Raw genomic sequence first — 144,179 nt, 5'->3', positions numbered from 1 at the left:
TGATAATCAAAACGTGCTTCTTTTCATTTTAAGGTATTGTTTTGATTATGATGCACCAATAATTATTCCCCGACGTGCTATCGCATGTGACTCGCATACTGTCCACAAAGTGGACACACCATCACACAATCTTTGAAGGAAGCTTAAGGAATATTTGCATTTATTATTGCAATAAATGCAAATTTGATTAACTACTGGGGTAGATGTCATAATTTTGGCTAATACGCAACCTATTGAATATACACAAGATGCAAAAAATGTCCAGAGAATGTGACAGAAAACGATATGAAAATTATATTGTTGTGTGTTGATATAGGGTCAATTAACTAGCTCATCATTTTCATTACAGTTCATCATTTATTTTTCATTTTAAATATAAATATTAGCTCCATAATAATCTGATCTGAGAAAGTAAAGTATTTCAGTGTAGTCTGCTAGCACACTGTTGACAAAGAATATGTGTACTTACCCTGCACAATGACACCAAAGCCAGGTGAGCAGGCACTGTGACGGACACAAAACTCCACCACTAAGTGATACCCAGGTATACACTTACAGAGCCTGTCATGAGTGCTGTTACATTCCCTTTGTACAATCTGCCTTTCTTTGCAGACAGATGTACAGTGTTGACAGCTTTCTCCCCAATGCCACTGCTCTGCAAAGTGTTTTTCTGGGCAGGGGGCACAAACAGTTGTTTCCTCATTGCTGCAGTGGTTTTTCACAGCTGTGCCGGGTGGACACTGGTCACAAAGCAGCACCTTAGAGGTCACAGGGTCTCTGTGCTGGTACTTGGGTATCTCTTGGTAGGCCCGTGCAAAACACATGGCAAACAACTAAGAAAAAAAAACAAAAAACAAATAGAATACAGTTTAGAGAAGAAGCTTGTGATATGAAATGTATGTAAAGTGTTTTCTGAAAAGTGTATGAATGCAATGTGTGTTTATGAAAATCATTTAAATTCAATTCAATATCTGCTTTATTGGCATGCCAATTAATACAATGTATTGACAATGCATAGTGTTTACATTTTACAAAGGAGGATTAGGGCCAAGCAACAGTAAGAAAAAATAAAACTGTCTTGAAATGAAAGTTGGTAAATGTTGAGAAAAATCGTTAAATTATGAGAAAAAGTAGTTACATTTAGAAAAAAAGCTAATTACATTGGGATAAATACAGGGTGACATAAAGCATATGATGTGGTTCAATCTTTTGTAAAACTTTCTTTTCTTCCATTTATCATTACATACCACATCACAAATATAATTTTATAATTGAACAAAAATATTAATTTGTGGACTGAAAAGTATTCTACTATTGTTGTTGCATAGTGTTCCCTATCAAAAGCTACTCTCGATGCTGCGCTGAATGCGCTAATGAGAACGTCTTTTGTTCGACCGGTTGTTGAAGCACGTGTGTCAAACACAGCAAAGTTTGGCTTATATAACCTCGGTCAGGTGACGTCACCTGATCACGAACACCTGGAGGTTATAAATAGATGTGATGCGGAAACATCCTCAGGTCTTTTGTCTTCAAGGACCGCATTGTGTGTGAGTGTGTGTGAGGAGGAAGAAAAAAAATATATATATATATATATATATATATATATATATATATAAATATATATATAAAAGAAAAAATAATAATATGACGCATCAGGAAGGGAGATGCTTGCCTCCGTGCCAGAGGCAGCTCTCCGAGGACGATCGTCATACGTTTTGTTTCGAGTGCTTGGGAGAAGAGCACGCGATCCTCGGGCTCGAGGGCGAGTGCGAGCACTGTGATTTGTTTTCTATCAAGGTGCTTCGCGCTCGCCTCGCCTTTTTTAAAGGAGGATCGAGTGGATCGCGTGCCGATCCGGCTGAGCCGCATGAGACGGACCAGCCCCTTTCTCTCGCTCGCTCGCGGATCGCGAAGCCCTCGCGTCCGTTTCTCTATCGCGCCCCGGCGCTTCTTCTGAACGGACCGAGGAGACTTCATCTCTTGCTTCTGGGGAAGCGGAAAGTGCCACCACAGAGCGCTCCTCCCGCGACAATAAATCGTATGAGGAGCTACTCGAGGTGGTAACTCAAGCAGTCCAAAGATTAAATCTAGACTGGCCCCAGGAGCGAGAGAACCCCAAGCGCTCGAAACTAGACGACAGATTTCTGTCGGGTGGCCGGGGGAAGGGGCCTCAGCGACGGTCTCTCCCCTTCTTTGACTATCTCCACGAAGAGTTGGTGCGCTCGTGGAGTAAGCCTTATTCGTCCCGTGTCTTCGTGCCATCGACGTCGATTTATTCGACTATCGTAGATGCGAAGGCATGGGGCTACTCGATGATGCCCCAGGTGGAAGAGACGCTTGCGGGCTATCTCTCCCCTGGAACTTCATCATCCCTGAAAAAACCGACCCTCCCCACCAAGCCAAGTATGACATCTTCGCTGGTAGGAAAAGCTTTTCAGGCAGCGGGTCAGGCTGGTGCTTCCCTGCACACCATGGCGGTCCTGCAGGCGTACCAGGCTGACCTGCTGAAAGACTTGAGCACAGGCGAGTCCATAGATGAAGAGGCGTTTTTAGAGCTGCGCCGAGCCACAGATCTGTCTCTCCGTGCGACCAAGCAGAGACATTTGTGGCTCAACCTCACGGGCATCAAGGACAAAGACCGTGCCATCCTCCTTGATGCCCCTGTCTCGCCTTCCGGCCTATTTGGCGATGCAGTTAACACCGTCGCCACTAGGTTTCGGGAGGCGAAACGCTATGAGGAAGCATTTGTGAGGTTTCTTCCCCGCCGTGCTCAAGAGTCGGGACCGTCGGCCACCCGGTCCCAACCAGGTCCGGTTCCCTTGAGGCGTGAGGCACAGAAGGACAGCGTGGCGAGCCGAGCACCCCCTCGTAGAGACTGGGGTGCGGCTCGCCGCACTTCACAGTCCGCCTCAAGGAGACCGGACCTGCGGAGCATAATCTCAGCGAAAAAGAAGCCCTGATACTGGTGCACTCAGGACCGTGGGGGTGCCTCCCCCCGGGGAGGGGCGCGAAAAATTCCAACAGACAATAAAGGCACCCTCAGGAAGCCATTATTCAATCTCCGCCGCCACTGGTGTTTCGGGGAGCAACGGTTTCGGCGTTGGATGTTCGATCGCCTCCTGCCACGTTTCAGGACGGCGAACATCTAACAACCCCCCAACAAAACAAAGTGTCAAAATTAGTGCCCCTTTCAGAGAAGCTGGCAGCGTGGAAGCTTCTGCCAAATATCTCCCCATGGGTCCAAAAGACCATAGAAAGAGGCTACAGGATTCAGTTCGCATATCGTCCTCCGCGTTTCAACGGCGTGATTTTCACTTCCGTGAAACCGAACGAAAAATTTGTAGATACAGAGTTGCAAACTCTGGCAACGTGTTCCTCTACCAGACAGACAGTCAGCCATTATTCAGATGGGGCTGCGTCCGATTTTAGATCTTCGCCATCACCTCAGAACACTTCAAGTGTTTCTCAAATCCAACCAGGCGATTGGTTTGTGACAATCGATCTAAAGGACACATATTTTCACATAGAAATATTGCCACAACACAGGAAGTTCCTGAGGTTGGATGTTTACCAGTATCGCTTCCTGTCACCCCGCACATACACAAAAATGCATTGCAGCTCTGGCTCCTTTACGACTCCTTTACGACTGCATCCGCATTCTAAATTACATAGACGACTGGTTGATTCTGGCTCAGTCTCAAGAGCTTGCGCTTCGACATCGGGATGTCGTCCTAGCTCATCTCGAATCGCTGGGGTTGAGACTCAACGCCAAGAAAAGCGTTCTCTCCCCTGTTCAGAGGACAACATATTTAGGACCGTAAGGGATTCGACCACGATGCAGGCACAGCTGTCTCCTGCACGCCTCGAATCCATTCTGAACACCCTAAAGAGCATCAAGCTAGGCCAGAAAGTCACTCTTCATCACTTTCAGAGAGTTCTAGGTCTCATGGCAGCTGCTTCCACAGTGATACCTTTGGGCCTCCTGCACATGAGATCGTTTTAGTTGTGGCTCAGAGCCAGGGGATTTCATCCAAGGGCCAATCCCCAGAGCCAAATAAGGGTTACGCGTCGAGGGCTTCGTACCCTATCTATGTGGTTCAGACCCCGGTTTCTCACTTTGGGTCCCACTCTAGGTCCGTGTTGTCGTCGCAAGATGCTAACGACAGACGCATCCCTCACGGGTTGGGGAGCGGTCTTAGATGGCCGTCCAGCCCAAGGGATCTGGAGAGGTCATCTTCTCGAATGGCACATCAATTGCCTCGAAATGAAGGCTGTATTTCTGGCCCTGAAATACTTCCTCCAGCAGTTGAGAGGCTACCATGTCCTAGTGCGGGTGGACAACACGGCAGTAGTCTCTTACATAAATCGCCAGGGCGGACTGCGGTCGCGCCGCTTGAACGAGCTAGCGCAGCAGGTTCTGCTTTGGGCACAGGACAAGTTCCTGTCCCTCAGGGTGATTTATATTCCCGGTCACATGAACAGGGGAGCAGACTTGCTGTCCAGACAAGCTGTGACACATGGGGAATGGAAACTCCACCCGAAGTAGTCAGTCAAATCTGGGAAAGGTTTTACTGAGCGGAGGTGGACCTCTTTGCTTCACAGGAGACAGCACAATGTCCCCTCTACTTCTCTCTGACTCATCCAGCTCCCCTGGGTCTGGACGTGATGGCCCATGTGTGGCCCAGAATGCGTCTTTATGCATTTCCTCCGATTGCTCTGCTCCCCGGAGTCCTAGCCAAGGTCCGTCAACAGGGGTCTCGCCTCTTACTCATAGCGCCCCGTTGGCCAACCAGAATATGGTTCTCAGATCTAATATCTCTCCTCGACGGCTCACCGTGGGCGATTCCGGTGAGGAGGGACCTTCTCTCTCAGGCACAGGGGACAATATTTCATCCCCATCCCGAGCATCTTCATGTCTGGCCCCTGAGAGGGACCAACTAAGCGATGCTGGCCTTTCAGCCAATGTAATAGAGACTATTCTTAGCGCTAGGGCTCCCTCCACTAGAAGAACATATGCCATGAAATGGCGCATCTTCGAAAGTTGGTGTACAACACATCATGCAGACCCAGTTCACTGCCAGATTGTTTCAGTGCTAGAGTTTCTGCAAGAGATAATGTCCTCAGGCACACGTCCTAATACTCTCAGAACTTACATGGCCGCCATTTCGGCTTGCCATGCTCTGATTGAAGGGGCTTCCGTAGGGAAACACCCTCTAGTTGTTCGCTTCATTCAAGGAGCTAAGAGGTTGAGGCCGCCCACTAGGGCGACAGTTCCTTCATGGGATCTAGCTATAGTGCTTGAGGGCTTGGTGGACACCCCTTTTGAACTACTAGAGTCAGCGCCTGTCAGGTTTCTGACCCTAAAGATGGTTTTTCTAACAGCTATTACTTCTCTGAAGAGAACTGGGGATTTGCAGGCTCTGTCAGTCTCGCCATCCTGCCTAGATTTTGCCCCTGGGCTGGTAAAAGCTATTTTGCATCCTCACCCTAGTTATCTTCCGAAAGATCCATTCTCGACTGTAAATCCGGTCGTCCTTGAAGCCTTCTGCCCTCCGCCATTCATGACACCGGAGCAGGAGAAACTTCACTTACTGTGTCCAGTACGTGCTCTCCAGATCTACGTCCACCGCACTAGTCAGTGGCGTAAGTCAGAGCAGCTTTTCGTATGCTATGGTGGCCGCAACCGGGGGGCGGCTGCCACTAGACAGACTATGTCACACTGGGGGAGACATGCTATTGCCCTAGCCTATGAGGCGCGTGGTCAAACTTCGCCTCTAGGAGTTAGAGCTCATTCAACCAGAGGGGTTGCATCGTCGATGGCTTTAGCAAGAGGCGCGCCCTTGCAGCAAGTCTGTGATGCGTCAGGTTGGTCCTCTCCACACACATTTGTTAGATTTTATAGTTTGGATGTCCATGCTACTCCGGGCTTGCATGTCCTTGAGTCGACATCCCAGAGTAATGTCTAAGACCTCTTCAGTGTTGCGCGCACACACTACACAACGCTGGGGGTCCAGACACTCCTAGTGCGGCGGCGTTGGTATTCTCGTTCCCATTAGCGCATTCAGCGCAGCATCGAGAGTAGCTTTTGATAGGGAATGTCTCGGGTTACTTGACTGTAACCCTGTTCCCTGAAAAAGCGGGAACGAGATGCTGCGCCTCAATGCTGCACTGTGGGCGTGACTGGACGTCCTTTCAGACAAAAATTTGACCTGAGGATGTTTCCGCGTCACATCTATTTATAACCTCCAGGTGTTCGTGATCAGGTGACATCACCTGACCGAGGTTATATAAGCCAAACTTTGGCGTGTTTGACACACGTGCTTCAACAACCGGTCGAACAAAAGACGTTCTCATTAGCGCATTCAGCGCAGCATCTCGTTCCCGCTTTTTCAGGGAACAGGGTTACAGTCAAGTAACCCGAGACGTTTCTCCGGTTTTACACCAGTGCTTTTGAAAATGGAACAGCGCTGTTTCATCTGCCTTTAAACTCTAGTGGAGAAACCGGCATTAGTCTTCTGTCATTCAGCAAGCAAGTGTGTCTGTTCATGTCCTGTTAGTCTTATTTATTGCTGTCCGTTAATTACAATTGGCATGGCGAGGGCAATCAGGACTACAGCAAGTGCGCTGTGTGATCTCCGTGCAAAAGTTACATCACTGCCGGAGACATACACGTGACTTGCGTGGCTTGCCTCGGAGCAGAGTGCATAGCAACAGCTCTTGAGAGAGCTTGCTGTTTGCGTCACGCTGACTATAGTTATCAACAGACACACTCACCGTTCGATGGTAAGACAGTGGGCAGATGCCCCCTGGAGACATGTTTCCTCCACAGCTGACTTGTGAAGAAGGGTGGGCCAGTGTGTCCAAAGTGTGCTTTGGTCCCCCTAAGAGAGGGGTCTGCCAGCTTTGAAGCAGACCTTTAGCAGATGGATTGTGGATGGCATCACCAAGGCTCACTCAACCCCGAGTGTGCTGGCCTCTAAGACCTTCTTTGCAGGTGTCTCAATACCTGATGTCTGCAATGCTGCCGGTTAGTCTAAACCCTTGACCTTTGTCAGGTTTTACAGGCCTGTGCTACTCCTGATTCTTCAGTTCTCTTGCCCTGATGTGCTGTATGACACTAGGCAGAGACTTGAGAGTCTGGCAGCGTTAGCATCTCATTCCCATAGTGCTTCAACGCAGCTTGAACGTATATATAACCATGGTTCCTCGAAGGAACGAGACGCTGTGTCTCTGTGCCACATACGAGGCATTCCTGCCAGTGCTGCACCTGCCTGTAAATGTTTAGCCCTGCCTTCGGACAAATTACACAGCAGATTCAGAGTGTGGTCACACTGGGGGTATTCCCATAGCACTTCGACACGCTTCTCGATCCTTTGAGGAACCATGGTTTTACATGTAATCTGGAGATGTTATACTTATAAATACTGACATATGGTAGCACCTCACTATTGTTGTAAATTAACAGCAATAAGTATAGTTTAAAGTGTAGTGTAAATTAATACATTTTTAAAAATCTTTAAAAATAGATTCTGTTATTGGAACAAGCTCTCCTTATAGCCTGCCTAACCCTAATCAAACCACATACATTAAACTAGTTTTAAACTAGCATTTAAAATAAATTATATTATATTCTTAACAACACTGACATCTACACGAAACAGGAGAATTGTGCAACAACAATCAGTTAGAATTGGTCTTTGTCAGGTGACGTCATACTGCCAATAGCCACAGTGCATTATGGGTACAGCCACCATTTGTAAGGTATTAACAGAGTTGGAGAGTCATCTTTCTGTGTGTTTCCTTGTTTCCTTTCCATGTTATTAAAGGTCAACCTGCGTATGAAATGATGGAGACTGGGCATCGCCCTTACATTTGGGCCACACAGAAATTATACAGATAGATACTGGATGCTTTGCAAAAACCAAAAAATAAGCCCATTTCAGATGATTTTGTTGACTTTTATGTGCCAACATCTCGCACATCTCTTTTGTGTTTACCCAAAGACAGTATAAGACAGTGTACAGAACATTTAATTACATTGTTTCACTACTGTATGCAAACATGAGGCATTCTATTGTATGGCCAGGACAGAGATACTTTGAAAAAAAATATTCACCAGTTTTACAAACTACTAACACAATTACACTATATGGTGTTTTATCAACAAGGTTTAGGAGGTTCATGATCAGATAAACTGTCAATTAGGCACAGGTGTAGCTTGTCTAGATAATCATCCTAACCAGCTCATTACATGTATTTAAATAGTCACAGCCACCTTACCCCTGTACTAAGACAGTTTTCTTAGACTCAATAATTATATCACAGACTCAAATTTTCTGTAAACAAGAAGACCTGAACAAGGGATTTTTCACATCTTTCGTCACAATCTGCTGGCCCAAGGTTTACTCCTTTTCTGACAGCTACCGCCACCGAGCAAAAGTATAACATAACAGTATAACATAACATGTCACTCCATTCTATCCTCCAAGTAGTTTCACGCAGTACTATCCATTCATATTTAACAGCATGGTAAAAGTTCAAATCATTTAAGCTCTCCTATAACCTGACATTTACAGATTTCTCTTCTTGCAATTAGTGATTTTGATAGCGAACTGGAAGATGTAACAGCCCCAGGACATCAGGCTACAGATTTTTGCGAGCCCAGCAGTTACTCAAGTGATGTTCATTCGATCCATACCACCCACCACCTTGCTGCCATGTTTTTATTTCTTCAGTTTTCTGAGATGCTTAGAAATAGCAATAACCTCTAAATTCAACCCCCAACTCCATCCAACCATCTCTAAATTTATCAATAATTGCTTAATAAAAGAAGTTGTAATTGCTTTTAAATCATTTACTCTGGTAATAGGAAGCACTCCTTTCCAATACAATAAGTCTCAGTAACAACCAGTCGTTTCTTCGATTCTCAACATTTCAACACTCAGAATCAGAGCGCGGCCCCCTTCAGTCACAGTGTGAGTCCTCTGTCTATCATTTTGAGTCATGCTGCGTTGTTGAATCCACATCTAGGGTGGAGAATGGTAGGTTTAGGGGTGGAGATAGGTGGGTTTAGGGATTAGGGGTAGGTTTAGGTATGTTAAGGAGGAAGTGGTTGGATCTGTATCCAACCATGTCCCCTGGTTTTTGCAGCCTGCAACGAGACGCTCCTTTTCAGTTGATGCACCTGTAAAACACAACATGTTGTAAAACTAACATGTTTTTGAAATTAGCAAGAAAGATAAGATTCCTGCCCTCAGATTGTGTGTGCGCACTTAAGGCCATTTTTTCTGGTCCATGACAAAGGTACCACAACTTCTCTGTTCTCCTGTTCAAGCCCCACTTTAGTTTAGATTTTGAGGTGAAGTAACCACTTACATGTTCAGGTAAACAGAAAAAAATTGCTGTGCTTTTTCAAGAATAACATTCAAGAGCTGTGGGTCAGGTCAGGTGCAACTTGCAAACGCAGTCTTTTAAAGTCCACAAAATAAAATCACAGTACTCTGCATCAGCCACAAAATAATGGACTAGCCTTCTTCAGTTGAAGCTCCCAAGCTTCAACTTCCAAAGCTTTTGTTTCAGTGGCTGCATGCTTCTTCAAGAATGCTGTCACAGTACTTGCATGGGCATTTTATCTCAAAGCAGCCTCCTCCACAGTGTGTACACTGCACTAATCCATCTGGCAACACTCCAACCGGATAATGAAGCCATATTCACTTATTTCCATGTCACAGTGATGTTCCATTGTCTGCAGTTTATACTGTGTTCTCCCATTCTGCTTATTTACCCTTCCCAAGCAGTATCAGAACACTGGTTTGTAGCACCACTGTGGGGTTAACAAACAGCTCTAACTACACACAGTGCAGGGTTGTTCAAGTCAGACAAAAAGACTGAATGCATGTTAGATTAAGTAATTCTTCAAGCATGAAACTGACACCAAGATGAGCATTTGTGTTGCTTTCTTGTCTGTGTTTCAATAAGGTGTGCCTGCTCAGGTGTAATATACCCTACTTGCTTTGGTTGTGAAGTGGAGATGCAAAGTGGACAGTTCACTGCCATCCATTTTTTATCACACAGACTGTGCAGTGAATCGGAATTGCAGCTTTCTGAGATACCTTTTTCTTTTTATTTTACCGTTTTATTTATATTTATTTCCACATATGTGGAAAGTGCACTTAACACCAATGTGCAAGTACGACGCGACTTCTATATTTATTCAAATTAATTTATGGTTTATCATTGATCTGACACAATGTCTTTGGGGAATCCGTAAAACTAAATAGCTGATTCATTCAGCAGTCTCCCATGCAGTGGGCAGTTTATGGAGCTGTACGAATCTGCAGGCTTTGGAGAATCTGTCCATGACTCTAAGGATGAAGGATGGTCGGTCCTTAACAAAATCCATGGCGATGTGCGATCATGGTCTCCGAGGAATGGGTAGCAGTTTTAGCAGACCTGCTGGTCATTGATGTGAAAATTTGGCAACATTACGAGTAGGGCATTGCTGTACGAATTTCACTACTTCTGGCTTCCCACTTCCACCAGAATTTATTGCTGCCACTCCTTAAAAAAGTGACCTTCATGGCTAATAACCCACTTCGAACCTTGACCACCCACATCGTAATTCCATTCAGCGGGATTGAGCTTGCGTGAGAAGAAGACACAGGGAAACAGTTTAGCTGGATTTTCGTGGTGTTGTACGGCCCCAATGCTGGTGTTGGACGCATCCACCTCTACCACAAATTCCTTCTCAGGACCAGGGTGATGAAGGAGCTGTGGTGATTTTTTCCTTGAGAGCCTGGAATGCCTCAGTACTCTCGGGTGTCTATTTTAGCCCTTCTTGATCAAAGAAGTGAAAGGTGCAGCTGTAGTGCTGAAATTTTAAATTGAGAAATTTGAGAATTTGGCGAACCCTAGAAAATGCTGCATCTCAAATGCGTTGTAGGCCTAGGCCAATGAACGATGGCATTGACCTTTTGCTTGTCCATGGTAATCCCCTCTTAACTGATAATATTCAAGAAAAGAGACTTGGGTCTGATGAGTTTTTCAATTTGACATAGAGCTGGTCCTGAATGAAATGTTAAAGGACTGTTCTGAAGTGCTTAACATGGGATGACAAATGTCAGCATATCAGCATATCCTGGAAAATTTCATTGACGAAAGCTTGAAATGCAGAAGGACTGCTGGAGAGCCCAAATGACATAACCAAATATTCATAGTGTCCTGTGGTTTTGGAGGATGACATAGAGCAGCTGGATCCTGTTGTGGCGAAGTCTTGATAATGAGGAATCAGAGACAGATTAATTTGCATGCTCTTTAATAAGGATGGTCAAACAGGCAGGGGATCGGTAATAGTACAGAGATGTCCCAGGCAAAGACAGAATAGTAATCAGAGTCAGGCAAAGGGTTGAGGCAGGCAGCAAACAATCAGGATAAATAAGAAACAGATCAAGGTCACAATAGGAAGACAATGATAGTGAGAATAACGCTCAGAATTTCCAGCTGTGGCAAGGATAAGACTTGCTCAATGTAAGAGAGTCTGGGTACATCTTAAATAACGGCTCTAACAAGATGCACCTGGGCAGGTAATCAGGACTGGGTAAAGGCATTATGGGAAAGGCAGTTCTGAGGGCTAGAACTCTGGAGAGGGTTCGCTCCATTGGCCATTGAAGAGGAGGTACGATTCATGACAGTTTCCAAAGGCTGGCCATTGAACACATATAGAGCCACAGAAAGTACAATTCATGACAGTATTTACAGGTGCTGGTCATATAATTAGAATCTCATCAAAAAGTTGATTTATTTTACTATTTATTTTTACAAAAGGTGAAACTTGTATATTATATTCATTCATTACACATAGACTGATATATTTTGCTCATACTTTTCATGTTCATACTTTTCAGTTGGCCAAGATTTTTAAAAATTCTTTCTTTGTATTGGTCTTAAGTAATATTCTAATTTTCTGAGATACTGAATTAATACTGAAATAAATAAACTTTTTGATGATAATTATGACCTAATTATATGACCAGCACCTGTACTCCTCGTAGGTCTTCAAAACCATAGCCACAGAACTAGGTGAACATGATATCAAGACATAGCATCTCAGAAACAGGAAGAGTCTAATAACATCCACATGCATATCTGATTTTTCTCAAACGTTATGGGTTTATTCATTGTATGATGCCAATCACATAGATGTTGAAAACCCTATGAAAACTGTCATAAGGATGATGATGACGTAAAAACTGTTTGTACGGCTACATGTAAAACATTAGCATTTGTTTTGAGGCAGATAACTGCTGAGCATGCTAGAATTTCATGATACTCAGCACAAATATCAGAATGATTCATAGTTAAACACTTTAAAAAGCTCATAAATGGGTGTGGAAGAGGGATTCTATAGTTCTATAGTTTAACAAAAGTAAGTTTTAGCTACTGTGACCAAACTTGGTATATGTGGTGCTCTTAAAAATCTGGACAATTTTCTAATTTACCCTCATTAGCTATAACCAACAGTAAGTAAGATATTTTGTTTTGAATGTGCATTATTAGTCCGGTTGTGATGTTCATTCTTGGTATTACCTAGCCATCACTTGGTATTGTATTATCTGATAGTTTAAATTTTCTGGAGGCCCCCCAAGCATTATAAAGGTATGAAACTAACCATACTTCATCAAAATAACTTTTTTTCTTTAAAAAAAAAAAAGTTTGAATAATGCACTTTAAAGATATGCGACAATTACCATTTATAAAAAAGTTTTGAGTTTTTTTTTTTAAATCACCATTGCAACACCGTTCAAGATATCCATATCTTTCACTATTTAAGTTGTCGACAAGTTTTGGTGATTATTCCTTGAAATCTCTCAGAGAAGTATTCAAAATTGTTTTGGTCCCTGCACATTCAGACAAAAATAGCCGGCTGTAACGCCAAGCCAGCAGAGAGAGCCCTCGCCCGAGTACTAACCGTGCTCAACCCTCCTCTACACCTACTTCCTGCTTGAGGGCTTTATAACCGGAGGCCCTCCATGTATTCAACTGTGAAGTATTGCCAGTTTACCTGCCTTACTGAGCATTCCTTTCATTTGACTCAGATTGTTACTCTGTGTATGATTTCTGCCTGCCTACCTGTTTCTCAATTCCTGGATTTGCCCTATTGCTTTGGTTGCCTGATCAGACTGTTGTTCTGTTTATTGACCCATTGCCAGCCTCCCTGCCTTTGGACTCTCCCGCGTACTTGTTAACGGATCGGACTGCCTTTTATTGTTGACTGTCTTTTGTCTTGTATCCAATAAACTTCCGCGTATGGATTCAAATGCAGCCTCCTTGTCTACATTACACCGGCTTTTAGTTTAATCACTGCAAATCAGAAAGTTTTCTGGATTTGTGTCAGATAGTCATTTAAACTATCTGACACAGCTGCGTTTAAAATTGAACTGGAAGTTAAGTGCTGGGCGTCCGGTCAGAGGAGAACTGACCCCAACTGAGTCTGGTTTCTCCCAAGGTTTTTTTTTCTCCATTCTGTATGCATGGGGTTTTGTTTCCTTGCCGCTGTCGCCTCTGGCTTGCTTGGTTGGGGACACTTAACTTCTAGTGATTATCGTTGAATTGACTACAGAGACTGTCTCTGCATTATACATCCCTGTCATTATACATCCCTGTCATTATACATCCCTGTCATTATACTGTACAGTGCTTTGATGCAACCTGTGTTGTTAAAAGCGCTATATAAATAAAAATGAATGATTGATTGAAATTATTGATTTATGAGATCAACATATATACTGAGTTTGGTGACTTTGGCTAAAACTGATCCCCCCACTTTTGACAGAAGCATTTAAAAAAATGACGCTATAACTTGATATAACTAATTGTCATTTCTATGCAATCTGCATCCTACAACAAACAAACCCATTAATTGTGAGCAAAATCAGAGTTTCTTGCCATAACTTCATCACTGTTTGAGATATCTAAAATCCCATCGCAATTTAGCATCCCCAATGTCTTGAGATCATTTTCATAGAGTTTGGTGGCCATGGTTTCAAGGCCCTAAAAGAAGTATATCAAATTCCACAGCATTAGCTTTTTTTAAACAACCCTGAGTAGTGGGCCCTCGAATCAGTGCAATCGCCACCTTGGTGGCATCAGAACAACATTTCCCAACTGACACATACAATACAGTAACCCTCTGACAGTTTGGATTTACATGATACAGCAATGAAAGAGTTAATCCAAAACACACACACACACACACACACACACACACACAGTATATACAAAACTTTGGTAACACTTTCAATAAGTTTTCAGTTATTAATATTAACTATATTAATTACCAGCAAATATTAATTGTTTATTATATATTAGTTTATGTTTATTGTATATTAGCCTGCCTGCCTGCCTGCACTGACTACACCCGTTAACCCGTCCTGCCCCATTGCTCGCCCGACTGTCTTCACCGGAGATGCAACTTCCTGTGCGGGCTTCCTCCTTCAGTGCTGCCTATATTTAGAAATGCAGCTGCATTTCTGCCCTGAAAGAGGCAAAATTGCATTTGTTATTTCTCACTTGGCTGGATAAGCACTACAATGGGCGGAGGCTCTTTAGACTTTGAATAGTCCGCGAGTGAGCTCTTTGGAGAACTTTGTAGAACATTTCCAGGAGATATTTGGTCAGCCGACTACCAGTGTGACTGTACATGACGAGCTCCTTCAGCTTCGGCAGGCAGACCTCCCTATTCATGAATACGTTCTCTGATTCCATACGCTAGCTATCTGCAGTGGCTGGAATGATACTGCCCTGTGTTCTGTCAGGGGTTGAACAATGCTATTCGTCAACAAATGGCAATCTACGAGGACAATGTGGGACTGAAGGTGTTCCTACGTAAAGCCACCAACGTAGCACAACACATCACAGCATATCTTTTATCATACGAACCTCCTTCCCTGAGTGCCGCACTCAAGCAACCTGAACCCATGTTTACGGATAATTATCATCTCTCCAGCCAGAAACGATCTTGTCGCTTCAGGGAATGATTGTGTCTATATTGTGGCTCTTCTGCTCACACCATCCGTCCTCCGCAACCAGCAGTGAGTGTCACTAATGTATTTCCTTCAGTTACCTGAATTCCCCATATAGACGCTAACCTCCAATTTTGTACCTAACTTTTCCCAGTCAAAGTCCTATTGGTTTCTGGAACATCCGTGAATTTCATGTCGTCCCATAGCCTGATCAGTCTCCATATTCACAGACACAGAAATTCCACCACCTACCGCATAACCACTATTTAGGGCAGACCCCTATATAACAGACTGGTGCGATATAGCAACCCACCACTACTACTCCAAATAGGCAGTCTTCACACCGAAACCATCACACTCCTGTTTCTGGGAGATGCCACAGTAGACGTGATACTAGGTCGGCCTTGGCTCAAGCAACACCAGCCCAGCATTAAGTGGAAGACGGGGGAAGTTCTGACTTGGAGTCAATCTTGTAAAGAGAAATGCCTGTCACCCTTAGTTAAAGTTCCTCTCACACACTTATTCTGTCATTCCACTACGATAGAACGTCTGGGAATAAACAGCATCCCTACCATACCACCCGAATATCGTGACTACTCTGATGTCTTGAGCAAGACTGTCGCTACCCGTCTACCTCCTCGCCGTCCCTGGGATTGCGCCATAGATATACTACCGGGTACCAAACTACCCAAGCGTTGGATATAATTCAGGAGGCACTAAACCAAGGGTTCATACGTCCTTCCACTTCTCCCGCTGCATCCAGCTTCTTCTTTGTGTTTGTTTGTTCGGATATACATAGATGACATCCTCATAAATTCATCCAATTTTACTGACCACCACAAACATGTAGCCCAGGTCCTCCAATGCCTTTGATATCATAACCTCTACCTGAAAGCGGAGAAATGTGAATTTCACCAAACTATTATGCATTTCCTAGGTTATATCATTACACCCTATGGATTTCGGATGGATCTGAAAAAAGTTGACTCGGTACACAACCTGCCGCCTGCTACCACTGTTAAACAACTTCAGAGGTTCTTGGGCTTTGCCAACTTTTACCGTCACTTTTACCAAATCTATCCTCCCAACATCCTTCTTCCTAGATCCTATACAGTGGTTGGTCCCTTGATGAGCAAATTCGAGAAGCCGTCCATACTGAACCTGCTCTGCTGGGAGGTCCGGAAAGGGAAACTCTACGTACCATCACCACTGCGTTTACCCCTTCTGGACTCAGTTCACACCTCTCTGGGATCAGGGCACCCGGGTAGCTACCGAACCCTCTCACTTCTTCAAAACCGCTACTGGTGGCCCAACATTGTTTCGGGATGCCAGCCGTTACGTCAAAAGATGTTCAACCTGCGCTATTACCTGCACTCCACGCCGTTTGCCTGAAGGAAAGCTAGTGCCTTTACCTGTTCCACGCCGACCTTGGTCTCATATCAGCATGGATTTTGCCACCGATCTCCCATAGGCTACACGGTCATCCTAGTGGTGGTTGATCGTTTCTTGAAAGCCTGCAAACTCATTCCGTTACGAAGAGTACCAACCGCCATGGAAACAGCTTAGGCTTCATTCCACAACGTCTTCAGACACTTCGTACCCGGTATTGTCTCAGACCGGGGTTCCCAATTCACCTCTAGGGTGTGGAGAAGCTTCTTTTAACTCCTCAGCGTTTCCGTCAGTCTCTCCTCAGGCTATCACCCACAAACTAATGGTCAAACCAAACGTAAGATTCAAGAAATTGGCCAATATGTCCAATCCTACTGCCACCAACACAAGAGTGAATGGAGCCAGTTTCTACCCTGGGCAGAATATGCCCAAATCTCCCTTCGCCAGAACATCACGGGACTAACCCCATTCCAATGCACCCTAGGTTTCCAACCATCCCTGTTCCCTTGGTCCGGAGAACCATCAGAAGTCATAGTGGTAGACTACTGGTTCCAAAAGAGTGAGAGGGTAGGGGACTCAGCTCATATTCTTCTCCAACAGACACCAACATTATGCAAATGCCTGAAAATCCGATACTCCTACTTACCAACCCGGGGATCTGGTCTGGGTATCCACCAAGGACATGCGTCTCTGACTGCCCTGTAGGAAGCTGAGTCTCCGGTACATTGGTCCATTCTCTATCCACCGCGAAATCAATGAAGTTACCTACCGGCTCCACCTGCCAGATCACTACTGCGTTTCTCCTTCGTTCCATGTGTCCCTACTCAAACCTTACACTAACCCTGTTATTTCTCCCTCCACAGAACTTTTAAAAAAAAAGTTTTGAAGGGTTTGGATAATCCACTTTTAAAGATATGACTATTACTGCTGAGCTCATTTAAAAAAAACGCTAATCAGCATTGCAACACCACTCAAGCTATACAAAAGCCATTCGCAATTTAAGTTCCTTAAAATATTTGCAACGTCAACAAAGTTTTGTGAGTATTCTTTGAAATCAATCCACATTCAAAACAAAATATCTTATTTCATGTTGGTCAAATGTGCAAATGTGTCTACATTAGAATTTTGCTCTGATTTTTAAGAACAACATATGTACTAAGTTTGGTGACTGTAGGTAAAACTAACCCCTACTTTCGATAAAATGTGGCACTATAGAGTCCCTCCTTCTTTATGAGCTTTTTCCAGTGTGTATCTATGAATAAAACATATTTGTGCATCATGAAGTGAGTTTCATGTTTCAAATCTTCCTAAAAAATGCAGGAAAAAAAGTTAATGAAACACATTGCCATAGCAACAGCTTTTAAGTTATCATTATGCCTTTGACAGTTTTACATCAGCTGTGTTTTGACATTATTCTGAAAAGCCTAATTCAAATCAAGAAAAAAACATGAAGCTAATTCCAAGCATTTTGAAAATAACTGCTGCCAGTTGGTAGCACTATAACTGTGATTCCTAATAGTCACATCCATGCAACTGGCATCTCACAACAAACAAATCAATGACATTTGAGAAAAATCTGATAATGTATGTGGATGTTATTAGACATCGACAAACTGTTAGAGATATCAAAAATCACTTCGCAATTAAACCTCCCCAATGTCAAAAATGAGACACGTCTGAAATCACTTTCACTATCTTTCACTGCTATTGTCAGTAAGAGCATGCTTTCTCCTCTGGATTCATATTGCTTTAGTAGGTGATAGCAGAAAATCAGTAAAATAATAACAATTGCACTACAAAAACACTCCATAATAAGGCTGTTTTCAAACTTGAATGAATGGAATCAATCTGTTTGCCGATCTGACTGCCTAACTATTAACAAACTTCTGCCTGATATACATATCTGACTATTCTCTTTTGTGTTGTCCCAATAAACCTCCGCACAGCTGGCGAGTTTGCCATAGAAATCAGAACCTTCGATGCACAGAGTGGATGGAACGATGTAGCTCTGAAAGCAATGTTTCAAAGCAGTCTCAACGCTGACTTACAAACAGAACTGGCCTGCAAAGGAGAGGATGCATCATTCCTTAACCGCGCAATAAGAATCGATAATCTCAAGTGTCAAGTATCCACATGTAAGTCAAGCCAACGTTTACCAAGTCAAGTTAAAACTCATGTATCCACTGAACCATGTGATTACCAAGAACCTATGCAAGTTAATAGCCGATGGCTATCTATGGAGGAATGCGTCGCAGACGTCTGCAGCTTTTTTTCTACTGTGGCAATATGAATCACCACAATGCTGAATGTCCTCATAAGATGGCTGCTGCACCCTGGGTAAATTTGATCACTTCTATTTGCTATGCAATAAAGCTTTTACACTGCCTGTAGTGATAAGACCTGATCCACTGCATCTCGTTCTGACAGCGATGATTGACTCTGGGGCTGCCCTAAACATCATCAGTTATCAAGTCGTTATGAAATACCACATCCCCATCCGTCCTTGTGAAACTCCTATCAAAATCCAGATCATCAATGACAATTTAACTGTATCTGGAATAACACATCAAACGCAGACTCTTACACTACAAGTGGGCATGTTCCATCGTGAGGACATCACATTTTACATTTTGGATTTTCCGAATAGGAGATCATTCTGGAACATCCATGGCCGTCTGCTCATGATCCACACATCTCCTGGACCAAGAGTAAGCTTATTAAATGGTCCCCAACATGCAATCATTGTTTTTCCGTTAAGCCTGTTGTGTCTTGTATTACTAGTATAGAGAGCCCAGAGACCAAGAAGGATGTAAAGATCCCCTCATGTTATCACAAATTCCAAGAGGTTTTCAGTAAGGTTAAGGCTACCCAATTACCTCCTCATAGATAATGTGATTGAGTCTGTGTGATTGACCACCTTCCCGAATGCCATGCCACCTAAGAGTAAGGTTTATCCATTGTAGAAAGCCAAGCCATGGAAGATTACATTGATAAGGATCTCAATTCCGGTTTTATTCGACCATCTACCTCACCTGCTTCTTCTTTGTCAGCAAGAAGAATGGAGGCCTTCGACCTTGTATAGACTTTAGAGGCCTCAACAATGTCACTGTCAAGTTCCGCTACCCTCTTCCATTGGCACCCTCAGCACTGAAACAACTGAGAGAGGCCACCATATATACCAAACTCGATCTCAGAAAAGACATTGTTTATGACCACTAAGGGGCACTATGAATACCTTGTTATGCCATATGGCCTAGTCAATGCTATCACCATGTTCCAGTCCTTCATCAACAAGATATTTAAGCCGTCAGCCATACACGGGCGCGGTCGTCGCCTGGACTATACGGGGGTCATCGCCTGGACTACGGGGTCCCACGACGCGCTTCTCTAGCAGTGGGGCGAGCTCCTTCACGCACCCTTCCTGGACCCCCGAGGACACCAGCGTGCATGCACGGGGGAAGAGACCGGTCTCTCGAGGAGAGGCGCGTTCGGTATTTAACGGCACGGTGACAAAGTCTAATTCACTCCAGGTGTGCCTCGTCACACACTGCCAGACCTGACCAATACCACGCCCCTCCTCTCGGACACGCCCACTCCCGTCGGGAGCCTGGTGAAGGGCGGCGAATAAAGGACGGGGTGATGATGACAATAAAGGGGAGGGGCAGCCGACTATATATATACAATATATATATATATATATATATATATATATATATATATATATTATTGTTTCAGTCTAAGAAGTTTAAAAGTGTTTAAGTTTACCTTTTCCTCATAGAGTGCTCTCTCACTAACCACCACCTTGACACTAAGACCACCAGGGAATTACCATCTGGCTTACTCAAACCACTCCCGATTCCTCAACACGCCTGGTCCAACCTTTCCCTAGACTTCATCACAGATCTCCCTGCCTCAAATAATTTCACTGCCATTCTTGTCATTTTTGATAGTTTCTCCAACTCATCCCAATGAAAGGCCTTTCTACTGCCATGGAGACAGCCATTGCGTTATTTGAACACATGTTCAGAGTCTATGGGATTCCAGAGGATATTGTTAGTGACAGAGGTCCTCAATTCACGTCGCAGGTATGGAGAGCTTTCTGCAAACATTTGGATATTAATGTCAGTTTAACGTTTAGATATCATTCTCAAGAGAACGGCCAGGTGGAACGGCTAAACCAGGAGAAACATCTACGCTCATATTGCAGCCGTGAACAACGTCGCTGGTTTGAATTTCTGCCCTGGGCAGTACGGCCAAAATTCTCTCACGAACACATATAAAGGATTAACCCACTTCCAGTGTGTCCTAGGCTATCAACCTCCTATGTTCTCGTGGTCTGGAGAACCCTCCACTGCACCTGCCGTCAACAAGTGGATCTGTCGTAGTGAGACCTTACAAAATCATCAAAAAGGTTAATGAAGTCCAGCTCGAGGGAACATCCTGGATCCCTCTCTCATTGAGGATTTTCGTCAAGCCAGACCTGACCGACCAGCACCATGACCACAGGTTCTGTAACAACACGCCAGCAGAGGGACTCGTCTCCACTCCCTCTGCGCTCATAACCTTTTTATTCCACAATACCTGTCAAATGCTTCCTTTTGTGATCTGATGCAGCTATTTGTCACAGAATTAAACAAAAAATATATATTCCATAGATTAGAGAGATGGCTACAAAAATGCTGATAAATGACTAAAATAAAATAAAAGTCAAGTGCTTACTATCTTCGTTTTATCATTCAAAACTTTATATCTTCTGTTTACTCAGATACAGCTATGAGTTTAGCTACAGTGTGAGGGCCTGGGCATAATTTGTGCCGGATCCAGGTCTAGCACCTCCAAAATCTGATCTGGCTCCTCATTTCGGCAGATCCCCCTACTCCTGTGACAATGAAAAACATTTGTGCTGACCTATGGTGTGCATATGAAAAACCTTTAATGCTGGGCCCTGCATTTAAGCCCAGGCCTCAGGCCTGTTTTATGCTTCTTTTTTTATATTTATCCTTATTTTGGCTAAATTCAGGAGGGCTATCTTGAGAAGCAGGCACTGGAGGGCACACTGGAAGACCAGTTACTGGAGGGCGCAATGGAAGCGCGGCAGCTCAGCAGCGGGAACTCAGGATGCAGGGGAGGGGTCAGGTCACACTCCAAATTCATATCGCAGTGATTTAGCTTCTCTTCTAGACCCAGCAGCCCCAGATGTATAATAAGCTCACCCTCAGCCTTGGTGCAGTGGGTGGACGCTCTCGATGTGCCAGGCTCTCTCCACCGTGGTGTGCTCTGTTGCCCTTGGTCGCAGAAAAACTTCAGCTCTCTGTCAGTAGTTGCCTTAGGCTGTGGCTCCATGCAGCAAGGAGATGGTGGGCTGGCCTCTGGATCAAGAGTGGAGTTAGTGTTCAGTCCACAAACTGAACAGTCACTGAAGAATGGCATGACACCAGTAATTGCCAAAAATTTTTGGCCTGTGCAGGGCTCTCAACTGTATTCATTTAGGCCTACTTAAGACAACACTGAGTGTGCTTCTAAGGATACTGGGTCCCATAATTTTGTGTGCATTTTTAGCTCCTCAAAAATGCCCTAGTGAATTTAAGATCAACAACAAACCAAGAAAAATAACTAAAATACTCACAAGGTGGCTTTGGATGTCGCTTTGAGCTCTGTACGCATGTTTGGCTTGCAAATTATACCTTTTTGTGACAATGAAACAATGACATATATCTGTAAAGTATTTTGAGTTAAAGCTTCACATACACACTGGGAACATCAGAGATGTGTTTTACATCTTGTGAAAATTATATAATTAATTCCCCTTTAAATAACTCTGTTACAGAGATTATTGAAATAAAATTCCAAAAATATTTTCCACCGTGCTTTGTTCCGGGACCTCAAAATGTCATAAAGTCACCATAAAGTCCTTTAACTCGTTATTTAACATGATGATTGCCACAGATATATTGTTGGAAACTGTGGAAAACCGGCTGAACTTTTTAGCCTTTTGGCACTCTGAGCAAGGTTGCCATTTGACAAAGATGTGTACAGTACTCAAACCTAAATTATACACTACTATGGAGTCTCTGACAGTTGTAATTACACTGTTCAAATGATCTAAAGGAAACTTACAAAGAAATGTGATGTTGAGTCAGTGCTGAATACAAATGCTTGAATTCAAGGTATGCTACGTTTCTCTCAGGCAGACAAAATAAATTTATTTGTCCTATGACAGAAAGAGTGGAGGTCTAGAACAAAATTCTAAAAGTCTAATACAATTTGATTAACAACTGATTAACATAATATTGATAGAAGACCGTTCAACATGCACATACAGAGCTAAAGGATGAGAGAATGTTTACAATACACTGACAAATGATCACCATTTATTTCTGATTAAAGAAACTTTTTAAAAGTTAGCTGTGGAAACTTTTCAGGATCTGCAGCTGGTTTTGCAAATCTTTCTAATAAAATTGACAGAATTACAGCATTCATGCCTTCCTAAAAATCATATAAAATTTATTAGAGTATATAAATAAAAAGTAAATAGTAGTGATAATAAAAATATTAATCATCATCAATTAACATACACAAATATTAACTCTATCATTATCTTTATCCTGGAAATTGTAAATATATAAATGTATAAATGCAAGGAAAAATACCCTGTAAATACCCTGTTTCCTACAAGTATTACACTGCTCAAAAAAATAAAGGGAACACTTAAACAACATAATGTAACTCCAAGTCAATAACACTTTGGTGAAATTAAACTGCTTACTTAGGAAGCAACACCTACTGACAATCAATTTCACATGCTGTTGTGCAAATTTGCCAATCTTGGTGTTCTCTGGCAAATGCCAAACCTCCTGCATGGTGTTGAGCTGTAAGCCGTCATACCACCCTGTTTCAGGCCGTCATACCACCCTGTTTCTGACCCTGTTTGAGATGACAAATGTACATTTGTGGCCTGCTGGAGGTCATTTTGCAGGGCTCAGTTCCTCCTTGCAGAGGTAGCAGTTCTGCTGCTGGTTTGCTGATGTCCTGCTCATCCTCCCTCTCCTGCTGTCTCCTGGTAGCTTCCCCATGCTCTAGACTACGCCAACAAACCTTCTTGCCACAGCTCGCACTGATGCGCCATCCTGGATGAGCTGCACTACCTGAGCGACTTGTGTGGGTTGTAGACTCCGTCTTATGCTAAAACTAGAGTGAAAGCACCGCAAGCATTCAAAAGTGACCAAAACATCAGCCAGAAAGCATAGGAGCTGAGAAGTGGTCTCTGGTCACCACCTGCAGAACCACTCCTTTATTTGGGGTTTCTTGCTAATTGACTATAATTTCCACCTGTTGTCTATTCCATTTGCAGCAACACCTAAGTGGGCAGTTTGATTACACAGAAGTGTGATTGACTTGGAGTTACATTGTGTTGTTTAAGTCTTCCCTTTATTTTTTTGAGCAGTGTATAATGATGTTTTTGTCGTTGGTTTTACTTTTAAAGTTAAACATTCTATCAATATACTGCATGTCAATGGGCTATTAAGGTTTAATTGAGTATAAGGCTTGTTGGTATAACTGACAAGTCAACAAAGGCAAACATTTTAGCTTGTTATACAGAGCTTTAAGCATTTTTATTTATTTATTGCTTTTTTTTACTGGACATCATGACTCATGCTTCACAGGATTTGTACTTAATTGCTCCTTACCAGCTCTAAAAATGGCTTTATGCTGGACTGGTACTAATAGCTCCAAATAACAGAAAGATTTCACTTTGTACTTCCTTTCAATGTTGTTTCTGACATTGTGTTCATAACTTATTTAATGTAGTCATAGTCTATGCAAAATTGTGCTTATTTTAAGAACTACCTCTTCATACATCATCAAGGTGATACCGTAGCAACAGCCAAATAGAGAGATATCGTTTAGGGAAGTTCAGACTCTTTTACAATAACGGATAACCTCTCTTGGATAACAGCCCCTCTATTTCCATACTAAACCCCAGTTCAACCATCTAGCACCTCCACTGGATAGTCTTCCTAAAAAAGACACATGGAAAGTACTTTGATGCTTGATCATTTTGATGATTATCTCCAAAACATGGATTCATGCAAATAATGTTGCAGAACCACAAAAGACTACACATGCAAAGCACGTCACATGGAATTACAGATCCTACAAGTCACAATCTGTATAGAGCTATACAAAAAATACAGGTACAAAAAAAATATGCTATCAAACTAATGTTTCCTATCTTCACTGACACCTCTTTATGAATAAAATTGTTTTATAATATTTTTTTAATCTTTACAGCAGAGGGCAAATTAGATGCATATTTAAGTACTTTCAAGTCATTTCTAACAGTAGTTCTCAATTCCAGTCCTGAGGACCAACTGCTCTGCACATTTTGAATGTCTCCTTTTTTTAACACACCTAAATTAGATCATAAGCTCGTTAGGAACAAGAAGCACTTATTTATAACAACCTTAGAAAATCAAGACATTAACAAAATAAAAAGAATTAAAATGACACAGTTCTTTATTATGTTAATTAGTATGCATAATAATAAGCTTCATCTAGGCTACTTTTGTAAATATTATGACATAATTGAGTGTATTGAGCATACAAACTGTAAGTGCAATGCATCAAACAGATCTAGATAGATTTAAGTGTGAATATAAACCCAGTGTTGCGACATTTCATATCAAAGAGATGCTCCACTGAAAGCAGAGCCATGCAAATACTCAAGGGACACTCGACACACAATAGCATCACTGTGAAGCGTACGTTTTTATGCGTAAATAAAGTGAGGTAAACTGTATCTCAAATTGTGTCTCAAAACGAAGTGCGTATCCTTGGGATATCTCAAAATTTGTTTCATTTTTCGCGCGTTCTTACTCCTTACTACTCTTCGCTTTGGTATGATCTACCAACTGCCAAAACATTGTATATACTTCGAAAGAATTGATCAGCTGCTTCACATACACATACACATTACATTTGCCTGAGGATTAAAGCATCAGAACACAACGCGATTTAAATAGGTTTCCTCATTTACAATTTTCTCATATGATGTAAACAAAACAGCATGATAAAAAAGACAAACGGAGCAAAAGTTATCGTTAAGTATCGCAGGCAGACTATCATCATACTCACCATCTGTAATTTCATTGCTGTCAGAGGAAGCATATTCAGCACACACGTAAGTGTCGCAAAGTCCGCATGGACAAGCCCGTTTCCACACTTATAGCTAAGGGATAAGGTCAGAATGTGCCCACCCACTTCAGTGTCACTGCTGTCCATCCTCTGCCCTTTTTTCTCCTGTTTGATCATTACTATTACAGTTATTCTTTTTATAAAGCAACTATACTATTTTTCAAGAAATGTGGTCAAGAAAACTGGCATTATTAAACAATTTTTTTTCACATTTAATTGTGTTAAATGTGAAAAAATGATTAAACTGCTTTAAATTACTTTTTTCCACATCAATAAGTAAATGTATTTTTAAATAACAAAATATTAATAATACATAAAAAAATAGTGTATTACATAAGTATTTATACCCTAACTAATTTATATTTTTAAACTAGGTCTTTTTTGTTTAATGCAACATGCTTTGCTAATCAGCAATTTGTCAATTATCTGCCATCTTCCTCTCTACTCTTCACTTATCAAGCTCTGTCAGGTTGGAATGGGGGCAGATGCACATGTTCAGGTTTCTCCAAAAATATTTGATTGGGTTCAATCCCAGGCTGTGGCTGTTCCACTTAAAAACATTCACAGAGTTGACTATAAGCCACTCTTGCTGTGTTTTTATAAAAGCAGCATCACCCCAGAAGGGATGAAGACCATCTCTATTCAGCAGGTCAGGTATTTTCCAAAAACTCTTCCAATTGTCTTTGAAACCTATGTTATTCTGCGGGCTCCACTTAGACGTCCAGCCATTAAGAGACAGCAGTCTACTGGGTATCTCGTCACCCCAGCAGGCAGGAAGGGGACCAGGCCATATTACAGTGTCTGACATCGTACTTGCAAGTTCACACACCTCTTTAATGTAATGTTTGGTGATGTCTGACTGGCAAAGTAGAGCATCATTAGTGCCAATGAGAATCTTACTGCATTTACATTTAGCAATAGCCAGCAATTTTAAATTTTCCAATATGTCACGTGTTCTGGCTCCCAGTAAACATTGGAAGCAAGATGCAATAAAACTATATGCCCATGATATTACGCCCATATTGTCTTTATGCAAAAGACAATACTTCATTGAACCTTTTCTGATAATAAGCGTGCAAACTTAAGCATATTTAACAATCATTTCTGTCCAGTCCACTCGTATTATATTGTTTTACCACAGCTGTTTTTTTTTGTCAGGCAATAATATTGGATTTTTGATTATATTTCTAATTTGAGGCTGTATTACAAAAATTCTGGCACCCAACATCACAATAAGATGATATTTTAAGCTCCTTATGGAGCCGAATCTGTGTTATTTTGAATGAGACATCTCAGACTTCTCTTTGTTTTGCAGCCAGCTGGCGCTGTGACATAGTTGTGGCTTTAGGTTACCCTGAGTTAAAAACTGGTGAATCCCATAAGGTATTCCCATAAACTACCTGTCACACGTGGACTCTTTTGTGTTATTGTTTTTGTCGCGTGCCATGTGTTCTGTGACCCATTTTAGTTAATTGTCTAAAACGTTTTCACCTGTGTCTAGTTAATTTAGTGATTTCCCGTTTGTATTTAAGTTCTAGTTTGATCCTGTGTATTGGTGGGTTCTTGTCTTTATTCCATTCTGAGAAGATTAAAGTGTATACTTTACCTTATGTTAGGATTGCATGCTCTCCTGCTAACCACACCCGTGACACTACCACTTTCAAGTTCAAATTCTTCCTTTGGTTATTTAAAAGACATTAAAACAAATCACTATCCATTTTAATACCCTTTCTTTGCCATCTATGGAATAAGTCTTTTGAACACCGGGGACAAAATGTTTTTTTGCCATTCAAAGGTGCCAGATCTGACTGTATTAAATACAATAGTGTTGTTTTTCATTTCAGGCCACAGACTAGTAAGCAGACTTGGCAATGTGTATAGCATCATTGCCCAAAGAATGTAGCCAATTCAAAATTGGATCTATTTGCAGGTATATTAATAGACGTGGTCAAATTTCAGGATATGTCAGGCCTAGGAGATAGTACAGATATTGGGAGCATACACACTTCCGATGATGACACTTTCACCATGAATAAGAATGTATCGTTCTCCTAAATTTTTTATCCTCAAACCTAAAATTTTACTTATTAATTAAGATTGCTACTCTTCTACTGTGAAAATTAAAATAGGAACTGAAAACTTGACTCATTCATCCTTGTCTGAGCTTCAGGTGTACTGTTCAGCAAGATGGGTTTAATGTAATATAGCAATCTGAGCTTGTTCCCTTTTAATGTCAGAAAGTATTTTTTGTCTCTTAATTACATGGTTGATCCCTTTAAGGTTTAATGAAGCAATCTTAATATCACTCATAACATAAACACCCAACAATTATATGAGTGGATCAAGAAAATATATCTTGAAATAGGCTTTAGAATGGGCATGATATGCATGATAGGCATAGGAGAAATCTTAGTATAATTTCACCACTTTAGAAATAAACTGAAAAAACACACAGAGCTTTTCCGGGTTTACTAACAACTAAATTTTTCAATTGGGATGAAAAAAAAGAGCGACAAAGCGATAATAACGAGAAAAAAAAGAAACAGTGCAGTGAGATCCATCGTCAGAATGTCAAGTCATAGAAAAATGCAAACTCTTCTTTGAGGCCTAAGATTCATATATTCGTCTCATCTTGACCTGTTCGCCGAGTCGTCCCACATTTTCATATAATATCAGTAATAACAGTTCTAAATTTCAATATTCAATGTTAGAAATTTGGCGCTCCGCATCAGTAATATGTTTGGTGTTGTCGTCAACGCACTGTGAGTGAGCATTCAAGACATTCATGAACGTAGCTAGTTTCTCGTCTAAAACATTGATGATGCAGTCCATGACTTTGCGTGTAAGCTTAAGTAGCCACATTGCATGGGCTGCCATCTTGTGAATCAGCGTCTGCAGGTCTGCTCCAAAGAATTTGTTGGGATTTTGAACGTTTTTTGATTGGAAGAGTACCTCCATCCTTGCTAGACATGTTGTCTCCCAAATATAAGTCCAAACCAGTGTTGGGGAGTAAGTAATTACATGTAACAGAGTTACGTAATTTAATTGCAAAATAAACGTGTTAGATTTTAACACACTCTCCTCCCTTTGACGTTCTGTCTGCACTGTTCTCCTTTTGTCTCCCTCTAATGTAGTATCTCTCACTCTTACATCCGTCCGGATGTTAGAAAGGTTCAGTCGGTCCGAGCTGTGGGGTGAATGGGTTTGCACTACACTTTTGATACTCGGAAATGAGAAATGTTTTTTCTGTGTCCAAAAGTATTCCTTATATCTTCATAACTTCCTTTTGATATCTCCATTTTATATAAGTACATATCTTTTGGAATGTATACAACAATGTCATGTTTTCTTTCATCGGCTTGAGGGCTAAAACTCCCCTCTGAAAATGCCTATATAAACCATTGTATTCTGGAATAAACTTTGAAGTAAGGATATATACGTCTCTGTGCATTTTCTTGCTGCCTGGCCGTCTCACTCTCTGAGATCGAGAATCTTTCTAGAGTTATCTACAAGAACAATGGGACCTTAATAGAAAGTTAATTATTAAAAAATTTAACTGTAATTATTTACAGAAGAAATTTCTAAGAAAAAAGTTTATTAAATTACAGTCACTTATGAAAATGATAATTACAAATGGTATTACATTTGAACATTTACACACATTAATTATTTATTTCCCAAAATGCACAGACTAGCCTTTTGTAAAATATGATGCATACCCTATTTCTGTGATCCAGTTATTAGAACTACAATGCAGAATGTCACAGAATATGTCATTTTTTGGATGAATAAATTCAAAGAGTTTAGTACAAAGCATATAACATATGATTATTAAATAACCATAAATGGGTTGATGTATATGCTTTTATTTATTTTAAATATTTTTTTATGAATTTTTTATGAATTTTACATTTTTAATGATTTGATGTTTCCTGTGGTTATGGTTGTGGTTTTAAAAACAGTACCAGTAAACTATTTATGCATTTAATCTCAGATCAATCTCAAAGTAAAAGGTAACTTAAATAAGTTTTAAAAGTACAAATTTAAAAGTCAAATTTTGGTGATTGTGTTCAAATTGTATCATCATCAGTTCGCCTGTTAAACACATTGTTTATAAATACCTCTTAAAGTTCCTTGAAATCTGTAAAATCTTTTAAATCATGTCCTTAACAGTAAACTTGTAAATTTACTTTGACAAGCACCACTCAATTATACGGCCTTCATATTATTTTAAGAGTACTATTACCAAGATTGTCTTTCACTGTAGTCTTTGGATAAGAACAGCGAAACTGCACACTCAATAGTTTAGAGATTAAAGATTCCTGCCAAGTGATATGGTCCGGGTCACAGGGGACACCAGGGACACCAGCTGCATGTAAAGTACTTCAACTGTCCTGAATTTACAACATAGCCACAAAGTATGTTTGCAATTTTGTATGGTCATGCAATCAGTACAAACTGGGAGATTTTTCCCAAAGATAGCACACCCATAATGGCTTTAATGAAATATAAACAGTAAACCCTTTCTAGTTTACTGTTCCATCTCACTGAATTTTATCCAGATTAGGTATGTGTGAGAAAATATGTGTCAGTCTTTTTAGATATGAAGTATTTTGCTTAATATTTTAATATCTGCAAAATATTTTCTGTTTTATTTTAGTATCCAAATATTTTAAATATTTTTGTTTTGAGAACAGGATTAGAAAAAAAAACAGTTATCATTGGGTTTAATCTTTTGACAGACATTGTTTTATGTGATAAACTTTGTCCCACATAAGACACTAGGAACTTTTGATAGTGTTTTTGCAAATATCACTGACGTACTACATGGGTCATTACTTTAACAGTGGAAACAATATAGGCCACACTTCATAAGGTTGTGGGATAAGACACACCACAACATGCAGGCAGTCTATAACAGACATAGCTCTCAACGCCATCAGTGATGAGTGGATTGGCTTCCCGACCTGTGGTGAGGCATTGTGGATTTCTTCACTGATATATACACAGACATGATGTGGGTATCAAGAGGTCAAGCATCAGTTTCTCTATGTGGCCAGTTTACAAATAATTTTAAAGACCATACCCACACACATCATGACAATCATCAAAAACTACAATGCTTTGGAATCACTAAAAGCTGCTTTGTTTACTGCTTACTCTGTAAGCTACAGTAAAGGGTCATTAAAACAAACAAAGGGCTGTAGAAACATCCCAAATAATAATAATAATAATTATATTTTTTATTGAACACATTACTCATCTCTTGCAAAAGCAAACACTTCTTTTAAAATAGTTTTAGCCCCTATTACAAATTATGTTTTTTTGCATATTAACTCTTAATCAACTCTTGTTTATTATATACTGAATAAGAAAACAAATGTCTTCCTCAAATTTCAAAGTGAACAGATTATGTATAAATCTTGTCATACATGATCATTGAGTGTAGGAAATCAGTCAATGCATGACGTGAGTATATTACAGATAATGAATTGGCAGTTTTGCCTGCCTTTGTCTTAAGATTCAATATAGTTTCAATAACAGCTTTAAGTAGTTTTAAAACCTTTATTGTGAAGGTATAGTTTTGTTTGTTTTTGTTTCGGAATAACATGCACTAATGCATTGTTTGCAATAAGGCCAAGAATACACATATATAAGGAAAATACACACTCATTTATGCTCACTTTACAATTTTTCTGAATTGCTAAAACACATTTCTCGACAGTGCCATATGCAGGAGAACGGTTTGCCATGGTCTATGTGTCCTTGCTACATGATTTCTAACAGGGGCTTTCTATTTCTACACACATTACCAGATAATTCCTTAGACACTACATCAAAAAAGGGAATGCTTATAGTTGTGTAGATTTGGTCTGATGTTTTTTGCTCCTTGGGTATGAGGTTTCAGTAATTATGTGTTATTTTTAATTTTATTGTGTAAACAAATAAAAAGGTTAATCACAACAGTGTAAGATTTTATAATCTTTTAATTGATTACTTATGATAATTATGAATTGTCATTTGAATCAGCTCTCAATTCAAGTTTGGGGAATTGAATCTGAAAAGATTCACGTTGGTACGCAATTCAAGTATACCTTTAAATCACCTAATACGTCCAGCGTTTTAGGGCAATTTAAATGTATGTTACCAATATGAATTTACTCTGTGATCAGCAAAATAAATCAATTGGACTTTACTCGTTTATCTGATCTTCGCTTTACCTCGAGCAGGTAACAACGGATCTGGGCATGAGTTTGACTTTCCAGTTACATAACACACAAACAAGAATTCGTAATAATGAAACACAATTTATTAAACAGTACCTACTAATTGACAAGACTACACTGAGAAGACTAAACATAAACACACACACACACACATGCCTTCATACACACATTCACGGGTTGGAAGGGAAATGGATAATTGTCTGTCCAAAGTCTGTTAGCTAGTTCTGAGATCGCACTAAGAGCACCGACAAAGCAAAGTTAGGGTTTAGCTTTGCTTATATGTGTCTGCGCCAATTCAGTAGAGATGAAAAGGTAGTTTTACCACTCGGCTTGTCTGGGGAAATCCCGGCTTGCTGATTGGTCAGGCTCGTCCGTGGGATGACGCGGTCGGGTTTCCCGGGCCGTTTGAATGAAGTCTCTCTAGCTTGGTGGTTCGCTTTGGATGAACCGGGTTGGTTATGGAAAGGGCAGTGAGTGTCCGTGGAGTGATGTGACGGAGCGGACCGGAGTCGAGGGTATCGGGTCGTTCTAGTTCGGAGTCTTCTGACTTCTCCAAGTTCCGAAGTTTCTCCGTTCCCGTGGCAATTCCTGCAGCGACCCGAATTCCCCTGCGACTCCTGGTGGTTCCGAAGAAGTTCTTCTCGACTCGACTCCGACTCCGACTCGTCTCGGCTCAACTCAACGAGGGAGCTCTGTTCCTGCGTTTTGAGGTGCAAGTTTTGGGCCGTGCCCTGGGCAGTTGTCCAATCCCGAGGTCGAAGGGGCGTGTCCACGCCTGCTTTCAACTCCGGTTTCGTGCATACTTTATCCCAGATAGAATTGACATTCTGCACTTCTGTTCCCTATCAAAAGCTTATAAGTGGAATACACTGTTGTGCCTTGCACAAACACATATATTCATTCATCACGATATTGGAAACATCTTAAGCTTCAATTTGATATCAAACATGCATTATCTAGCGGTTATGGAACGCTCTCTGTTAGAGGATTATTTAAAGAGTATATAGCGGTTCCTACATACATCCCAAAACATTTATTAAGCAGTTATTTACAGATGAACCTTTATTCGTTTGAAAGGAAAGCATTTAGATTGTTCGTTTAGTAGTTTTATGTGTGTCCTGGCAGTTCCTTTATTGTAGCGAAAAGGAAAAAGGCGCGCTTTTAAGGAATGTATGTTGGGACAGAGCAAACCTCCTTGGGGGGGTTGAAAGTGTGAGGCTGTCCTGACCACGTTGATTCACCGCGGGAGTCTTATCACCTTTTGACTTGGTGGCTTGGTAGAACTGGTCCCAGGTCAGTGCACCGAACGGGTTATCGGGCTGTCGACCAGATGTTGCAGTTTCAATCATCCCAGTCTTGACGTGGGTACTCTCGGAGCTCTGCATCGCTCTGCGGACCATCTTGATTGCCTTTATGGTCCGGGGTGCGGAGGATGCGCGATTTTACGACCTGGTTCTAGAGCGATTCCCCCTTTTATGGTTCGTGTCTGTTCATCAAGGCCCCACAACAGTGTGTAACTGGTGTATAACAGAATTGTCCCGAGTTACTTTACTGTAACCCTGTTTCCTGAAAAATAGCTAATGAGAACATTCTTTGTTCGACCAGTTGTTGAAGTATGTGTGTCAAACATGCCAAAGTTTGACTTATATAACCTCGGTTAGGAGACGTTACTTCATTACCTGGAGGTTATAAAGGCGGAGGACAGAAGGCCTCAAAAATGACTGAATTTATGGTCAAGAATGGCATTTTCAGAAGATAATTAGGGTGAAGATGAAAATAGCTTGGGGCAAAATTTTGACAGGATGGCGAAACTGACAAAGCCTGCAAATCCCCAATTCTCATTAGAGAAGTAACAGCCATTAGAAAAAAAATTTCTTTAGAGTCAGAAGCCTGACCGGTGCTGAATCTAATGGTTCAAAAGGGATGCCAGCCAACCCCTCGAGTGCTACAGCTTAATTCCATGAAGGGACCCTTGCTCTGGTGCACGACCTCAACCACTTAGCTCCACGAATGAAGTGGGCAACACAGAAACCCGGTCAATCAGAAAACAGCAAGCCGAAATGGCGGCCACATAAGTTCTAGGACATGTGACTGAGGAGAATTTCTCTTGCAGAAACTCCAGCACTGATACAATCTGGCAGTAAACTGGGTCTGCATGATGTGTCATGCACCAGCTTTCGAAAACATGCCATCTGAAGGCATACGTTCTTCTAGTGGAGGGAGCCATAACACTTAGAATAGTCTCTATTACATTGGCTGGGAGGCCAGCATCTCTTAGTTTGTCCTCCTCAGCAGCCGGGATTTAAATATTGTGCTTGAGACAGAAGATCCCTCCTGATCAGAATCGATCACAGCAAGCCATTGATGAGGGCTATTAGATCTGAGAACCACACTCTGGTTAGCCAACCCGGTGCTATCAGTAAGATGTGCAATCCCTTTTGACAAACCTTTGCCAGGACTCCTGGGAGCAGAGCTATGAGTGGAAATGTGTAAAGGCACAATCTGGGCCACAGCATACAGACCCAGGGCAGCTGGATAAGTAAGAGAGTTAAATATTGTCCCCTGTGCTAAAGACAGAAGAGCCCTCCTGATCAGAATTCCTCATAAAACACAATGTACTTATGACATCATAAAAAGAATGGCATCTATTATTAGTCTTGTATTTGTTTCTCAGTTTGTATCTAGACTAGATGGTGGATCAGCACCCAGAGATTATGTTTATCAGAGACCAGAACACCTCGATGCGCACCGTGTGTCAGAACTGGGACTTGAACATGGGTCTCTAATGCCGTAGTCAAATGCTCCTCCATCTTTTATTATTAGGGCAAAAATAACAGTCCAAACAGAAAAGTACTCCAAAAGGCAAAATAAATTCTCTCAAGAGTAGGCAAAAATATCAGAAGTCCTGGAACAAAAATTTGTTTCAAGAAAACTTACACATAAACCAAAAGCAAAACAAGCAAAAATAACCAAGCACAAATGACAAAAAAGAGCCCCTGAAATAGGAAGTTAACTAGACAGGGCTGGGACTAATAAACCTAATTATCTAAGAGAAAGAAAAACAGGAAAATTGGCGCCATCAAGTGGCGAGAATAAGGCATGGCAGATAACAGATCCTGACACCGTGGACAGATCACCAGAACCTGATGCACACACACACAAAATAAGTCATTTACATCATCTGAGACAGCTTTGTTTAAAATTGAACTGGAGGTTAATTGCTGGGTGTCCGGCCAGAGGAGAACTGCCCCCAACTGAGTCTGTTTTTTTTTTCTTCTCCATTTTGTATGAATGGGATTTTGGTTCCTTGCTGCTGTCGCCTCTGGCTTGATTTGTTGGGGACACTTATCTTCTAGCGATTATCGTCGAATTGATTACAGAGACCGTCTCTCCATTTAATAACAAATTGTTTAATTTGTCATTATACATCCCTATTATTGTATTCTTCTACTTTATACTGTTCAGTGCTTTGATACAACCACTGTTGTTAAAAGCACTATATAAATAAAAATGATTGATTGATTGATTGAACAACACAATACTTACATAAGTGTATTTGTAGGCTGCCACAGAACCATGAACTGCGTTGACACCCTGCCTTTATATATGGCCTTCAAAGGAAGAATCGTGAGTGGGCCAGCAACAAGATGGTGGGCTAAGCACATGTAGTTGTCTCATGTTTGAGGCAAATCTTTACATTTATCCTAATCAGCTTTTACAACTCGACCCAACCCAACAAGCCGACCTGTTGAAAGAGCTGGATGAAGGCGAACAGGTGAGCTCCGATGACATCGAGGAGCTCAGATAACCGCTGACCTCTCGTTATGTGCCACCAAAGAGACCATTCGAGCTATTGGGTAGTCTATGGCAGCTTTAGTGGCTGCGGAGAGGCATCTTTGGCTGACTCTGTCTAATGTAAAAGAAAGAGACAGAGTCTGCATCCACATGCTTTGCACATTTACAAAGTGTCTGGATACTGCTCTGGCTCGTTTGCGACTACAGGGTATGCGCATACTCAATAACATTGATGACTGGCTGATTCTGGTGCAGTCGAGGAGCAAGATGATCAGACATCGAGATGTTGTCCTCGCTTACATGAAACGTCTGGGGTTGAGACTGAATGACAAGAAAAGTGTGCTTTCTCCAGCTCAGACAACCACTTATCTTGGTGTGGTGGGGGATTAAACCACAATGCAGGCTCATATGACCCCTGCTTGGATCGAGTCAATCCTCACTGCAGTCGTGAGAGTAAAAGAAGGCCGGTCACTCCCTGTCAAGCAGTTTCAGAGGCCTTGTGGAAGCTGCATCCAACGTTATACATCTTCGCCTGCGCTGCGCTGTACATGCCTTAGACATGTGGGGGAAAGTGATCAGGGCCTAGTGCTGGGAGATCCTTGTTGAATGCACAATGTCCCCTCTGGTTCTCTCTAGTTCATCCAGCTCCACTGGCGATGGATGCCATGGTACAGACTTGGCCAAGGCTCCATTTGTATGCCTTTCCCCCGATCGCTCTGCTTCCTGGAGTTCTGGAGAGAATGTGCTGGGATGTGGTCAGCCTTCTACTTGTAGTGCCATTCTGGCCGGGCCGACGACTCTCTGTGGGAGATTCCAGTCAGGAGGGACCTCCTTTCACAGGCAGGGGGCACCATAATGCACCATCGCCCGGAGCTGTGGAAGCTGTAGGTGTAGCCCCTGAGCGGACACAACACATAGCTTCCGGACTTTCAACTGAAGTTGTTAAGACCATTATATATTTTGGTTGCATTTGTGAGTTATTAAAAATGTAACTGCTTGTGTAAACTAGGCATGTAACATCAAAATATTGCTGAATTAATCAAATACTAGTCTTACCACAGACATTGTTAGGTATCTGCAAATATCATATTGCTGGTGGAGAAAATCGACATTGAATCTCATTGTGATGAAATGTTCAATTTAGAACCCTATTAATACAACGTCTGCTCTCTCTCAATTATATAATAACAGCCACGTAAAAAGAAATCAGAATATTTTTATTATTTTTTGAATTTCAATATTAGGTTCTGAGTGTTCACTCTACTTGTGCACATCTGTGAAGAAGAAGCAGAGAGCGCAACCATGAAATGTTCTTGGTGCTCAGTGAGATCTCTGGAATAAATCATAATATCATTGTCACCAAGCCAGCAGAGGGAGCCCTTACCTCTGGATGATCTGTGATCACTCCCTCTGCTGCTACTTCCTGTTTGTAAGACTATAATACTGAAGCAGGCCCCTCACCTGCAGGTTGCATTGATTGTTTGTTTGATTGTTGTGTGTTTCTAGTTAACCTAGCCCTGTGTCTCCCTTGTCTTAGATTCTTTGGTTTTGACCCTGCCTGTCTTTTGATTCTTTGATTGTTTGCTACCTGACCCAACCTGTTTTTTGGATTCTGTTGTTGCCTTGCCTCTTATACTCCTGTTTGCTGTGTCTTGATGTCTGCCTACTTTGACCATGCCTTCAGCCAATAAAAGCCTGCAAATGGATCCGCATGCCTCAGACCCCTCATTCGTTACAGAATGCAACTTCAAACCAGGATCCAGCGGCTTTTCACCCGATCCATGGCCAGGTAGGCGCCTCGCAATATCTTTACTAACCCTCAAGCAGGGCACCCGATCACTTGAGGACTATACCCAAGAATATCTGGACCTGGCTTACCTCTCAGACTTACCGAACTGGTTGTTGAGTTCTTTTGTGAGGGAATAAATCAGCCACTCAAAACACAACTTGTTTGGGAGGGTCCACGTGGGTCACTTGCACAGTTTGTTGAGTTTGCTTTAGTGACTGTGGGGTCAGCATTCATGCTGGGTATAGCGGAGAAAGAGGACACCGCATCGACTCCTGTGGCCTGTCCAAGGCCACTGCCCAAGATGGCAGCCTTTCCAAGGCCACTGCCCAAGATGGCAGCCTTTCCAAGGCCACTGCCCAAGATGGCCGCCTTCCCTTAGCCGCTTACCAAGATGGCCGCCTTCCCAGAGTGCCACGTGCGCTCCGTCCGGTGCCCGCGCCACGTGCGCTCTGTCCAGTGCACTTGCTACGTGCACCACCTCAAGTTAACCCACCCTCCCATCCTTGCCACACGGCGTCAATAGATCCCAGCAGCCCCTGCGCTCATCCTCAACTCACCATCGGGTGTTCGCCATGGGTCTGAGGGTAGAGGATCCCTCGCCTCACCGTCTCGCCTCCGAGTCCCGGACCTCGGCTCGTAGACCCGTCGGCTCCCCCTAGGCTCCTAGCTCCCTCCTCTCCACCGTGGTCCATCAGGCCACCAGCTCCACAAGGCTCCATCGTCCCCCCGGCTCTGCCTTGGTCGGTCGTCGACCATCCGTCGCCTCAGGATTCCTCTCCTCCAGCTTTGCCTCGTCCCTCCATCCTTCCGGCTCTGTCAGGCTCCCCTCATTCGTTACAATCATCAATGTAGACTAAGTCAAACTTGTATAGGAAGTCTCAGATTACCTCATGCATGAAATCTTGGAAAACACAAGGTGATTTGACAAGGCCATACAGCATAACGGAATACTTAAGTGGCCAATAGGGGTCACAAATGCTGTCTTCCACTCATCTCCTTCTTGGATCCTTATTAAGTTATATGCACTGCGCAGATCTAGTTTTGTGAAGATGGTGGCACCCTTTAGATGTTCCAGGGACTAGAGGCAAAGGGTACCTGAACTTAACTGTGATCTTATTCAACGCACGGTAGTCGATACAGGGTCGCAATGCTCCATCCTTATGGGTGACAAAAAAGAATTTTGAAGCAGCAGGGGAAGTTGAAGGGTGGATGTAACCCTGTTCTAAGGCTTCTGTGACATTTTCCTCCATAGCCGTTCGTTCAGGGAGTAACAGAGGATAAATTCTCCCACGGGGCACTGGTTCACCTGGAATGAGATCAATAGCACATTCCCATGGCTGACGTGGTGGTAGTTGTGTCGCTCTCTTGGGGCAAAGAACATCCTTAAAGGGGAGATAAAACTCGGGAATATTGACAGACTGCTTTTCAATTGGACTCTTGATAGAAGTTGTATTCACTTGAAGTCTTTGAGGAATAATTGTGGAAGTGTGGAAAATATTATATGTGACACTTTTCTCCCCACTGTAGTGGCAGATTTTGTATATGGTAATTTATGGCGAGGGCTGACCACTGTAGAGGAATGGCCCCTTCCTTGGGTGATCCCCTGTGGGGGTAGTAGGTTTGGAGATCTCCTGGGACTGATAAGATTCTGGAGGTCTTTTTTATGAGGGGTTGGTCTGAACAAATAGTTTTTGCATGCGTTGGAAGACCAGCGGCCGAGAGTTTGAATTTACTGTTGGGAGACCCCTTCCTCTGCTGCAGTGGAAACTACACCTATTCTGAAAGAATGTGTAAAGAAATGTTTATGGAGATTACAGAGTAGAGTAGGACTGATTTGAGGTGCTTTTGGAACCAGAATTGTAAAACAGGGCTGTTGGGTCTGGATGCCCCTTTAAGGTTCTTTCCCGCTGAAGTCACTCTAGTTAAAATAAAGACACAACAATTTGTTTCTAATTTTCAAGGAGCTCGAAAGCAATGTCTTCAATGTCTGCCTTGGTTTGCATCTGAAATCCCCACCAGGAAACCTCCTTTTTATTGTGAAAAGATAAGAAAACACACCATGTCACAAAGTGGAACGTCTTATCAAGCGTGACTTGTCCAAGGTTGAGTTCTGAGTTTAAGACTGTTTTCCCAAACCTTGTGAGAAAGCGGCCTTGGTACACGATAAGCAGGAAAAGTGTCCAAGATATGAGAGAAAAAGCAATCCTTGAAGACATGCACACACATCTGGTCTGGAAATTTCCATCATGCAGTCACTTAATGTCAACATTAAATCATAGAAAATTATATTTAATCTAACAAGAGCGGTTGAAATCGTCTGTGAATAGAGCAACGAGTAGAGTTTTTGATTGGTATTTACTGTATTGGAGAAAAACCAGAAGCATTTGAAAGGGAAAGGTAGGTGTTTGGTGGCCAAAAATGTATATAAATTGCCCTTTTTTGGACTGGTCAGTTTTACTTTCTTTAATTACAAAAGGATAGGGTTTTGTTGTCTAGGATTGATAGATCAGAAATGGTGGGGTGAATATTTGGGTTGAATCTGGAGTTGACTGTAAATTCTTAACATCTGAGTAAACCGAAAAAAAGCCAGAATGAACACTGCATCAAGAGTGTGGGCAGTATGGATAGAAGAGTAGCCTCTGCGGAGGGTGGATATGCATTTTGTAAGAATTTCTAGGGTGATGGGCATCCTTGTGTCAGATCAGAAAGGGTACATTCTTTGGATGGCCTTGATTAAAAGCGAAGTCTGAGCAGTGGTTGTTTGGGGTGAGGCGATGCCATAAATGAGTTTATGGAAAAATTTAATACTACTTAAATAGCCCTTAATGGAACTGACTTGTATGTTTTAGAGGTGTTATGAAAGAAGTGATCTGGGAATTGGAGGTTATACCTTGCCTGGAAAGATTTAAAGCATTTTGGAGCAGTCAGATTGATTGCAGGGTTCTGTGAGAAACTGCTTGTAGGATTGAGTTGAGGGAGGCTTCGAGGAGGGACCTTAAAGGACAGTTCACTGGAATATTAGTTGTGAATAGGGAGGAACCGAGGTTAGATGAACCAGCTTCTGGAACCAGCGTCCTGAATTTCTGAATGGAGAAATGAGAGAGAGAATCATCTATCTGATTTTCCTTTCCAGGAATATGTTTGGCGATTATAATGAACTAGTTGTGAGCCGAGATCCAAATGAGATGTCTTAGCAAGGGCATAAGGCCAGGTGAATGGGAACTCTGTTTGTTGATGCAGTGAACTCTGGCTTGTTTATTGCAGTGATTTGCGATGCTAGAGGCTGACAATTCCTTTTGCCATAGGAAGGTGGCCACTGGTATGGGGTAGAGCTCAAATAGTGCTGAAGATTCAAGTGGTTTGGGAAGGTTTAACAGTTCATTGGGCCAAGTTGAGGCATACCAGTGGTTGCGGTAGAACCCCCCCGAAGCCTAGCTGGCATCTGTGAATAATTGGATATCGATAGGGGAGCCGATTAGGTCACTGTAAAAAAAAAAAAAGGCTGACCATTCTACTGCTTAAGGAACGAGATCTATAGATGGAGATCTTGGAGGCAGGGATCAGTTAGGACAGTTGGTCTTCGAGGTTGTGGACTGATGAAGCCTAGATGAGGAGGTGGGAGTTAAAAGAGCAGCTTTGCGTATTGCAAAGTTTAAGTGTCCAAGTACGGATAGTAATTTCTGCTTGGAACACTGGGGGATAACTAGGAAGTTTGAAGCTACTAGAATGTTAATGTCAATCTTTTCTAGGTTTTAAAGGAGGGACGGAAAAAGGACAGAACATGAAACCTACATCAGTTTCTGTCTTTATTAAGAGGTCTACCTTTTCTGGTAAGGTCAGCGTGGACTGGAGGTTAGGGCAGAGGTTTTGGGAGGGGAAGCTGCTGACTTCGGGATGGAAACCATACGATAAACCTGATCTCTTGATAATTAGAAAAGTTAGGATCAGGATGAAGCAATAATTCAGAAGCCAGATGAGAAATATTAACGGGAGTCGATAAATATTGCTTATTATAACCTCTCATAAAAATTACATGAAAAAGGAAACCAAGTCACTGGACTTCTCACAAAATGGTAGTATTATGGTGAAAATGTTATCTATTTAGGTAAACTTAAATTAAAATTGAATTGGTACTTTGAAATACCATATGTGATATTCTTTTAACGCAGGGGTGCCCAGTCCAGTTCCTGGAGATCCACCTTCTTGCAATGTTCAGCTCCTCAGGAGCAGCTGAATTACATACTGCTGCAGGTAGATGAATCTCCAGCAACAGGATTGATTGGTTTTGTGGATTTTGAACTATATTGTTTTTATTGTAGGTTTTCTGGGATCCCTGCTGAAGACATCAGCACATCAGTGTAATAAAAAAAGCAGAGGCCAGAGTAGAATCCATGTGCGGTTGTTTATTAAACACAAGGGCAACAAACGCAAACGTTAATGCAGGTAGAGAGTCGGTTACATAAAGGCAGTCAGCGATATCGATAAGTTCAAGGGAAATCCAAAAGGCAGTGGTCATGCAACAGGCAAATGGGTCTATACCAGGTCGTGAGGAAAACAGAACAGAAGAGCAGGTCCTTGAATTGGTAATCGGGTAAACAGGCAGAGATCATACATGTGGCAGGTAATCAGACCAATGAGATAGAACACTTGATAAAGCAGTAGAACTGACAATTGACTTTGCATTGAGCACATGGAGTGCCTCTGGTTATAAACCCTCAAACAGGAAATGGTCATAGAGGAAGCAGAGGGAGTTAGCACAGCTAGTACTTGGCGATGGCTCCCTCTGCTGGCTTAGCGTTACAATCAGATGTTGGCCTGGATACGAAAAGTACACCTGGACACCTACAGTACACCACACTGACCTCTTTGCTTTTGTATGGATGACTGACTACCACCATGTTTTGTGAAGGTATTATTATAGCAAAACTGAGCACCTGTGACAGTGGTAGTCACATATGCATATTTAAGATATTATAGATTTAAGATCCTTAAAGATTTGGTTCTTTGCAAAGAAGGTCGGACAGGCAAACAGAAACCACAGTTTGCTGAAGAGTGAGGACAGTCCTCCACTTCTAAATCTTAATCTCACCTAAGGGTACCAGCTGAAAATACTTCATTATGTCCTTTTTACTAAATCCTAGTTCCCTTTATTTAGGATCCTCATGACCCTTTATGTCAAGTGCAGACATCTATTGGTCTCCCAGTTATGCCTCTCTCATCAGTATAAATGAATTGTCTATTCATTGATAACTAATTAAAAGGAAAATAATTTTCTGCACTTAAAACTCCTAATACTACTGGATTATGCAATGTATCAATATAATATGCATATAAAATCATTTCAACACAGGTGCATACTTATTATGTAAAAAACACTGTACTTATTTGATTTTCTAAAACAGTAAATAGAATTTTAGCTATTGCATTAAATTTATAATCTTCATCTCTGATTTTCTTATAAATGATTACTCTCTTTTATTTAGTCCTACTTCTGCAAAGAGTCCTACTTCTGCAAAGGCTAGTTTTGTGGTTAACTTACTCATAGCGAACATAACAGTATAGAAAAAGTGGGCAACAGTGGTAAGGTATCCCATGTTTCGTTTATGTTCAAGTAATTTGTTTTAAATCATTCAACACATCTTTTCCCTTATACTTCATCTACTTACTTAATCCCACTGTTTCTCACTTGCACTAGTCTTTCTTGTATAGCCATGTCCTTTCCAGTGAATCATTTTGTGTGTCCCTCTGACTAGAAACGCATCCTCTATCAACATACCTTTGTCTTTCTACTACATTAACTTCACACTTATATTGTAATTATACAATTACAATTCTGTTGTTGACACATCTTTTGCAAATATTTTCTGTGAAAATTGTGAAGCCCTTTGTAAACCATATTTTTTTATTTGTGATATCACATATCATTCTCCCTTTTTGACATGTGGTGCTTCCAGGGCCTCAGTTAAAAAAAAACTCAATACTCATACTCAAGAACTCATTTCAGGTACCTGCTGAAATTGGCTGCTTTTAGATGCTCCTGTGTGCATATTTGTGGTTTGGAATTGGTAAGATATGTTTTGGTGGAAAAAAACATTATATGAATATATTGATTATCAACTATTGAATGCAGTGTAAATGCAAGCTAATGAACACACAACAGCCAATATATGATTGATATTACAATTTTAGACTACATCTTCATCATGTCTTTCATACCTGGCCTGATCGGTTTACATCCCAGATAAGACAAACTTCTTAACATTTTAATTGCAAAAATTGGATATATAATATTCTCACATGTCTTTGTTTTGTGGAACACAGAAGGAGAGAGTGGCATAGTCTCAGTAATTTTGGTAGAAAAGTGTTGTTTACCCTCTTTTTGAAGTCCTTTTGTTCCTTTGGATATCCCTTCTCAGATTAGTCTTATTGCATTTACAGGTTTTGATTCACCTCCTTACAGAGCCAAAATCTGTGCAATAGAGATTAGTTTGGAGACAGAGTCTGCGCTCCCTCCCAAACTTCCTCAGACTCAATCAACCACAATGTGGTCAAGTCCCATTTGTTTACATGGAAAGGGAGGGGTTTATGACCTGCCACCAGGGGGTGATAAAAGAAAAGCTTCACTTTCCAGGATGATACACCCGATGTTAACCAGCAATCACTGAAGGAGAAAATCTTATTTTTTCATTACCGTTAGGGTGGTCAGTGTTTGCTTTAGCTGGGCTCTGTTGAGTTTAGAATAACATTAATTTTTGAGTTATTATAGAACTGCTGTTATTCTACATCACAAGATCAATAATAGTTTCAATATAGTCAAGTTTTTAATAATTGTGTGGCTCCAAAAGTATAAAAGGGAATCTTCTTTTAGACACACAGACATCAAGAATCAGCAGAATCAGCAGAATCATGGATGAGTTTTGATTGGTGTCACCCAGAATGCACTGCAACCTGCTTTTTTGATGGTCTCCATTGTAGAGGTTCTCATGCTGATTCTTTTTCTGTGAAAATTAGTTTTTGTTTTTTTTTCCCTTTTCTTTTCACTTCTGATATATGTATACACACACACACACATGCATACACATGACTAAAGTTCTAGACCTTATACTATACTGTAACAGGAAGGCTATAGGTAATAAACCCAATGCCAAGACACAAATGATGATGCTGTAAAAACACCTACTTGCTGATTCAGATCAGTAAGACAAGCCCAACCAAATGAAATACTGACCACCATAAAGGTAAAAATAACAAAAAGAAAAAAATGATTTCTCTTTTATTCATTGTACTCAAAGTTTACGACTCTTCAATCAATCAATCAATCAATCATTTTTATTTATATAGCGCTTTTAACAACACAGGTTGCATCAAAGCACTGTACAGTATAATGACAGGGATGTATAATGACAAGAGTGACCAATTTTTTATTAAATGCAGAGACGGTCTCTGTAATCAATTCAACGATAGTCACTAGAAGTTAAGTGTCCCCAACCAAGCAAGCCAGAGGCGACAGCGGCAAGGAAACAAAACCCCATGCATACAGAATGGAGAAAAAAAAAACCTTGGGAGAAACCAGACTCAGTTGGGGTCAGTTCTCCTCTGACTGGACGCCCAGCACTTAACTTCCAGTTCAATGCAGCTGTGTCAGGTAGTGTAAATGACTTAGTATGTGCGTGTGCGTGTGTGCATCAGGATCTGGTGATTGGTCCACGGGGCGCATCTAGGTGTTCTGGTCTCTGATGAACATAATCTCTGGGTGCTGATCCACCATCTAGTCTGGATACAAACTGAAAACAGATTGAGAAAGAGACAGGACTAATATTAGCGTAGATGCCATTCTTTTTACGATGTCACAAGTACATCGTATTTTAGGAGTAGTGTTCCCGGTTCCAGCAAATCTAAGTAATGCAGCCTAAAAATCCTTTAACGGATTTGAATAATAAAAGGTGTGTTGGTGTGTTATGTGTAGGCTAAGTTAAAAGATGTGTCTTTAATCTAGATTTAAACTGGCAGAGTGTGTCTGCTTCCCGAACAGAGTTAGGAGATGGTTCCAGAGTTTAGGTGCTAGATAGGAAAAGGATCTGCCGCCCGCAGTTGATTTTGATATTCTAGGTATTATCAAATGGCCAGAGTTTTGAGAACGCAGCGGACGGGCAGGACTATAATGTGATAAGAGCTCGCTCAAGTATTGAGGAGCTAAACCATTCAGGGCTTTATAGGTAATTAATAAGATTTTAAAATCTATTCGATGTTTGATAGGAGCCAGTGCAGTGTTGACAGAACCGGGCTAATATGATCATACTTCCTTGTTCTAGTAAGGACTCTGGCTGCTGCGTTTTGGACTAGCTGAAGTTTGTTTATTAAGCGTGCAGAACAACCACCCAATAAAGCATTGCAATAATCTAACCTTGAGGTCATAAACGCATGAATTAATATTTCTGCATTAGAGGTTGAAAGCATAGGTCGTAATTTAGATATATTTTTAAGATGGAAAAACGCAGTTTTACAGATGCTAGAAACATGGTTTTCAAAGGAAAGATTGCGGTCAAACAGCACACCTAGGTTCCTAACTGATGATGAAGAATTAACAGAGCAGCCATCAAGTGATAGGCTGTGTTCTAGATTATTATATGTGGGGTTTTTAGGTCCAATTATTAGCACCTCTGTTTTTTCAGAATTTAACATTAAGAAGTTACTCATCATCCAGCTTTTTATATCGACTATGCATTCTGTTAGTTTCTCAATTTGGTGTGTAACACCAGGCTGCGCTGAAATATAGAGTTGAGTATCATCAGCATAGCAGTGAAAGCTAACACCATGACTCCTGATAATATCTCCCAGAGGTAACATGTACAGGTTGAAAAGTAACGGTCCTAGCACTGAGCCTTGAGGAACTCCATAATTCACTTTTGATCGATATGATACCTTCTCATTTAATGCTACAAACTGATAGCGGTCAGATAGGTATGATTTAAACCATGCTAAGGCGCTTCCTCTAATGCCAACATAGTTTTCTAGTCTATCCAAGAGAATGTTGTGATCGATAGTATCGAATGCTGCGCTAAGATCTAATAGCACTAATAACGAGATAAAACCACGATCAGATGATAGAAGCAAGTCATTAGTAACTCTAATGAGAGCAGTCTCAGTACTATGGTACGGTCTAAAACCTGATTGGAAATCCTCACAGACACCATTTTTTCCTAAAAAGGAATACAGTTGTGAGGATACTACCTTTTCTAGTATCTTTGACAGAAAAGGGAGATTAGAGATTGGTCTGTAATTTACTAAGTCTTTGGGATCAAGATGTGGTTTCTTAATGAGAGGTTTAACTACAGCCAGTTTAAAGGTTTTGGGAACATAACCTAATGACAATGATGAATTAATAATGTTCAAAATAGGATCTATGACTTCTGGAAGCAGATCTTTTAATAGTTTAGATGGAATAGGGTCTAACATACATGTTGCTGGTTTAGATGATTTAACATACTTTATGAAACGCGAGGCACTGGAGCGCTTGCTACAGTGTGGCGTGTAAAACTTTATTGAACATGAATGCAGTGAATACACAAACATAAATATAACCACTCGCAACTTCCACTCGCTCTAATAAATGAACTATGAGGAAAAATGTTAAATCACAGTCTGTAATGAAGTGCAAAAAAACCTGTTCAACCAGAGACCGTAGTCGCAAACATAATCTGTATATTTGAAATGGCTTATAAACCTAAAACCTTTTTTTTTTAATCCAATGTTGCAAATACAGTGATAAAACCTTATCTTTTTTTTTATATTATTTAAATGTAATTTTTTTTGCTTACAATAGTCATTGAAAAAAAACAAAACAAAAACAAACCTAAAATAACTTTCTGGCAATGGCTTTAACATGCAAGCTTCGTTCATCACCAGAAATGCAAGGTCACCCCGAGTCATCTCAGCATGTGAGAACTAAAACCCATTTATTAATGCAAATTAAATTAATTATATAAATATTTCACGGTATACATACCACAGCCTTATAAGTAAATAAACTTGAGAGGTAAAATGAAACAAAGGGACAAAATAAATTTGCGTATGTGTTTCATTGTAGCATGCACAATTCAAGGTTTTAAGGTAAAGAGGGTAACAAAAAAAAAAAAAAAAAAAAAAAAAAAAAAAATTGCAATCCTTAACTCAGATTTTCTTGATTTTCTCCCCAACAATAAGAGGGTTTTCTTTCCTTATCTTCTCAGCTGCATCGGCCTTGTAATCGAAGCTACAGCTGTGAGTATCTGAGTATCGGTGGATGCTGCAAAACAAGTGTCCGCACCGGCAGTCGAAGCCAGTGAGCCCCACTTTTTTGCGGCAAGAGAAGCACCGGTTTTTCTTGGGTCTGGATTGCTCTGGTACATCTGAGGTTTGCTCCGAGACATCTGAGGCAGACACTCTTTCTATGGGCTGGCAAGTTTCGTCAAGCTTCCTCTTTCCTCTCGATATGCAATCCTCCGGCGATGAGCTACCCGCCTTGGACTCCTGGATGTTTCTCCTCAATTTACTGCACGACACTTCTTCTGGTGTTTTCGGGCCTGATTGAGCTGCTGAAGCACCTTCTTTATGTGTAACTACTGCTGCTGCTGGCGTTGAAAAACTCTGACTGTTCTGCTCATGCTGTGACGTCGATTGTACGGTCACAGATTCTCCTTTACTGCTAAGGCTGGAAGACACTGGATCGCTGGACCTGCCGCTATTGTTCTGTCGCTGTAAGGAGTCTTTGTAGCACACCGAGCACATGCCGTTATTACGCGGATTGCCGTAAAACCCACAACCATTGGAACAGAGCACTTATACTTACTTATACTTAAAAAGTAAACTTTTTGTACTTAAGTGGGCCAATTCACTCCACTTTTAGTTTTACTTAACTATACTTAATCTTGACTACTTTTTTAGTAAGGAATATATGTGCATAGCAGAAAATATTCTGAAGGCCATCAAATTTAGGTTAAAATCATCAAAAATGCTGACGGTAGCTGGCAACATTTTTAAGAAACGCTGGGAATGAGTTAAGGCCAAAAGTTTAGGCCATGCCACATAGGACTATTGTGGTAATGTTACAAAGTTAAAATAGCCTACTTACCTACAAAGGTAGAATTGCAAATCACAAATGTTAATTTATTCAAACATCTCCCTATCAAATTACCTACTGTTGCTTAATTTGCATAAAGGAGCCAGTAGTGGAGAAATAATAATAGTTTTTTTGTTGTTGTCTTTTGAACGATAACAAGCCAGAATGAAACAAGCCAAAATGAAATAGCAGTAACAAGTAACAGTTATTGTAAAATTATTGTGGCAAATTACTTCAGTAAATTATAGATACCCAAAATTTCTACGCAAGTAAGGTAACAAAGTATTTGTACTTCATTACTTGACACTTCTGCCCTAAGGGGACAAGTGCTGAGGATACTGTATGGAATATATGGATGGATGGATGTTCAGTACTGTGAGGGTTCCTCTCTTTCTCTTACACTCTTTGGATGATAAATGGATGGCTTTGGAATGATTTTGTTTGGAAACATGGATCAGAGAAGAGATTGGTTAGGAAAAAAAGAGAGAGGAACCCTCACAGTACTGAACATCCATCCATCCATCCATCCATCCATTTATCCATCCATCCATCCATCCATCCACCCATCCATTTATCCTCCCCAGTGCTTGTCTCTGTAGGGTCAGAACAACCTATATATATATATATCTGCGGCCAAATATATTTCTCCTTATTCCTCTCCATCTTTCTGCACCATGTGCCTTTTGCACATTTTGGTTAAAGACAATGTAAGGAGGTGAATCAAAACCTGTAAATGCAATAAGACTAATCTGAGAAGGGATATTCAAAGGAACAAAAGTGGTTGGCAGCGGCCTGTTGTGTTTGTCTTGTGTTTTGTTGTCCTGAAGCACATGGCCTTTGTTTTGACAGCTCGCCATGTGCTTTGCTGTTAACTCCTCCCCTCTTGTTAACCCTAATTGTTTCACACTCCTGCACCCCATTTCTGTTAATTACCCTCCCTACTTAATCTCCTTGTGTTTTCTGTCCTTTGTCAGTTCGTCGTCTGATGTTAGTTCATTCTGACGCTGAACCTCTGTTGACTAGTTTGCTCAGTTTTGTGTTTGTCCAGTCATAGTCCCGGTCTCAGTCTAGTTATTGCTTTTTGCCTTTTTCTATTTTTGTTAGTTTCCTGTTTCCCCCCCGTCTTCTGCCCCCATCTCTCCAGTTCACTTTTTGCCCAGCTAAGGACTCTCCTCTCACCGATCTTCGGGTGCCAGTCCCTGTCTCGGTCCTCTAGTGGGTGGATGCTGGACGTGGCTTCAGTGGGAGGCTTCTCAGCGACCGTTTTGGCCGGCCACCTTTTCCTGCCCCACCGGTTGGGTCTGGTTCACCCTTCGTCCCATCGAACTGTGTCTGTTAGATGACCCGTCCTTCACCTCCTCTGCAGCTGTGATTGTGGCTGGAGTTGACTGCCAGCTGTTTCACCCCCTTTTGGACTATTATACTAAAACCTTTATTTGTTCAAATAAAATTTTCTTCTGCAATTGGGTCTGCTCGTCTGCCTTGACAACCCCCCCACCCCCATTGTGTTTGACACCCTCCTCACCTCTGCTCTTCCTGCTTCCCCTCCTTCTGCCCAAAAGACTTGGTTTAAAGTTCATTAGGAATAAGGCATTATATGTCGTGTGTCTTATGAACCTATTGTTCTTCACTCTCATGTTTGGTCTCATTTGAAAGGTCTCAGTGAGATTGGTAAATTGGTCTCAATTTCACAGTAATCACTTATATTATGGAAAAGATTAGAACTTGGTAGAACTGTGTTCTGTTGGGAAGGTGGTGTGTACTCCTTTTGGGTCTCTGAAAGTGTTCCAGCCAGGTGTGACCCTGGAGCACGGGAACCTAAAAACCAAAAGGTTTTTACAATTACATTTGGTATCTCTTTGTCTGGTCTGAGTATATAAGGAAAGTGACAAAACACAACAAGGCGTGATTCTGTAGCCAGATCGGCCCGTAGTGTGGTGTGTGTTGGAACTACTATTCTTGTTTTTACCAAACCTTTGGCTGCTGAAGAAACCAACTAATCCCTCGCTCCCAGCTATGGGTCCCAGGGTTCCCCAACCCAAATTGGTGGTAAGTGGACTTGTGTGTGTGTGTGTGTAGTAGGTTTTGCTGCCCTCCTCACCATCATCATCGAAACTGTAAAAAGGAACATTGTGAGACTGAAAAGATGGACAGACAGCCACCCGGACGAGTGTATGTGGAAAGCTGTTGTACGTACATTCCCAACCAGAGATAGTGGAGTGGGATCAGAGTGGGATCCCCTGTCATGGCTCACTTCAGGAACCTGGTGGAAAATTCTTTTGAAAGTCTGTATTCCTGTCATCGTTGTTTTGATTTTGTTTTGTTTATTCATGACCTGTGTAATACAGTATCAATATCAGATCAATGTTACCAAAAAAAATTGCTTGCTAACACATTTGTGTCTTACACTCTGCTACAGCAGGAGGCCAGAGAGACAGGAAGAACTGGGAAAGAGCCCCTGTCAGGCAGGGAATATGCTAGGCTAGGGGTTCACAGGGCACCCCTGTACAGTGAAGTGAGACTTCAGAGTAGTGTGGTGTAATCACTTTCCTGCAAAAGAAAAGGAGAGTGAATTTCAAGAAGTTTTTCTTTTCATTTTCTTGTTTTTGTGGAAGCATCGAGAGGATAAAGGGGAATCCTCCAATCAAGATGCAAACTTAAATTCTGTATTAGTTCTATGAAAATTGATTTTGAAGTTGATGATTTAGAAAGTAAAGTTCCATTGCCACCCTGCTTGAACGATAGATGTTTTGAATGCAAGCCTGATGGTGATCGCACACTTAATCAACTTGGGGGTCGATGGGGAATTTCTCCTTCCTAGAAGGTTTTCGCCCCATCTTGCTATTAGAGTTGTATCAAAGTAAAATTTAATTATTCACAGACTAAGACTACTTGTGAAAATCGAGAGAAGTGGAGGTTTCTGATGATCATTGTGTAATAGTGTCAAACAGGAGGGAAATGTTGGAACTACTATTCTTGTTTTTACTTTTATTGACATTATTGTCTAATATATCAATGTTGTTTTGAAGGATTTCTGTGTGTGTGTGTGTGTCTAAAGAGTTTGGTGCCTCTCCCATAAAGAACAGGAAGCTGTTCGCAAGTGACATTTAATCAGGATCAAGCACACACAGAAACGAATGTTCCCTATTGTAATGGGTGTTTCTCTTTCTTTATGTATAAATAAAGATGTGTGAGGGGCTGCGTTTCAGAAGCAAACTGAAGAGAGCTGGAAACAGTTTACTTCCCTTGCAACTGAAGCGATGTCACTTGCAAGTTAAACATTCAGAACAAATTCTCGTGTCTATTATTGAGTTGTCTTCAGGGAGGTAAAGAACCTTAAAGGGGCATCCAGACCCAACAGTGTGTGTCCGCATACACAACACTGTGTACTTTTTAAAGATCAGGAATAATTTTCCCAAAAACCTTTTAAATTAATTTTTTTTGTTTTGTGTTATTTTTGTACTGCTGATCAATTGTGTAAATGTTTATCAATTATACCAATTTGGAATCTATTCTTGCCTGGCAAAATAAATGTTAATCTTGGTTAACTTATAATATTGTCTGAAATAACTTTTCTAGTAGGTTAGTGATTTCTGAGGTTTTCCGCATTGTTGGCGTGCTAGGGTGAGTCAGATCAACAATCAATGGATGGAGCCGGGGGCACATTTTTGAGATCTTGACTTCTGGCCACCAAACTGGGTTAGCATGCTACTACTTAGGGAACGCATAAAAAATTACTCTTTTTTAATCTATCGAGGAGATGGCTGCATTAAGGTAAGCAATCTATGGGGTAGCCTCTGACTCAGACCTGGACTAGCCCAGATGTGTCGTGAGTCTGTTTTGGCCAAACAAGGTCTCTAAGCGACCCAGACTCCTAACGAACTAGAGGGATCAGCAGTTACATTTTAATAAATATAAATAAAACCACGAAAGATTGGAGTCAGATAAAATTATGTATAAGGTCAGTACTATAATTGGAAACCCAAAAGATTAATAAATATTAGTGATTTTTAAGGAGACGCAAAGAAAAGACGAACATGCATTGACCTTCGACCAGGGCCTCTGGATTCCGTTCTGCAGGAAAAGGGGGACCCTTACAACAAAAATTCCCCTGTTGCCTTTTTACAGTGCTTACACTTTGATTGTTGAGTATACAGTTAAGCCACTTATGTTTCTGCACACCTGATTGCCATGTTTGATCACTTGGTTCATATGTGTAGTATTTTGGAGAGCAGTGCCTTGTTAGATTTCTGTGTCTAAAGTATGTTTAGTGTTAATGTATCAATGTGTATAAAGTTTTGCAAAAAGTGTGAGGCTGAGAATGTGCTTAAAATTGTTCAGATTTGGATTTTGAGTTTTTGCTCCTTGTGTGACAGACTTTATAACGATAAGTTTTGCTGCTGTTAGGTAGTTAGAAAAGCAAAGAGAAAAGGTGATCAGATGATGATTGTGGTTTACAAAATAATCATTTGATTTGGGTTACTGAACTCATGCATTTCCAAACAGCATTTTCACATAAACCACAGTGCATTATGGGAATCATGGATTGGATTGGTGGCACAAAGAGTTAATGCTTACACTGATTCTCGATGTCTGTTAAAATTTGCTTAAGTATATATATATATATATATATATATATATATATATATATATATATATATATATATATATATATATATACCTCAATTAAGTTATAATTTCTAAAACTGAAGCTGCCACTGACCATCAGATTTATAATAGTACATTTCTTCTTCATTGTTTACGCTCATAGTTTACTGTTGTACACTTATACTTAAAAATAGTTTTATATACTAAAGTGGGCTAATAAAGTCTTGAAGTGATCCTTCCTTTATCTTGGGGGAAACCAAGGTTAGGTTTGTAAATGAGTGCGCTCTTTTTTGATACTTCACTTGTACTGTGCCTGGAACTGTGCTAGAACATAGTTCAATCAAGCTGTGCTAAGGTACAGGAATGACCACAAGTGTAATCTTACCCTGGTTACCTCAAAGGCCAGGGGAATATAAACAGCAAACACCTTAAGCTCACAGAGGTTACACCTGACTTTGGGTGATCGTTCAAAAACCGACAAAAGCACAGCATAGGGCTGTGCAATTAATTGCATTAGATTTTTAAGCATATCTAATCATGAAACGTGACACAATACACATGAGAATTGCATGCGTACAGCCCATGCGTATTGTGCACGTTCGGCTGCACAAGTAAATACTCTGATGGTGTTTCTGATTGGCAACACCTCTAGTTGAATGACCCCTTACTCCAGTGGGTCATTGAAGGCCCAAGGAAAAGTAGGCTAGCAAAAAACAGACTACCCACTTAGACAATCTCTGCTTAGTGACCAAATACCTTTGGTCACGGCCACATAAGCAGACAAATAGCTGTTCTGACTGCTTAAATGTGGGAGAATGCTCAACATAAACCTTTAGCACCCTAAAGCAGAGTAGATTTAACTCCTGGTCCTCCTCTGAGGATGAAAGCACAGAGAAAGTAACCACCTGTAATCATTTGTATTATAATTTAATTTCAGTTTGTTTCTTTGAATTGCAGCTATTAATATGCTTCTCTCTTCTGTAACTTTTATCTGTAATAAGATTTCTTTTTAAATCACAAATCACTTTCTTATTTTACATGTTCTTTTGCAGCATTCACACTGAAAACCAATGCTTTTTGCCACTTAGTGGGCGGAACAGCAGTCACTTCAGCTAATTGTGACGTTACGTGCACACCCTTTATATTAACCTATATGTACTTGTAATTGTAATTTTGCCAGTTTTTTATTGTTAATAGATTAACAAAGATTTTAAACTAATGAACTTTTATTCACATTGTTGTCATGGGGTATTGTTAGTAGAATTTTTAGGGAAATAATTAATTCAATTCATTTTGGAATAAGGCTGCAATATAGCAACATTTGGAAAAAGTGAAGTGCTTTGAATACTTTCCGGATGCACTGTATGTTCACTGCCAAGAGTAAAAATTCATGGTCAAGAAAACAAACAAATGAAGGAAAGTTCTTGTTTTCTGTTTGTTTTATTCCATTTCATGGGCGTCTACATGAATGTATGTTTTGTGCCTGGTGTTTGCAGTCCAAAGCGAGACTGTGGTCAAGCTGTGCTCTCTCTGTAGAGAGTGGAGACCTACCAAAATAAGCCTCATATACTGCCTTCCTCTGTAACACCTCTCAGCCCCTCAGTAAGCAATGCCTTTAGAAAGAAATTACTTTATGAAGGTCACAATTTCTTTCCTATTCAGATGTCACTGAAGCTGTATGTACTTTAACATATAATGAATTAACTTTATTGCAACAACCTGCCAGATTAAATGTTGAATCATTCTGATTCTGATTCATGAATCTGTTTGGATTCATTTCCCTCAGGACCTCTTAACAAACAGAAAAACATATCAGTTACAGTTTTTATAGTTACAATTGAATTGATGCATTTCTTAAATCATCCTTAATATTTGCTAAGCAGTATGTGCATGTCTCAAGACACTTTGTACAAATAGCACCACCACAAAATGTATTTCCTGCAAAAACTTGTAACTTACTAAAAATCTTTAATTCATCTCTCAATAATAAGTATTTTTTTCAATGAACTTGTTAGTGCTTGTTAGTGTGAATGAATAGTACATAATTCACAAACAAGATGCTTCAAAATGCTTAGGCATGTTTTCAACATAAAAGTACACTCTCTTAGTATGACCTGTTTAAACACTGTGCCAACAGTTTGGCCAACAGTTACTGTGCTAAAAGTCAGAAGGCTGTGCTTCTTATGTATGCCATACATCATTTTAAAAGTACAAATGTCTACATTACTGTATGTGGAATATTGATTGAAATGTTTGAATGACAGTATGAGGATATGGTTGATTTCCCAATATTGACCAATAGTATCCCAATAATGGCACCCTTTAACCATTGTAAGGCCATGATTGATAACATGGTCCTTATTTTATATTACATGCACCTATTTTCTTGGCCTCTTCTACATCTTCCTCTGATTTGTCTCTGTGTCCTTTCACCATAAATCTTTACTCTTCTTCTTCCTCTCAGCTGTTGACTTTCTAGATATTCAGCCATTGTCAGAGTGAAGATTCACAAGATGTACTTTTGAACTGGTTCATAACTGGTTGAACTATATACACTCTTCATTATTGAAAGTCAAGATTCACTTGCACAGTTCATGGTAAATTGACTAATAGAAATGTCTACAAAATATGCTTGACAGGCTATGACAACTAGATCAACTATTTTGTATTTAATGACTACAATGAAATAATGACTATATGTTTGGGGGGCTGATACAATCACACAGAGAACTGTATAATACATTTTGAGCAACATGATATAAGCAACTGAAAATGTAGGAAATCACAAACAGATGTAAACAATGAATGTACGAAAACAATCACAATGTGTTTAAAAAAATTAGAAATTGCTTTTATGATGATGTGGAAGTTGAACAAAATTTCATTTCTGAACTGAGAAATGCACCAAAATGACTGAGAAAAACTGTAACTTCTAACACTTTATTTTCGGAACACAGAGGCAGTGGGAAACAAAGACTTCAAAATAAGAGTCCACAAAAACCAAGACAGAGGAACACATCATGACATAGCCCCACCTCAAAGGAGTGGCTTCCAGAGACTGAAAAAAACCGTTCATGTTCAGTAGGTTAGTGTAGCAGAGGCAGAGAAGAAGGAGTGATGGAGGACCAGGTCCATGCTGTAGATCCCGGGACTGAAGTCAGAATAGAGCAGGGTCCCCCCAAGGTGGCACAGATGGAGCAGGAACCCACCACAATGGAGCAGACCGTTCATAATTCAACTTGATGACAAAATCTGTCAAAATAAAGAGTTGGTGGCCTCCTTAGATGATGGGGGTACTAAGTTAAAGTTCACAGGTGGCCTCCTTAGCTGCAGCAGGACAGGGTAAGAGCTGATGAATGGACACCACTGACACCTCTGGAGGATCTGCAGTGATTGATGTCACCTCAGGGGGTCTACAGTGGTGTCATTGGTACACAGAGAGTTCAGTAATAATATCCTTGACCACAACATGTTAGGCTGTGCATGTATTGCTGAGCATCACCCCTGCACAGGAAGCTAAAGTGTGTGCTGCCATTGCAAAAGATTTTGCAGCATAATCTGCCACATCTGGTAACATCACAGTGGGTCCCACTGTTTTTAAACTTTCAGTGGTAGTAAATCCACTTGTGGGAAGAACTACGGTTTAGAAAGGTTTGAGAGTACTAGTTTATGGACACCAGCTGCACATGCTGACACCAGCGGTGGATCCACCACACTGGATGCTAGTCGGTAATACTGACAAACTGATCTTGAAAATCCAGATGCAAATGACAGGGAGTGACAAAACTCTAAACGAGACCAGCTGTGACATGACAAGACTCTGACAATCAGCATTGAAGTGACATGAGTCTGGCAGATCAACAATGATTTGACGTGACCTTGGCAGATCCCCTGAGATGTGATGTGATTCTGAACAATCAGCAAAGACAGAACCTGACTGGTAAATATCAAGAGTGACTTGACTTATGCAGATCAGTGTTGTATTGACCTGAATCACTGACATTTATGAAAATTGTATTCAACTTTTGAATATCAGCGATAACTTGACAAACTATAGTCTTTAAAAACTTTATAAAATAATAAGATTACCCACTTCTACGGGTTTATTATTTTTACTACATTTGATATCCTTCTATTTATCACCCTGATGGAAAAAAAAGCTTAAGCTGGTCAGCAGGCTGGTTTTTAAAGGGGTTTTGTCCACAGTTCCAGTCTGCCAGGCTGGTCTTAGCTGGGAGACAACCAGTTAAAACCGGCAACTTTCAACTTAAACCAGCTCAACCTCACCGTGCATATTTACCTAACAGATAATTAACACAGTCTTTGTATTAATATTTCAGAAATAAATATTTCTGTGAAATGCCTTAGGTTGCACAGAAGAAAGCTAATGTACTGATATCCTTCAGCAGAGGACTATTATTTTGCTTAACGAGCTGAGGATGACATCACGGCCTATATTTGGTTGACCAATCCACAGAAATAACCACCAACAAGGGAAAAAATACTTCTGGAGTCGTTTATCCATTTTCTATTAATGAACAAATAAAACAAATTTTAAAAAATGGTGGTTTTCATGTCAAACACAATATTAACAACTGCACTAAAATAAGAGCATGATGAGAAAGTTGCATTTACTAACTGCTTGACTAATAATTATACAACTACTCCCACCCCTATCTAGAGGCTGCAGACAAGTCTTTTTCCACATTGTCACTCTTTAAGATTAGAGAGAAAAAGACTGCTATCTTGGGATATAAATTCAAAACTAAACTGCCATGAATCTTGTATTCATTTTTTTAAAATATCAATATCGCATATTTGAGAACCGATACAGTATTTCCAAATAAAATATCACAATACTTATATGTATCGATATTTTCTTACACCCCTAGAACACACACACACTTGTTTAATGTAAGGAACAATGGACATCCCAGTTCGTGGAGGGAAGTCTGCAATGAAAAGGGCATAAACAAATGAACTTGAACGTCTCAGACTAGGGTACACACTTGTTGAGGAAGTAAAGTAACTTTTTGATGCATTTCAGATGATTATGGTGTCTTTAGTTCAGTGAAACACATTTAGGGTATGAAAGTGGTGATAATTTACGCTACAGCGTGTAGACATGAGTAAGAGTGAGTATGCGACATAATCTTGCAAAGTGAGTGCAGCAAATTTAATAGTTTGCAACTAGTTTCCTCAAGAAATTGTTTGTAAGCAGTACAAAGCGCAAAATGTAAAATGTCTTAATAACAAAAAAAAAAAAACATAAACCAAAATATATTGACACGTGTTATCTTTTCTATCATGCACGCTTGTACACATTTGTGATGTAAGGAGGTGAATCAAAACCTGTAAATGCAATACGATTAATCTGAGAAGGGATATCCAAAGGAACGAAAGGACTTCAAAAAGAGAGTAAACAACACCACCCCCCCTGTTATGACACCCTCTTCACCTCTGCTCTTCCTGCTTCCCCTCCTTCTGCCCAAAAGACTTGGCTTAAAGTTCATTAGTGTAAGGGTCCCCCTTTTTCCTGCAAAACGGAATCCAGAGGCCCTGGTCGAAGGTCAATGCGTGTTCAGTCTTTTCTTTGCGTCTCGTTAAAAATCACTAATATTTATTTATCTTTTGGGTTTCCAATTATAGTACTGACCTTATACATAAATTTATCTGACTCCAATCCTTTGTGATTTTAGTTATATTTATTAAATGTAACTGCTGATCCCTCTAGTTGTGATTAAATTTGGATCATTAATTAACTATAATATTTCCGAGTTTCAAGTTATCGTTCGTTAGGAGTCTGGGTCGCTTAGAGACCTTGTTTGGCCAGAACAGACTCACGACACATCTGGGCTAGTCCAGGTCTTAGTCAGAGGCTACCCCATAGATCGCTTACCTTAATGCAGCCATCTCCTCGATAGACTCAAAAAGAGTAATTTTTTATGCGTTCCCTAAGTAATAGCATGCTAAGCCAGTTTGGTGGCCAGAAGTGAAGATCTCAAGACGGCTCCATTCATCGATCGTTGATCTGACTCACTCTAGCACACCAACAATGCGGAGAACTTTAGAAGTCACTAACCTACTAGAAAAGTTATTTCAGACAATATTATAAGTTAACCAAGATTAACATTTATTTTGCCAGGCAAGAACAGTTTCCAAATTGGTATAATTGATAAACATTTGCACAACTGATCAGCAGTACAAAAATAACACAAAACAAAATAAAACAAACTTAAAAGGTCAGTATACCTGGTCTTTGAAAAGTACATAGTGTAGGGTATGAGGACACACACCACACTATGGGCCGATCTGGCTACAGAATCGCGCCTTGTTGTGTTTTGTCACTTTCCTTATATACTCAGACCAGACAAAGAGATGCCAAATGTAGTTATAAAAACCTTTTGGTGTTTAGGTTCCCGTGCTCCAGTGTCACACCTGGCTGGAACACTTTCAGAGACCTAAAAGGACGACACACCTCCTCCTCAACATAACACAGTTCTATCAAGTTCTTAATCTTCTCCATAATATAAGTCATTACTGTAAAATTGAGACCAATTTACCAATCGCACTGAGACCTTTCAAATGAGACCAAACATGAAAGTGAAGAACAATATTTTCATAAGACACATGACATATAATGGTCTTGGTATCTCTTTGTCTGGTCTGAGTATATAAGGAAAGTAACAAAACACAACAAGGCACGATTCTGTAGCCAGATCGGCCCGTAGTGTGGTGTGTGTCCTCATACACCACACTATGTACTTTTCAAAGACCAGGTATACTGACCTTTTAAGTTTGTTTTATTTTGTTTTGTGTTATTTTTGTACTGCTGATCAGTTGTGCAAATGTTTATCAATTATACCAATTTGGAAACTATTCTTGCCTGGCAAAATAAACGTCAATCTTGGTTAACTTATAATATTGTCTGAAATAACTTTTCTAGTAGGTTAGTGACTTCTGAGGTTTTCCGCATTGTTGGCGTGCTAGGGTGAGTCAGATCACTGGCACGTTTTTGAGATCTTGACTTCTGGCCACCAAACTGTCTTAGCATAGGGGAAGTATAAAAAAATTACTCTTTTTGAGTCTATTGAGGAAATGGCTGCATTAAGGTAAGCGATCTACAGGGTAGCCTCTGACTAAGACCTGGACTAGCCCAGATGTGTCGTGAGTCTGTTCTGGCCAAACAAGGTCTCTAAGCGACCCAGACTCCTAACGAACGATAAGTTGAAACTCTGAAATATTATAGTTAGTTAATCACATCTAGAGGGATCAGCAGTTAAATTTAAATAAATATAACTAAAATCACGAAAGATTATAGTCAGATAAAAAAAGGTCAGTACTATAATTGGAAACAAAAGATTAATAAATATTAGTGATTTTTAACGAGACGCAAAGAAAAGACTGAACACGCATTGAACTTCGACCAGGGCCTCTGAATTCCGTTCTGCAGGAAAAGGGGGACCCTTACAGTGATAAAGCAAGATGAATGCAAATTTCCTGGGTCTGGGTAGAGTCAAGAAACCAATGCTGCAGGTATGATGGGTTCCAAGGGAACAATTGCACTTGGAATCAGAATTTTCACACAGTGTAAAAGCCACTTTATGTTAATTTAAGCTGCTAGACTAAGTACTAATGTTTAAACACGGTTGGTGAAACTGTCCCGTAAAACAGGCATTTCAGTGTTGATAGAGGGACACAGCTTAAAAAAATCTTTATTTGGAATGGTCATTTATTAGTTTTTATAGAGAAAATATAGAAACACTAACTAATTTAATAGGTTAAACCCATAGAATACAGAAAGCAAAGACTACACTCTGCTCAAAGGTTAAACAAGCAGATGCTTTGAACACACTAACATCCCAGACACGAAGAGCTAAATAAAATGAATTCATTGCCAGTAAAAGGTCATTGAGAACTATATTTGTCTGTCGAGGTTTTGTAACTGGAAGAAGAACAGAGAAAACTGTTTAATCCTTCAGTAGAAATTGATAGGTGCAGAATGGAAATAAGTCTCTCATCCCGAAAAGAGATTCAGTTTCACTAGGGGGGAAAAAATAAATATCAGTGAATGTGTACCATGGTTTTTGCCCAACAGTATTTATTTAAGGGGCTGTCAAATACATTTCCTTAAAACTCCTTTTTCCTGAATCGCTCACAGTGACATCTCCCAATCCGCAGTAGTGGTGCACTGACGGTCACTCTGTGGCCACATTATAGGCCAGTTCCTCTTTCTTGGAAGTTAGCGCCAACCACATGAAGAGCTTTTGGCAGAGTGAAGGTTCTGCAGCCGTCTGAGAAGGCCTATGACATCTGGCAGAGAACCTGACTCTCCAGACATAGAAATTAATACAGTAACACTTTACAATAACAGTAAATGAATTATCATATTCTAATACATGATTTAACTTACTAGACTGTAAATTAATAATAAGTTAAGACATCATTAATCAAGAACTAATGAAGAACTAACTTAATTACGACATGAGTCATATGAATTACTGCATGAATAACACCCCCTTAATGTTGGTTCCTGCATGTTAGTTAATGAATTAATAACATTTTTTGGGTAATCTAAATCAAACATGCTCTAGAAGAAAGGTGGATGAAAATGGCACAAAATGGTTTATACATTTGCCACTTTTAGCTGCCACAGACATCAGTGAATGACAGTAAATTTCTTGCAATATTTATGTTTAATCTAACTCATCCAACACACAATTATGCATTCATAAATAAAAACAAGTTTGTCTCATCCTGTTATGAGTGATTCCACTGCTGCCATCCTACAATAAAATATTCATTATAATAAAGCACACAATTTTCCAAATTAAAAAGCAAAGAGAACATGATTATTGCTTTTGTTATGTTATAGATTGGATTACTGTTATTATATCATAATAATGCACTGAAGTCAGATGTTTCTCGTGTTCTTGCTCTTCTTTTGGGCCACTATTGCCCCTTCAAAATGTCAACTTTTCTCCTGAAAAAAATGTTGCAGTTCAACATTTAACATTCAACTTTAAATTAATTAACTTTAATTAACATTCAACTTTAATTTTGCTTTTACGTTTAGACTGTGCCTATGTCTTAAATTGTTTATCTACCTATAAAACAAATACATTACTCACTTTAGACTTTAAGCTGAATGCTACAGTGATACCACAACAAAAATGTGGCATGAGGCATTCCACTCTTTTTGAATGGCTGCCCTCAGGCCCTCAAGTTACTGTGACATTGACATTTTTTGTGGTTTAGCCACCACTGTTGTTAGGGTTTTGCTTCAATAAATTGTTTGAGATGAAGAAATTGCTATTGCATGCTTCTACCTAAATGCCCTATTTTAAAATATATATAGTATTACTGTAGTACTGTAACTTTTTACATTTTTCATAAAAAATATTTTGTGAATTGCATATATTGAACATTAAACAGAAAAATACTAATTATTCATGTAATAATTATAAGTTGTAGTTGTAAAATATTCCCAGATACTGCTTGATCTGAGCTCCACCTTGTTAAGGACAATGCAGAACATCAAAGCACAGCCTACATGCCCATGCAAATAATATGCCTCTGCAGACTTTTACAGTGCTTTGATGCAACCTGTGTTGTTAAAAGCGCTATATAAATAAAAATGATTGATTGATACTACAGTTATACTACAGTAAAGACAGAGTTCACTACTAAGGTTAAATTTAATTTGCTATTTAGCATAAATGGTTGATATTAATAATACCTAATTAGGGCATCATTTTGGCCTGGAGAAAAAAAAATTAAACTCCTTTTTGCTCTGTGGACTCATAGTAATTTGAGTTTGGAACACTGGGGGTTAGCTAGGAGTTTTGAAGCTACTAGAATGTTTCTGTCAATCTTTTCTTAGTGGAGAGAGGCTTATAAGTTTTTTGAGTTGAGATTGATGCCGGGAAATTCTATGGAAGTACTGGGGCCTGAAGTTTTTTCTTAAACTAGAGGAATTCCTAGGTCAGCAGACTTTTTTGACTATCAAAAGACTGGCTGCTGGGACAGTGTTAGGAGGAGATATAATGAGGAAGTCGTCGAGAAGATGGATAAAGATAAGGAATTTGGTAGTTGTTACAGAGAATCCAGCAAACTGCTTCAGACAGCATGTCAAAAATTTAAGGTGAGAGATATTTTCCTAGTGGCTATGCCAATTAGTCTAATACGGAAGGTATTGAAAGGAGGGACGGAAAAAGGGCCGTTTCTTACTTTATTAAGTTTATCAGTTTCTTTCTTTATTAAGAGGGAGGAATGAAGGTTAGGGCAGATGAGGTTTTGGGATGGGAGGCTGCTGACTCAATGGAAACCATACAATAAACCTGATAAGTGATTAGAAAAGTTAGGATCAGGATGAAGCAATAATTCAGAAGCCAGATGAAAAATATTTACGGTAGTCGATAAATATTGCTAATTATTTTTATTCACTGCTTTGATCACTGAACAGATGGGCATTTGTTCCACTGGGAAACTCTGAACGCGCATTTTGCAGAAAAGAGCAGAAAATGTAGAAGTGGGAGCCCCATAAGACAATGCAAGTCAGCGATGCTTGCCAGATAATCACTGAGCTCATGCCTCCTGTAAGGGGAAAAGGTGTGTGAAGATGGTGATCCTGAACCTGGGTTAAGACTTGTAGCAGGAAAATAGAGGAAGGGAGGAGGAATAGGGGCGCTACAGCCAGGGTCATCGGTGGAGGTGTCTGTGTGCCTGTTCTGGCTCCTATGGCTGGCTGGGCTGTGGAGACAGAAATGTACAAGTTAGGTCCTGGAGCAATGGGAGGAACTTGAGGCTGGTTTATACCAGACGGTGGATTGGGGGGGCCTGGTGGCCAGGCATAGGGGAGAGACACTTGAGCAGAGTACAGTTGGTGTGGATTCGTCTGGCCCAATGAATGGAGCGGGTACGGGCTAGGCTCTTGGCTTATGGGGGCTGGAGCCATGGTGCCTTCTGCATGGGTTGCCTGCATGAGACTGGAGGGGGAGCTGCTGGTTTTTGGGTCCTGGGCAGAAGGCCTTCTGCCGCGGCCTGGTGGGCGGAGACTTGATCCAAGTGCAGGGGCTTACTTAGGTCTTCCGTCGGGAGAATTACGGCTTCTTCTATTTTTTTCTTCTAGTACAACGAGAGGAGCTTGGCTTTATTCTTCTTTGCATTTATTTTGTCTTAGTTTTGATTCTAATTCCGGTTAGAGCGCCCCTAGCGGTGGGAAAAAATCTGCAGAATAGCCGCACCTTTGTATAAGCCGCATGGTTCAAAACCTATGAAAAAAGTAGCGGCTTATAGTCCAGAATTTACGGTAATTATCAGTGGTTAATTATCCTCATAAATGATTAACATCATAAAGTGAAGAAAACAAACATGATGTGTTTTCTGCCTTCTTGTCTCCAATTTTATTATTCAGTTTTAATCTCAAGGAATTTTGACATTATTTTCTAAATATTTTAACTTAATTTTCATAATATTTAGACTTAAATCTCATCCCTGATAGCCCACATACATCTAGGAGACATCTATTTGACGTATGCATTTATAACTGCAAGACATATTATTTAGGTTCTTTGCTCATCTGCAATACATCTATTGGATGTCTCATTTTTAAATGTTTATGATTTAGAATTCAGACGTTTGTAGACAGCAGATGCTTTCCAGATCAAGAGATATTTAACAGACATCTTGCAGATGTACGTGTGCTATCTGGTTTAGTGTTTTGACTTAAATGTTGTAATATTTCGACTTTATTCTCATGTATTTCAAATTTATTCTCGCAATATTTATTTTATTGTAGAAATATTACAACTTTATTCTCGTAGGACATGAGCAAAAGCTACTGATAAATTTGTTTTGCCTCATAGAAATAAAATACATTTTAAACTATACTCAAAAGAGAGTACAAAAACTTTTTAAATTTTAGAAAAAATATTTTACAATTTTATTGTTTTATAATTTCATTATGACGTTTAAAAAAGAGTTTTGACTGGTTGTGTACATGCATTTTCAGCTGATAGAAAATGATACAGTCTTAGAATGGTGAAGAGGAGGAAGAACATTTTCTCATACCTTTTCCATGTATTATAATAAAAGCAACACACCTGACTACAATAATACAGTTAATGTTATTAAAGGATTCCAATTATCGTGGAAGCTGGAGTCTCTGACTCTGCACTACAGGAACTCTTTGCTGCAGAAGACCAAATGTTGACAAGGAGCCTTGTTCTACATCAAAACACTGCCTCAACCCCTAAAGAAATGTTAAGAGTGAAGAGTTACTGTCCTGTCCTTCTGCTGCTGGGATAAGAAAGATTCTCTTCTCTCACAGTCCTTCAGCACATAACTCTGCCTCCTCAGCACTTTCTGAAAGATTATTTTCCACAGTAAATAATCAAACTCACATAACAATTAACTTTTACATGTATCTTTTTATCATCTATTTATTTTTTGCACCAAATTAAGGATAATTGAATCAATAAGAATACTGATAATTATTGATAATTTTCTCTTAAACATCATTATTTAACTATGCCCATCATCCTTAATGAGAAACTTTTTAAATTGATTATTGCATAATTGCATAATCTGCAGTGACGTACCACCAAAACATTGCCATAACATATATTGGAATCACAAAGTTATGTGGCTGAAATGTTACGTTGTCACAATGTACTGTGTTAGCTGGGATTTATATTGTTATATTGGGATTTATATTGTTATATTGGGAGTTATAATGTTTGACGGCTTAATATATTCTAAATAAACTAAAGCTAAACATGTTTTCGATCTGAGGGGCCCTAATGGCTCATTATGCAGCTCTTCATGTGGGCCTTTGTCTTTTCATGTGTTAATCACTGCATTATTCATGGTAGTTCATTCCCTCTCACATAGACCCTTCACTCATAAAGTAAATTTAAAAATTTAAATCAATATACTGTTTCATAGTCACACATTAGTATAATCACAGAGGGATCACTTTGCTTCAGCCACCTGGACCCAATATATTTTCAGTGTTGGGGATAAACATCTGTTCCTTGATGGTAAGTTCAGAGCACAATGTGTGGTTAGCTGTGGCTAACCAGGGCAAATATACTCTACAAGTTATCCACAGCTTTCTACTTTATATCAACGAAGTTAGAACAAATATTCCACTCAGAATGTTATTTTTATCATATGGAATAAAACAGACTTTGCTGTTCAAGTTGCTGAAATCTCAAGCAAGTTGCAAGGTAACTTTATCTTCAGTTTTATATCTTTAAGTACTCTATATTTGTGCAAACAATTCACTTCACAAACTGAAAGATGTTATCTTCTCAAACTCTCTTTCACAAATAAAAAAAACATTCATAACATTTAACCTGAACACAATTTTAAATTATCTCAGACCCTTTCAGATTTGGTGTTATTATATTAAAGTCTCATGTTGATCCAATATTATTTAAATGCTTTGCAACATCCACATACAGTATGGCCACATTAATTGTAACATGAACATTTGATATGTTCTTAAACAACAGAAATTGCCATATTTGCTGGATTTAAAAAAAATTGTAGAATGAACAAGTTTTGTTGCAATGTACAATGGATGCAATTCACTTTTAATGCTGAAGTAATAAAATTACTTTAAAATGTTAATTTTAAGGTATCCAAAACTCAGTGTCTCACACTGCAACAATGTGAAATGCATTACATACAAAAACATTGATATAGTTTCTCCTTCTTATTATATTAGAAGGAGAACCTATTGATCTATAAATAAGCAGTCAATAAAATGCATCAGAGACTGGGTAATGCCTAGTGCAAACAGCAATGTGTATGCAGCAAACATGTTACTACCAGCATCCAAAACAGATGTTAATACCAGGTGTAAACAAAATGCTTAGATTCTTTGAAACCAAAAAGCAAATTCAGAATAGTTTTAAAAGCCTTTTGAAAATAAAAAGTTCTAACTGCTCTGACTCCATGTTGAATATGTGTCCCTGTAGCTGCCCATATGTATTATAGTTTGCTTTTCCATTTGTTTACAAAACAACCACAATTCTTTTACCCAATTATAATAAAGAATTGCTCATTCATAGAAGTCTATGGTCAAAGTATAAAAATCTAGGTAAAAATTAGATGGTTCAGTGTTTTTATTTCATGGTCAGGTCAAAGTGTGGAAAGAGGACTGAGGCTGAGGCTGAGCCAGAGAAGCAGTGTGCCAAGTGGAGCATAGAGCCAGGGTGGAGCTGAAGACACCCACATTTGAGCAGATGGATTCAAAGTAGGTGTGCTTGATATATATCATCTGAGATAATAATGTAATTGTTGTATTAATGACATACAATTTGACATTATCAAGTATTATATAAAACAAACAAGTATCCTATGGAGTGCATGCATACATTACAAGTCTAGTGGGATAAAAAGTAACTAATTACAAATACTTTCGTTACAGTACTTCAGTACATTTTTACAAATTTTAAATTGTGGTACTTTTACTTAAGTAACATAAAACTAAAGAATTCAACTTTACTACAGTTATTATTCACCAAAAGTACAAAAAAAGACAGGTGCCAATGGAGAACAGACTGGTGTTTGACAGGCACTTTTCAAACTGCTGGGTTGGAGCCCTGCACTTCTGCCAACAACAGACAGGGCTAACTCAAGTGATCAAAACTTCCAGATCAACTGGGGGTATGATTATAATGATACTCGAAATTGAAATGCGCAGAAAGTCCTAAACAGTCTAGTAGAAGCAATATATAATAATAACAAAGAAAATCTCTAATATGGACAAATACATAGCTGTAGCTAAACGGGGTAATTTGTCGGGCAATTTACAGCTAATAAATATAGTATATGAATAATGAAGTGCTAATTGACAATGTATTACAGTATAGAAACTATTTTGCCATAATGTGTGTAAATAAACCAATCCTAAAATTGTCATTAGCGAATACAAAACAATAGTTTAGAATACAAATGAGATTGATTATTGTCCAGCACTGTATTAGATTTCTTAGCCAATTTAAAGACATAAGGGAAAAAATAAGTCTATAAATTGATTTTTTTCCCCATTTCTGTCCCCTCATTTCTCAAATGATGGCTACACTCCTATGTGTACAGTACAGAAAAAAGTGCACAAGTCTTCCTTTGCTTAAATGGTTTAAAGTCATTAAACTGTGCACAAAAAAAATCTTTTTTTTGTTATTGTCACGTTTGTGGTTTCGCGGGAGAGAGCACTCAAGAAGCGAAATAAACTTAAACAGATTTAATCCAAAACGGGCAAAATAATAATAAATACAGACAGGCAGAACAAAAGATCTTGGGAGGAGGTTCTTGGTGGAGGACAGCCCCCCGGAGGGGGTAGGCAGACAGAAGTCCAGGGAGGTGCAGACGAAGGGAGGAGCCAGGGAGAAGACAGGAGGAGTCCGGAGCAGGAGGAGATCCAGAGCCCAATAAAGATGGTCCATGGTGGTGCCGACGGAGGGAGGAGCCATGGAGGAGGAGCGGCCATCGATTCCCTGGAGTCGACCGACGGCGGCGGAGCAGGTGGTGGAGGAGACTGAGGCGGAGGTGGAGAGCCGAAGAGCCAGGGTAATGCCGAGGCGCTGGAGGACCAAAGCGACGCCACAGGCTTCGGCGACCGACGCGGGGACGGGAAGGGCGCGGCGGAGGCAGAGCAACAGAGGACTGAGGTGAGGCGGAGGGAAGGAGGAGCCTGACAGAGCCGGAGGGATGGAGGGATGAGGCGAAGCCGGAGGAGAGGAATCCCGAGGCGACGGATGGTCGACGACTGACCAAGGCGGAGCCGGAGGGACAATGGAGCCTGGCAGAGCTGGTGGACTGACGGACCACTGAGGGAGCTAGGAGCCTAGGAGGAGCCGACGGGTCTACGAGCCGATGTGGAGTCCGGTACTCAGAGGCGGGATGGTGAGGCGATGGATCCTCCACTCACAACGACGATGGAGACCGGCAGACCCGTGGCGAGCTCCAGATGGTGAGCTGAGGATAAGCGCAGGGGCTGCTGGGATCCATCGACGACGTGTTGCAAGGGTGGGAGGGTGGGTAAACTTGAGGCGGCGATGGCTGCGCAGATACTGGAGGGAGCGCTCGGGACACGGGCACAGGAGCACCCACTCGATGTATGCAGCGATGCTCTCTCGAGGGCCGTCCCCGGACAGCTTAACTCATGTGGAGTTGTCGAGTCCTCGGAAGTACAGTGAGCAGAGGAAACTGTCCGGGTAGTGTGAGTCGTTCACAAGGGTGAGGAAGTCCATCGTATAACCCTCGAGAGAGCGATCCTCCTGCTCCAGCCGGAGGATGAGGAAGTTGGGGTCGCCATAAGGTGGATTCATAACAAAAAACAAAGGGGGAAATATGCCGCTTTACTTTTTAGCTCCGAATGTCATGTTTGTGGTTTCGCGGGAGAGAGCACTCGAGAAACTAAATAATCTTAAACAGATTTAATCCAAAACGGGCAAAATAATAATAAATACAGAACAAAATCCACGTAAGGACATCGTATGGACATTGACGTTCGAACAAACGGAATACCAACACACAGGACTTAAATACACAAGGTAATTAACTAAATTAACAAGACACGGCTGAAGACAATAATACAATTAACATGAAGGGAAGGTAGGGCACAGAGAGCACGTGGCACGAGACAAAAACAATAACAAAAGAGTCCAGAGACGTGACAGTTATTTTTTTTTTTGCTGATAGTATGTTTGATTGATAGCATCAAACATGACAATTTAAAAGACTATGTTTTGCTTCAAAATCCTTATACAATACTATCCATCCATCCATCTTCTATTACTGCATTCCTGTATTAAGCAATTACTATTACTACAATCTGTCAATCTCTCTTTTCCGCCTGAGAGCCATGGCCTTAGACTTGGAGGTGCCGATTCCCATCCCAGCTGCTTCACACTTTACACGCAGGTATATATACTGTGATGCAAGCTATGTAAATAAGTGTTGCATTTCACTTATGTGTTTATCGACTTAAGTTTATCAGTCACAGCTTTTTTATCTCCATGTTATTCAGCTGTAGTGATATCTGATGCAATTTTCCACAATTTCCTGGGTCACACTTGTGAAACAGACGTTACAGTGCATGGGTGTTAGGATAATATCTGTGTCCACACAAAACCACCAAATTGATGCAAAACGATGTAGGACACATGCCAGACCAATATAGGGCACTGTAATTATGTGACAGATATACACAAAAAATGGAGAACGCTTATGCATTTTCAGATTTATCCACTCTGAGATCCGGTTTAAAAAAATCCATTTCATTCTCCCAAAACACTGGATCAGTCTGGACAAACTCCCTACACAATAAAAAAATGTATGCGTATATACAGCTTAACACACTTCCGTGTTGAGGGGGCCTGAATGGCTCATTATGTAGCTCTTCATGTGGGCTGTCACGAAAGAGCGGTCTGAGGCGTGCGGATCCATTTGCAGGCTTTTATTAAATGAAGACATGGTCAAAACAGGCAGGCGTCCAACAGGGTAAACAGGAGTATCAGAGGCGAGGCAAACACAAAATCCAGAAACAGGCAGTGGTCAGGACAGGCAGCAAACAATCAGAATATCGAAAAACAGACAGGGTCAAAACCAGGGAAACCAGAAACAATAATCCACGAACGATATAACTATGAAACAGGCGAAACAATGCAACCTGCAGGTGAGTGGCTTGCTGCAGTCTTTATAGTCCAGGAACAGGAAGTTGACGCAGAGGGAGTGGATGCAGATCACCCAGAGGTCAGGGCTCCCTCTGCTGGCTTGGTGACATGGGCCTTCACTGCATTATTCACAGTAGTTTATTCCCTCTCACATAGACCCTTTCACTCATAAAGTAAATTTGAAAATTTAGATAAGGGCTAACCCTGCTCATCTCATTTCGGTTAAAAATAGAAAAATAATACTAAAGTACTAAAACAGGTTTTCAGAAGACTACTTTTACTTATGTTTCAGTACTTTTACTCAAGTATATTATTCCTTAAGTAGCAATACTTTTTCTTAGTACTCTTTTCACCACTGTCTTTTTAAAGCATTAAGAATGAAATTGAAACAAAATTCAAGATATGGGGGTTATATATATATATATATATATATATATATATATATATATATATATATATATATATATATAGAGAGAGAGAGAGAGAGAGAGAGAGAGAGAGAGAAAGATAGAGAGAGAGAGAGAAAGAGAGACATCTCCAGCCCCACTCACAAATCAGAGACTAGTTAGCCATCATCCTGCTGCATGGAGAAATTGCCTGAGCCCACTGCAAATGGAGGACCTAAGCTCTGCCCATACACCCACCACTTGCTGAAGTTTAAACCGAGCATCAGAATGTGGGGGAAAGGGATTTAAGTGGCTTGGAACGTGGAATGGATGTTGGTGCCAGACGGGATGGTCTGAGTATTTAATTTTGGATTATTTTGGATCACCAAAATTGAGAATATTGGAAAAAATGTTGACTGGTCTGATAAGTCTCTTTCTGGATCATCCTGCCTTATCTCAACAGTTCAGGCTGCTGGTGGTGGTGGTGTAATTGAGTGGGGGATATTTTCTTGGCACACTTAGTACCAATTGAGCATCGTTTAAATGATACAGTCTACCTAAGTATAATTGCTGACCATATCCATGCCTTTATGGATAATGCATCATGTCACAGTGGTGCTGCTTCTCTTAAGTTCACCAGTGCCACCAGTGCCCGCGCCTCGTGCAAAGCCTCCAGTGCCCGCTCTAAAAAGCTTTTTTTTTAGTTTCATCTGACCATAAAAGGCAATCCCATTTGAAGTTCCAGTCGTGTCTGATAACTGAATATTCTAGTTTTTGTTTTTGGATGAGCAAAGAGAATTTTTGTTGAAATCATACCAAACAACATGTGGTGATATATGTGCTGTTTGACAGTTGATTTTAAGGTTTTCTGACCAGCAGTATTATGTATTAGTACTATTTTCTGCAATTCTCCAGCTGTGGTCATTGGAGAGTCTTTAGCCACTTAAACTCTCTTCCTCACCATGCATTAGACACACATCCTCTTCCAGACAGTTTCCTAACATTTTAGGTTTATTGAAAATTCTTAATGATTTCCCTGATGATAAAAATGGTAATTATCACTGCTCTAAATCTTTTCTTAAAGCCATTTCACTAATTCGTGAAGCTCAATTGTATTTTGCTGCACATCAGAAATATAATCTTAATTTTTTCTCATTGTGATGGATGATTAAGGGATTTATATAACAGGAAACCATGGCTGGATACCGTCATGTTCATAATTACCCTGGAGTGTTCAAAATTGTGAATATGAATAGGAATACACTTCATTCATTTATTTTAAAACATTTATTTATAATGATATTTCCCTCCGTTTTAAATGATTATTATCCAATGACAGGTAAGATTATAGTGATTTTGAATAAGGATAAACAATTCAGAATAACAGCCTTCTTTGATCAAATTTACCAATTGTGCCAATATCAGTGAGCAACACTGTGTGTGTGTGTGTGTGTGTGTATAGCCAACAACAAGATACACACAGGAAAACATGACACATTTTAAATAATTGCTTGTTGAAGCTAAAGGGTGATAAAGGGTGCAAACACTTCAGATGGCAGATACTCCATCTTAACTGCTTTTACTATGCAGCATAAAGGATCTTTCCCGCTGATTCTTACCAGGATGCACCGACCACCCGAGAGGCCAGCAAAACATTCTGCTCATACCACATTAATGAGAACAATTCCCTTGATCTCCCCTTGTTATAACACTTTTATTATTTAAATGTTCTAAGTCCCTACAACAATGATATCATTCTTTTTAATGAACCTCAGGCATCCTGGGTCCGCACAGTCTTCACAGGAACCAGTATTAATCTTATTGCCTGTGCCAGCCATGCAGAATAATTATCTTCTGTAGCCAGATTTTATTTTAGTGAGATTACTCTCTACACTTCCAAAATGAAAAAAGGTCTGATTTATTTTTGTTCAATTTAGCAGCCTGTTTATTTTGACATTTCTTTGAATTTGCTGAGGGCCACTCAAGGCCACACTTCAGGGCTGAATGTGAACTGGGATTTTCCAGAGCTCTATAACAGTGCATGAATAGACACTTTGTGTACAGCAGCCCTGCTTAAACATTTGTATATCTTTTACTTATATCTTTATAATGCAAAATCCTCTCCACTCTAACAGATATTATCATAAGCATAATGCCTTGCTTGCCTGATTCAAAACAATTAGCATTCCCATAGGCTATGCTTTTATTTTGCTGTTGAGCATATTGTCAGTTATTTACATATTCTGCATTGAAGTACCATAAAACCCAATTGTAAACATTTTATAAAGTATCTGAGGCAATGTTACACTGCCGTTTTAGTGCACACAAGAACAAATGTGTTTCCTGACTGCACTCTAAAAACAACTTACTATTACAAATTACAGACAAACCATATTGTTGCATTTCTGTTAGAGACATTTTTTAGCAATATGTCATTTCCCCAACAGTGTGACTCAACTCGACCAAGCAAGTTTCAAAGACAAGACTATAATCTCAAAAGGAATATAACATATTAAACATGAAACAAAAAATGGCACTGGGCTGGTGAGGAACAATATTATTTCAAATACAACATGACCTTTTCTTAGTCAGGATAAAAGGGATAATTTGAAGCTTAAAGAAAACCCACAGCATCTGAAGTTGAACATACAGTGGTGAAAAAGGGAGATTTTCATGTTAAGAACAAAGGAAATAGTAACAGAAGTGTGTGACATACTGAACGAAGATAGACTGAACAAGTTCTTTTATATTTGAATCTTTTAAGCAAAAACTAACATTGTGGTCCAGTTATTATTTACAATGTTATTACTTAAAATGTTAAAGAGTTGGATTCTCAATATTTAAAAGATTGTTTAGACATATAACCGAGTATTTCTGTGGTAAATACACACCAATTTTCAGATTTTTCCTTATCATGGCTCTTCACAACGTCTTAAAGGGTGGAATTTCTTTAATTTGACTGCACTTCTCGATTGCTTGGGAAGAATGTCTTTAAAGAAGTGTTTTTGGTTGTAAGAAAAAGATAACCTTTTTCAGTTTCCAGAAGAACCCAGCGTTATGTGAACATGCAGTTTTTTATCAGGGTGGCTACAGAGTTTTGTAAATGTGTTTGTTGACGAACATTTTAGAAAATAAGGCCCAGTTCAACACAGGTCCCAGCCATAAAAGATCTTGGTTATGATTTAGAACTTCAGTTGCCTGGTAAGTAAAATGTTTTCAAGAGTCAAGATTCAAGATTTTATTTGTCACATGCATTTTGTACAAGTACAACTTGTAGTGAAATGTTAGTCTGGTACACTCCAAAAACTGTGCAAAAGATATAAAAAATATATGTATGTATGTATGTATGTATGTATGTATGTACAATGTAAACAGGTAAAAAAGTTGCTATGTAGAGGTAAACAGTGGATTATGTGCAAATGTACAAATATGGATGTTATCGATTTAAGTGAGGATGCAATGAGTAGCGATGGCATTATACTGTCAGAGTTCTTAGAGGAGTCTGATGGCCTGGGAGAAGATGCTTCTTCTGAATCTCTCTGTTTTTGCCAACAGACTGCGGTATTGTCTACTAGAGTGCAGCAGACAGAAGAGAGGATGATGATGCTGGACATAGTCTGTCCAACCTTCACAACCTGGGGTCTGTCCGAGAGAATGTTCAGTCGCAGTGGGAGGAACTCAGACCAAGGTTCCTGAGTTTGGATGCCAGTCTCTCAGGGTCAGTGGTGTTGAAGGTTGAGCTATAGTCTAAAAACAACAGCCTGGTGTAGTTTCTGGGTTTATCGATGTGGGTGAGAGTGGAGTGTAGAATGTGAGATGTTGGGATGGTATGCAAACTGCAGCGGGTCCGGGATGGAAGAGCAGATGTTGTTTTTAATGAGCCTCTCAAAGACCTTCATAACTAGCGATGCAACTGCTACAGGTCGATAGTCATTCAGGCAAGAGGTCTTATTGTTCTTCGGTGACATTTTTTGAAACACACGGGGGACAACAGATTGAGTGAGTAACTGATTGTCTTTAATCCATTCAACATGCGTCGGAAGTCATTCAGTTGGAAGTGAGACTCCACTCTCCACTCCATTCTCTGTACCGGTATTTTGCGGCTCTCACTGCGCGTTGAAGAGTGTAGCAAGCTGCTTTATAATCACTCGCGTCTCTGGACATGAGCCCAGCATTATATAGCTCTTGTCAGGACAGTGATGTACTGGTAAAAGTTTGGTATTACCTGTCTGAGGTTATTCTTGTTAAAGTCTCCAGCCACGATGATGGCAGCGTCAGGGTACTTGTTTACACAGGCGCTTAGCACATCATCAACTGTGGCATCAATGGCATCAACTAACTGTCTGTGTTTCGTCATCACGGAGGTGCTTTTCACTGTTTAGCTACACAAATAGTAAAACTTGTCAGACACAGACAAGTTGTTTAAGACTTTTGTTGTTTTAATTGTGATGATTTTGGCTCACATTTAACCAAAACTCACCAATTCATTATCTCATCAAATTAGAATATGGTGACATGCCAGTCAGCTAATCAGCACCTGCAAAGGTTTCCTGAGCCTTTAAAATGGTTTCTCAGTTTGGTTCATTAGGCTACACAATCAGATTGCTGATCTGACAGTCGTCCAAAAGACAATCATTGACACCCAATTACATCTGCTGTCGGTCCATTGTGTTATTTGAAAACCAATGTCACTGCACCTGTTTACCAAGAAATTTTGCAGTACTTCATGTTTCTCCTTCTCCTGACCAGTTTTGCTGATGCTAATTTCTTTTTCCAGCAGGATTTGGCACCTGTCCACACTGCCAAAAGCACAAAAAAAAATGCTTGACTGCCCAGCAAACTAACCAGACCCCATAGAAAATCTATATTATCAAGAAGAAAATGAGAAACAAAAGACCAAAAAATGCAGATGAGCTGAGGGCCACTGTCAAAGGACCCTGACTTCCATACAACCTCAGCAGTGCAAGAAACTGGTTACCTTCATGCCAAGCAGAATTGAGGATGTAATTAAAGCTAAAGGAGCCCCTATCAAGTATTGAGTACATGTACAGTAAATGAGCATACTTTCCAGAAGGCCAACAATTCACTTTTTATTGGTTCTGTACTGTGCATCTGTACTGTACATTGTATGAACAAATGAATACATTTCATGGAGATTGTATTATCTCAACAAAATGATGCATCAATATAAAATATATGTTCGGCGCACAGAAATCCCATAGTAGCCCATTATTATGGCATTGTATTTAAGTTTACAAAGTAGGTGTTTATCACTGGAACCAGTGTATTGCTATTTGATCACAGTATTGGTTTAATATTTTGCTATATTCTGTGCATTGATTTAAGTCTTTATTTTTTATTACTATGGGCTTGCTCAATTATTTCAAAGGAATGGCATATTACTTAATAGCATTCTCAGAAACAGTATAGTATTTTAATGTTAGTTTATTAGAACTAAGTATGAAGTTGATCCCAGTAATAAAAAAACTAAACAAAAGATCCAAAACAAGGAATTGTTTATGGAGCAAAATATGGTTTATTGATATTGTTTATTGACAGTAAAAGCTTGGTATTCAAAGGTATTCAAGAATGCTGTATAGAGATATTATTCAAGGTTGAAAAAGACATAGATATTTTTAATAAGCTATTAACCCCCTACTGCATGCATTTTGATGGCACATGATAAAAAATATTCCACATAATTGTTTTGTCTTATTTGGGAACATGTTTTTGCTAAAACCTTTTTTTTCAGCTAGTCAATGAATTGCAGTTTGTGTCACATTTGTGTTGGTTTCATGAGAGACACTGTGGTTGCCACTTGGTCACAACAAACATGGCAGACTTGTTATTTATTTATTTTTTGGGTCATGTATTTCAAGATGTAGGCTAAATACAGTCACCACACCGGTAAGAAACATGCATAGAAGATAAGTCCGCAAACAGCTTCAATTGCAGGTCAATTGCAGAGATGGCGACAAAATGACAAAACTTATGGACTGAAGCTTTAAAAAAGCTAACGACTGTAACCTTATCATAAAGTGTAACCATTGTTTTGATTTAATATCCTGTTTCACTTAGATTAACATCACATTATTGAAGTAAAGAGCTTGTGAATGCATTTTCATGTTATACTCAAGATGATTTTTTATTAAATGACTGACATCTCAATGATTTGCATGTATGGTTGAACCTTGTTGCCATTAAGTCTCTAATATTGCTCTGAATTTGATTATTTTCCACATATAATTAAAAATTTCCTTTAGTTTTCCACTGTTTTGTTGGGAGCCGTCAGATGCGTCATATCATCATGTGGAGCAGGAGTCTGAGCCTCATCTGCGTACTTCATCAGGATGTTGTGCAGTAATATGGGGGGATAGCACAGCAAGCATAACACCGGCCAGCTCTTCCTGCCAATTAGCTGTTACTCAACACATGGGAAGAATCTAGCTCAGCGCATAGACTGTAAATCTCACAAAAGTATTCGGTCTAGCCCAGCCTACAGCTCTACAAATGTCTGCCAGAGAGGCACTGTGCATCAATGCAAAGGAGTGAGCCCTCAACCCCAGCATGGCTCATCTTGGATCTGGACGCCAGTATTCACTATCCACTGAGACAACCTCTTAGCAGACAGAAACCTCAGCTTGACTGGCTCCAGTGGTTTAAAAGGACCCCCTGAAACCCAGCCAGGACAACAGAAAGGTCCCAGGGCACAAGGGGTGATCTAGAAGGATTTAATCTGCTTGCACCCCTTAAGAACTTTATGATTAGACCATGATTTCTCAAGGACTGACAGTCCAAGGCCACTCAAGTTTGCTGTGTTCCATCCAGGAGCCAGACATGGAGGTTCCAGCTATCTGGATGTGGGTACCAAAGGTTCCTAACCCCTAAGAAAGGAGGTCTTTCCTGAGAGGGATGCACCAGAGAGGGACTGAAGCAAACTGAGCAGTGTGAATGTGGCTGCAGATTCCATGAAATGTTTCAGTGAAAATGTTTCAGTCAAACCACTGTCCTGCCTCTGAAGGAACGCAAGCAGTTCAGCACTGACTGGGCATGCTCTTCTGACAGATGCTCCAACTTACTCACTGAGTCTAACTCAACACAGAGAAAAGAGATTCTCTGCACAGAAGAGAGCTTGCTCTTTTCCATTTAACCCAAAACACCAACTGGCTGAGGTGCTGGAGCACTGTGCTCACACAACTCATCTCGCAACCGGGCCTGAATGAACCAGTCTCAGGCTCTTCCACCCAGAAACGTAGCAGAGCTGAGAGGCTCGCCGCTCATGAGAGGGCCCCTAGAGAAGCTAGATCATTGGCTCCTGCAGCTGTGTCGTTCCAGGGCACTGATCTAGCGACTCTGGGAAGACCAGAGGCCAAGCCCAGGAGATCGGTTCCCTGGCGGTGTGGGAGCCTCTGCCAAGCATGTCTCATTAGGTCCTGCTAGTTGGGTCTCGTTGCTACCTCCTAGAAAATGACGGGGATCTGAGGACTGGTTTTTCAGTAGGAGACATCAGTAGTCCTGGTGCTTATGGGTCAGGACTTTGGAGGGTAGGCCTCTCTGAGGAAGAGCGTTGAACACCGCAGTACACGGTGACCATCTCTCCTCAGTGCCCTCAAGAAATTGATCTGCCAGTGTTCCAGGGTGCAGCGGTCTCCAGTGAGCACATCTCTCAGTCTCTTCTGCCTGGAAACGTAGTGGAGCTGAGAGGCTCACCGCTCCAGGAGGCCCGTAGAGCAGCTAGTTTGGTTGTTTCCTGCCATTGCACAATTCAGGACATAGAGCTAGCAGCTCTACTGATTCATTTTGCAGCATTTTGCACCAAATGTTTCTCGTTGTGTCCTGCACACTTTAGAAAGAGTCTTCAGAATCCAGTTCGGATTGCCTCTGTCTCGTTTCACAGGTGCTCTATGCACACTCATGGGCAACAGAGCAGGCTCTGGTTATGGAACAGGAAGTAGATTCTCTCCAGAGGAAGAAGGCCATTGAGGTGGTCTCTCTTCACGTAAGAGGGTTCGGGCTGTACAGACAGTACTTCATAGTTCCAAAGAAGGATCTCAAGCTCCTGAACCGCTCAATGATGAAGCTGAATCTCAGGATGTTTCTTAGTTTTTAGAATTTACACCTGGCATGACTAAGCTATTCCTGTACCCATAAGATGGCAGGAGGGTGAATAATGTGTGTGAAGGGTGTGTGGGGTGCTGTACTATATTGTGGGCTTTGCAGTGTGGTGTAAATGTCCGTGATAGAGCGCAGAGAGACGCCAATGATCTTTTCAGTTGTCCTCACTATCCTCTGGAGGGTCTTGTGATCCGATATGGTGCAATTCCCAAACCAGGCAGTGATGCAGCTGCACAGGACACTCTCAATGGTCCCTCTATGAAATAGTAAAGTGGCCATGGATTCTTTTAGCATAAGCACGCTTTGCTTCTCTGATAGCTTGGGACAGTTTCGCTCTTGCTGTTCTTAGAGCTGCCCTTTGCTTTGAAGGCGAAGTCTCGCTTCTTCAGGAGAGCATGCACATCAGCATTCATCTACAGCTTCTGGTTGGATCCTGTGGTGATGGTCTTGGAGATGGTCACATCATCAATGCACTTCTCGATGTAGCCAGTCACTGATGATGTGTACTCCTCTCAATGGAATCGCTGTTGGTTGCAGCCTCCCTAAATATTTCCCAGTTAGTACACTGAAGAGCAGAGATGGATCCTGCTGGCCAGGTTTTCATCTGTTTCAGAACCAGTTTAGAGCGTCTGATGAGTGGTCTGTATGCTGGAATCAACATAACAGAGATATGGTCTGAGTGGCCGAGGTGGGGGTGGGGCTCCACACGATATGCACCGGGAATGTTTGTGTAAACAAGATCCAGCATGTTCACTCCTCTCGTAGCAAAGTCCACATGCTGATAGAATTTAGGGAGCACTGTTTTGAGATTTGTGTGATTGAAATCTCCGGCGATGATAAACAGTCCATCGGCGTGAGCATTCTGCAGCTTGCTAATGGCTCTGTACAGCTCGCTCAGAGCCTTCTTATCATTAGCGCTGGGTGGAATGTAAACTCCGATAGTGTAGACGGTGGTGAATTCCCGGGGTAGATAAAATGGTCTGCATTTGACAATAATGAACTCCACTAACGATGAGCAATAGTTAGATATAAGCACAGAGTCCTTACACCATTCTGTGTTGATATAAACACATACGCCACCACCACGAGTCTTACCGCACAGTGCAACTCTATCGCTGAGCCACGTTTCCGTAAGGACAAAGACTCAGCAATCCTTATACTCATGCCATGTAGTTCGGTGAAGTCGAATGTAGTCCATCTTATTGTCAAGTGAACAGACGTTGGACAGAAATATGGAGTGGAGTGCCGGCCGGCTAGGATTAGCGGTTAGCCTACCACGGACACCCGTTTACCACACTTCCGTTTCCTCGAACACCACTTGCGGCATCCTCTTGCCCAGCCTTTGGCATCAGGAGACACTGAGGACTGAGGGCCTGGTCCGCACAGCAAGCCGAGGTCACGGAGTCCACGTTCAACGTCGTTGCTCAATTTAGTTAGTGCATGGTTTCTGAGCAGTTTCAGTGTCTGGTGGTCGTAGGCGCGGACACAGCTGTCATTGATGTCCATGCCCTACGAAATTTCGGCTGAAGCATACAAAATTTCGTCTCGAACAAACAAAAAACACCATTTTGGTTCAGAGTGGCCGCTGTGTGCTACTGCCGCACTGCCATCTTGGCTTCTAACAGCCTCTTTTGTTGACGCGGCCGTCCGGATCTGTGGCCATAAAGTCTCTGGTGCATGTCATAGCGGCAACCCCTGAACCCGGTGGTGGACACTAGAAGTAAGGGATGCCGTCAAGCTGAAGGAGTCCTATCGGACTTGGTTGGCTCGTGGGACTCCTGAGGCAGCTGACAGGTGATTGTGCAGGCAAAAACTCTGGGAGGAGTTTGGGGAGGCCATGGAAAAGGACTATCGGACGGCCTCAAAGAGGTTCTGGCAAACCTTCCGACACCTCAGAAAGGGGAAGCAGTGCCCTGCCAACACCGTATACAGTGGTGGTGGGAACCTGCTAACCTCGACTGCGTACATTGTCGGGCAGTGGAAGAAATACTTTGAGTATCTCCTCAATCCGCAAACGCATCTTCCATTGAGGGAGCAGAGGCCTGGGACCCGGGGGGGACTCGATCATCACCCTGGCTGAGGTCACTGAGGTTGTTGAGAAGCTCCTCGGTGGCAAGGCACCAGGGTTGGACGAGATCCGCCCTGAGTATCTCAGGTCTCTGGATATTGTGGGGCTGTCTTGGCTGACACGCCTCTGCAGCATCGCGTGGACGTGGGGGACAGTGCCTCTGGACTGGCAGAGCGGGGTGGTGGTTCCTCTTTTTAAGAAAGAGGACCGGAGGGTGTGCTCCAACTATAGGGGGATCACACTCCTCAGCCTCCCTGGGAAAGTCTATGCCAGGGCACTGGAGAGGGGAATCCGTCCAATAGTGGAACCTCAGCTTCAAGAGGAACAATGCAGGTTTCATCCTGAACGTGGAACACTGGACCAGCTTTATACCCTCTTCAGGATACTGGAGGGTTCCTGGGAGTTTGCACAACCAGTCCACATGTGTTTTGTGGATTTGGAAAAGGCATTCGACTGGGTGAGGGCCAGCTGAGGTGGCTAGGACATCTGTTCCGGATGGAGGAGGCCCCGGGGAAGACCTAGGACACGCTGGAGGGACTATGTCTCTCAGCTGGCCTGGGAGCGCCTCGGTGTTCGGAAAGTCTGAGCGTCCGTGCTTAGACTGTGGCCCCCATGACCCGGCCCCGGATAAGCGGTAGCGAATGGATGGATGATGGATAAAGACTTTGTACTCCAGTATGTTTGATGTTTGATGTGTCCATGAAAACTGCCATTTTAATCTATGCATAATCATGTAATAGATCGCAGTTGAAATGAGTGCTAGATATGTGATGTTTGGTGTCGAATGAAATCTTGTGACATTTGCCATGTCATGGTATAAATGCTTGTTTGTTATTTTGTGGTTATATGGGATGTAGAAAATGTTCTATAATGTATAGAACATTGCAGAGATACTATCTCTAGATGGGATGGAAACTCTGTGTTAACGTACAGTAATTTATGCATGGAAGAAGAGCCGAACTCCAGCGTTCCTTCAGCAAGAACTCCATTGACCCATTGGCTAAGGAATCTAAGATAAAAAAACAAAGCAAACAAGTGAAGAAAAATGCTAAAAAAAGATCATAGAATCTAGAAAAATGAATATAGACTTTGCAGTGAGTGGTGTGTGTGTGTGTCTGTGTAAACAAGGTGCAGGTGTGTTAGTGCAATTATGGGAAATGAAGTTCGGTAGGAAAAGTTCAATATTTGGGCAATAGATCCGTCTGGTTGTGCAGAGGAGGCAGTATGGGAGACCTCTTTGTGTAATGAGGAGGTGGAAGCCAGAGTAGAATCCATTCGCGAAAGTTTATTATAGGTTAAGACAACAGACATCAACGTTGAAACAAAGGCAGGGTCAATACCAATGGCAGACAGGTTCAAGGGTGATCTGGTTCTCAGAATCAATGGGCAGGCAGTGAGTCGTTAACAGGTCAACAGTCCAATCAGGCAAACAAAGCAGATAAACGTAATCCGTGAAATGTGAGTCAGGTAAACAGGCGATGGTCATACACATGGATATTAGCACAGTAGAAGTAGAGTAGAGTAGAAGTAGAGTAGAAGTAGAGTAGAAGTAGAAACGCTCTGTAAGACAGTCAGACTGGCAATATTTTGCATTTGAATGTGTGGAGGGCTTCTGGTTGTAAAGCCCTAGACAGGAAGTAGGCAGAGAAGAAGCAGGGGAGCCTGAGTACTGCTAGTACTCGGGTGAGGGCTCCCTCTGCTGGCCAGGCATTACACTTCGTAACAAATTCCTACCCTTACCAAAAATAGTATACTTTTTTTATTAAGTATACTTGAGTGAAACTAAATGTGGACTAAACTGGCCCACATAACTATATAAAAATGTACATTTTAGCTTACTTTAAGTATAACAGTAGTAAATGTGAGCACAATCAGTAATGGAGAATTTATTATGTATATAATAAATATATTTATATTATATATTATATATTTCCGTATAAGAGCTGGATTTTTCATCATAATTTATTTCAAAAGCTTAAAATAAATAAATAAATGAAAAGCACATTTTCAGAGACAATCAGAGTGAGAACCTAGTGACCATCAAAAGCAAGTTATGTGCATTCTGGGTGTCACCAATAAAATCATCCACGACTCCCATGATGCATTGTGGCATGAATAAAATAGTTGATATGTTTATAGGTAGGTTATATTTCAGAGTTAGCTTACTTGAGAGCTATCAGCACATGCGTGCATGCTCTACTGACAAGACTGCAGTGGACGTGACAGGTTGTGCATGTCATATTATTGCAAAAAAATTTTATATGGTTTATTATATTTTATTATAATAAATATCAATATAATATATTTATTGGCATATATCATTGTTTTCTGTATAAATTCTAAAAAAACCTTTATAACAAAATGTTTATATTATATTATAATCTCATTTATCATGAATCTGCATTTTCTATAATTTTATTATAAAAATACATATTGTGACGAGCGTCCCGAGCAACCATCAGTGTCTCCTTGGAAACATATGAGGAGCACCTGAACACACCCATCGCCGGCTGATCAGTCGCAGCTGCTCCTCATTTCCCTCTGGCTATAAAACACCACGAGGCATGCCAGAGGGATGAGCATGGACTCCAGACAAGCTGACATTAACATCTATTCTCTTTAGTTCCTTTGACAGCAGCGTGTGACCCGATTAGCCACCACTTTACGACACGGACCCACTGCACCACGAGGACAAGGGAAGATTGGAGAGCACTGCAGCACCTGTCACCACTTTGGACACTTACTATCACCAGTATTTCTTTCTGTTTGTTAAATAAATCCACCCTCCTGGGCATTTATTTGAGCTCTCCGTGCCATGTGTTTCTTCACCCAACCACACTGGATGCGTGCAAGATTATAAAGAAAACACAGACAAGTGATCTCTTCTTCACCCCAAACTTTTTTCTCTCTGTTTCACCCCAGTTCTCTCTTTTTTCCCCCATCATGGAAGAATTGCTACAGTGGCTCACCGAGGTCAGCGTCCGCCAGCAGCAAATTGTAGAGCATCTGGCCACTAGACAGGGCAAGATGAAGCAGGAGCTCACCGCCCTTCAGACCGCCACTGCCCAACACGTTCCACTGTCTGACCCCCGTGCCCAAGCCCGGATTTTGACCAAAATGTCAGCACATGATGACACTGAATCATTTCTACAGATGTTTGAGACCGTCAGCCCTTGGAGCACCAGAGGCAGCTGTAAAGGTAAACGAAAAACCCTTCAGAGCCCTCCTGGATTCCGGCAGCACCATCACTCTCATTTGGGTGAGTATCCTGGCTTCACATCCAGAGAGCAAGGTGTTCATCCCCATAACCTGACACATTGCAAGTACCCGTGAGGCGTGTCAACCTGTCAGCAATGTCGGGCACCTGGCCCGTAGAAGTGGGCGTGGTAAAAGACCCGCCAGTACCAGTACTGCTTGGACGTGACTGAATGCCATCCTGGAGCTGGCGCACGCACACCCAATGGCAGGACATCTGGGGGTTGCCAACACATGCCAGCAAATCCGTGACTGTTACCACTGGGCCGGCCAGAGGCTAAAGTAAAAAGATTTTGTCAAGCCTGTCCTACGCATGAGCTCACAACTCCACGGACTCCTCCCCCCAGCCCGCTGATACCGCTGCCCATCATAGAGTTGCCCTTCGAGCACATTGGGATGGACTTCATAAGTTCGCCCCGGGGACATGAACACATACTGGTAATCGTGGACTATGCCACCTCGTACCCTGAAGCGGTACCCCTGAGGAAAGCCACAGCCAAGAACATCACCAGGGAGCTCTTCAGTTGGGTGGTGGGTGGAGCTCTTCCTGGCTAATGGCTGACCTCTGCCGGCTGCTGAATGTGAAGCAGTTGAGGACAACAGTGTACCAACTTCAGAGTAACAGACCAGGTCGTGCCATTAGTCCTGGAACATATGTGCAAGGCCCAAGAAGCCCAACAACGACACTACAACCGGGCAGCCCCGTGATTGCAAGTTTCTGGTGACCTGGCAAGGCCTTTACACCGTCCTAGAGCGTATCGGCCCCATCAACTACCGGCTGCATCAACCTGGCCGACGAAGACCCAAGCAGTTGTACCACATAAACTTTCTGAAGAGATGGACGGGAAAAGAGAACCAACTCACTGCCCTTGCGTCTTCTGATCCCGTGGTTGTCGCCGTCAACCCCCATCTCTCAGCTGCCCAGAAGGGGGAGTTCCAGCACCTGGTCAGTCAGTTCTCGGATGTGTTCTCGCCTCGCCCCAGGCGGGCTAATGTCATCGAGCACGAGATCCAGAAGGTCCCAGGAGTCATCATCCAGCATCAGTGCAACCAGGTCCCAGAGGCTCATCGGCAAGCTATTGAAGAGGAGGTACAACAGATGCTTAAGTTAAGGGTGATCGAACCATCCCGTAGCCCCTGGTCCAGCCCCATCATGATGGTCCCAAAACCATCAACGACATTCTGAGACCTGGGAGGATCACGTCGACCCCTTGTGTATGGTGCTGTCCGAACTCCAATGGGCTGGACTCACAGCCAACCCCCAAAAATGTCATCTGTCACTCTCCGAAGCCAAGGACCTGGGTTTTCAAGTCAGGAGGGGCCGCAGTAGAAGAAAGTGGAAGCTGTACAGAATGCACCCAGACCCCTCACCAAGACCCCTTCTTGGGCTTGGTGGGCTACTATAGGTGTTTCATCCCTAACTTCTCCCCTCTAGCTGCCTCCCTGACAGATCTGACCAGGAAGGGGCAAATACATTATTTGAGCTCTATTTGCTGTGTGTTTCTTCACCCAGCCACTATATCTTATATGACATATTATAATAATTCTGCATCAAACAAACAATATAATTCTTATTTTTATGGATTTAACACTAAACTGAAAAAATATATATTATACAACCACAAGTTAGGTAAAAATATGCACTAAGTATGTAAATGACCTTTGAACAGAAAAAGAAGAAAAAAACAGCATGGTGCACTTTTTCTTAGCGTCGATTTCCATAGAGGTTTGTTGATTCATTGCTCTGTTGAGAATCTCTTGTGTGTTAACCAGGAACATTCTCTTTGTTGAAAAAAAAAATGATTCCCAGACTCATTTTTGGAACCATCATACCTTGAGTAAGCAAGGTTTGGGTTAATTAAATTAATTTATTGTTATTATTATTATTTACTTTTTTATTTAATGGTACATTGTAAGAATGTAATTTGATTAATAATAATTTACTATAATGTGTTGAATTAATTAATATTTCTTGTAATATTTGGAAACAATTTTAGTTATTAATATATTGTAAATATAGTGAATCATTTTTTACTGTTTGTGTGTTTTTAGAAATTTAGTAAAGAAGATATGTACTAGCACCTTCTACCATATAACAATGACAACACAGATTCTAGGAGCACAAATATAGCTCAAATATACTTTGACTTTTTTTTCTAAGTTTAGGGCAAGTCATTTTAAGAATATTTCTGAGAGATACACAATGCCCATTTCTAAGAAGTACATAAAAAGTAGACTAAAAGCAGACGTTTCTATTAAAGGTTTAAAAGAAGTATAATAATAGTACACTTGAAAAAATTTATTTGCAAATCCAATGTGAGAAAGTACCTTGTTAAAACAATATTTAGCTTTATTTACTAAATTAAAACACTTGAACAAATTGAAGGGGAGTCCATTGAGGAAACAAATTTCACTCTCTAAATCCCCATATTCTTATAGTGATGTTGTTTTTGCTTGCAAATTTGCTATTTATTAAGCAATGCCTAAATTGCTGATAATACTGAAGGACCTTATATACGGACCCTTGAATATGTGTCATATTTCTATGGTTAGATAGGCATCAGCTGAGAATTAGAAGTAACCTGCCAGAACTAACTCTGTGTATGGGATTTGGGGAATGGAGTCTGGAAAGAACGGGAGATAGTGACCTCTGGTAGTGAGAGGGAGAACAGCAGGGCCTGAACTCTACATATAATGGTTACACAACAGTACTACAGATTTTTACCGGAAAGTATTTAATACTAAGTTAATAATAATATATGTTAAACAATTATATTGTGTATTTATTTATTTGAAATATTTTAAGTTTGAAATGTGTCATTGGGAGTTTAAAGCAGTTTTTATTGTTAAGACTGTAATGCAAGTCTTTTCTCAATTTCAAGGGAGCGACTTTTTCATGAACTGATGGCTGATGACTGCTGACCCAGAGGATGCAGTGGTAGTACCAGAGATTCATTGTTTTTTTTGTTCAGAAACATCACCTTTAAATGACTGGGATCTTGATCTTCAGATACCTGATATCATGTAAACAATTGAATTCCTTTAGAGCTCTAGATGAATGGTTCTCAAACATTTTACAGTGATGTACATGAGTTTTTTACATTCTTCTGAGTGCCCTCATTTCGACTGCAGTCACACCTTTGCCATTAATGGACAATATTTTCCAACTTTGATTTACAGTTGAATTATATTTATTTATTTATTTTTTACCTTAGACAGTTTTTCTAGCCTTACTAATTGTATGTCATGTTTTGTCATATTTTTGCCTTTTCATTAAGTGTATTATTAAAATAAGAAAAAAACAATAAATTACAGCAAAACAAAACTAAACATTTAAAACTAAAGTCAACAGTAGGTAGTGGTAAGTCACCGTTTAAATGTGAAAGGCGTCATGCCATTCATTAAGTCATTCAGTAAAAGGCTACAGTTATGGATTAATAAACACTGACTCTCAGAATCATTCAAAGCTGCAGATTCATGAAAAACACTGCTGTTGCTTGGAGATGCACACCAGTTCTGTTACAGATTTTCTTAGAATTATTATTATTATTTCATTGTAAAATATAACAAACTATTTTGACAATATTGTTTTTAAACGGAATGCTACATTTAAAACGTATAATGTGCACATATTAGAATCAGTTTCACATTTGCAGTTGTTCAGATATTCAGGAAAAATTGCATTTTTGCTTGTATTTTGAACATGAAAAACTATAAATCAACCGGTATGGATCCTAGGGGTACGCATACCCCCATTTTAGAACCACTGCTCAAGTTGTCCCAAATGAACAATACTTTCTATCTACTGGACGGTTAAACACAAAATAAGGTTTTCAGACAAATAATCCATCTCTGAGAGTCCTAAAGATGCTTAAATAACCATGAAGGACTAAAAAGTCTGGTTTTAAATTATTGTTCTAATTATTGTTTTAAAGTGTTGTCCTGCAAAAATGCTGGATTTTAGATTATGTGACATCAACTGCAGGAGCTCTATACTGACACCTACCCACAAGAGATTTGAAGCATAAGTAAAAACTTCAGAAGTATCAACAAAAAGCTTTAGAAGCATAAATGAAAACTAAATAAAGTACAGATCACTGAATGAAAGAGGAGAAAACAGTTGTAAACCTGCAGTGTACAAAAAAAAGAAAACAAAGATTTTGCCTGTCATTATTTATTTATTTCAAAGACAATTTAGTTTCAATTGATATTTTCATGTTACTTGAAAACTTACATGCATTTTAATTTGCACAAATCTGATTCCATAGTACTCCTATTTCAAAATCATGCTATCGATTTTTAATCAACACTGCTGTTTGTGATTTCTCAGCATGCTTAACTGAATGGTCCAGGCAGAATTGATTTAAGAGTTAAACTCTGTACTCTACCCAGGAACAGGACCTGTTTTCACACCCTGCAGATCGATTTCTTTGTTTCAAGATTAAAACTATTATTTTGTTGCTTTTCATTCTTGGTGCTGTTTGCTTTCACAAATTAGTTATTACAAATAATGTGCAAGCAAATTTTCTCATCTGTCACAATTCCACAGTTTATTTTCCAGGTTTCCAGGATTGGCACTCATGATACTCTTTTTTTTTTTTTTTTTTTGCTTGTTTTTGTAACTGTAATTATATTAATTTAGCATTTTGTGCAGGAGTCCAGGATTAATCATCAAAACATTTTTAAAATGCACTATGAAAAAGAGGAACAAGTCATTTATATAAAGTATACATTTATATATACATATTATAAAGTGAAAAAGCGTGCTTTGATTTTGATTGGCGAAGATGTACTCACCCACAGACTCATTTTGAGGTATTTGCAAAACAACAAAGCTAATGCTTCTCACGGAATTTGGATAATTACCCATCATACGTTGTGATATAGCCTGGTTTGTTGGTTCTTTGGATCGGATTGCTTTCTCACTAAAACCGAACAGCTCCTGGCCAGATTCTGAAACAACAGGCCAGGTGTGAAAGCACCCTCAGAATCTGAGGCCTTTTTTGGGCCAGACGCGAGACACACAGCCCTCCATGGGTTGAATTTGGTGACAGGGGCCCTCTCAAGGTGTAAACCCAGGAACCTCTTCCATCAAGGCAACTATAGTGGGCTGGAGTAGCTGGCATCTGGAGGGACACAAACAAACAATAAGAATCAATAAGTACAGGAACAGGAACATAATCAAATATGGGCATACACAAGGGAAAACTAGGTCATGGGGAGCACATAGACAGAAAAACACAAGAGATGACAAGCACAAGCCTGACAGTAACCTCTTCTGCTTCTTCACCAGTAGGGATTTCTTGGAGAGCAGCTAAAAGTTAATGTGGTTGCCCAAGCCCGGCTCTCAATCCTTTTTTCTTAGGTTTTTCCTATTTTCCATTAGGTCCAGTATAAGTGTACACAATACAGTGAGCTTGGCATCTCTTACCATGTTCAAATAATGTGCACAAATGTGATTTTCTGAAGATTTTTAAGTCAGGCATAGATTCAGGCAATTTGGCTTCTATGTTTGGAATATTGCACATAGAGCCACACACACACCATAAAAGATTGTTGAATTATTATTTTATTTTTTTCCCTTTCTTCTCTTCTTTCGTTGCAGTATTATCTAAAAAAAATACCATTGTATTGAAGGAAATGCAGTTAAGAGATGTGTAACTTCGACATAAAAGTTGATAAGAGAGTAGCTAGGTGCAGTTCTGTGGTGCTAGCTTTGCTAAGCGTGGTGAGCACAAGGTGTCTGATGCTCCATTTGAATCATATTTTCTTTCTAACCTCAACCATCTTGCCTGAATGATTACCGCCCTGTAGCTCTGACGTCTGTAGTGATGAAGTGCTTCGAATGACTCGTCAGAGACTTCATCACCTCACTTCATCACTACCGGACACACTGGACCCACTACAGTTTGCCTACCGCCAAAACCGGTCTACGGAGGATGCCATCACACACCTCCTCCACACAACCACAAGCCACCTGGATTTTAGGAAAGGGAACTATGTGAAAATGCTGTTCGTGGACTATAGTTCAGCGTTCAACACCATAGTTCCCTCCACACTCACCTCGAAGTTGGAGGTCCTGGGACTCAGCCCATCCCTGCGTCACTGGATCACCAACTTTCTGACTGACAGACCACAAGCCGTACGGATGGGAAAACACACCACATCCTCCCTCTAGCACTAGAGCCCCTCAGGGTTGTGTTCTGAGCCCCCTGCTTTACTCGCTGTACACACATTACTGTGTGGCCACTACAAACTCCACCACCATCATTAAATTTGCTGACGACACTGTCGTGGTGGGCCTGATCTCCAACAACGATGAGATGGCCTACCTTCAGGTGATCAACAACCTGGAGAGATGGTGTCAGGAGAACAATCTGCTCCTGAACGTCAGCAAGACAATGGAGTTAATAGTGGACTTCAGCATGAAGCAGATGCGCTCTTACCATCCCATCATGATCAACGGGACCCCAGTGGAGAGAGTGGACAGTTTTCGGTACCTGGGTGTTCACATCACGCAGGACCTGTCTTGGTCCTGTCACATCAACACCCTGGTGAAGAAGGCCCGGCAGCGTCTATACCATCTGAGGCGCTTAAGGGACTTCAGACTCCCATCTCAGGTGCTCAGGAACTTTTACACCTGCACCATTGAGAGTGTCCTGACGGGAAACATCACCTCCTGGTTCGAGAACAGCACCATGCAGGACAGGCGAGCCCTTCAGAGGGTGGTGCGGTCAGCTGAGCGCACCATCCACAGTGAGCTCCCTGTGCTGCAGCACATCTACAACAAGCGGTGCTGTACCAGGGCCAGGAAGATCGTGGAAGACCTCAGCCATCCCAGCAATGGACTCTTTTCTCTGCTGCATTCAGGAAAGCGCTTTCGTTTCCTGAAGGCAAACACAGAGAGAATGAGGAGGAGCTTCTTCCCGCAGGCCATTCGGAGTCTGAACCAGAGAACACCCAGTACCTAATCACCAGGATTCCCATGTTCACCCTCTCTTTCCCCAGATACTCGCCACTTACATTTGGACAATTGCACTAGTCACTTTGCATTGGACATTCGCACAGCCACTTTACACTTTACACTTTATATCTATACTTTATATTTTATATTCTATAGTTTATTTTATTTTTTATACTTTGCACACTTTCTTTTTATACATATTTTTATATTTTATATTTAATATTTATATTTAATGTTTGTTTTCTATTTTGATGCTGGACGGTTGTAAAGAACATTTCACTGCATGTCGTGCCATGTATGTATGTGTATGTGACAAATAAAATTTGAATTTGATTTGATTTGAAGCAAGACAGAAGCGACAGTGGCAAGGAACCAAAACCCCATCCTTGACAAAATGGAAGAAAAAAAACCTTAGGAGAAGCCATATGAGACAGGAAAAAGTTCTAAAAGAATTTCATATAAGCACATCATAGCATAAGTTATGTATTTCATTTGTCCATTTGTATTGTCAGAACATTTTGAGGAAAATTGAGGAACATTTGTGTTGGATAAAAAGTGAGTTAGCACATCAGCAAGTATTTGCAGTATTGATCAGATCAAAGGTGATTGACTTCGAGACTGATGAGAGTGATGAGACACACAGGTATTTTGTCTGGTAAAGAGTGACTAGATGAAGGAATGCTGCTTTGAGTGAGTATACTGAATGAATGAAATGAATTAAGTTTATTTAAATTATTGTAATTTAAAACAGCTATTACTCTAAGCAACCTGCTGCTTACCAGTTCACTACACAACAAAAGTAATGAAGCTTTATCAAAAATTAGCATGTATTATAAACATATGAAATTAAATGCTGACAACATCCATCAATCCATCCATTTGCTACCGCTTATCCGGGGCCGGGTCACGGGGGCAACAGTCTAAGCAGGGACGCCCAGACTTCCCTCTCCCCAGACACTTCCTCCAGCTCTTCCGGGGGAACACCGAGGCGCTCCCAGGCCAGCCGAGAGATATAGTCCCTCCAATGTGTCCTAGGTCTTCCCCGGGGCCTCCTCCCAGTGGGACATGCCCGGAACACCTCCATTGGGAGGCGTCCAGGAGGCATCCGGAACAGATGCCTGATTCACCTCAGCTGGCCTCTCTCGACTTCGAGCTCCTCCTGAGTGACTGAACTCCTCACCCTATCTCTAAGGGAGCACCCAGCCACCCTACGGAGGAAACTCATTTCGGCCGATCATTTTGGCCGCTTTTTACCGTCAGTGAAGACTGACCGGTAAATCGAGAGCTTCGCCTTGCGGCTCAGCTCCTTCTTCACCACGACAGACCAGCACAGCGTCCGCATTACCGCATACAGTAAATAAATGTTACTCAAGGAAGACAGGCAGGAAGACAGACTGGAAGAGATTTGAGGTAATTAACAATAAACAAATCCCAAATGGGGTGAAACTCAACAGAATATCTCAAACTGGAAAGGCTTATCTGAGTTAGTCAAAGTCCTTATGACATTGAATTCTGGTGATTGTGATCGGCTGATTGGGTAGGTGAAGCAGGTGTTTCCATGACACTACCCCTTCCCCCACGGGTGTCTCCTGGCACCTGTATCTGGCGACGAGGACAGCCACGTCCTCTGGGAGCAGGACAATCTAGGTGAGCCTGATGGAAGTCACTTATGAGAGATGGATCAAGTATGTCATCCTTATCTGCCCACGATTTCTCCTCGGGACTATATGCTTCCCAGTCTATCAGTGACTGGAGGTGGCCACCTCACTGCCTGGAGTCAAGGATTTTTCTGTTGTCGGTGTTGAGGATCTCAAGCAGAGGAGGAGGTAGCTCTTGGGCTGCAAAGGAAGGGAAAAGAGGATTAGTGTAGGGTTTGAGCAGTGTGACATGAAAGGTGGGTAAAATACAATAGTGGCGAGGGAGTTCAAGCTGGAAGGTGATTGCGTTGATTTGCGGGACCATGGGAAAGGGATTCAGCTTCCTGCAGGGCAGTCAGAGGTGTTTGTGCTGGGGGGAGAGCCAGACCCGATCTCCAGGGTGGTAGACAGGGTTGTCTGACCAACAAGCATCAGCATTACGTTGGTACCTCTGAACTGCTCGCTAGAGATAGACGCTCACTCTCTCGGAACCAGTAATCTACCACTGGGATGACAGAGGGCTCATGGGACCAGGAAAAGAGTGGTGACTCTACACCAAGTTGAAAACTGCCGCACCTCATCTCTGTATACTGACTCATCATTCTTGCTGATGAGAGCCATCACTGTCGTGTCATGACCCAAAGCTTACTTATGTGATTGGAGCTGTGCATCGCTGCACAGTTGTGAGTCAGCAAAGTGAACAGCAGTGGACTAAGCACACAGCCCTGAGGAGCTCCAGTGTTCAGTGTGGTGGTGCTGGAGATGCTGTTCCCGATCTGGACTGACTGAGGTCTACCTGTCAGAAAATCCAAGATCCAGTTACAGAGGGAGGTGTTCAGGCCCAGCAGACTCAGCTTCTCTATAAGTTGCTGAGGGATGATGGTGTTGAATGCTGAACTGAAGTCAATGAACAGCATTAGGACATAGTCTCTGTTTTTAGTGCCGCCCGGTCCTTTGCTCTGAAGGCAAAGTCTTGCTCCTTCAGGAAAGCACACACGTTAGCATTCATCAATGGCTTCTGATTGGAATGTGTGGTGATGGTCATGGAGATGTCACATCATCAATGCACTTCTCGATGTAGCCAGTCACTGATGATGTATACTCCTCCAAGTCAATGGAATCGTCGTTGGTTGCAGCCTCCCTAAACATATCCCAGTCAGTACACTCAAAACATGCTGGCCAGGTTTTAATCCTTTTCAGAACCGGTTTAGAGCGGTCTGTATGCTGCAATCAACATAAGAGAGGGAATGATTGTGTAAACAAGATCCAGCGTGTTCGCTCCTCTCGTAGCAAAGTCCACATGTTGATAGAATTTAGGGAGCACTGTTTTGAGATTTGCATGATTGAAATCTCCGGTGATGATAAACAGTCCATCGGGGTGAGCATCCTGCAGCTCGCTAATAGCTCTGTACAGCTCGCTCAGAGCCTCCCTAGCATTAGTGCTGGGTGGAATGTAAACTCCTATCGTGTAAATGGTAGTGAATTCCATGGCAGTTCATATTCTTGTAAGGATGGATTTCACCAAGCAAGAGTTCCAGTCTACAGTAAAGTAATAAAACTCTCTTTCATCTGGCGAGAAGATCTGCGGGAAAGAGTTAAAAACAATTTGATGCAGATGGGAGGCTAATAATTTAGGTGTGACTGGTGAAAGGATTTCTGGTCTCCTGATGAGTGTGTATACCAATAAAGACCATTTGATAACCATTTGTCTTTGCTCCAAGGATGAGCAAGGGAATGGTCCGGGGAGAAGTTTCACATTTGGGTGCTAAATGTTTGACACTTTGATCGGTCTGGGTATTTAAAGTAGGCAAACCACTCAGGGAAGTTTCTGTAAACTGATCTTCCCGCACAACTTCTGTGTGTCTTTATTGCCAGGTAGGATGACCTTTTGAATAATAATTTTTATAATTTGTTTTATATGTTTGTTTTAGTTTGCTTTCTTTATTTTTCTATGTTTACTGCTGATCAGTTGTGTAAATGTTATGAAATTTCATGAATTGGAAAACAGTACTGCATAGCAAAATAAACGTTAACCTTTATTAACTTATAATATTGTCTGAAATAATTTTTCTAGTAGGTTAGTGACTTCTGAGGTTTTCTGCATTGTTGGCGTGCTAGGGTGAGTAAGATCAACGATAAATGGATGGAGCCAGGGGCACGTTTTTGAGATCTTGACTTCTGGCCACCAAACTGGCTTAGCATGCTATTACTTAGGGAAAGCATAAAAAATTACTATTGAGGAAATGGCTACATTAAGGTAAGTGATCTACAGGGTAGCCTCTGACTAAGACCTGGACTAGTCTGTTCTGGCCAAACAGGTCTCTAAGCGACCCAGTCTCCTAAGGAATGATAAGTTGAAACTAGGAAGTATTATAGTTAATTAATGATCCAAATTCAATCGCAACTGGAGGGATTAGCAGTAACATTAAAATTAATATAGCCAAAAACAAGGAAAATTGGATATATAAGGTCAGAACTAAAATTGGGGAAATAAAAGATTAATTGATGCAAGTGATTTTGCAGAAGCGCTAGAAAGAGTTTACATGGGTTAATGAGGCTAACTGGGTAGGTGTAGCGGGTGTTTCCATGACAATAAAATATAAATAGTTTTATTAACATATGCAAATAATTGATGCATATATTTACATATATTCACAAAGATATCTTCACCTTGTCTAGTAGTGTATAGTCATGCATAGGTTTGACATAAAAAGCTAATTACATTTTGATTGTTTTACTACAAAATAGAATTAATTATTGTTCAGCATTTATCATTATTGTTCATAAGTTTTTGGCTACCTATGCTTCAAGACACAATCAACAATCACTTAAGAACATTAAACACGGTACAATTATAAATTAAAAGCCAAGGTAAACAAATAAGTTTTGAGAGTAGATTTAAATTCAGATAAAATGGAAGCAATTTTAATCGAGCTGCTGCAACTTGTAAACAGGAGATTTAAGTCATCAAGTTATCAAAATAAAGAGGGTTGTACTAATCGAGTCTAGATGTATTAAAAGCATGTAATAAAAGTAACCTCTAAATAGGCATTAGAAAGAAATGCTCTGATTTTAAATAGAAAAACTTGAGCCCTCTATACAGCTAATTTGTCTGTCAAATTTCAAGCCATTATCAAATTTTCACACTGACATTTCACACTTGAGATGAGGTAAAAGACTACAGAATGTTATGTATATGTTGTGTTCTACTTTCAGAGGGACTAAAGACAATGACTTCCGATTTCCAGATTACAAATTTGTAACAATAAAAAAAATTGCCATGTTTCCTAAAGATGGACCCCAAGGGAAGTAAATACAGAGAAAAAAAAAGAGTAGGTGCAAAGATACAAAAATACAGGTTTACGATTTAGGTAAGGAAGTGAAGTTTCCTATTTTAACTGAGAAAGTTCTATTAGTTTTAAAGATTTAAACCAATTTGCAGTATGCAGTGATTTAAAACCTGACACCTTTACAACATTTTAGAGATATAAGGTAGAACAGACACAGGTTAGAAATTGGGCGCCGGGAGAATCTGAAGGAATGAAGATTCTGACGCACAAAAGATATGTGGCTAGTGATAACTTATGTGACGAACATGTCTGAAGTCTTTGTTTTGCCAGTTGCTTTTACTTATCTTGCCCTGTCCTTTCCTCTATAAATAAAGCAATTTGCGATCTGAGCTTCGGAGGCAAAAGGGAGGCAAAAGAGAGAAACCTGCTTTTCTCCCGCTTGCAACCGACAGCGCAATCCTTGCAAGCTAAAAATCCAAAGAACTTGTCTTGTGTTTTATTTCGCCTTGGGTTGATCCTTCCTGGTAAAGAGCCGTTTGAGTGAAATAGTCTCAACAATAACATTTCAAAAACATATTTATATTTACGACCTATGCTCTCAACATCAAATGCAGAAATGTTAATTCACATGTTTATGACCTTGAGGTTTGACTACTGTAATGATTTTTAGCAGTGTTTGGCAACAGGCAGCTCACAGGCCAAAACTGGCCCACCAGCAATGATATCTGGCCAATGCCTGCAGCCTTCACCTGCAGATTGACGAGGGCAGTTCTGCCAAGGCTGCTGGGACAATGCCTTAATAGCTGACCTGTAGCTTAAGAAGAGAAAAGCAGATCCACATCCTTTTGCTGAATTAACAATACTGATCCACACAGCTGAGGATAAGCAAAAATCCAATTAAGACAGGATTAGAAAGCATTTAGGAAAGCACCTATCAGCTCCCCTTAAATTAAGGACGTGATGCACCAGCAGTCTGTTTATCCTTGCATTCACTTGAATTCACAGACTATAAAAAACATGTATGCTTTGACAAATTTGGAAGAAGCTTTCTCAGTTCTCTCTGGCTCCAAATGGTTTTCAGTCCTTGGCTTAAAGTCAGGCTTCTATCAGATTGAGATGGAAGAGGCTGATGAACACACCTGGTGCCACACTCTAATCAGCAAATAAACACCTGCAAAGGCCTTTAAATGGTCTCTCAGTCTAGTTCTGCAGGCCACACAATCATGGGGAAGAGAGGATTGTGAAACAAAATGCATTCAAAAATGTGGGGGAGATTCACAAAGAGTGGACTACAGCTGGAGTCAGTGTTTCAAGAACATGCATAGACGTATGCAAGACGTACTTTCAGCTGTCGCGTTCCTTGTGTCAAACTACTCTTGAACAACGGACAGTTTCAGAAGCGTCTCACCTGGACTAAAGACAAAAAGGACTGCTGCTGAGTGGTCCAAAGTTATCTTCTCTGATAAAACTAAACATTGCATTTCCTTTGGAGGTCAGGGTCCCAGAGTCTGGAGGAAGAGAGGAGAGGCACAGAATCCAAGTTGCTTGAGGTCCAGTGTAAAGTTTCCACAGTCAGTGATGGTTTGGTGCCATGTCATCTGCTGATGTTGGTCCACTGTGTTTTCTGAGGTCCAATCAATGCAGTCATATACTAGGAAGTTGTAGCGCACTTAATGCATCCTGCTGCTGACCAACTTTAGAGGAAGATGCAATACGCCAGACCCAACAATGCAGAAGAGCTGAAGACCACTATCAGAGCAACCTGGTCTCACATTGCACCTGAGCAGTGCCATAGACTGATCGACTCCATGCCATGTCGCATTGCTGCAGTAATTCAGGCAAAAAAAGCCCCAATTAAGTATTGAGTGCAGTACATGCTCATAATTTTTCATGTTCATACTTTTTCTGTTGGCCAAGATTTTTAAAAAAAGTAATATTCTAATTTTCTGAGATTCTAAATTTGAAATTTTTAGTAGTTGTCAGTTATAATCATTAAAATTAAAAGAAATAAATATTTGAAATATAGCAGTCTGTGTGTAATGAATCTTACTTAAGTTTTACGTAAGTTTTTAGAATGGAATGTGGAAGTTTTTGGTAATCCACTCGCAGGCTTTTATTAAACAAAGGCATGGTCAAAGCAGGCAGGCGTCAAACAGGGCAAACAGGAGTATCAGAGGCAAGGCAATAACAAAATCCCAAAACAGGCGAAGCAAACAATCACAGAATCAGAGGACAGGCAGGGTCAAAACCAGGGAAATAAGGACTCGGAAAACGTCTCGGTTACGTATGTAACCCTCGTTCCCTGAAGAAGGGAACGGAGACGTCACGTCGGATGACCGACGAATTGGGATCTCGCCGAGAGACCAATCTACTTCAGTGTATCTAAACAAGCCAATTGAAGATTGGCATGCGCTATCGCATCCAGCTGCCGCTGATCACAGCGCGTGTATAAATAAGCAGCGGGTGCAGCGCATATTCAGGTTTTCGCTGAGGAGCCGAGCTAGTGACCCGCCCCCTTCAGCAGAGGTGCAGCACCGTGGCGGCGGGACGTGACGCCTCCGCTCCCTTCTTCAGGGAACGAGGGTTACATACGTAACCGGACGTTCCCTTTCAGTCGGTCACTCCGAGTCACGCCGGATGACCGACGAATTGGGATCCCTACCAAAACGCCATGGACGCTGCCTCTTCCAGTGTCCTGTGGGAGCCCACAAGCCCCTCAGTCTATCGGCGTAGGCCGGGCTCAACCACAAGAAGCCAGCTACTTTTGTAACACTACCCATTCGTAAGACTGGAACACTGGGAAACGTCCCACGTTCTAGTGAACAGGGACGTCGGAAGTCCAGCCTTCCCGTAGGAGGTCTCGGAACGAATACGCATATGGACAGTATTTCAGTTTGCATATGGAAAATTGGAGGTGATTGAACCCTCTTAGACGGGCAGAAGGTCTGCCGGGAAACACGGGCTCTAAGGCTATGCCGTGGAAATACACACATAAAGTCCTCTTGGGGTACTTTACATGGCTCCCAGCCCTCACCGGTTCTCACGGATTCATCGAGAGGGCCTGGCGCCGGACGCTCCGCAACATCTGGCTGCCGAGGGAAATGGAGGAGCTCGACAGGGTCTACTGTATGGACGCTCTGGAGCGGTTAACAAGCCGACCCGAAACCGGGCCTCTCAGTGCTTCTACCAGTTTGAGGTGAGAACACAGGAGGATACCGGTTCCACACGTAGGCTATAGAATCTAGCAATCGTGTTGGGGTCGCCAGCCCGCAGCTCTACAATCTGTCAGCGAGGTGCCACGAGCCACCGCCCAGGACGATGCAACACTTGCTGAGTGTGCCCGCAACCTGAAGGGGGGGGCAGGGCATACCCTGTGCTTGGTACGCTAGGGTAATGGCGTCCACTATCCAGTGAGCCATCCTCTGCTTGGAGGCGGCACTCCCCTTCTGCCGGCCTCTGTGACAAACGAGAGCTGGACTGAGGTCCTGAAGCTTTGTGTCCGGTCAACGTGCAACGTCAGGGCTGGGTCTGCCTCCTCCAGGGGCAGCGCTTGAAGGTTCACCACCTGGTCTCTGAAGGGGGTAGTGGGAACCTTGGGCACGAGCCGGGCCGTGGCCTCAGTGGTACCTGGGAATCCGCCGAAGCCCAAACTGTAGGCACGAATCGCCGACCGAAAAAGCCTGCAGGTCCCCTACCCTCTTGATGGAGGCCAATGCGAGCAGGAGCAATGTCTTCATAGATAAAAGAACTTTAGCACAACTGCTGGCAAGGGTTCAACGGAGCCTACTGCAGTGCTGTCAGCACTACAGACAGGTCCCAAGAGGGTACTGTTGGGAGCCGTGGAGGATTCAACCTCTGGCTTCCCTCAGGAACCTGATAATCCGGCCATGCTTACCCACAGACCTCCCATCTATGGGGTCATGATTTGCAGCGATTGTAGCCACGTAGACTTTAAGGGTGGAGGGAGACAGCCTTCGCTCCAACCCTTGCTGCAAGAAGATAAGCACGACTGATAGGGCAATTCGGGGTCTTCACCTGAGAAGAACACCACTCGACAACAGGCTCTACTTCAAGGCATAGGCCTGTCTCGTGGACGGCACTCTAGCCGAAGAAATGGTGTCGACTACCTCTTGAGGTAGGTCACCTAGAGCCTCCGCATCCCATCCAGGGACCAGACATGGAGTTTCCAGAGGTCTGGACGCGGGTGCCAAGGTGCCCCCATCTCTGAGTCAGAAGATCCTTCCTCAGAGGGATCGGCCAAGGAGGGGCTGTCGCGAGGAGCACAAGTTCTGGGAACCAAGTCTTCACCAGTAGGGTGCTACTAGCAAGACCTGCTCCTAGTCCTCCTGACCTTGCACAGTGTCTGTGCAAGAAGGCTCACTGGGGAAATACATACTTGCAAAGGCCCCGCAGCCAGCTGTGTGCCAGTGGGCAATGGGAAGTCTCTGGAGAGGCAAACAGGTCTACCTGAGTGGCTCGGAACGTTCCCAATCAGCTGAACCGCCCGGGATGGAGTCTCCATTCTCCGGGTAGTGCAGCTCGCGACAGCTCGCCGGCTGCCTGGTTGCACACTCCTGGAATGTGAATGGCGGCGACCTCAGAACTTCCGACTCCATAGGAGGAGGAGGTGGTGGGCTAGTTGCGACATACGACGGAGCGTAGACCACCTTGTTGGTTGATGCGCACGCACGGTCAGTATGTTGTCTGTGCAGACTAGTACATGCTGGCCTCGAAGGCAGTTCTCGAGACTGCCTAGGGCGAGATGTGCTGCCAGCAACTTTAGGCAGTTGATGTGCCATTGCAGTTGAGGGCCCGTCCAAACCCCTGACACTGCATGCCCGTTGTCGTGGCCCCTCAGCCGGTGGTGGAGGCATCCGTGAAACCACAGCATACCTGGAGACCTTCTCCAGGGGCACTCCGGCCCGAAGGAACGAGAGGTCTGACCACGGGGTGAAGGTTTGGCGGCAGGCGGTGTTATTTGAACCCGGTGAGTGCCACTTTGCCACGCCCACCTCGGGACTCGATCGTGCAGCCAATGTTGAAGCGGTCTCATATGGATTAGTCCCAGCGGCATCACTGTGGCGCGGCTGCCATATGCCCCAGGAGCCTCTGAAAATATTTCAGTGGGACCGCCATCCTGCTCTTGAACATATTGAAGCAGTTCAACACCGAATTGGCACGCCCTCTGTGAGGTGTGCCATCTGATCGATCGAATCCAGCTCCATCCCAAGAAAAGAGATCCTCTGCGTTGGACAGAGTTTGTTCTTCTCCTGGTTGACCTGAAACCCCAACTGGCTGAGGTGCTGTAGCACCAGATCCCTGTGTTCGCACAACTGAGCCCGGGACTGAGCCAGTCATCCAGTTGGTTGAGAATGCAAACGCCTTACTTCTCTCAGTGGAGCAAGGGCTGCTTCCGCGACTTGCATGAAGACAGCGTGGCGACAGGAGAGCCCGGCGGTAGGTAGGACTTGTACTGATATGCTCGACCTTCAACGCCAACCTCAGGAATGGCCTGTGGCATGGAAGAATCGACACATGAAAGTATGTGTCCTTCAGGTCGATCGCTGCAACCAATCCTGGGGACGGACGCACTGAATAGGCGTTTCTGTGTCAACATCCTGAACGGGAGTGCTCGATTCAGGACTCACAGATCCAAGATTGGTCATAACCCACCGCCTTTCTTGGGCACTATGAAGTATGGGCTGTAAGCCCCGACCTCATATCGGCTGGAGGAAGCGGCTTTATCGTGCCTTCACTAGAAGGACAGCAATCTCCGCCCACAAGACAGGGGCACGCGCATTGTTCACTGACATATAGCGGATCCCACTGAACTTGGGGGGGGGACGCCGGATGAACTGAATCATATAGCCGAAGTCGAAGGGTTCGCAGGAGCCACCGGATAGCCTGGGAAGATTCAACCAGGCATCCAGAGACCGAACTAGCGGCTCGAGCGGAACCACCGACGTGCAGGCGATGGGGCAGCGAGGGGGAGTGCAGGGACCCGGCTCGGGCGTCTCGTGGCCGGTCCGAAGCGGGGTCTGAGTGTGTGCAACTCTTACCTGCATCCCCGCAGAAGTGAGGCGGGTAGGCTGTTGGTTCGTCCTCCCAGTCTTCCCACTGCTGCATATTAGCCCAAGGAGGCGTGAGTGGCGCGGAACTGGCCCGCTCAACTCCGCCTCCCTGGGGACCCAGAGACAGAGGAAACCGCCCTTGTCGAGGTTTTAGGTAGCGGCAACATTCTCTGCCCGGCAGAGCAGCTCCCTCCATCCCCGGATCTGAGGGCCTCTTGCACTTGCGCTTCCTCCAGGTTTGGCAGGAGCCTGGACAGGCTGGGTGGCTGCCCTGCTGCCAGCTCCACGGTGCTGCCTAGATGGGGCTGCTGCGTTGACTGCACGGGAGCGGTGGCGGCAGCAGGGGCACCTCGGCGACGAGCTGGCTGAGGTGGGCCGTCGGCGGCTGGGTGAAGGCAGCAGCTGCACGCCGAGGCAGGATGTTTCTTACCTCAGTCTGCTTCTGGGCAGCGGAGAACTGCTGGGCAAAGTTCTCCACTGCGTCGCCGAAGTGGCCGGTCTGGGACATGGGGCATTCAAGGAACGTGTCTTGTCTACCTCGCGCATGTCGACCAGACACAGCCACAGATGGCGTTTCTGGACCACCGTAGTGGCCATCGCACAACCCAGAGACCGCGTTGTGACCTTCGTCGCCGTGGCGCGAGGTCCATCACGATACAGAGTTCTTTCAGAACTTCCAGGTCATGACCACCCCTGTGCAGATCCTTCAGTGCCTTGGCCTGATGAACCTGCAACAACGCCAAAGCGTGTACTGCAGACGCAGCTTGTCCACAGGCCGCACAAGGCACTGCCGTTCAGAGCCGGCCCAGTACCTGCAGGCCCGGAGGGGAGCACAGGATCACCGCACTAAGCGAAACGGCATTGGGACACAGCTGCATCCCAACTGACCGCTCCACTGGGGGCGATCACCAGTAACTCCCTGGCTGTGCCACTGTCAAGGGTGGTGAAGGAGGAGGAGCCACTGGGGCAGTTTCTGGCAGTGAAAAGGTGCTTTCCACATCCCAGTAAGCTCCTCATGCACTTCCGGGAAGAAAGGTACCAGGGTGGGGCCCTGAGAACCAGCGCAAGCCACCCTTAAATACCAATCGTCCAGCCTCGAGGGCCCGGGAAGCAGTGGAGGTTTCACTTGATCCCGATCACCTCGACGGCCTGGGCAAGCATAGCCACCATTTCTAGATCTGTATCCAGTACATTCAACGCCTGGTAGACGCAGAGCAACCGGATCTTCACTTCCGGAAATGTCTGGCTCACCTTCCGATGCAGCGATTGACTTCTGATCATCAGGGGGAGCCCAAGAGGGTACAGCTGATACCCCACGTGAGGGTCCAGACTGCCCCTTTGCAGCTCCACTGGTTGCAGAGTTTAAGCTTTGTCACAACGAAATGGAGCCCACCTGTCTGCAGCCAGAATGAGAACCAAGTCGAGCAAACACAAGCTCCGCCTCCTTTTTCAAGGCGACAGAGCCCGCCCATCACCCGGAGATGACCATCTCCCCGCGAGGAAATGATTCATCCACAACCGCCACCTCAGCGTGCTAAGCCCAGGCACATGAGGCAACGATTGTGACCATCACCTAACACCAGGTAACAACCGCATCCAGAAACACACGGGTGTATCGTAGTCTGAAGCAAGACCCACGCTGTCTTCCAAGACGCGTCGAGTTTTGCCAGACGTAACGTCGTCTTTTAAAAAGACGCACCAGCGAATGCTCTTTTAGTGCTGCGGCAACAGGGGATAGCCGTTTTGCACACAAACAGGGGGTAGTGCAGCCTGATTGTGGCAATCCACTCGACGCAGGAAAAACGACCTCCGCTGAAACGCCGTGTCCAACACTCGTGATCGTCTTTGGAGCGGAACAGTCACGCTTCGGCTCCGGCGAAAGCTGAATATGCGCTGCACCCGCTGTTTATTTATACACGCGCTGTGATCAGCGGCAGCTGGATGCGATTAGCGCATGCCAATCTTCAATTGGCTTGTTTAGATACACTCGAAGTAGATTGGTCTCTCGAAGCGAGATCCCAATTCGTCGGTCATCCGACGTGACTCGGAGTGACCGACTGAAAGGGAACAACAATAGAACAGGCGAACACTGCAACCTCCAGGTGAGTGACCTGCTACTGAATTTATAGTCCTCGGACAGGAAGTTGTAGCAGAGGGAGTGAATGCAGATCACCCAGAGGTAAGGGCTCCCTCTGCTGGCTTGGTTTTAAGAAAATATTTAATCACCTGGATTAATTAGAAGCAGTGTTATAACAAATAAAGTCGTTCATGTCAGGAAGTTCAAGGTATTTTTGTCAAGTGAAAAAATCCTTGCAAAGCATATAACTGACTGCTCGTCTGTATGTTGCGTGATAATTTACACCACAATAAAAGACTTGATAGATAGAATAGTGAGAAATCTGATTGGATGCGTAGTTTTACGAATCAGTGCCAGAGAATTAAATTGAAAATGATGAAAACAAGTATTAAATGAAGGCGGCACAAACAGAAGACTCTTGACTCTACATGTCCTTACCCAAGCATTCCAATATATGAATATTATCATTATGTTAGCCGCTTAAAATGAAGAGAGCACTTTGAGTGTCTAGGAAAGCGATATATGAATGTAAAGATTATTATTATTATTGTCAATGTTGCTGTTTCAAATTGTTAAGCAAGCACTGCTATGTTTACTTTCCATATATCTATCTCGTATGTCTTTATTTCGGTTTCTCCATTTAAATGATGAATATTTCTTATTGATAGCTGCTGACAGCTAAATCCTCTGACACAGGCGCAGAACACATGTGTTTAGTTTGCTGTTGGCTGTAGCCTGTGCGGTATGTTCGAGCGCATTGAACATTTTTGTCCAGCGCTGTCGACGAGAGGCGACACCACCACCGCTAGTTGGTTGGCATCAGTTTGGTGTGTACTGGTCTTGACCAGCCACTAACTCAACAGCTGGGTTACACAAAACTATGTGTGTATCATTGTTAATAATAATAATAATAATAATAATAATAATAATAATAATAATAATAATAATAATTTTATTTATAGTGGGTGAACAAAGAAAAATCTAAATCAAATCAATTTGAATTGATTACAGGTGTATAATCAACCAATTAGAGCAGACTGGGGTTTCAAGATGTGCTGTTCAAGCTCTTTTGCAGAAGCACAAAGAAACGTTGAAGATAGTAGACGCAGTGGTTGGCCAAGGAAACTTACTGCAGCAGTTGAAAGACATATCAAGCTTATTACCCTTCGAAATCGGAAGATGTCCAGCAGTGCCATTAGCTCAGAACTGGCAGAAACCAGTGGGGCCCAGGTACACCCATCTATTGTCCGGAGAAGTCTGGCCAGAAGCTGTCTTGATGGAAGAGTTGCAGCCAAAAAGCCATACCTCCGACTTGGGAACAAGGCTTAAGGAGCTCAAGTATGCACGAAAACATAGTAACTAGGGTGCAGGGTTTCAATTTTTTCCTCATTAATGTACAGACAGCACCCCACATTGACAAAAACACAGAATTGATGACATTTTGCAGATTTATTAAAAAAGAAAACTGAAAGATCACATCTAAGTATTCAGACCCTTTGCTCAGTATTTAGTAGAAGCACCCTTTTGGTGTAATACAGCCATGAGTTATTTTGGGAAAGATGTTAAATGCAGGTTGGTTGGCAAACGTTGGTGGACAGCCATTTTTAGGTCTCTCCAGAGATGTTCAATTGGGTTTAAGTAAGGGTTCTGGCTGGGCCATTCTAAAACAGTCACAGAGTTGTTGTGAAGCCACTCCTTCTTTATTTTAGCTGTGTGTTTAGGGTCATTGTCTTGCTGGAAGGTGAACCTTCTCCCTTAGTCTGAAGTCCTGAGCACTCTGGAGAAGGTTTTAATCCAGGACATCCCTGTACTCGGCTGCATTCATTTTTGCCTCGATTGCAACCAGTCCTCCTGTCCCTGCATTTGAAAAACACCCTCACAGCATGATGCTGCCACCACCATGCTTCACTGTTGGGACTGTATTGAACAGGTGATGAGCAGTGCTTAGTTTTCTCCACACATACTGCTTAGAATTAAGGTCAAAAAGTTCTATCTCTCAGACCAGAGAATCTTATTTCTCACCATCTTGGAGTTCTTCAGGTGTTTTTTAGCAAACTCCATGTCGGCTTTCATGTGTCTTGCACTGAGGAGAGGTTTCTGTCAGGCCACTCTGCCATAAAGCCCAAACTGATGGAGGCCTGCAGTGATGGCTGACTTTCTTCCATCTCCCGACTGCATATCTCTAACTCAACCACCATGATCTTTGCGTTTTTCTTCACCTCTCTCACCAAGGCTCTTCTCCCCCGATAGCTCAGTTTGGCTGAACAGCCAGCTCTAGGAAGGGTTCTGGTCATCCCAAACATCTTCCATTTAAGGATTATGGAGGCCACTGTGCTCTTAGGAACCTTAAGTGCAGCAGAATTGTTTTTGTAACTTTGGCCAGATCTGTGCCTTTCCACAATTCTGTCTCTAAACTCTTCAGGCAGTTGAGTTAAATATATGAGGGTCTGAATACTTAAGACCATGTGATATTTCAGTTTTTCTTTTTTAATAAATGTGCAAAAATGTCAACAATTCTGTGTTTTTCTGTAAATATGGGGTGCTGTGTGTACATTAATGATGAAAAAAAAATCTCTTTCTCTCTTTCTTCCTCTCTCGTGGTGCAGTGGGTCCGTGCTGTGAGAAAGGTGGCTGATCGGTCATGTGTATATATATATATATATATATATATATATATATATATATATATATATATATATATATATATATATATATATATATATATAAAATTACAGGAAAGTCTAACAGCATAGTTATTGAAATATAATCCTTTTCAGGAGAATGAGGTAAAAACAATTTGTACAAAAAGCTACACTTTAACCTCTTGTTTTTATCATTATTATTTATTATTACGAATATTATTATTGCAAATAATAATATTGATAATATTTTAGCTATGCGTTTTACTGAATAATAAAATGTGGCTCGATATTGGTTGCATTCCTATTGTTTAAAAAAATAAAAAATAAAATAGTGGTAACAAGTGGGCTCCCACTGCACTTTTCCACAATGTAAAACAAATCCTCTCTAATAACTATTCTCCTTAGTCACAATAAAAAATAAAATACTAATCTGGACATCAAAAACCTAGAATACAAACCTCATTACAATAACAGGCCACCTGTTAGCATTTTATTTTTGCTTCATTTTTAATTTTCTATCCTGCAAGTAATCTATCCTGACATAATATAACTGCTGTCTGATTAAAACACCCCCATCTTGTGGTGTAAATAATAATGTATTACTTCACCATAAGAGGGTTACCATTAAACCACACATGAATTAGTCTATACAAAAATATTTCTAGACAAGCTGTGCACAAAGTTGACCACAAGCAAGAAAAGTTGGGGGGTCATGTAATGGTGCGAGTAGGCTATGTGTTTTTTTAGACCTTGACATGTTAAAGATTACCAGCCTAGTCCTCACAAGAGTTTCCACTGATTGAAGGGGGAAAATCTGCCCTACCTAAGATATTTTGCTGTTTCCTCAAAAGAAATTTTAAGCACAGTATTAACTATACATAAACAGTAATCGCATCCACGTATTACACCTGAAGCGTACTTCTAAATTCTATAATCAGTTAAAAAAAGAAGGATGGGGAAAGCATAGCTGAATGACCTTTATTAAGTTTTAGCCCTTTCCCTTTACATAAAGTATTACTTTAGCATTTTGATAAAATCAATTTGCTAAAGCACAAACATGCAGCATTCTTAAAGGCTAAAATTCAACAATTTTACCTCTTTAGTGTAATGAGCAAAGCAAATAATGTGGTCCCAAACATGATGCATACAACACCTGATGCAACAATAGAAAATGTATTATTATTATTATTTATAATCTAAACATGACTAAGGTCGTATATGTAATGAAGAATGTCACTGTTATTGCTAGTACAACAAATAATAATCAAACACTAAACCCAATGTGACAAATATTTAATCACAAATGTTCCATTAGCATATGTAAAAACAGCTGTGACTACTTAGGTGAAAAATAGAACATTTCACTTATTTTTCATTTATATATTTTAATTAATATGATTTGTTTGTATATTTGGCGCATTCTATCAGAAATTCCGTTTAGAATGGCAACGTTTCTCAACACAAGCACATTCCTCGCGGTGCAAGAAGATAGTCCGCGTTCTGGACAGTGTTGTTTGAAAACTAAACACTGATATGATAAGGTCTGGTAAACATAAGTAAAACTCCCTTTTCACTCTTCTCTTGAGAAAGGGCGAAGTCATGGATGAACAAAATTTCAGCAGGAAGCTTTTTTTATTTCTTTTTTTTTTTGTAATTTACACCTTTATTGTACTACAACCAAAGTCTGTTTCAACAGCATTCTCCCTGGATCAAAAGGTATTATTATTATTATTATTATTATTATTATTATTGCTATAAGGATGTTTTATTAACTTTCTAATCATTACTGCCTATTTTACCTTTTTTAACTTTTTCAGAAAAACTACCATTAACATTATTATTATTATTATTATTATTATTATTATTATTATTATTATTATTATTATTATTATACAGCAGTACATACTGTAGCTCATATTAGCAATTTATTGTGCTAGAGTACCATCTTATATTATTCATTTATAGGATCACAAAGGTCAGCTATAATTCAAAAAACAGCATGAGAACTGAGATAATGAGATTGAATGTGTGTGTGTGCACCTGGTATTTATCACATTATTGTGTCCCCACAAGGTTAGGAATACCAGTAAATGTTGACCTTATAAGGACATTTTTAGGTCTCCATGAGGAAAGAAGCTCATAAAACATACAGAGTTAAACTTTTAGAAAATATAAAAATGCCAATAATTTCCTGTACGGGGTAGGATTAGGTGTAGTTGGTGTAGGGAAATAACACATAATGTCTGTAAAGTATAAAAACCATTACACCTATGGAGAGTCCCCATAAAACATGGAGACACAACGTGTGCTTGTGTGTAGAAAGATAGTTAGGGTAATATATAATTATTTTATATATTATATTTATTTTTATATAAAATTTAGTTTGTTTTTTGAAAACAACAACAAAAAAACTGTTAATACAAAATATCTTGCCCCACGGTTCATACTTTTAGCAGCACCAATAAACTTGCCCTCCTAGATATTGAATAACGATCAGTATTTAAACAGCTGCAATGTAATGGAGAAGCTTGTTTGGGTAAGACCCATCCTAAACAGTTATGTCAGTAAATTTTCTGTTTGAGAGTTCCCAGTCTCTAAATTTGCCTCTTCATCTAACAGGCAATGCAGGTGAGGTGGGAGCAGAAGGTGAAGAGGGAAGATTGGGGAAAACCGGTCCACCTGGCCCGCAAGGTCTCTGAGACGTTGTTGGTTTGTTATTAAACAAATCAGTGATTGATTAAAGGGAAGTTGGTTAAAGCATGGCTGTTTACTGTTCCTAGCCAAATCTGCTTTAATGAATTTAAAGTCCAGTTTATTTTTTTCTAGTGTAGTTGCTATTTGTTTGTTAATGGAACGATTCACAATTTTCAGTTAAATTGCAATTTAAGGAAATTATGATGTCAGTCCCTTGTATCATCTGCAGTGAAGCTGTGTCCAAACTGGAACTTGTGAGAACTCTAGAATGCTTAGCATTCCTGCTGTTCATATTATTTCAGTCCAAGGTGATAAAGTGCACAGATGTAGCTGCGATACTAGGTTATTAGATGTGTTACTGTATATGACATTTTGGTAAATGTGTATTTATTCCATATAAACATTTTCAGTATGCCTTTTCCAGAGTGGTAGTATAACATGCACTCTACTTTGACCTAAATAGTTTTTAATGTGTTCTTACCCTCACTGAGCATTAGAGTATTGCTGGAAGACAGTCTGTTTATGCCAGACCACATCTTCCCTTGAGGGAAGTCACGTCAGAGGCAGGCAGATGTATTAACTGTGGCCAAGGGCTGCAGTGTTGCCATGTTTAAAAATATTGAAGTGTAACCTGTAGTGCAGCAGACAAGCCACTTCCAGGCAAGCTGTTTATAGAATCACTGCAAAAAGGCCTGGAAATGCAATCATGGGAAAACATGCCCATGCCAGGAAGATTCATACTCTGTTTTTTCACTCTACAGAGTGACCACAGAGGCAGTTTTAGAATAGATGTTTAAATATTTGGTAACACGTTAGAATAAAACTTTACAATAAGGTTCCCCAATGAGAATGCTAATGAGAACACTTTTCATTTGACCGGTTGTTGAAGCATGTGTGTCAAACATGCCACAGTTTGGGTTATATAACCTTGGTTAAGGTGACGTCACTTCATTACACGCACCTGGAGGTTATGAATAAATGTGAAAAGGAAACATCCTCAGGTCTTTTTGTCTTCAAGGACCACACTGTGTGTGTCAGAAAACAAAAAGAAATAGAAGAAATAAAACAAAGAAAGCAAAGTACAAAAAGAAAAAAAGAAAAGTACAAAATGGCAGATGCAGACAGTAGATGTTTGCTGCCCTGTGGGTGTGGGTGGCTTATCTCTGGTAATGATCTGCACACTTTCTGCTTTGAGTGTTTTCTTTCAGAGAAATTGGCAGCATGGAAGCTACTTGGTACAAAGGACTGTAGGGAGAGGGTACAGGATTCAATTTGCATATCATCTTCCACATTTCAACGATGTGGTCCCCACTTCCGTTGAAACTGGAACTAGCTCATTTGTTATGAGCTAGCTCAACTAACATGTTCAAGATGTTCACAATCAAGATGATTGTCTCTCAAATCCAGCCAGAGAACTGGTTTGTGACAATCGATCTGAAGGATGCATATTTTCACATAGAAATATTGGCACAACACACTCGGTTTCTGACTTTGGGTCCCACTCTAGGTCTGTGGTTGTCGTAGCAAGATGTTAAAGACAGACTCTTCCCTCATGGGCTGGGGACAGGTCTTAGATGGCCATCTAGCCCAAGGGACCTGGAGAGGTCACCTTCTCACATGGCCATTTAATTGCCTCAAGGTGCCCTGAAATATTTCCTCCAGCAGTTGAGAGGCTACCATGTCCTAGTCTAGGTGGACAACACTTCAGTAGTCTCTTACATATATTTCCAGGGCAGATTGTGTTCGCGCCGCTTGAACAAGCTAGCGCACCAGGTTCTGCTTTGACAAGTTCCTGTCCCTCAGGGTGATTTACATTCCTGGGCATATGAATGAGGTAGCAGACATGCTGTCCAAACAAGCTGTGACACATGGGGAATGGAATATCAATCAATCAATCATTTTTATTTATATAGCGCTTTTAACAACACAGGTTGCATCAAAGCACTGTACAGTATAATGACAGGGATGTATAATGACGAGAGTGACCAATTTCTTATTAAATGCAGAGACGGTCTCTGTAGTCAATTCAACGATAGTCACTAGAAGTTAAGTGTCCCCAACCAAGCAAGCCAGAGGCGACAGCGGCAAGGAAACAAAACCCCATGCATACAGAATGGAGAAAAAAAAACTTTGGGAGAAACCAGACTCAGTTGGGGTCAGTTCTCCTCTGACCGGACGCCCAGCACTTAACTTCCAGTTCAATTTTAAACGCAGCTGTGTCAGGTAGTGTAAATGACTTAGTGTGTGTGTGTGTGTGTGTGTGTGTGTGTGCATCAGGATCTGGTGATTGGTCCACGGGGCGCATCTAGGTGTTCTGGTCTCTGATGAACATAATCTCTGGGTGCTGATCCACCATCTAGTCTGGATACAAACTGAAAACAGATTGAGAAAGAGACAGGACTAATATTAGTGTAGATGCCATTCTTTTTACGATGTCACAAGTACATCGTTTTGTAGGAGTAGTGTTCCCGGTTCCAGCAAATCTAAGTAATGCAGCCTAAAAATCCTTTAACGGATTTGAATAATAAAAGGCGTGTTGGTGTGTTATGTGTAGGCTAAGTTAAAAAGATGTGTCTTTAATCTAGATTTAAACTGGCAGAGTGTGTCTGCTTCCCGAACAGAGTTAGGGAGATTGTTCCAGAGTTTAGGTGCTAGATAGGAAAATGATCTGCCGCCCGCAGTTGATTTTGATATTCTAGGTATTATCAAATGGCCAGACTTTTGAGAACGCAGCGGACGTGCAGGACTATAATGTGATAAGAGCTCGCTCAAGTATTGAGGAGCTAAACCATTATCCACCCCGAAGTAGTGAGTCTAATATGGAAGAGATTTTATGTAGCAGCGGTGGACCTCTTTGTCTCACCAGAGACAGCACAATGTCCCCTTTACTACTTTCTGACTCATCCAGCTCCCCTGAGTCTGGACGTGATGGCCCACGAGTGGCCCAGACAGCGTCTTTACGCATTTCTTCCGATAGCTCTGCTCCCAGGAGTCCTGGTGAAGGTGCTATTGATAGCAGCTTGTTGGCTGGCCGGAGTATGGTTCTCAGAACTAGTAGACCTCCTCGACGGCTTACCATGGGTAATTCCGGTCAGGAGGGATCTTCTGTCTCAGGCAATATTTCATCCCTGTATGGCCTCTGAGGGGGACCAACTAAGAAATGCTGGCCTTCCAATGTAATTCAGTCATTCATTATTATTTTATGTTAATTCACAGTGCATACTAGCAGAATTTGTGATTTTAATAATGTGTTAGTAAATGCTGAAGTTAACATTGTAATGCCACAAAAAAATCCTTTAACGGATTTGAATAATAAAAAGTGTGTTGGTGTGAAGTTACTCATCATCCAGTTTTTATATCAACTATGCATTCTGTTAGATTCTCAATTTGGTGTGTATCACCAGGCTGCGATGAAATATAGAGCTGAGTATCATCAGCATAGCAGTGAAAGCGAACACGGTTAGAGGGAGCCAAGCACACCTTCCAGGTGATAACAGATCATAAAAATCTTGAATATATCAAGAGTGCAAAATGTCTGAACCCTCGTCATGCACACACAGACCTACCGGCCTGGTAGCAAAAATGGTAAAGCGGATGCTCTCTCCAGACGCTACGAATCTTACAGCAACCCTACAGACCATGAACCTATAATCCTCTCCTCTGTTATATTGGCCCCCGTCTCTTGGGATGTTATGGAGGAGATTCAAAAAGCCCAGCAGAATGAGCCAGCTCCTGGAAACTGTTCCTGTAACAAACAGTATGTTTCTGCAACCCTTCGACCACGAGTGATCCAGTGGGTCCATACGTCCTTCGCCGCTGGACACACAGGCATATCACGAACAATCCAACTAACCCAAAACTCCTTCTGGTGGCCCACCATGTTGAGAGAGATCACCAATTATGTAAAATTTTGCCAAGTCTGCGCACAGTCCAAAACGTCAGGAATTATTCTGATTGGCTGTGAATGTTTTTATTTTTCATCTGCTGGAAAAATATTTTTTTTAATAATTCCAATAATATTGTTTCTCTGTGCCTTTATTGTTACAGATGTGGTGTGGATTATGAGACAAATTTTGTTGTGCTCCTTTAAAGCTTCTTTAAAGCATTGTGAGTTACCTTCTTCATCTTCCACAGGCTTGACCAGTGAATATGGAGAAAAAGGAGAGATGGGAAGAATAGGAAAAATGGGCCCTAGTGGAATGAGAGGTAAATAGACTCTAGACTCTAAGCAGTAAATAAATGCTCTGTATATCTCTGCTATTTTTATTTATTTTAATAGTTGAACACTACTATATCTGGGAATTGTCTAATTGTTTGTAATAATGAGTATTTATATATAAAATTAGTATGTTACGTTTGATACATTTGGTCAATCTTTAAAAGCATCATTATGCAAACACAGAGTTCTTGGCATGAAAGATCTGCGATGTGTCATTTAATTTCTCTACAGTATGGTAGGAAATCAAATTAAATGAAATGTGGATAATGTTAACTGAGACAAGATGATTGACAGGGTAATTTAAACAATTATGCATTTAAGTAAACTGAATGTCTGTAAAGAAGCAGCTATGACAAAATAGTATGTCCCAAAGAGTGCAAAGTACAATTCTGCTACATATTTGCCATTTTTCTTCACAAAGAGTACATACTTTTAGGGCATAGTATAAGTAAGTGATTGGGACACAGCACATATCACAATTCATGAGTTTGCTTCTGCATCAGGTAAATGATGCATAAAGTGTGAGGGTGAGTATGACATTTTTATTTTTTTTGGATGACCTATGCCTTTAATATTAATAAAATCATTAATCAGTAAAATTTCCACAAATTTTGCACACCAGAAAAAGTAACAAAGTCTAAAATTACTTTCAAAGTAATTGCATAATCCAAGAGAAAAGATTAAAAGACTTTTAAAATCTAATTTTCTATAGCAGGACCAAACACTAATGTTTCAAAAGAAAAATAACAGTCAGTTGGTGTAATTTGCTCTGCAGATAAGGGTGAAATGTTAAACAAACAGTAAAGTATGTGCACTGCTGCTATCTAGTGGTTAATCAATGTTAATACTGAATTTTATAAAATCATAAATATGTGCCTGTATTATTACATGTCTAATGCTTAGTTAAATCACACTGTATCATTAACTGATTATTATTATACAATTTACTGAATTATATAAAATTGATATGTGCTTGTAATACATTGTATGTTTCACAATATGTTACAATATGTTTGTATTGTAAATGTTGCTGTAATCAGGTGCCAAGGGACGAGAAGGAATGAATGGTCTCCCAGGATTAAAAGGAAAACATGGTAAGTTCCAAAGCACATGCTTGTTTTCAGCTTTGTCAGAATGCAGTAAGCATTAGATCTTATTGATCTTATTGTTCATTATTATTGATGATTTAGGCCTAAAGCCTGCAAATATGTGTAACAGGTACTAACTGTGACTGTGGAAGGTACAGAAAGGTTGTTGGACAGATGGACATCAATATAAGCAAACTGAAAAATGCTATCAAGTTTCTTAAGAATGGTGAGACTTGCTTGTTTAATTAATTAAACTTGATTATTTGACTCTGATATTGATTTAATATTGTACATCGTGATAAACATGTTCTTTGCATTATTTCATGATGAAAACAGATTTTTATAGAAAGATTGAAAGATGTTCTTGTTTTTCTCATAACTGAGAGTTATCTTTAACATTTTTCAAGTGTACTATTAGTATACTTTCCTTAAATCTATAACATAGGTAAGTATACTTTTAGTCTACGTTTTATGTACTTCTCAGAAATGGGCTTTTTAAGTATACTTGACTATATTTGTGTCCTAGAATCTGTGTTTTCATTGTTGTATGGTAGGGGGCGCTAGAGCACATCTGAAGATACTGAATGTCCAAAACCCACACGCACTGTTAAAAGTGATTTCCCTATATTTACTTAATGAAATTGTTTAAAAATATTACAAGAAATATTAATTCAACACAGTAGAATAAATTATAATTAATCAAATTAAATGCTAACAATGTGCCATTAAAAATTCGTAAAATAGCATGAAAAAAAATATTTAATAAAAAATTTGCTATGCTAGCCAGGCCAGTAGTTGGCAATCAAGAAACAACCTGCTAAAATGTAATATTCATGCACATGATGTAAACATTTTTTTTTTTTTTTTTTTTTTTAATTCACATTTGTGTTATTTACATGGAAATGATACAGGCATTGTGTTCAAAGGCTTGTGTCTTCAGGCTTTATTTTGGAGTTATTGAAGACACCTCATGTTAGCAACAATGACTGAAGGAGAAAATCTTAATTTCTGATTACCATTACAGTGGCCTGTGTTTCCTTTAGTTTGGCTCTTGACTTTATAATAATAAGATTTGTTTTGCTGCTGTGAGGTAGTTAGACAAGCCAAGAAAAAAGGTGATGATTGTGGTTTGGCATAATTATCAATTGACCTGATCACATTATTCTCAGTTATGTTTCTGTTCATTATAGCAGCCCTGTGGATCTAGAGTTTTCAGTATAATTTGTTTTAAATTTTTTGAATAATTGATCAGGGAGGGTCTTATTTAAGACACACACAGACATCAAGAGTCAGCGTATGAATCTCAACAACAGTGACAAACAGCATACCCAGATAAGCAGATCAATTCTGAAAACTCCAGACCTTGAAGAAAAGAAGCTATAATGGTAAAATAAATCCAACACCTGAGCACTGTTTCTTTTGATGTGTCCAGCTGCAATAACTCAGCCCCAGCAGTCAACCAAAGTCAAGGGTCAAGAGCCCAACTAAACTGACCACTGTAATGGTAATTAAAAAAAGATATTCTCCTTCACTGATTGTAGTAGTTTAGTACTGTTATACTAAACTATACTTAAAAGTAAACCAATTCAGTTCACTTTTAGTTAAGTCACTTAAGTATAATTAATAGAATAAACTTGAAGTATAGTACTTTTTCATAAGGGATGTTTCTAGAACTTGGACTAATGTCCATTAGTTTACTTTGTTCACTCTGATGTTGTTTTAACAGTGTCTCCCAGATATTTGCCCACCTCTTATATCTTTGAGAAAAGGCCAATGAAATTGGGTGTGCAGATTGTGCACAGCTAGCCACGGCTGTATATCTCGGTATACATAGCCTAGGGCTACATCTGCTCACTTATTATTTTTTTCAGAGCCAATGCAGCATCTATAGGTCAGAAGCAGCACAACATACACCTCTCGAAACCTTGTTGTTGGATTTAAGACATGATCAGTGGTCTCTCCCTCTTCGTACACAGATAAGTGTTGTAAGAGCCATACAAGTTCTTCAGCAGGGATCTCTGAAAGAGCAAATTTCCCATTGTAAGAGCTTCACGGATTAAATTGTGTGATTCCTCATACCTTTCCGTCCGTTCGTTTCGGTATACAGTTGGATCATCTTGGGAGATGATTTGCATGAGTGCTGTCTTTAGTATTTGTGCTAGACCCATCCTGAAGCAGTGCTCTTGGATGTCTCTTGGATGTCTCTTGTCTGCGGATAGACTCAATTTCTCATTTGGAGCTTGTGAACCAGATGCGTTATTGATTCCAGCATATGAGGACAGCTTGAGCCAGCTGAATCTGAAGTTTTGGCTGAGCAGGCACCTATGGATGCTGAGCCTCAGTCTATGGTATGCTGAGCCTCTTGCCCCAGGCAGCCAAGAACATTGGCCACTCCACCTTGAGCACTCACGGCTGGATGATTGATTTCTGTGTTTCTTCCTGGAAGCACACGAGGATCTTCATGGAAGGCTCCTTTTTTTTCTTTTTAATAAGCAATTAAAGTTTTATTTATATAAACATACCAGGAAACAAATTCATGAGACAAAAATAAATATATAGGACAAAAGAAATGTCCTGACACTGTAGAGCACAACAGACTGGACAAATAATAAATCATTAGTTCCCAAAAAGGTTGCATCTTTAAACATTGCCAAAGACCATGTATGTATGTGCCAGTTTCTTGTTTACATTTCTAGCATTTATCCTTTATACAACCCATTTCAAAGAAATGAACTGGTCTAAAATAATACCTATGCAAAACCTCTTACCTCTTGCGTCTTTTGTGTACTTTCCCCAGTATGTCAAATCAATCTCATATTTTTTACAAATCTTATGAGGTTATTACATGTGGGATTTTTAGGTCCAATAATTAGCACTTCTGTTTTAAGAATTTATCATTAGGCTACTTGTCATCCAGTTTTTGATGTCATGACATCATGTCTCCTGATAATATCTCACAGAGGTAACATGTAAAGTGTGAATAGTAACGGCCCTAGTACTGAACCTTGGGTTACTCCATATTTTACTTGTGAACGATATGATACCTCCTGTTGAGTTCACCTTGTTTATTTGAGTAGTACCTTGTATTGTAAACACAATGTGTTGTGTTTGATACTGATTTATCAAGAAGAAGAGACCATACAGAATAGTGTATTCTTTTATTTGATAAGTATTTATAAGATATACAGTACACAGTCTTGTATTCAGTTTATTGAATAGTAGAAAGAAAGACCACCATAGCATTATATTTAAAAGTAGTTTATTGAGAAAAGACATGACATATGTAGTATGACATATGTAGCATTTAGTTAAAGTATAGCCAGAGATAAAATATGTATTAGTAAGAACTAAGAAGAATAGGAATGTTACCGTTGAGTGCTGAGTTCCCGACACAGAGAAGACATCTTAAAAAAATCTTCACAGAAGAGCAGACTGGTAAGATGGCTGTCTTTTTATAGTGAGCTTCTTGAGAGGGAGGTTTGTATGTGACTTTCCCCAAAAGTGTCAACTTGCACCTGTATCCTATAAAGGAGGGCACTTAGAAGTGAGACAGAAGTTAAAGATGTACCTTGGCAACACTCTTCTCCGATGCCAGACATCCTCGCCATGACGCTTCCAAACGGCAGAGCTTGCAGATTATACGACTTTGGTTTTATTTTTATTTTATATTAGTATTTTATTTGTAATGTATTTAACCTATATAATAAAACTATATTTTATTATAACCAAGTTTTTTTGCCTGCCAAGAAGTCTTCTGTGACCTGTCTTGCAAGTATGATTAAATGTTTATGAGAGATAGGACAGACTCGACTTACTTTACCTAACCTGAGGATAAACAAAATAAGGTAGAAGGTGCTGGAGATTTGAGCACCATAAAACACTCCTCATTTACTGCTACAATCTGATAGGGGTCAGATAGATATGATTTGAACCATGCTAAGGCGCTTCCACTAATGCCAACATAGTTTTCTAGTCTCTTCAAGAGAATGTTGTGATCAATAGTATTGAACGCTATGTTAAGATCTAATAGCACTAATAATGAGATACAACCACGATCAGCTGATAGAAGTATTTAATTTGTAACTCTTATGAGAGCAGTCTCAGTAGTATTGTATGGTCTAAAATCTTATTTGGGGGCTCTTGATGTCAGGGACCTCTTATAGGCAGGGGGTATCATCGTGCATCCTCACCTGGAGTTGTGAAGGCTGTTGGTGTGGCCTCTGAGGGGGTGCAGCTCATATCCATGGTTACATTCTTAGCCTGGAGACATTTCTGTTATATCTTCAAGTTTTTCTGCAGTATGGGATGCACTAAGGAATTAAGACAAATCAGAAAGATTACTTAAAAAGTCTTTGTTTCTGGTGGAATGGATGGTTCTACCATACTTGTAACAAGGTGCAGAGTTTTTTGTTTTTGCTATATGTAATTCAAATAAGACTAAATGATGATTGAAATATCATAATTTTTCTGCAGATTTTCAACACAATTAACATCCATGTGACAGTATTAAATCTAGAGTATGATTTCAACAATGAGTTGACACGTGTCGTCTAACCCCAATATAGTTCAGAATGTCTAAGAATGCTTATCCTAATGCATCTTGGATGCAACATGGATATTAAAATCAACAACAATTAAGACTTTATCTGCAGCCACTACTAAGTCAGTTAGAAAATCATCTAATTCTTTAATAAAGTCTGTGTGGTGCCCTGGTGATCTGTATAAAATAGTCAGTACAAACATGACAGGGGATTTGTCACTAGCATGGGTTTCTTTTGGAGGGACAGTTTTATGATTCTTTTGTCTCTTTGACTATAAGCATGGTTATTTGCATACACACTGGGGTTTGATAGGTAACTAGTAAAGATTCTTATAACTTTAAAATGTTGCATAGGTATCAACATGTAATATACATGTCCATAGATATCAAACATGGCTAAGAAGAGGTGATATTAGCTAGTGATCTATCTTCAACAAGCAAAAAAGCATATACAATACCAAAGATAATACATAAGAGCAACAACGATATGCTCAGTGACCTGAAGTAGATGTCTGTTTATTTAAAGAAAGGCTTTCCTGTGAATTGATTAAGGAGAAAAGGTATATTGTTGAGGACATTATGTGTCTTTCCAAATGAAAGAATTGTGCTGCAAACATTCCTTTTAGGTCATAAAACAGTGTTATCAGTTGGTTGCCAGTGGAACCTGAGCATGTTATTGCTTTGGAGATGCATTTTGGGCATCCACAGACCCATAGTTGAGCTTTCATTAGCCCCTTGGTTGAAAAAGGGGCATTAGGAATTTTTTAAATATAACAAATAGTTCATTTGTAATGGCATAACAATTGTTGACAGTGTTTCTAGCCTTGAGGAGGTTTCAATTGCAGTAGATTGGAATGCAGCCTTATTTCACTGCCCTTTTCTCAAAGATATTAGAGGTGACTTGGATCCCAAGGGTGACCCCTAGTGTTGTGCACTTTACACAAAATTGCACATGGCAAAGTTGTGTTATCTTAATTTTACAGTGACTTTTGATTAATTGAAAATTGTAGTGGTTGTATGAAGTATTGAAATATTTAAATAAGCATTCTTTTACCTTTGCTGTTAACAATCTTTGATTATTTTTGTAGTGTAATGACCTTTATGCCCTTTAGGTGGGTTACACATTCAAATAGTTTTGGGGACGCTGTATGATTAAAAGGTGTGGTCATATGATGCTATTTTAAATATCACTATTTGGTGTAACAGAATATGTTGACATGCTTTAAAGTTAAAAAACACATTTTCCTAAAATATTGTACAAAGCCCTTCTTTCCAACACACAGTCTATTCTGATTCGCCAACTGATGCAGTGCAGTGTGATTGGCCACAAGTACACCTCAGAAAAGTTACTCTCTCACACACTCACACACTTACACACACACACACACACACACACACACACCTGGGTCAAAATCACTATAAAGTGCCTTTGGTGTCCTCATCAGAATCTCTGAGTTATCATGAATATACAAGACATGAAACAATATAATGAAATGTTAATAAAACAAGTCAGATTGTTAATTTCTATTATAATTTCACATTAAGCATTTTGCATTTGTAAATGCCTATTTAAGAAGACCTCTGATCTACCCAGTGAAATCCCTGACCCCATTTTGCTTTTCTTCAGTGGAGGTTACAACATCTGCTAACAGTACACAAAAAATAAGAAAAAAAGGGTAAATATTTAATCATATTCCGTTTGTAGTTGCATGTTGCCAGGATTAACATGTCTACCATTACCTCAGACTGCATCATACTATGCATTACATTACATGCGATGGCTTAGTGATGAACACAATGAAAGACAATGACTTGTAGCCTATTAGAATGCAGGTAAAATGTTTTTAAAATTCAAGATAAGTGTAACAAAAATACTCTTGTATTATCATATGACCTAGTTAAGCAATCACAAAAGATATTCCTGAATATCTTCATCTTTTACGAAAATCTATTTTATCATTAGCAATGTTTAACAAATGTTGTGAGTGGCTTTAGTTTTATATTTAAAGTATTGTTTCATTTTTGATTACTTTAAAATATAAGATTACATTTTTAAAAACCCATTATTCCCAATTTAAAACTCATTACTTCTGCAATTATAAACGCATTATTTCAGCAATTCTAAGTGCAGTGTACACATTCTTTCTTTTAATAAATATTATACATAAAGATTTCTTTTGATTTGCCCCATATTGTTTTACTATTCTAATTTTAATTATTGATTAAAATTTCAGAATTTGGCAAAATACAATGCATACATCTAAAAAAAAGTATTCATTCATTATTTACATTACAGAAGAGATTTTTGTTGTTTATCTGATGTCCTCTTCACCCATTAATGCATTTCCCCCCCTGTCACTTTCATCTTTTATGAAAGATGTTAGTGAAATCATGAAATCATGCATTTTGTGTGATGATTCATTCAAAAGTTTGACCAGGTATCTTTGTCATTTGATTTTAATAAAAAAAAGAAAGTGCAACTTTGTTGTAGGGGTACAAATATGTTGCAGTAATTTCATTTTTTTACTAAGTTAAAATTACTGTTAAAAAAACAGTATACTAAGGTTATGCAGCGTAAACATATTTTGGGGTTTGTTCGAAAATTGTCTGCTTACAATTATTTTACAAAAAGTGCTGAAGCATACGGCATACAGTCTCCCTCTTCAAGTTTAATAAAAAACATATTTTTATCTAGGAAATTGTGAAATCTCAAAGGCACCTTACAGTGATTTTGACTCTGCATTTACAAATCCGATCATGTTCTTTTACAAAGTATTAATAGAAGTGCCAAATCGTCATAGTAAAGTCAACCTTGACCCTTTTTTTAAGAAATAGCTTTTGTGCTGAGCCAGCCTTTCTACATTTATGAAACTGTCGAACTGTAGAATGCGTTGCACAAACTTAAACATTCATATTGTGCTGTTCTATAGTAAATAGTCTTAAGCATGATTCCTAACTGCATTTACTTTTAGAAGGCCAAATAAAGTGTTTTTACATTTGCACAGAAACACACAGCATCTCCCTGAAATGGCTGAATCAACACTAGTGTGGTTACTGAAACCACGCCTTCTGTCTTTGCATGCACATTTGGGCTGCATAATGCAAATATTTCCACATTGTAACATAGACAAGTTGGGTCGTGTTTTTATGTGGCGTTTTAGCCAGGTCTAGATCGGACATCTCATTTAGATAGAATAAACTCTTTTGTGGGAGACTTTGACCAGAATTTATATATGCACAAACAGCTACATACCACAAAAGTACAAATATAAATTGCATCATATGACCCCTTTAAGACTACAAAATGTCTTGGTTATGTATGTAACCATCATTCCCTGATGGAGGGAAAGGAGACGTTATGTTGTGACTACAGACTGGGGTCTTGCTTGGAGCTCTTATTAGCTCTCATAAGAAAAAACGCCAATGAAATTTGGGAAGTGGTTAACTAATCCTGAGGTCCTCCCCGTCTAGTGGGTATAAATAGGCTACAGGTGTAACCACCTGAGTCCCAGCTCTCAGCGATGGTTCGAGGTTGTGGCAAGGGGACATAACATCTCCGTCCCCCCTCTGATCGTATTGTCAACGCCACCCAGAACAGCTTCTGTTTCAGTTTCTTCTCTGTTTGTAGCACTTCAGGGCTGGTAGTCATCAGATTGTCGGCTCCAAAGCAAAATCTGATGAGTGGTTACACCTGTAGCCTATATATACCCGTGTGACAGGAAGGGGCTCAGGATTAGTTAACCACTTGCCAAATTTCATTGGCATTTTCTCTTATCAGAGCTAATAAGGGCTCCAAGCAAGACCCCAGTCTGTCTTCATGACATAACTCATAGTAACTGACAGACAGGGAACTACAAAATCCATACTGTATTCCATACTACATGTTAGTTATTTCCATTGAAAATATAGACAAGTGTTTAGAAGACACAGACAAATGTTTACAAAACATTAACCAGTACTATGTTTTGTCAATTTTATTAAAGTGGTTCTAGGTATCAGGGAAACTGAGAACATGTTTTACCTGCTGGTGACAGAGGCACGGAGGTATCAAGAGTCACTTCGAAACTGCAAGTTGCGTGGGGGGTCTCTTGCTATGCCCAGAAACACAGAGACAAACATCCTGCTGGCTGACTATATCAGAGAAGCTGATCTTACTCATGTGTTCATAGGGCTACAGGTAGGGGTGACAGAGGTGGGGTACACATATGTTGATGGCAATTCCTTGTTAAATACAACAGTCTGGTCTCTACAGAGCCCAAACAGTGGTAAAGGTGACTGTGTGCAGCTTAGTAGTACTGGAGCCTGGAGCATGGTAGAATGTGCAGCCACACAGTACTATATATGTGAGTTTGTCAAAAATGAAAGTACTTCACAAACTTCAGTTTTGTGATGGTTTAATGGCCACAGGGAATTTTTACGTTTTACTATTTTTATTAGGTAAGCGAACTATATCAACTAAGATAATGTGAGTAAATGTCATATAACGTTACTGCATTTAGAATTTTTGTAAAGAAAAGTTTTAATGTGTTTTATTTTATGATTTATCAAACATTTTATGAATTGGGAATTAATGGTAAGGGAACTTTTCACTGTAATTGTATTATTTTTATGACAACAGTACTACAGGCAACAAATAAACCAAATTACAATAAGCTACTGAAACTGCTGAATGGTTATTTTCTATCCATCCATCTAATTTCTCCCGCTTATCCGGGGCGCCGGGTCGTGGGGGTAGAAGTCTTCCCTCTCCCCAGATTTCCCTCTCCCCAGACACTTCCTCCAGCTTCTCCGGGAGAAGACCGAGGTGCTCTCAGGCCAGCCATGTCCTAGGTCTTTCCCAGGGGCTTCTTCCCGGTTATTTTCTAATTAAATATAATTTCAGAGTACATACAGTGCTATGGCAAAGTTTGGGCACCCCTATAAATTTTCATGATTTTTCTTTATAAATCATTGTTTGTCTGGACAAGAAATTTCAGTTAAATATATCATATAGGAGACAAACAGAGAGAATTGAAATAAAGTTTATATGATTTATGTAAAGTGTGCAAGAATTATTTAAACCAAATTAGCCATAAATTTCGGCACCACAGAAGAAAAAATAACTCAATATTTTGTGCATCCTCCTTTTGCAGAAATAACAGCCTCTAAACACTTTCTATAGCTTCCAATTAGAGTCTGGATTCTGGCAGAAGGTCTCAGAATAATATTCAGGTCTGGGGTTTGAGATGGTCATTTTTTCTTGGAATGCTGTGTTGTTTTTTCGCCATGCATAACGCCCATTTTTTTGCCCAAATACCTCTATTTTAGTTTCATCAGTCCACAGCACCTTATTCCTAAATGAAGCTGTCTTGTCCAAATGTGCTTTAGCATACCTCAAGCGACACCGTTTGTGGCATGTGCAGAGAAAAGGCTTTTTCCACATTACTCGTCCATACAGCATCTCCTTGTGTAAAGTGCATTTACCAGTTGAACGATACACAGTGACACCATCTACAGCAAGATGATGATTTGGGTATTTGGGGCTGGTCTGTGGGTTGACTGTGACTGTTCTCACCATCCTGCACATCTGCTTATCTGAGATTTTTCTTGGTCTGCCACTTCAGGCCTTAATTAGAACTGTGCCTCTGGTCTTTCAATTCCAATTCCATTTCCATTTTAATTCCTCACCATGTTTCTCACAGTTGAAACTCAGAGCTTAAATTTTTGAGACAGCTTTTTGTATCCTTCCCCTAAACCATGATGTTCAACAATCATTGTTTTCAGGTCATCTGAGAGTTGTTTTGAGGCTCCCATGTTGCCACACTTTAGAGAAGATGCAAAGAGGAGAAACACTTACAATTGGCCTCCTTTTAAATTCTTTCTCATGATTGGATTCACCTGTGTATGAAGGTCAAGGGTCACTGAGGTTACCAAACCAATTTTGAGTTCTAATATTTAGTGCAAGGGTGCCTAAATTTATGCACATGGCTAATTCTGTTTAAATAATTCTTGCACACTTTCCATAAATCATATAAACTTTATATCACTTCAAATATCACTGTGTTTGTCTCCTATATGATATATTTAACTGAAATGTATTATCCAGACAACCAATGTTTTATAATGGAAAATCATTAAAATGTACATGGTTGCCCAAACTTTGCTATACCACTGTATATGCATTGTCTATGTATAGTTTGACTTATAACTTTTAACAGATAACTTTTAGACTAGCATGCTTGCTATCTGTTAATCATGACCTTGTCACATGTCAAAGCACTTTTTATAAGCAGTTATAATAAATGGCACAATCTTAATCAAACATTTCTGTTCATATTAATGCATGGAAGTGTGCAATTAATCCTCAGCATCGAGGAACTAATCTAGGCAATGTTTAATGAAAAAGCCTGTGCACTTCACTTTGCATTTATAGATGGTAAATTTGTGCCATTGTTGACAATCACCATTTCAGAAAGCCTCTTACCCCTTTCAATATGCTTTTACTTCATGTAATACATTCATGTGATTCAGTATGCATGGCATTCAGTAATTACAATAAAATAAAATCAAACAATGAGTTGTTCTATCTTTGGGATTTTATTCATTATTAATTTTGGGTGTAAAACAAGTTTAAGTATGTTGAACCTATGCACATGTGTTAATGTTGAACCTATGCACATGTGTTAATTATTAACAAAAGTTATGAAACAGTCCAAACGGAAGAAAATAAAATAAATTGTATTGTAGACAAAGGAAAACTAAAAACTAAAACTAAACTAAAAACAGAAGCACATTTTAAATAATAAAGTCAAAGTAAAATAGTAAATGAATATTCAGAGTAAATGAGACTGAGTACACTCAGACACAGTTGTTTGGTTCAACTGTGGGAGCGGAAAATGACCTAACAAGATGGGAGTGGCCACACACCTGTCAGACCTGTTCCTGATACTTGATTCCAGCAGGATTTTCCAATGCGTTAGTCCTTTGTTCAACCTGTATTTGTCAAGCCGAATGAGGATGGCTGAAACACAGAACCCTGCCACTACCTCTTTTCCAGCACCAACTATTTCTTTACCCCTTGGAATGGAAATATTGAGAACATATTCAGGGGCCCTGATTTGTTTGGAAATCGTAAGTGTTATTGTTCATAACTTTTCAAAGCTTACTCGTTAAACCTCTATAAAACAAAGATGTCTCTTTTGTTGGATTATGGCAGTACAGTATACACCTTGGTTTCATACATAAGTCATAATAATAAGTATACAGTATGACTCATACTTGAGACTCTGAAAGAATATAGTATTGTTAATATAGTATAAGTTTATTATGCCGATACATAAAAATATTAAGACATTTTAAGGTCTTTGAATTCAGAAAATGTATCTTACCTATCAGCAAACTGTGGTGTTTTAGTGGGTTGCAGGCTGCATTAGGCCAAATAACTAAATGACTTTATCTCATTATAATGCTGAAAATATCTAGTAATTGTTTGTAATTGTAATACTCTTTGAGTATTATGTTTCTAATATGCTATATTAAATGCAGTGACTTCTTTAATATACTTCTTTTTTATTTAGGTGTTTGGAGGGTTGGTGTGGATATTAGTAGCGTCGACGAATGTGTCTGTGCCTTTGTTGCAGGGATGGGTGATGTTTGTGTCAGTAACCATGTTCATCTGTTCATCTTTATACCTTGCCCTGTTTCTGCTGGGCCTGGCTGACAAAATTAACACTGACTGGAATTTCATGGTAAGTGTGTATAACTTTACAAATGGAAATGCACAGTGCTAAAACTATTTTTAACACATTCATAGTGAATACTTTAATGTACATTTTTTTTAACACTAAGGAGAGTCAACTAAGTACAGTTTATGGTTAAGCAGCTTGCTCAAGGTCACCGGGTTGGTAGAACAGGAAATACCAGTGCTTGCAATATAGTTTTTGAAGTTTTGTTTTAGACAGGTTAGAGGGTTTTCACTTGTTCAAGATCATTTTATAAATTAACAGATATTTACTTTTTTATCATGAAGGTCACTTTTAACCATATTCTAAACATCTTTGTTACAACTGTGTGGGTCTGTGTGGCTCCTAACACCCCAGTATAGTGATGGGGACATTATACTGTTGAAGAGCACCATCATTTAGATGAGATGTTAAACCAAGGTCCTGACTCTCTGGGGTCATTAAAAATGCCATGACTTTCATCGTAAAAAGTAACCCCAGTGTCCTGGCCAAATTCACTCTACTGGCCCTAATCAATAATCCCCATCCACTAGAATGGCTCTCTCCTCTCCACCTGTCCTGTGGCTGCTGTCACATCATCAGTGGAGGCTGCACACTGGTGGTGGTTGAGGACAAAAGCGCTTTGGGTCTATGTCAATACACAATAAACAATTCTGTTTATTTAATGATTAACAAAAATAATACAAAATCTGGTATTTATTCCTTTCCTGATTCTGAGCAATGTAGCATTGGTCTTTGAAAAGTTCGACTTTACAATACACAACACACAAGACAATTCTTTATAATAAAATACAATTTTATTGCACTATTCTGTACTAAAACATGACTACTCAGTAATCAGCCCAACATGTATCACACTTGTGTGTCACTGCAACTTTTATAATCTTCTGTAACATCCATACAATAGGAAACATTTATTCACACCATGAAATAGCAAATGTCAAGCTTTCATTCAACACCAAACTTCAAATATCTTGCACTTATTACTTTATCTATCTATAACTTTATCTATCAAAAAGGGTTATGCATAGATGAACATTCTGTATGGTCTCAGATCATAGGTTTTGAGCATGTTATCGTTGTTCCATAGACCCATTGTTTATCCAGACGAAAATGAGCAAATGTCACAAGCTTTCATTCAATACCAAACTTCAAATATCGTGCACTTATTACAACTTTATCTAACAAAAATAGTTATGCATAGATGAAAAATAGGATGATTTAATACACAATAAACATATAGGAGGCCTATAGGAAATTATTTGTAAACCCACAACCTACAACCTGTGCCCACTTTTGCAAGCAACAGGATGTGCTGTCATGCTGTTGAGATCGATTTTCCACATCTGGTCCCTTATGGTCTCAGACCATAGTTTTTTTTCCAGACAAGGGCTGGTCCTCTGAATCACCCTTTCCCTGTCATTTTTTTACGTAGGTGCAAGCGAAGTGGCAGGTATTTTCAGCACAGAGAGGCATTAGGATTCTCAGAATGGTCAATCATATTAAATTTTTCTATCTTTGGGCTGGTTTTGAGATGTGATGCTTTGTCTGTCTCGATAAGGGCTAACAGTTGCATCCTATTTTAGATCTGCATCAGTTGAACCAATTAGTCATGCGACTGAAAATCAAGTTGCTTACTATCAAACAAGTCGCGTCCCACATGAGGTTTGGTTTGTCATGAATAGGACTGGGGAGTAACAAACTAAATGTAACGTTGTTATGCACTTACAATACAAAATATAAAATAACAAAATAACTGTATTATGTTATAGTTACATTTTAAATGGGTGGTAATCAAATTACGGTTACATCCGAAAGGTTTTTTTTTTCAATACCAAAGTGATTACTGGTACCTTACTTTAGTTAATGTGGAATTCACTGTCTTCCCTCTTGTTATAGTAAAATAGCAGTCCTAGCGATAGCTGTCTTTTTAATGAGCTGTACAGGTGATTAGTAGCCTCCTTACTCCCTAGCAGAAACACTTCCAAACACCTTTAGGTGTGTGATGCATTCCCTGCAAGCTTTGCTAACAGACTGCTAGGTTTTATGACACTCCTGACCACTGTATATCTTCTAGCTTAAGCTAAATAAGAAAAGCCCTTTCATTCTTTTCATTCAGTCTTTTTCTGATTTTATTTAAGTTTAAGTAACCCCTGCTGACAGAATTAAAATTTACTTAAACCATATCCTTGTGGTCTTAGCATCATACCTCATCATACCTGCCCCTAACGACAGCAGGGAAAATAAGTATTTGACACATCAGCATTTTTATCAGTAAGGGGATTTGTAAGTAGGCTATTGACACAAAATTTCCACCAGATGTAGTCATCACACCACATATTGAATTGATAGAAAGAAATCAGAACATTTAAGTATACAAGTTGAGTTATATTAAATAAAGTGAAATGACACAGGGAATAAGAATTGAACACATGAAGATTGCATAGAAAGCCATGAGATTACCTGAAATATGTCAGTTTTGAAAGAGAAACTCTGCCCCCTATCAGTACTAATTGATATCAGCTGCTTTAGTCCTATTTGATGGCCTATAAAGGCTTCTCATTACCCAGGAGTCATACAGGAATGACTGTATGATGGGTAAAAGCAAAAAATTTTCTCAAGATCTTTTTAATCTTATCATTTTGATGAGAATGGTTATAGGTGCATTTCCAGAATGCTGAATGTTCCTGTGAGCACTGTGGGGACAATTATAAGGAAGTAGAAAGAGCATCAGTTCACCATAAACCGGCCACGATCAGGTGCTCCACATAAGATCCATGTCCGAGGAGAAGAATAATCTGGAGAGTTCTCCAAGAGCCAAGAGCCACTGGGCAGAACTTCAGGAAGACCTTGCATCAACAGGTACTGTTGTTTTAAAGAAAACTATAAGCAATGCGCTGAACTGCCATGGCATCCATGCACGCTCACCACACAGGACTCCATTGCTGAACAAAAAGCATGTTGAGACTTGGATAAAGTTTGCGAAACAGCATTTGGAGAAGCCTGTGGATTACTGGGAGACTGTAGTATGGTCAGATATTGCAATATTGAACTTTTTGGCAGTCATTCTACACACCATGTTTGGAGAAGAAATGGCACTGCCCACTACCCCAAGAACAACACACCAACAGTTCAGTTTGGGGGTACTTTTCAGCAAGGGGTATTGGCAGACTTCATATTGTTGAAGGCAGGATGAATGGAGAAATGTGCCGGGACATTCTGGATAAAACTCTGCTGCCATCTACCAGAAAGCTGACAATGAAAAGAGGGTGGATATTTAGGCAAGATAATTTTCCCAAACACAAGGCCAAGGAAACAATGAAGTGGTTTTAAAGAAAGAAATTCAAGTGGCTTTAATGGCCCGGTCAATCACCTGACCTAAATCCCATAGAAAATCTATGGAGAGAACTGAAGATCAAAGAGACCCAAGGAAAGTTCAAGATTTAAAGACTGTTTATGTGGAAAAATAGGCCAGAATCACTCCTGAGCAATGCAGATGACTGGTCTCTCCATACAAAAGGTGTCCAGAAGTTGTAATCATCAACAAAGGCTTTTCTACAAAGTATTAAATAAAGCGTGTTCAATACTTATTCCCTGTGTCTTTTCACTGTATTTATTATGACTCAACTTGTATACTTAAATGTTCTGATTTCTTTGTATGAATTTAATATTTGGCTTTATGGCTACAACTGATGGAAATTTTGTGTCAGTAGCTCACTTAGAAATTCACCTGTAGTTATTCACACCTTACATAGCCTACAGGGCCATTTCCCATACAGATAGTTTAACACCTCTATATGTGCTTGCATTAGTCTTCTGCTCTCTCCCTGGTGTTTCCTCAAGTGTGCCAGTGTGTCCCAGACAGTCTACAAACATCCAGTCCTACAACCTCACCAGGACCACCTGGAAACCCAATAGAGTGCTGTGATGGACATCCTTCAACCTAAAGTAGCCAACGCCCTGCAACAGTGCAAAACAAGTGGATTCCTGATGCCTAGCCAGCTTGAAAACCCCTGAACTGTTTCACACAAAGTCACTGTTAAAAACAGCGCATGCATAACTTAGCGAGAGACACTAGAGCTAAGGCCTTGGAAGACCATCTGCATGCAGCCAGACCCTGACTCAGCAAATCTGCAACAGTAAAAAGGCACCCTGCTGCACATCACAGAGCCAGCAGAGCAGAGCACTCTCACCCACAAACACAAAGGGGGGAGCCATAGCCTTTTACCTGACACTTGACAAGTCAACTTCCTGAAAACCTCTACAGCTGCAGAAGAAAAAGCATTTATTCAGGTGTATTCTGAAGCAGCCTGTAGAGTGACACTCAGAGGTCACAAACGAGAAGCAGCCAGACAACAATGTATGATGTAACTTCTACCAACATGACTCGAGCTAGCTTAACATCCAGGGATGTTCGAGCTACACAGAGGCCAAACAACCACCTGATGCCCTCTTGCCATCATCACTAGGTCAGTCTGAAACTCTCTTCACACTACAAACCTCCATGACGTTTTCCCGTGACCCCTGGAACCACCTGCACTCTCACCAGTGAGAGTCTAGCCCAGCTGTTCCATGCCACGTGTACCAAGGATAGCCTACTGGCTAACAACCATTTGAGCCAGACCAGCTGCAGACCTGCAGAGCCAGATCTGCACCTTGCTACAGCTTATACCACCACAGCACACCACCGGACAGCATACAACATGGCACAACAACTTTGCCCGGAGGCAACTAACAACCCAAAAGCCACCACTGCCCTCCATCCATGAGTGGCAGGTGCATGTCTGATTGTTCTGCAACATCGATGTTGTCTGCTGTTGCCTATTGGACGTACAACAATGTTCGAATGTAGCATTTTGACCAGTCAGACACTATTTGTTGTACTTAATAGAAAATCCCTAATACCCCTTTATTCAACCATGGGGCTAATGAAAGAGCAAATGAAAGCGCTATGGGTCTCCAAAAGCCAGAACAGGCCCAAGGTTCCCCTGGCAACCAACTGATAATAATTTTTTTGTTGTTGTTCTTGTGTATTGTATATTGTTTTATGCTTATTTATGCTTTTATGTATCACCTCTTAGCCTCGTCTTATCATGAGAACTATTCATGCATTGCAAAGCTTTACAAATGAGATTTAAAGGCTAAGTTATTTTTTTTATTTTGTTAAATTGTTTTATATTCATTAATATGTTGAAATAAATATTTTTATGTTCTGTATCCTTTTGTGTTGTGTTTTTCCTTTTTCTGTTTAAAAGATAACTTGGCCTAGATCTCATTTGTAAAAGGTTTACAAGGCCGAATAGTCCTCACTGAACTTACAAAAATAGTTAACTAGTTAACTATTAACAAAATACTTTTTAAAACATGTATTTTGCAATGTGTAACGAAAAAGCAAAAGTAATCTTCCCAGCCCTGGTCTTGATTGATCTAAAACTGAAGTTAGGTCAATAAACTGTAAGGACAAGAGTAAATAAGATTTACAAAAGCTTAAAAAAGATGTGCCACAAGCTTGGCACAACTGTCTTTGGGAATTTTTGCCCAACCCTCTTTGCAGTACCTCACAAGCACTATCAGGTTGGATGGAAAGCGACGGTAACCTTTCCCAGGCTTGTGCCTCGAGACAATCCTGTCTCTGAGGTCTACAGACAATTCCCTTGTCTTCATGCTTGGTTTGTGCATTGACATGCACTGTCAACCCTGGGACCGGTGTATGCCTTTTGAAATCATGTCCAATCAACTGAATTTACTACAGGTGAACTCCAGTTAAGCTGCGGAAACATCTCAAGACTGATCAGTGGAAACAGAATATAATTGAGCTCAATTTAGAGCTTCACGGCAAACGCTGTGAATACTTATGCACATATGATTTTTCAGGTTTTTTATTTTTAATAAATTTACTTTTTTCACATTGTCATTATGACATTGTCATTATGACATTCTCGAGGCACAAGGCTGGGGAAGGTTACAGAAAGATTTCTGCTGTTCTGAAAGTTCCAATGAGCACAGTGGCTTCTATAATCTATAAGTGGAAGATGTTTGGAACCACCAGGACTCTTCCTAAAGCTGGCCAGCCATCTAAGCTGAGTGATTGGGGAAGAAGGGGAGGGAGATGATCAATAACCCGATGGTCACTCTGTCTGAGCTCCAGCATTCTTCTGAGAAGAGAGAAGACCCTTACAGAAGGACAACCAATTGTGCAGCAATCCATCAATTAGGCCTTATGTTAAACATGTCAGAGAAGCTATTCACCAAATTAAAAAAATGTCTCCTTCTCCTCCGCTGCAGATGGTCCCTCTCGCCCCCTTGGAACCGGTGGTCTACAGCAGGAACATCAAAGGGTTCGCCGGATCAGGGGAACAGTGCAGGCTAAAAGCTGAGCATGTTCTGGAAGGGAGTGAGTACAGTAACAGACTTCCACAGACTATGTCTTCAGGGAGTCCATAATAAGCTTAATAGCAGCTCTGCGGTTTCCATGGCAGAGGGAAGACCCTGGAGTGGCAGAAGATGACAGAATTTAGAGAAACAATCTACTACAACATGGATGCATGTGTTACCATCTAAGGGAGGTAGGTCTGTCATTCCTAGGTGTGACCAGGGGCGATTTAGAACTGGTAGGGGGAGGAGTTTACCAGAAGGCAGGTGTCTCATACCCCTGCATTAACCTTCTCATATCCCTTGCTATCTTAGGAAACCAGAAGCCAAGTGAATAAAAGGACTGCTTTGGGATCATGGTACATACCGGAGGTTCCGGGGACAGCCCGGTGGATTGGCTGAAGCAGTGCTGGAGGCAGCTGGAGGGGGTTTCCTACTCAATGGTACTGACAATAACTTGAGATGCAAGAATGCTCTCAGATTCCTCTGTATCTTCCTCTGGAGCATAGAGATTTGCATACAGTGCATCAACTTTCACATTCCTTGGACCTGGATGATATGAAATTAATTTTTACCAGCTGAGGTTCCTGGAGTAGTACACACATGGATGGAGTCGTGATGGTTGCCCCTACTGTTGAGATAAAATGGCCCGAATAACTACGAATGGTAGCTCAGGATAGGTGCTTGAGTGAAGGTCTGTTTAAGTGTGTCCAAGGCTTCAGTGGCTTCCAGGGTCCAGGACTTGGGCTTGAGGAGGCCTGTGATGGGAGTGGCACAGTTTGGTGGTAACTGAGAGGCTTTTTTGGGGCAGAACAACTGGCTGCTTGTCCAGGGGACTAGCAGTTGTGTAGTTGTGTGAACTGATGGAGGTTGTGTGAACTGATAAATCTTGCATTGGAAGAATGACTCAGAGTAAAGGAAAGCAATCAGGTAAACAGGTTCCCCACTTTAGGATTTCCCCAGTTTTCCAAGAGAGACGAGATCATGCTATACCAAAAATGGGCCCCCTTGTCACGGGAATCAAGAGAAGGATTCAATTGTGGTTAACAACAGTTTATTAGACGATAAACAAGAGAGAAAGTCACTGATGACGGTGGAGCTCGTGCAGCGTGAGTACGGAAAGTGGGTGCCGGGACGCAGTGGACAGCCAATCCAAGCGGAATCTTCTGTAGTCAGGAACAATCCAGAAGACCGACAAACAGAGCAACATCAAGACAGGAACTCAGGACAACGGTGAGGATCTGACAATGAGAGCGCCGTTAGCTGGTCTTAAATAGCCCAAATAATGAGCCACAGCTGGGGCTGATCAGATCGCAATCAAGCTCAGACACACCCAAACACTCAGCACATAACAAACAGACACACAAGATGAGACAATGAATCCATGAACCGTGACACCCCTAGGAAGACATCAGCCAGTGAGTTCTCCACAAACAGTAGATGAATGTCTTCTGTATGAAGTAAACCAACTTGAAGTTGAATAGGTCCTAAAGTGTAGTGGACATGTTCACGGTTTAACAGCATTTTGGTGACTGGGTTTGATACACAGATTTGATGGATACACCATGCCACGCGTGGATGAGTCGCTGGACCGATTGGGAAGGACCTGGTATATCTCGATGTTAGACCTAACAAAGGGATACTGGCAGGTACCCCTCTCTGAAACTGATAAACTGATAAAGAGGGAAAGAGAGAGCGCCTCAGCACCTTGCACCATTTGTACACTGACCAGCACCTGTATTATTCACTGTTTCTTTATTAATTCACCCTTCACCCCCTGGGGTATTTATCAGAGCTCTCATTGCCGTGTGTTTCTTTACCCACGTCACATACATATACATATACATATACATATACATATAATATATATATATATATATATATCAAGTCAAGTGTCAAGTCAAGTGGCTTTTATTGTCATTTCAACTACATATAGCTGTGCAGTACATAGTGAAATGAGACAACGTTTCTCCAGGACCTGGTGCTACATGGAGTCACACTTACAACACAATACAAAAGAACTTCACATATTGAGCTAAGACAGTGTCTTAGCCACATAAAGTGCAAAGTGTGCGGACTAGTGCAAACAGCAAGGGAGTAGAGTGCAAACCCAGTGTGCAAACTAGTGCAAACATAAGACAAAATTAGTGCAAGGCAAAAACATAATTAGTGCAAGAACACAAAATACAAACAACAATAAATATGAGGTGCACAACAATAAATATGACGTGCAAGAATGCTTATGGACAGGAAGGCCATTCAGGTGTGGTTATTGAGGAGTCTGATGGCTTGTGGGAAGAAACTGTTCAGCAGTCTGGTTGTGAGGGCCCGACTGCTCCCGTACCTTTTTCCAGATGGAAGGAGGATGAATAATGTGTGTGAGGGATGTGTGGGGTCCTGTACTATATTGTGGGCTTTGCGAATGCAGCGTGTGGTGTAGATGTCCGTGAGAGAGGGCAGAGAGACGCCAATGATCTTTTCAGCTGTCTTCACTATCCTTTGGAGGGTTGTGCGATCCGATATGGTGCAATTCCCAAACCAGGCAGTGATGCAGCTGCAAAGGATGTCCCCCTATAGAACATAGTCAGGATAGGTGGAGGGAGATGAGCTTTCCTCAGTCTCCTCAAGAAGTAGAGGCGCTGCTGGGCTTTCTTGGTGATGGAGCTGGTGTTGAGTGACCAGGTGAAGTTATCCGCCAGATGAACACCAATGAATTTGGTGCTCTTGACGGTCTCCACCTTGGACCCGTCGATGGACAGTGGAGAATGGTCACTGTTTGCTCGCTTGAAGTCAACAATCATCTCCTTTGTCTTGTCGACGTTCAGAGATAGATTGTTGGCTCTATACCAAGTTGTGAGCTGCTGCACCTCATCTCTGTATGCTAAATCGTCGTTCTTGCTGATGAGATCCACCACAGTCATGTCATCAGCGAACTTGATGATGTGATTTGAGCTGTGCATCGCTGCACAGTCGTGAGTCAGCAAAGTGAACAGCAGTGGACTGAGCACACAGCCCTGAGGAGCTCCAGTGTTCAGTGTGGTGGTGCTAGACATGCTGTTCCCGATCCGGACTGACTGAGGTCTGCCTGTCAGAAAGTCCAGGATCCAGTTGCAGAGAGAGGTGTTCAGGCCCAGCAGGCTTAGCTTCTCTATCAGTTGCTGAGGGATGATGGTGTTGAATGCTGAGCTGAAGTCAATGAACAGCATTCGGACGTAGTTTCCCTTTGAGTCCAGATGTGAGAGGGCGAGATGGAGGGTTGTGGTGATAGCATCGTCCGTAGAGCGGTTTGGACGATACGCAAACTGTAATGGGTCAAGTGAAGGTGGTAGCTGTAACTTGATGTGCCTCATGACAAGCCTCATGATGATAGTCATTGAGGCACAAACCACAGACTTCTTAGGCACCGGGACGATTGTTGTTGTTTTGAGGCACGTTGGAATGACAGAGCTGCTCAGAGAGATATTGAAGATATCAGTGAAGACATCCGCTAGCTGCTCTGCACACTCCTTTAGTACTCTGCCTGGAATGTTGTCCGGTCCAGCAGACTTCCGTGGGTTAACTCTATAAAGTGTTTTCCTCACGTCAGCTGGGGTGAAGCAGAGTACCGGGTCATTGGTATGAGGGGTGGACTTCCTCACCATTGTTTGATTCTGTGCCTCAAAAGTGCATAGAAGTCATTCAGCGCATCTGGTAGGGAGGCGTCACCATCACAGACAGGTGGAGTTGTCTTGTAGTTGGTGACCACTTGAATGCCCTCAATATAATGAGAAACTATGTCATAATTATAAGATTATTACAATTCTATAATTATTATTATACTTAAAAAAAATCCTCAAAATGGGGTGAACAGGCTTTTATAGAGACCAGAGCAAAGACCAGAACAAAATTCCAGTAGTGGAAACATGCTTTTAGTGGGGTTTTTAACTGAAAAAACAAGCCTCCTTTTTTCCTACAAAGCGCACTTTAGCTTCCACTCTCCGCACATATCGCACATTTATTATTATAGACCAGGTTTAACGTTTATGCTTGAAATATTTCTATAAAGATTTTATTTTAGGCATGTCATGATGATATAAGAAGACTTGATGTTATAAGAAGAATTGATCAAACATAGTTTGGTAATAAAAACGGATCTTTGTAAGATTTTGGATGCATTTAAAGGAGCGCTTGTTGCATGCAGGATTTAAAAACTGTAGTTGCTTTAAGTGTTTGTGTGAACATAATAGCATAAAAAACAAATGATTGTAAAGTAATATTCAAAGTTCCTTGAGTTAATAAAGAGTATTAAAGTTAGGAGTTACAAGCACACCTAATTGCACAAACCTAGTAGTTTATTGATATAAAAGTGAAGGAACATCAGATGGCATGGAAAAACAGTATAGCCTAATTTATAATGAAAATGCAGCGAACACAGCGATAGTTCGATTGTCATGCCATATTAAAGAGCATAAAAAAACATTAGCCCATAATATACATATTGTTTGTATTTCATTATAAAACTGACAGATTTAGAAAACTGATACTTTGGAATGAACTGGAACTGGAAGTTAAGTGTTAGGCATCCGGCCAGAGGAGAACTGGCCCCAACTGAGCCTGGTTTCTCCCAAGGTTTTTTTTCTCCATTCTGTATGGATGAGGTTTTGGTTCTGTCATGAATGAGGGGTCTGAGGCGTGCGGATCCATTTGCAGACTTTTATTGGACAAAGGCATGGTCAAAGCAGGCAGGCGTCAAAACACAGCAAACGGAAATATCAGAGGCAAGGCAACAACAGAATCCAAAAACAGGCAGAGGTTGGGTCAGGCAGCAAACAATCAGAGTATCAAAAAACAGGCAGGGTCAAAACCAAGGAATCAATAACTCGGAAAACACAAGGAAACTAGGGAACAACAATAGTACAGGCGAACAATGCAAACTGCAGGAGAGGGGCCTGCTACAGCATTTATAGTGCCACAAACAGGAAGCAGCAGCAGAGGGAGTGATCACAGATCATCCAGTGGTAAGGGCTCCCTCTGCTGGCTTGGTGACAGGTTCCTTGCCGCTGTCACCTCTGGCTTGCTTTGTTGGGGACACTTAATTTCTCTGAATTTGATTAAAGAGACAAATTAATAACAAATTGATTAATCATCATACATCCCTATCATTGTATTCTTCTATTTTATACTGTTCAGTGCTTTGATACAATCTGTGTTGTTAAAAGCGTTATATATAAATAAAAAGTAATTGAAAAGTGAATGTCTCCCAGTCCAGGCCAGTTGCATGCGCAAATGTATATATCAAAATATTAGGCTATAACTTTAATCTCTTTAAATATTAATCTCTTTAAACTCTTTATACTTTATTTTTTGTAATACTTTACAATTATTACAAATTATTCTCGTAATATTATTCTCGTAATATTATTCTCGTAATATCTATTTGACGCCTGCATTTATTTAGGCTGTTTTCTCGTCTGCAATATGTCTCCTTTGAGATGTCAAACAAATGTATACTGGATGGCTTTAAGATGTGTATGATTTAGAATGTATGTAAGTTACGATCATTAAGTTTCTCAGAATGATATAAAGAAATAGAAAAATAAATAAATGTTTGGTGTGACCATTTTGCATTTAAAAATATTTTTGACCTAGGTTCAGTTATAAATAAAAGCGCAATAAAAAGTGCAATAACCTCATTGTATAGATTTTATAGATATATTGGCGTCTTAGAGATGTTCAGTCCTTATGGAAATTTAATGAGTGAGTGAGTGAGTGAATTTATTTATTTATTTAGAAATACAATCTAACAGTATTATCTAAAATCTAGCCTTTGATCTAATGATCTGTACACATAATAAACTTAAATTGTCTCCCATTGTTTACAGGATATGTTCTACCATTTCATCGCTATGCTGTTTTATTTTGGTGCGTTTTTGCTGGAAGCTACAGTTTCATCTGCCGGTACATATGCCAACAGCACCTGCATACGCAGACCCCGTGGCAATATAATAACATTTCTGGACTATAGAGAATATAGCATTAATGTGACTGCTGCGGTGAGTTATTAACACTACCTTTTATTTCCCTTGTTTTTTATTTATTGCAATTTTCAGATTCAATAATTGAAGGTTTTTGTTATATAGAAAGAACACACTAAACACTAAATTAGTAAAACAAATATGCAAAAATATGCAAATATGCAGAACAATAATAATTCACACTGATGTGAAAATGAATGTATGCAGCTATTTCAAAATATTGTATCATGAAGATTAAAGAAAAGTGATTTTCTTTTCTTATTACGCCAAGTATAAATTGTACTCAAGTGTTAATTGAGATTCTTGTTTCAACACTGAATTCTACATGCTAAGTAAAATAGCTTAAAAATAAACAATTTTTTTGACAGAAATACAAAACTTTGATTAAAGGGGAAAACAAAATATAATGGCACAATGGCAAACACATCTATTTAATGTAACAATAATTAAAATGCAGCACAGTGGAACATAAATCTATCTTTTACACCTTATGCATGTAACTTTCTTTTCTAAGATGAATATAAAATAAGAGTTTTTGGAAAAAAACTAAACATTAATTTAAAATGCAAGTATACAGCATGTCCAAAGATGATACTTCTATATAATTATTAATATAATAAATTTGATTAATGAATGATCAAATAATGTAATTTTTTTAGATTAAATACTAACTCATTGATGGTCCTAATAGTTGTACAATATATCATTATAATACAATCTATTGATTTCCAGGAAAGAACATCACTATTCCTCAAATTATCAAATCACTACTGAAAGTTGAAATGAAATGAAATGAAAGTTGAACTCATGATGTATACACACAGCTACACAATGCCTTTTCACCTTACAAATTGTGAATTTATTTCTTGAAATTGTTAGATTTTTTTAAATTAAGTATTTTCCTTGTGAGAAATCATTTTTGTTCCATCATCAATTTTACAAAATATTTTGCACATAGTTGAAACTGCATCAAACATATTTTTTTAATAAAGAAATTTCTAAAAATGTAAAAGGATACAACTTTGTAAAACACAAAAAGTTTCATGCTCAGATAATAGACAAATAATGATACAGTGCAACAGATCTTTCACAAAACAAGATAAATATAAATAAAAAAGCACACAGGGAAATGCAAACACCAATCTTTTAAGTACTAAGAGTACTAAGAAATTGTAAAAGTATTGTTACTTAAGGAACAATTTTCTTGAAAACAAGTAAAAGTACTGAAAAATAGTAATATGAGTCAAGTAATACTAAAAAGTAGTCTGCTGACAAACTACTCAAGTTACAGCTTTAGTATTTTTCTTTTTTATATAAAATGACACGATGTGAGCATTATGGAGCACTGTATGTACTGTAATGTCTGTTTCACAATTGAGACCCAGGAAATGATGGACAAATGCACCAGAAATCACTACAAATGAATAACATGAAGCTGTGACTGATGAAACTTAATAATCACAATAATCACACAATTGAAACGCAACACTAATTGACATAGCTTGTGTATATATATATATATATATATATATATATATATATATATATATATATATATATATATATATATATATATAGTATTTGACACATCAGCATTTTCATCAGTAAAGGGAATTTCTAAGTAGGTTATTGACACTAAATTTCCACCAGATGTAGTCATCAAGCTACAAATATTGAATTCATACAAAGAAATCAGAACATTTAAATATACAACTTGAGTCATAATAAATAAAGTGGAATGACACAGGGAATAAGTATCAGTACTAATTGATATCAGCTGCTTTAGTCCTAACTCATGGTCTATAAAGGCTTCACAGGAGGCACACAGGAAAGACTTTATGATGGGTAAAAGCAAAGAATTCTCTCAAGATCTTTGTAATCTTATCATTTTGATGTGAATGGTGATAGGCGCGTTTCCAGAATGCTCACTATTCCTGTGAGCAATGTGGTGGCCATTATCCAAAAATGGAATCAGCAGGTACTGTCTGTTTCAAAGAAACTATAAGCAATGCACTGAACTGCCATGGCATCCCTGCATCGCCACCACACAAGCCTCCATTGCTGAACAAAAAAGCATGTTGAGACTTGATAAAGTTTATAAAACAGCATTTGGAGAAGCCTGTGGATTATTGGGAGACTATAGTATGGTCATTCTACACAGCATGTTTGGCAAAGAAATGGCACTGCCCACCATCCCAAGAACACCATACAAACAGTTAAGTTTGGGGGTGCTTTTCAGCAAGGGCTACTGGCAGACTTCAATAATATGAAGACAGAATGAATGGAGAAATATACATTCTGGATAAAAATCTGCTGCCATCCACCAGAAAGCTAAAAAAATGAAGAGGGTGGACATTTCAGCAAGATAATTTCCCAAACACAAGGCCAAGTAAACAATGAGGTGGTTTTAAAGAAAGAAAGAAAAATCAAGTTGCTTGAATGGCCCGGCCAATCACCTGATTCCTCACCTCACTCCTCAGCATTTTGTGTCAATAGCCCACTTAGAAATCGCCTTTACTGGTAAAAATGCTGATGTGTCAAATACTTATTTTCCCACTGTATATATATATAAAAATGGCACACACAACGTGTCAATATGTCAAAGCTTTGAAGAAGTACATCCTTAAAGTCATTTTAGCATCATGCCTTAAGTTTGTATGCTAGAATTTTATTTTTTGGGTGAACTGTACTTTTAAAGCATATTACTAGTGGTTGTACAGTATTTATGATTTTTCAGTCATGTTGAGTCACTGAAGACTGGAGTAATAGCAGATGAAATTTCATTTTTGCATAACTGAAATAATTTATATTTTAAAGTATATGAAAAGAAAACCAATATTAGAAATTTAAATAATATTTCCAATATTAAGGTTTTTCTGTATATTTTCATTGATTGACTGATTAGTCTGGAATTATTCAGTGATTTGCATACTATCCTACCTTACCTATCCTACTATTAACCTAATGCTGTAAAAATGATTGAAAAAATTATTATAACAGTGTTATTTTCTTTCTCCACAGATATTTTCATTTATAGTGACTTTGTGTTATGGCTGTAGCATGTTCATGGGCTTCAGGAGATGGAGAAAATAGCACACAAAAATGAAGCTTGTAACCGATTCATAATATTAAATATACTGTTATGGACATTACATAAGGTGATAATGGTTTACCAAAATGGCTCTTAGGACTTTAGTCACATTAAAGTACAATTAATTATTTTTATTTGTATATATATATATATATATATATGTATGTATGTATAGTTGTGTGTGTGTGTGTATATATATATATATATATACACACACACACACACACACACACACACACAACAGTGAAACCAGAAACTATAACAGCTCTTCACTCTTTCCCACATTTTGTTAAATTACACGATCATGTTTCTACTGATCATTAGATGTTTTATACAAATATCCAAGCCATAAAGTCCAAGGAATTGTGTAGACTCTCAGAGAAAGAATTATATCAATGCACAGATATGGGGAAGGGTACAAAAAAATTCTGCAGAAGCATATAGTCTCTTTTACTTTCAATAGAAGAAATTTAAAAGAACCAGAGCTGGACTTCTGGTCAAACTGAGCAATTGAAACCTAAAAATGTGTGCCTGCTGCTCCCATCCACCCTCATCTTGAGAGGTGAAGAGGTGACAATTGCTTGACTTCATGGCTTGGTTTGTGCTTGACATGCATTGTTTACTGCAGGACCATATACAGACAGGAGTGCACTTTTCCAAATCGCATCCAATCAAATAAAGTTACTACAGGTGGGCTTTATCAAGTTGTAAAAGCATCTCAAGGATTATAAGTGCAAACAGGAAGGCATAATATAACAAAATTATGAAAAACAAAATGTATTGGATTTTGAAATAAGGCTGCAACTCGAACAAGTGATGAGTGTGTGTGTGTATATATATATATATTTTTTTAGGTGATTTGGGTGAATAATACACAGTAATGATACAATTTTACTTGTTTTAAGAGGTTATTATTCAATGGTTCAACAGGCCTAATATTTCATATTTTTTGTGAATGATAGATTTTGATTTTAATTTCTATGCATATTTTTAGTCCCAAAAGAAATGGTAAAATATATTTTTATTTTGCTAATTTAATATCTATTGCTCTAACACCAAGGCCACATTTTTTGTTATGTGCTTTTTTGTTAAATGCAAATATGTAATATGCATAATGTGTTTAA

At 40.5% G+C, this 144,179-nt stretch overlaps 4 protein-coding genes across 5 annotated transcripts in view; 2 read left to right on the top strand and 2 right to left on the bottom strand.

Annotated features, from left to right (window-relative positions):
- Window positions 1-25,624, bottom strand: part of LOC122361026 (tumor necrosis factor receptor superfamily member 11B-like) — a 57,492-nt gene extending 31,868 nt beyond the window's left edge. Inside the window, exons 1-2 of the mRNA XM_043261957.1 lie at window positions 25,545-25,624; window positions 470-833 (exon numbers count right to left, since the gene is read on the bottom strand). Coding sequence (XP_043117892.1) covers window positions 470-833; window positions 25,545-25,577 — 397 coding nt within the window. The 5' untranslated portion in view covers window positions 25,578-25,624. The remainder of the gene's footprint in view (window positions 1-469; window positions 834-25,544) is intronic.
- Window positions 25,625-47,479: 21,855 nt separating this feature from the next.
- On the bottom strand, window positions 47,480-75,554 carry LOC122360809 (AN1-type zinc finger protein 6-like). Its single transcript, XM_043261670.1, has 3 exons — window positions 75,423-75,554; window positions 51,060-51,063; window positions 47,480-48,232 (listed from the first exon to the last, which is right to left on the bottom strand). Exons 1-3 carry the CDS (start codon window positions 75,552-75,554, stop codon window positions 47,586-47,588), a joined length of 783 nt encoding a protein of 260 aa, XP_043117605.1. The 3' UTR covers window positions 47,480-47,585.
- A 33,308-nt stretch (window positions 75,555-108,862) lies between these two features.
- colec10 (collectin sub-family member 10 (C-type lectin)) lies at window positions 108,863-124,830 on the top strand. The gene is given in 7 exon segments (XM_043261967.1): window positions 108,863-108,957; window positions 108,960-109,032; window positions 109,936-110,007; window positions 114,145-114,216; window positions 115,270-115,323; window positions 115,448-115,543; window positions 123,841-124,830. Coding segments are annotated over 7 exon segments (816 nt in total). The 5' UTR covers window positions 108,863-108,915; the 3' UTR covers window positions 124,248-124,830.
- A 1,953-nt stretch (window positions 124,831-126,783) lies between these two features.
- mal2 (mal, T cell differentiation protein 2) lies at window positions 126,784-143,421 on the top strand. 2 transcript variants are annotated; one of them, XM_043261969.1, is made up of 4 exons: window positions 126,784-126,967; window positions 127,477-127,584; window positions 139,812-139,982; window positions 142,986-143,421. In XM_043261969.1, exons 1-4 carry the CDS (start codon window positions 126,848-126,850, stop codon window positions 143,055-143,057), a joined length of 471 nt encoding a protein of 156 aa, XP_043117904.1. In that variant the 5' UTR covers window positions 126,784-126,847; the 3' UTR covers window positions 143,058-143,421. The 2 variants fall into 2 exon arrangements, with proteins under 2 accessions (XP_043117904.1, XP_043117903.1); XM_043261968.1 differs by having other exon boundaries at window positions 126,789-126,967; window positions 127,414-127,584.
- The last annotated feature ends 758 nt before the right edge of the window (window positions 143,422-144,179 follow it).

The sequence above is a fragment of the Puntigrus tetrazona genome, chromosome 16 (genome assembly GCF_018831695.1).
Source record: "Puntigrus tetrazona isolate hp1 chromosome 16, ASM1883169v1, whole genome shotgun sequence".
NCBI lineage: Eukaryota > Metazoa > Chordata > Actinopteri > Cypriniformes > Cyprinidae > Puntigrus > Puntigrus tetrazona.
Note: the sequence above shows the minus strand (reverse complement) of the source record. Positions and strands in the feature narration are given on the sequence as shown.

What these genes read in the sequence shown, in the direction of transcription:
- LOC122360809 (XM_043261670.1), bottom strand. Translation starts at nt 75,554, where the DNA reads ATGACGAAACACAGACAGTTAGTTGATGCCATTGATGCCACAGTTGAT.
- mal2 (XM_043261968.1), top strand. Translation starts at nt 126,848, where the DNA reads ATGAGGATGGCTGAAACACAGAACCCTGCCACTACCTCTTTTCCAGCA. An exon ending in CCCTGATTTGTTTGGAAATC is followed by an intron (nt 126,968 to 127,413) that starts GTAAGTGTTATT and finishes TTTTTTATTTAG; the next exon opens with GTGTTTGGAGGGTTGGTGTG. An exon ending in ACACTGACTGGAATTTCATG is followed by an intron (nt 127,585 to 139,811) that starts GTAAGTGTGTAT and finishes CATTGTTTACAG; the next exon opens with GATATGTTCTACCATTTCAT.